This window comes from Plecotus auritus (assembly GCF_963455305.1).
Source record: "Plecotus auritus genome assembly, chromosome: 2".
Classification (NCBI taxonomy): domain Eukaryota; kingdom Metazoa; phylum Chordata; class Mammalia; order Chiroptera; family Vespertilionidae; genus Plecotus; species Plecotus auritus.
Window position 1 is genome coordinate 182,543,935 of NC_137771.1, and position 144,179 is coordinate 182,688,113.

A 144,179-nucleotide genomic window follows, 5' to 3' on the forward strand; every position below is an offset into this window, starting at 1 on the left:
TGACTCTATTAGATACTACAAAGTAAATAATGACAAAAAATCTGTCACTTGAACTAAATGAGGTTCCTAGATTTAAAAAAGTAGAATCAATATACTAATTTTTATATTAATTGATAAGATACAGGTAAGTATACTTGTGAACAGTGGGAACCACTGAGAAATAGACAGCATCAGGGTATGTGTATTGAGGCATAATTACTAAATTTTTATTTGGGACATGTATTTTCTAACTTTGGTTGCCCTCCTCCTTTGCAGTGACTTGGGTCCCTAAAAATAAAAACACCGGAGGTGGGGAGGTGGATGTGATTTGCACAGAGATTAAATGATTTATCTCAAGAATATTGCTTTTGTTTTGTTTGTTCTTTTAAAATTTTTCTTTATTGTTGAAAGTATTACAAATGTGCCCTTTGTTGTTTTTTTTGTTTGTTTGTTTGTTTGTTTTTTTGGTCCCCATTGACTCCTGCCAGCCCACACCCACCCCTCCCAAACCTTCACCACACTATTGTCTGTCCCTGGGCTATGCATATACTCATATTAATTCCCCAGTTTATCGCTCCTACCAGCCTCCCCCCCCTCCCCACCCCTGCCTTTCCTCTGAAGTTTGTCAGTCTGTTCCATGGTTCTATGTCTCTGGATATATTTTGTTCGTTTATTTTGTTCATCAGCTTCTACATGAGTGAGATCACATGATACTTATCTTTCTAATCTGGAGAGTATTATGCAAAAATGCTTGCTTTTGAATGCTTTGTTGAGCCCACGTGGATGAGAGCCCCCAGGGCGATCCCTGAGCCTAATTTGTGGGAATCAGGTTTCAAAGCTTCCCGGGGAACTCTGAATGGTTTGTGGCTCTAAGTCAGGGGTGGGCAAACTTTTTGACTGGAGGGCCACAATGGGTTCTTAAACTGGACCGGAGGGCCGGAACAAAAGCATGGATGGAGTGTTTGTGTGAACTAATATAAATTCAAAGTAAACATCATTACATAAAAGGGTACGGGCTTTTTTTTAATATTTCAATAGTTTTATTCATTTCAAACATTTTAACAAGAATGTAAACACTAATTATTATAATTTGAAACTTCAAAAAATGGAGGAATCATAGCACAATAACATACCTTATATTGAAGATGGCAAAGGCAAAATAAAATTGCCTAACAAAGGAAAGGTACAAAAGCCTTTCAAATTAAACTTAAATATAATAAAATAATTTAAAACTAAAACAAATAGAAAAGAACAAAATGTGTAAACAGTAAATTAAACATTTTCTTTAGTGCAACTTCCAAATTATGCTCGGGACGTAGATGTAGATGGCAATGTAGACTGGGTTGAAAGGTTTTTGGTCTTTAAAACATCAGCTTCCGTGGGAACAGGGTTGTTGGTCTCCTTTTTAGCTAATGCTCTGATACTGTGCTCTCCAGGGGCGTGTCTCCCTACATCACCATGATAACGTGTCTATGCATTCCCAGGGTGATGTCGGGGGACACGTCCTCAGGCATTGCAAGGAGCCTCTGGAAGATTGAGAGGTTGTTCCTTCTACTGAATGTCCGCCCATTCAGAAGAAGGAGCTGCGGCCGTGTTTCCCGACATTGCCATGTTAACACTGCTGCTGGTGAAGGAGCGGAGGGGAGAGCAAGAGAACCCTCCGCTCTTTCGGCTCTGCGGGCCGGATAGAACAGCCAAACGGGCCGGATAAGTGGATTCTTTAGGCTCCTGGGGGCATTAATGACCCACCTTTGCTTCACCCTGCCCTCTCCCTTCAAGTGGGGATTTTTTTTTCCTCCCCTGTCTATTAAAGTTGATATTTTTTAAAGTTAAAAGATTGATATTTAACCTCTGCCCTCTCTTGAAAGCTCACTAAAATAATGGTAAAAGTTTTGTTTTCTTTCTTTTTCTCTCCTCCTTACTTCCTTTCTTTCTTCCTTTAATATTTTTTATTTTTATTATTTTTTTAAAATTGACTTCAGAGAGAAGAAAGGAGAGGGGGGAGAGAGCAATAGAAACATCAATGATGTAAGAGAATCATTGATCACTACCTCTGCACACCCCCTACTATGGATCAAGCCCACAACCCAGGCATGGGCCCTGACTGGTAATCAAACTGTGACCTCCTGGTTCAAGGGTTGATGCTCAACCAGTGAGCCACACTGACCAGGCTAAAAGTCTTGTTTAAAAGATGTACACAATGGAGAAAATTGGAACCAGAAAACAGCTCACAATGCTGCTTAAATTGGGTAGCATATGGGGTAATGATGACAAAATTAGCAGATAGGAGAAAGCTTAGTCCTGGGAGTAGGAAATGCTGATAAAAAACCTCATTCATATTGTAGAACCAAAGATTTAGGAATTGGTACCACAATGTTCTTTTGGACATCCTATATAATAAAGAGGTAATATGCAAATTGACCATCACTCCAACACACAAGATGGCCAGCCCCATGAGGTCAAAGATGGCCACCTCCATATGGACACAAGATGGCCACCACAAGATGGCCGTCAGGGGAGGGCAATTGTGAGCGATCAGGCCAGCAGGGGAGGACAGTTGGGAGGGACCAGGCCTAAAAGGGAGGACAGTTGGGGGTGATCAGGCCTGCTGGGGAGGACATTTGGGGGGAACCCAGGCCTGCAGGGGAGGGCAGTTGGGGGGGAACCAGGCCTGCAGGGGAGGGCAGTTGGGAGGGACAAGGCCTGCAGGGGAGGGCAGTTGGGGGGAACCAGGCCTGCGGGGGGGGGGCAGTTAGGGGTGACTAGGCCTGCAGGGGAGAGCAGTTGGGGGTGACCAGGCCTGTAGGGGAGGACGGTTGTGGGGGACCAGGCCTGCAGGGGAGGACAGTTAGGGGCAACCAGGCCAGCAGGGGAGGGAAGTTAGGGGCAACCAGGTTGGCAAGGGAGGGAAATTAGGGGTGACCGGGCCAGCAGGGGATGGCAATTGGGGGCGACCAGTCCGGCAGGGGAGGGCAGTTAGGGGCAATTGGGCTGGCAGGGGAGTAGTTAGACATTGATCAGGCTGGCAGGGGAGTCATTAGGGGGTGATCAGGCTGGCAGGTAGAAGCGGTTAGGGGCAATCAGGCAGGCAGGAAAGCAGGCGAGGGGTTGGGAGCCAGCAGTCCTGGATTGTGAGAGATGGCTAACTGCCCTAAACGGGCAGTCGGACATCCCCTGAGGGCTCCCAGACCGCGAAAGGGCACAGGCCAGGCTGAGGGAACACCCTCCCCCAGTGCACGATTGTCGTGCACCGGGCCTCTTGTGTGAGAATAAAACAGGAACACTGGTAGAAAATTTGTTTGAATAAGCAATTTGAATCTGCCAGAGCAGAGAGGAGCAAACGCATGGTCTGGGCTGTAAACCACTTGTTCCTAAGTGTTTTTGGTTAGGGAAGATAAGACCTTGTGATTTATCATCTGGCTGTAAATTGCTCAGCCAGGTAATTATCTGTTTCAGTTTCCTCATTCCATTTATCAAGGAATGTTCCTAGCTTTTTACTAACCAGTCTCAGGATCACATGTGATCAAAAGCAATTGCCCAGGGTCTTAAGCACAGAAAAACAAAGAAAAGTGGAAACAATGTCCACAAATGCTCATAAGTTTGTAGGGTGTACACCCTACTATTAAAGAGGCCAACCAGAGGCCAAAGAGCAAACCCTGGCCCTTCATAGGATCCTCGTATATAGATGAGCAGACAGTGTCTTCTTAAGTCCTCCCTGTGCACATGCGATTAACCTCCCACCTCCTAAGTACCAGCCCCAGGCCTGTGACAATCACATTTCCTTTGAGGAGCTGCTGTGCCCTTCCCACTGCCACACACATGTAATCTACATGAGGAACCTCAGGTACCCACATGGAATCCTGGGACATGAACCTTCTAAGGTCAAGTACATTTCTGTTTCCTGCCGTTCTCCATCTCTGAGCAGCAGTTGAACTCTGATTCTGATTCAGATACTCAACTTAAAGAAAACTAGAATTTGGATCCCAAATCTGAAAGACAATAGAATAGCCCAATTCTATACACTAATGACTCATTTCTTTCCAAGTTCAATGTAATGAGAATAAATGAAATTAACCTAGAAAAAAGAAAGAGCAGACTTCAGGAATTCCTGCCCTTCTCCATGTAGTTAGGCATCATTTCCTCATTTAATCAGGCTAGTCTACAGATTTTTCTACAAAGCTAGTGAAATAGTAAGTCTCTGATTTGAGGTCCCTCATGAAGCTATACTTAAAATTTGGTGGTCAACATAGAGAACTATGGATTACCATCTCATACTATAAGACTTGGGGAAGGCCTACCTTCATAATCAAAGGTCTGCTTACTCCCCCATAAAGAAGATTTTGCTATGCTATAGTGATTTACTTTTCTGTTCTATTTGCTGCTACATCACCAGGCCTGGCTAAGGCCTACCGCAGGCATATACTGAACAATCTATTCTGTTACTATTGGCACCAAATGTAGAGCTCTTTTTGGATCATATTAAGTTTGACATTCAAGTAGAGTTATTGAGTAGGCAGTTGAATACATGAGTCTGCAGTCTTGGGGAGGGGGTGGAAGAAACCAGATAATAAGATCTCAATTTGGTAGTCATTGACATATGTAGACATTTAAAATCATTGAACTGGATAGTATTTCCTAGGGAATGAGTGTAGAATTATAAGAGTCAACCCCAAGCTGAGAACTTAACATAGAAATGTGTCAAAGAGCAGTAACACCCCAAGACTCTTGGCAGAAGTCAAGAGAGAATGGATCTACCAGGAGGACTTTTTTTCCACCCAGGGCACAATAGGTTCTCTTAGGAAAAAGCGGGCGCTGCTAGAGATGAGCTAATAATCAAAACACACATGGAAAAATTTCACCATGCATGAGGGTCAGTACTTACAACAAGTAGCAGGATTCAGTGGCCATGAGCTTTAGATAACAGCTTCATGATGCACATCTGTTATTTTTCTACTGCTTTGAAAACAGTGAAGTTGGTACAATGTAATTACTCACAGGTAATATACTATTATAACTAAAATTTGCACCTTGTTGCTGAGAGACTGGTCTTAATTTAACTAGACTGAAATTCAGGCATCTCAAAACTGCAAAGCCAGGATCGCCTATACTCACTTCCTGATTGGTTTCTAGCAGAGAGGTTACAATACAGAAGCTCTACGTTAATCATTTGGTAGTCTTTGGAACCAATCCACTCAGGTCAAAGGTGGCCAAAGCCAAATTTTGATATCTGCAAAAGTAAGTCCATACTCAGGAGGAACAAAGTTACAATCTATTTTCTAAGAAACAAACAAGTAGTCTGAAACAAGACCTTTCCCTGAACAAACAGCCAATTTGAATGTCCCATTGGGAATTTCCCTTTCTCTATTAGTCCCTCACTCCTCAGACCCCTCCTGCCAGTCATCAAAACAATTCTTTTAATCAGAGATCCTTCAAGTTTAGTGTTCAGGATCAACCAGGGCTCTCTAATGCACAGATTACTGGAAATTGGCATTTCTAACAATTGCCCACATAAAGTTGATGCTGCTTGACTGAGGACCATCCTTGAAAATCACTGCTTTGGGTGATAAGCTCAGGAATGGAATTTAAATATTTTTATTTAAGTAGAGAATTTGTACATTTTTGACTATCAAAAGTTCATGATTAAGTGATGAGACAGATAGCACCTCCTTCAAGTAGTACCTTAAGCCAGTTCCACAATTCTACAGCATACCATTGTTTGCAGTATAAATTCAGTCTGTACACATATAGGGTGTCCCAAAAATGTACACACACACTTTGAATAATTATAATGTGAGTGTTTATTAAAATACATTTCATTTTCAAAATTGAGCTATCAGCTGTTCAAATGTATATACATTTTTGGGACACCCTGTATACACAAATTTTAAAATTTTCAAAATAGCTATTTTGAACATCTGCACAGTCTTTGTGACAAAAGTTAAAATCCAAGGACAAAAAATACAAAACTTTTGCTGTATAGCAGAAAGAAATAATGCGTTTATGTTCCTACTAATGGCTTGCTTTTTGAATCAAGTATGTTTTGAAGATAATTTAAAAGCTCACAGGAAATCAGAATAAAGTATGTAGTATAGTTAATAGTACTGTATCAATGTTAATTTCTTAATTTTGATAATTGTACTATGATTGTATATGATGTTTACATTGCGGGAAGCTGGGTAAAAGGTGTTATACAAGAATTATCTGTATTATTTTTGCAGCTCTTTTTTAAGTCTAAAATTTTGTCACAATTTAATTAGTTTAAAAAACTCATAGGAAGAAGAGCACTCTGGTATATCTATACTTGTACATCAAAGAAAGTTTTCACCTGTGAATAACTACCTGGGTTTCATTGTTTATTTCCACAGGTTAGTTTAGTTGCCATGTTCTTTCTACTTCACAGTCTCAGGTTATTTTCAGAGATGTTTTAACTGAGTTTTACTGGGATAGCAACTGAACTTTGGTAGAGGTGTTCAACATGCATGCAGATGAAGTTTTTTGAAATTGATAACATTTCAGTATTATCTTCCTCTTCTGAAAAATTTTATTTCTCAAACAGGTAATATATCTACAAGATTAAAGTAAAAAAGGAATAAAAGTACTTACAGTGGAGAATTATCCTCTTACTATTGTCTAATTGACATTTAATTATTCTCTCCAGATTCCACCAATGATATTAAATTCTTCTGTATTTGTTAAGGCACAAACAAGGAAATGGTGTCTATTTTACAGAAAGTAAGAGCATACTTTATTTTTCAACATCACTCATTCTTTTTTTTTTAAAACTTAATATATTTTGGAGGCATCATTTCCATGTCTGCATAATAAGCTTACTGATCTTTTCTTAGGGCTGCATTATATTCCATTGCATGGATGTACACAGTTCATTTCACTGATCCCCTTCAATGGACATTTAGATACTTTCCATCTTTTGCTACTACACACATCACTCTATGAACTGCTTTGCAATTTGGAAGAGGGTTGTTGCATTATACTCACTATTTGATAAACAATAATACACCTGGTACAAAATGCAATAGAGCATAGGGGTCAATAGTGCAAAAGAAGTCTTCCTCAAAGACCCTTCCTTCCAGCTCCTGACCTCAGAGGTAACCAGTGCTACTTGCTTCTTCCCTATGAGTACTATTTCCAGCCACTTTAATCCAATTTTTAAAAAATCCTTGACTACTGGGTTGGTCCTTCCTTCCTGTTTACCTCCCTCCTCCCCTGCCTTGTTCTTCTACTCCTTTTCTCTTTCTCCTCCTTTTTCTTCTTTAAGATTTCTACTTTGACATTTCATTTATGCAGGGCCTTAAAACAAAATTCTTTTACTACCTGTCCTGTAAAGTGTATCCCAACATTGTTAACAGACAAGGGTATTCCAACCCTGGGGGTACATTGTCGTTTAGAAGTCTTCTGTGGATAGCCATTGTGCCCACCCATTCTAACAGGTGAGCACAATCCTGAGTGTGCTCTTAGGAGCCACTCTTCACTAGGTTCCCCAGGAGGGGAGGAGTTCTCCTCTTAGTCTTAACATTATTTTCAACATTGAGGGGCTCACAGGAAAGGGCAGCTTTTACAGGACAGGAGAGCAATCCTGGGAAAATACTACAGCATCCAAGTCATGCCTGTTCATTCCTGGCCTCCCCTCCTAGTTGGTGAGTGCTGAGCTGGACAAGGTGAGGGAGCCCATCTTTGTTATTCTGGGCAGCAGCAAAGGCCGTTGGAGTGAAAATAACACCCTGTAAATGTCCAAAGCTTCCAAATTTGCAGTCAATTTGTAGAAATGAATAACATATGAAAAAGTAGGCCTATGCGAGTGGAGAGTTGATAAACAATAGTAGCAAAGGTGGCTGAAAATGACAAATGGATGTTTATACTGGCTACACAGAGGTAACAGTGCAAATTGTCATTCTTTCAGCAGTTGGAAACTGCATTGTTTCTACACTTGTGTTCAATCATGAAGTATTCAAAAGCATCACGAGAATTCGTATGAACATGGCACACTTGTGAAAAGTGAGAGTACACACCCAAAAGGATGACAAATTTTTGCTACCATGTCAGAACATAATTTAGGCAAAGAACTGTTATCTGCTTCCTGTTGACAACAGATGACATACCTTGAGACATACCCTGTTTCTTTTCTCAAACTACAAGTCGTCTCTCCTCTGTTATATGTAATTAAAAAATGTTATTAGCCTTACTATAGCTTTGATATGTACATATGTACTTAGATAGTCATATTAGCTTGAATAACAATACTTAAAACTTTAAAACACTAGCTTTAGTCTGGCCAGCATGGCTCAATGGTTGAGCATTGACCTATATGAACCAGGAGGTCAAGGTTTGATTTCTGGTCAGGGCAGATGCCTGGGTTGTGGGCTCAATTCCCATTGAAGGGCATGCAGAAGGCAGCCAATGAATGATTCTCTCTCATCATGGATGTTTCCGCCTCTCTCTGCCTCTCCGTACCTCTCTGAATCAATAAAAAGAAAAAGAAAAAAAAATAAATCAAACGGTAGCTTTAAAACAACTTTATCAAGTCCAGAGTGGGGCAAAAGTAGTTTTACAATTGTGAGTTTATGAAATAGAGTTTATTTGTGTATTACTATTTATTAATTATTGTTTTACTTTCCATATAAACAAGTGAAAATCTACTTTTTGCTTCACCCTGTATATCATAATTGCATTCTTATATTTTTTCATCTCAATTTGAGTTTTCTGAAGGAAAAGTGTTCATGCATAGAGATCTATCTATATAAAAGCCTAAGTGACTGTTATGACCGAGTGACTGGAATGAACCGGAATGATCAGTCAACCAGTTGCTATGATGCTCACTGACCACCAGAGGGCAGATACTCAACACAGGAGCTGCCCCATGGTGGTTAGTGCACTCCCACAGCCGACTTCCTGTGGTCCCTCCCCCTGGCTGGTCCCTCCCCACTGGCCAGCAGGCCCCGTTCAGCTCGGCCCCAATCAGGACTGGGCGAGATGGTCCTGATAGGTCCTGATTGCCAGCCAGGCCTAGGATCCCCACCTGTGCACGAATTTGTGCACTGGGCCTCTAGTATATACATTAAAACATGCAAAGATGTTGTGTAGGAACTATGCATTTTATTTTTCATTTTTCTCTGAAAATGAAAATTATTGAAAAAGAATTATTGGAAGATAATTCTTCATGAGTTTCTGCTTGGTTCTGCACATCTTAAGAGCAGAGGCAATGACTAACTTTGCTCTGGACTATCTTTCAAAGCTCTTTATACAAAGAACAGCCCCAGGAGACAGAAATTGTGACTCCGTCCAGAGCAAAGGGAAATTTTACTTATTGTCCTTTATAATAATGTCTCCTTCCAGCACAAGGGTCACGCTGTCTTACTGCTCATTATAATATATTTGTGTTCTTTAAACTCGGGGTTCCTCTCCTGCAATGCAATCCCCTGTGTGTGCCAAGCAGATATCATCTGCCTTTTTGCATCACCTTATGGGCACTGGGATTTGTGGACCATAAAGTGCTGGGGTTGCTGGGAGTAATATTGTCTCTGACCCAGGAGTCTTGTGTCTTCTGTCAGCATCCATGAAACTGTGGAAGACTAACTTGTTAGAAATTAGACTAAAATCTTTGTTTTTTCACAGTTCTTGGAAAAACTTAAAGACTTTTAAAAGTCCCCAGTTAAATATTGGTTATTAACTAAGTATTTCAATAATCAATTAGTCCAAAATTTCAAAGACAATTTGGGATTTTAGAAAAATCTACTAAGTGAGCATTAAAGTTCAATATAATACTGTTTTAAAACTTTTACCATAGAGAGATCACATGTTATAAATTTGCATATAAAGGATAAGTGGAGGAACTCTATAGTTTCTCATAAATTGTAATACTATCTGAAGTTTTTGAGGCCAGTTTCTAATGACATCAGTCATTCAAATAAAAACTCATTCAAGCCATATGCCGTACTTGTGTTTCAGACTTTAAAATATTAGTGCGAGCAATAATAATTTGTAAGGCAAGTATTTTAAATTTTAGAACTTTAATTTAGCATTTTGTAAAATGCTAAATTTATCACATGAAACAAAATGTTATGGTTGGATTTTTATTTCTTATGTGGCAAAACCAGGAGATATATAACTATATTTCACATCCGGAATATATTAAATTATTTTATCAAGTATTTGAGTAGTATTAAATAAACTGCTTATATTTTACTTCTTTTTTTAAAAAATATACATTTTTATTGATTTGATAGAGGAAAGAAGAGGGAGAGAGAGAGAGAGATAGAAACATCAATGATGAAAGAGAATCATTGATTGGCTGCCTCCTGCATGCCCCACACTGGGCATCAAACCTGCAACCCAGGCATGTGCCCCAAGCGGGAACTGAACCTCTGACCTCCTGATTCATAGGTTGACGCTCAACCACTGAGCCATGCCAGCTGGGCTGCCTATCCCTATTTTTAATTTTGTAATTAAGGGGGATACCAGGTCATTAAAAACAATAGACATACTGTTTAATTTTTTATTAATAATTTCATTACCTTTATATCATAATGTATATGTTTTCATTTTTGTTTTGCACAGATATAGTTTTAACTGTCATCTAAACTACTTAAACTTTTTTTACCTGGAAGTCACCTTTTTCTAGGAAAAAAACCCTTTTACGTTTCAGTCTTCCGAAGACTAACTTTAAGCTACTTGATGCATTTCTATGAGCCCAGGGAGTGTAGTTTTGTCGCTGAGCCCTTACCGCCAGGGTGACAGCAGAGCACTGACCTTCCCTCCCAGCCTGGAGGATTTTTCTTCAGCCCTAATGTCACACTGTTCTTGAGAAGCTTCATGATTCTTTCTCTTAGATTTATATGAGGTCTTAGTGATCTTTTCAGATCAATTATAGGAGCCCTATTAAAATGAAGTTACTTAGTTTGACTTTATTTTCTAATTTTCTTCATGGGTGAGTTATCTTATATAATTCGAAGTTCTCTTCAAGGGAGGCCCCTGTCATCTGTCATTCTACACCAGGCCCCTAGGAACAGAAAGCTTTTACTGCTAAAGGCTTCAGAGAGGCTAGAGTCCCTTTTAGGGTCCTACATCCTCCTGGGTATATGGAATTTCATGTAGAGAAAGAATCACAGCTAGTTAACAAAAGGAATTAGTAATTAGACAGTAGGTCAGACAGGGAAAAGAAAGATGGAAAGTTATTCATTAAGGAGAGAACTCATTTTCTCCCAGGGGTCTTGTTACCTGTGAAGACCTTTGCCTCTGGGGGCAGCATCTCCCTGCAAAGGAGGAGAGAACCTTGAGAAAGGAGTTTGCCTCTTTGCAGTCACTCACTCCATTTCTCATTTTACTAGCAATAAGGGAAAACTTGCTTCTCACTGGAATCTCACAATGTAGCCTCCCATGCCTGAATAAGATTAAAGATTTAAGCTGAATCACCTCTCAACTATAGAAACACATTCAGAAAGTAAGGACTGTTGGCTGTCCTCTGAGTCAACCATTCAAATATGAGTCTCCACCTATTGGAAGATCCACCTTTTGCAATATCTGCCACAGTAATAGCAACAAATGCCATATTTACTGAATTTTCTTACCCACTGTGGTTTTTCAGCAGCATATCATTGTTAAAAGGTTTTAATATACATATCCTATATAATAAAAGCCTAATTGGCGTCATGCCCTCGCACGATGCCCTCATGTGACTTTGTCACAAGATGGCTGCCACAAGATAGCTGCCACAAGATGGCTGCCACAAGATGGCCAGCAGGGGAGGGAAGTTGTGAATGATCAGGACTGCAGGGGATCACAGTTGAAGGCAATCGTGCCAGCAGGGGGGGCAGTTGGGGGTGACCAGACCTGCAGGGGAGGGCAGTTAGGGGCAACCAGGGTGGCAGGCAAGGGCAGTTGGGAGAGAACAGACTGGCAGAAGAGGACAGTAGGGGGCCATCTGGCCGGCAGGGGAGGGCAGTTGGGGGCAAGATCAGGCTGGCAGGAGAGGGCAGTTGGGAGTGACCAGGCCAGTAGGGGAGAGCAGTTGGGGCAACCAGGCCTGCCGGAGAAGGCTGTTGGGGGTGACCAGGCCTGCAGAAGAGGGCAGTTGGGGGCCATCAGGCTGGCAGGGGAGGGCAGTTGGGGGCCATCAGGCTGGCAGGGAGGGCAGTTGTGGGCCATCAGGCCAGCAGGGGAGGGCAGTTGGGGGCCATCGGGCTGGCAGGGGAGGCAGTTGGGGGCCATTGGGCCAGCTGAGGAGGGCAGTTGGGGCTATGGGGCCTGCAGGGGAGAAAAGTTGGGCACAATCGAGCCAGGGGGGGAGCAGTTAGGGGGTGATCAGGCTGGCTGGTAGAAGTGGTTCAGGGCAATCAGGCCAGCAGGCAGAGGTGGTTAGGGGTGATCAGGCAGGCAGGCAGGCGAGCAGTTAGGAGCCAGTGGTCCTGGATTGCGAGAGGGATGTCCAACTGCCAGCAATTGGACATCCCCAGAGGGGTCCCAGATTGGAGAGTGTACAGGCAGGGCTGAGGGATACCCCCTTCCCATGCACGAATTTTGTGCACTGGGCTTCTAGTTTATTATAATTATGATAGATTTATGGGAGTCAAATCTGACATTAAAAATGTTCCTGATATATGTTGTGTAAAAAATAGAGATTATATATTATATTTATAGCAGGATTCTTTTTTCTTTTTTTTCTTTTTTTGGAATACACATACCTACAGACATTTGAAAAAAGGAAAACATTTCTGGAAAGTTATAACCAAAATTTCAACAGTAGTTTCCTTCAGCTGGTGAAATTTCAATAGCTTTTATTTTCTGCTTTACGTCCTTCTGTATTTCTCAATTTTCCACATTATACACTTAAGTATGTACTATACAATAGGACAATTAATTGTGAATTTCAACATTTAAATGAATATTCAAATATGAATTGCCTCAATCGTAGTCCTACATTTGCCTGTCCTATGTTCTGGCTTTTATGGATTAACTAGAGGCCCATGAAATTCATGCAACAGTAGGCCTTTACAGCCCTGGCTGCCTCGGCCCTTTCAGCCTTGGCTTCATCCAGAAGGTTGTCTAGAAGGTCATCCGGATGGTCATTCCACTGTTCAGCTGATTTGCATATTATGCTTTTGTTATTATAGACTAAAGGTCCATGCATGAAATTCATACACGGGGTGGGGGGGGGAGGGTCTCTCAGCCTGGCCAGCACCCTCTTCAATCTGAGACCCCTTGGGGGATGTCTGACTGCCAGCAATTGGACATCCCTCTCGCAATCTGGGACCACTGGCTCCCAACCGCTTGCCTGCCTGCCTGCCTGATTACCCCTAACCACCTCTGCCTGCTGGCCTGATTGCACCCTAACTGCTCCCCTGCTGGCCTGATCACTCCCTAACTCCTCCCCTGCCAGCCTGATTGCCCCCTAACTGCTTCCCTGCCAGCCTGATTTCCCCCTAACTGCTTCCCTGCCAGCCTGATTGACCCTTGGTGGCCTGATAGCCCCTAATTAGCCTCCCCTGCTGGCCTGATCGTCCCTTAACTGCTTTCACCTGCTGGCCTAACTGCCCCTCTTTGCTGGCCTGATCACCCCTAATTGCCCTCTCCTGCCTGTCTGATTGGCCCTAACTGCCCTCCTCTGCTGGCCTGATTGCCCCTAACTGCCCTCAACTGCTCTCCCGTGCTTGCCTTAAGGCCTCCTGACTGCCCTCCCCTGCTGGCCTTATCGCCCCCTAACTGCCCTCCCCTGACAGCCTGATCGCACCCTAAATGCTCTCCTTTGCCGGCCTAATCGCCCGTGACCTCTTCTGCCTTAGCCCCTGCCACCATAGCTTTGTCCAGAAGGTGGTCTGAAAGATGTCTGGTCTAATTAGCATATTAACCTTTTATTAGTATAGATATTTATCTGGCACATGTAACTAACAGAAAGTTGTTTGGGGGTGGATAAGATGTCAGAACCAAGCAGTAGTGGATGTTCAAACCACAGAGACTAGACACAGGAAAGAAGTATCTGCTCATTAATCTTCAGGGCAACTCTGAGCAAGTCACTGCCTGTATCTTTCTCCTTCTCTTGGTCCACCTCCTTCTCCTCTTGGTCTCCATCCCCTCATTATAGAATTCTAGACTCGTGGAGGAGGGTGAGCCACAGCTGTCATCTTGTCCTGCCCTGCTACCCAGCAATCTGTCCCAGAATACCTTTGACTCCCAACCTCTACTTCGGCAGCTCCAGAGATGCGGAGCTCAGTTTGGTGAACCACAGAGATGTTGCAGGTTTGGTTCCAGACTACAGCAACAGAGCGAGTGTTGCAATCTTTTTGCTGGTGGAGGGTTTTGCTTTCAATTTACATAAAATGCAACATCTGTGAAGTGCATTAAAGCCAAGTACAATAAAACAATGTGTGCCTGTACTTTTGCCTGAAAAGGGTTCTCCTCTTTGTCTACCTAGGGAACTTCTCCTCAATATTTAAATCAGGTGTGCTGTTTTAAATGAGGCCCCTGTGGAATAGGCATGTGTGGTTACATGAGTGGACTCTAGTCAGAGAGACCTGGGTTCCATCCTTCCTCTCCTAATGATACTTGTTATCTTGGCCAGCTGATCTCACTTTTCTGAGCATGAGTTTTCTTACCTGTAAAATGGGGTATCCTGATGTGATAATGTGTATGGGATCTTCATATGGTGTCCGGCACACAGCAAGTAAGCAATACATGGTAACTGCTACTATTCGTCACCTCAGTGGTTTTGACCCTGACGGCACATTAATATCACCTGCAGAACCTTTAAAAAATGACTTAGTAGGTCTGGAGCAGGGGTCCTCAAACTTTTTAAACAGGGGGCCAGTTCACTGTCCCTCAGACCATTGGAGGGCCGGACTATAGTTTAAAAAAACAACAACTATGAACAAATTCCTGTGCGCACTGCGGGCCCGGGACGAGTCGGCTGCTAAGCAGGACAGGCAGCGGCACCCGGCGGGCCGGATAAATGTCCTCGGTGGGCTTCATGTGGCCCGCGGGCCGTAGTTTGAGGATGCCTGGTCTAGAGTGCTGCTCTTAGAAAGGTATTTTTTTAAAAGTTGCCCCAGTGATTGCGAATTGTTACACCAGCAGTTCTACAATATGCCTTAGAGCAGCAGCACAAGCATCTCCTGGGAACCTGTTAGAAGCTCAAATTTCAGCCCCTTCCCCCAGACATATGGAATGAGAAATTCTGGGAGTGGCCCCAGCAATCCAGGTTTTAGCAAGCCTTGCAGGAGATTTTTGATGCATGCTCAAGTTTGTGAACCACTGCACTAGATTGTTAGCTAAGTGAAGGCATGAACTAGCCGTGTTTGTCTTGTTCAGTGCCCTATTCCTAGGACTTACCACTGTGCCCTATGCAAATTCAGTTTACTTCAATTCAATTTTCTGTGAAGGCACTATGCCTGGGCCCAGGGAAATAGGTGCTGTGAGAGACAAGTCCTTGCCCTCTCAAATTGCTTACTGCCTCCCAGACTTGATTCTTTCTTCCTGTTCTCACTGCGCTATAAGCACACCTCTACCTCCGGTTGTAATCTTCATACACGTTTTTATGTGTCTGTGTCCCCTTCACAGCCTTCACTCGTTTTCTTAGGAGATGCTCCAGTGCAGTTGCATTGCAGGACCTGGTTCTTTATTCAAAAGCAATGGACTGTGTTTCCTGATGTAAAATGATGGGGGCGGGGAGTCTGGTGTGTCAGTCAAGGTTTGATCAGGGAAATAGAACAACACTATGAGTCTTAGGAATTAGACCTTACACGGTTGTGGGAGGAGCTAGGGAAGTAAGATCCAGGGTAAAGAAGTTGGAGGATCAAAGTTACTAATCAGCCTTCCCCAGGCATTAGTGCTGCAGGAGAAGTTGGAGATTTTAAGGAAATCTGGACAAGCAAGTCCAGCTGCCAGAGGAACTGTGGGGGGAGTTAGTGAAGAAACCCTCAGAAGGCTGTTGCCCTAGAGCGCCTCCTGTGGCTGTAGGTCAACATGGCCAGCGGTGGGGGAGAGAGCTACTCACCAAATAAGGAAGGATGAGGCCAGGCCTGAGCTCTTGCCTCTGAGTCCTCACTCATTACATCTTATTCTGTGACTTTCTGAGGGTTGTGGCTCTGCTTCATTCCATCTTCTTGTTCACCCAGAAATGTCTCCTTTAAACAAATCTAACTCAGAACCATACAGAAAAGGGGCTTCTTGGAGACAATTCCTGTTTAGCTAAGTTGACCAAAGCACCCAGTTGGTAAATGTAACTTACGTTAAAAAGCTGGTACTTTTATTTTTTCCAAGAGCTACTATTTTATCAGTTTTTAATAATAGTAGTATTTCCACACACTCAGAAATGCCATATAAAGAAGATAGGAGACAGAAAAGCTGACATAATAAAGATCTTTTGCTAGTTTCAGGATTCTAATTCATCAGTCAAATAGAAGTTAAGATTACTTTCAGAAAATAATTTCTCTCCTTTCTGTTCTTTTTGATAGGAGGAGTCCTGTAATTGTAGTTTTCTCACTTGTTTTTCACAAGCTTAGTCCATGTTAATATGGTAGTAGTGTTTTACATGCATAATGATTTTATATGCTTATTCATTTGTTCACATATCTTAAATTATGTGCATTTGGGGTCAGTCTGGTTTTTAGAGTTACTAGGAAGCACAGATCAGCTCCCAGTTTCTTTGTTTGTGTTAATGGCATTACTATTCCCTTAGGCACCCAGACTAAAAAACTTTTTGTCATGTTTCACTTATTCCTATCCTTCACTTCTCATACTCAGTAAAATTACTTGTTTATAAGTCTTTGAAAGGCCATTCATACCCATTTTGTACTCTTCATTTTTATTGCAACAAACCTAGTGAATATAATGCTTAGTTATCTGTTTTTCCGTCTATCCCTCCATTCACCCATCTATCCATCCATCCATCCATCCATCCATCCATCCATTCATGCCTTGTGAATATCATAACCTTCCTATATTAAAAAATATTTGAAAGACTATAAAGTGGGACACTGTAAACCTGGATTAAAAGGAAACATAGTAGGCCTAAATCAATAGTTCTCACCTTTAGATGCATTAGAACCAATGGAGAACTTTGAAAAATACTGATGCTCAGAACAACTAACAGAGATTTGGATTCCTATGGTCTAGAGCTCCCTCCGTTATTCTAATGTGCAGCCAGGTTGGGAACTGTGGAATTGAAAATGAGGGAGTAGATATTACCAGCCACTTGATATGAGCTGATTACAACCTTTGAAACATGTATATGGCTGCAAAGGCAAAGGGGATATATGTCCTATTAAACACATCTCATTGTCTCACAAAATATTTTTCTCCAGAGTTAAATTCTAAAAGTAACATAGTTATGTTCCAGTAATGCAACAATAGCTACACTCTACTGAATGGTTGCCATGTGCTAAGCATTATGCCAGTTCAAGGAATTACCTCTTTTAAGTCTCAACAGACACCTATGATGTGAGTATGTTATTAACCTAATATTTCAGATGAGGAAACTGAGATGTTGATAACTTAAATAAATTTCCAGCTTTTGGATTCAGGCTGTCTAATTGCAGAACCCTGGTTCTTAACCCATTTACTGCACTGCCTCCAATGTAATACTGGGGAACACCTCCAGTTAAACTTTTGCAAGACACAGAATGTGGTGGCCAAATGGAGATTCTTGTAAAATAAAGGCTGAAAGTAAATAATTTAACACGAGTGATTTTTGCAAGGTATTTAGATAACATTTTGCTTGCCTTACAGGTAGAGACACTGGGACTCCTGGAGGAGTGGGTTGTTCTCATATCTACTGGATTCTTTTAAGTGTTCTCATAGGAGCCTTGGGGTGGTCTGGCTTCCCCCACAGAGCACCAGCAGGGACCTGGGGGGAGGGGAGGTAAAGCAGGAGTGCAGGACAGATTGGGATGAGGCTTAGCAGGAAATGGAAAAAGGGGTAGAAAACTGGTAAGGGCATCCTGCTTGAGGTGCTCGGCCTGGGCAATGTGAGGAAAGTAGGTTGGGCTAAACAAGAGGAAATTCCTGTCCTGAAGAGGAGTATAAGTGGAGGAAGCTGTGTGGTTTCAGAGCCAAGCTCAGAAACATGGGTGTGTCTTTGGCTGGGAGTGGGAGGAGGGTGCAAATATTTAAAGGGTGAAAGGTAGGTTCTGGGTCACAAGAAACTCATGATTATTTTATCTAACAAGGTCTGAAGTAGAAATACCTCATGTTGCTGAATGAGACCCATAGGTTTTATATACCAGCCCGAGTGGTCATCCTTCTGTGAAAGTACCTGATCTATGCCTTGAGTCCAGTTTCCTCTCATTCTAATCAATGCCTTCCAGAGTCTTCAGAATAATGTGTTTTATACAGTCTTTCAGCAGGTCTCAGCTCAAGAACTGTCAGAGGCTCTCTACTGTCTACTTCAAATCCAAACTACCAGTTGGGCTTAATTTTAACTTTCCACCTCTTCCATATCTTCCTATCCCATTCAACAGGTCTGCTTACTGCTCCACAAAAGATCATGGCATGGATTAATTTTGTCAGTTCCACAGGCTTTAGTCCTAAATCCTCAATGTGATTGTAAATTCTTTCAGTAGTTAAGCCTTTTAACACTTGGGTCTCTTCTTTTCAGTACCTAGTGCTAAGCAAAGAGTAAATAGCCAATGCCAGTGCTTGACTCCATCATAGTTTACCCTGAGCAGTACTCAGAACAACATCAGACACAATAAGATATTTAATCAAGGTTTTTGTATTGAGATAATGATCATATCAGATTGAGAAATGTGTTTTTTGTAATGCTGACATTGATAATAATACCTCATGGTAACTTGGTGTAATGAAGTTCCAAAGGTCTGAGTATTAACACCAGCTCTGTGATGCAGTAATTGTGTGACCCTGAGCAGGGCACTGGGAGCTAGTTTCCTTATTGTAAATGAAAGGGGTTCATGAGGACCTCAGAGTTGTTGTGAGGACTAAGTCACACACCAAACAGAAACTGTCTAGCATGGTAAATGGCTCCAATAGGCATTCAGTAAATACCTATTACAGAAAATTAAAACTCTCTTACCACTTTTTATTCTATTAGATTTCTAATTATTACCATTATTTGAACCAGAAAGATAATTTTAAATTTTCTTTAAACTTTTTTGAGGTTTGATATTTTTTGCTAGTGCAAAGTTGATAGGCATCCTATTAACAAAGAATTTTTTTTTGTTTTCCTTTTTGGTAATTATCTAGATCTTAAAAAAATATATACAACAAAACAAGACAAATCACTCTTAACTTTGAACTGGAAATCAGGAGAGAGAGAGGGGAAATAAAAGGAAAGAGAGGAAGAAGGGAAGGTAGAGAGATTCCTTAGATTACTGATGGAAACATCACCCACAAACCCTTGATTTAGAGCCCATGATGAGGTCCTGGTGTTAGGAAGGCCCACTTAAGGGATCCCCGCCTGCTCCGGAGTTGTACTATGAGTCTCCATGGTAGAGCATGCTCTCTGATCAACTGGACTTTGCTGCAGGATGGGTGTGGCTGAAAGCAGACTACTGTGAATTAACCAGGAGTGAGAACATTAAGATCAAACTTTATTTCACCCAGAACCAGAATGATAAAATGGCATTCTTCTCTATTGACATTCTATCCCATCTTCTTGTCCTTCCATTCAGGGCTGCTGACAGGTTGCTGGGGCTATTGTGCCAGGCATGGAGATTCTGCACACTGGTCAAGAGACCTCACTCTCAGATGTTTGCTCTGCCCCTGTCTCCTGAGGTCGGCCCTTGTACACACAGGGTCTTAATTGTTTCTGTAAGTATAATAAAATTCTGTTAATATTATGTTATCATTCAACAAGGGAAGAGTGAAGCAACCAGTTGACAAGATGAGACTCTTTTTCCTGACATCATTGGTTCTTTATTGAAAAGTACAGATAATATTTAAAATGGACTAAAAACGCAGAGGCTCAAATGCATCCCATAACTTGAAGTAGCAGTGGCACATGCATCCACAAGCGACTGTAGCTGTTTAAAGCCCTGTTTTGTTTCCCTAGGCAGAACACAGCAAGGATTATGAAATGCGTGCTTCCCTCACATTAGAAGCAATTAAAGACAATCATATTGTTATTTCTTTTGTAAAAATCAGAACTCTTCAATGCCATAGCAAAAAGATGTTTCGATGATAAAGTGTGGATTGAGAGGCATTTCCTCATAAAATTTCTGAATAAATTTCGCATGACATCTTATGATATTCCCTTGTCAATTATAAAAAATGATTTCCTTCTATGTCACTACTCCTGCTTTCTATTGTTATCATTAAAATCCGAGCAGCTGAAAACTGAGGATTGCTCATTCTAACCTCAGCAACAAATAGACAAACACAAAACTCCTATTTCAAACACTTATTGCAAAGAGTAGTTAATGAGTAAATAGAATTACTGACTTCTGAGAAACAGTCTGACTCTGAAAGAGAATTATCAGAGTATCTTTGTGAAGTGGGAGTAACTATCCTATATAATAAAAGCCTAATATGCTAAGTGTTCGACTGTTTGTTCAACCGTTCCACCAGTCGCTATGACACGCACTGACCACCATGGGCCAGATGCTCCGACTCATAGGTTAGCTTATTGCTGGAGTCTGGCTGATCAGGACTGGGTGAGACCAGCCAGATATGCCCTGGAATCCTCCCACAGTCCCTCCCCAGCCCGATCTTGCACTGGTGGGGTCCCTCGGCCTGGCCTGTGCCCTCTCACAATCCGGGACCCCTTGGGGGTTGACAGAGAGCCAGTTTCAGCCCAATCCCCACAGGCCAGGCTGAGGGACCCCACCAGTACATGAATCCATGCACCAGGCCTCTAGTTTGATATAACTAGCCTGTTTTGGAAACAGAAAGTCAGTTAATTTCTTCCTGTTCTCCCTTTGGCCAGTCTGTCTTTTTTGTTGTCCCTCTTTGACCTCTGGTGGCTTTTATTATTATTTTTGCCCTATTAAGAAGTTCAGCATTCAGTCTCTTGACTTCCTTATTTTCACATGTGTTCAGGGACCAGATGCCACAGTTTATTCAGAATGGCAAGAATCTTTGTGTGCAAGTCAATGACATCCATTCTAAGGTACATATTTGTTATTAGAAAAGCAAATTGCAGTAGGCCACCAGGCACATTTGTTTGTCCATTTTCTGTGCTAGTTAAGAAAATTCGTGAGGAAGATTCAGAAAGGATTTAGAATCCTACACTCAGTTTTGTGTTGTTCATAGAAATTGATGGTGTCCCCATTGGGAGTCCCACCACTTCTCTCTAGGCTGTTTTGAAGCTTCATGGTTTTTGGTGCATTGTATCAGGTATGTGGATAATGGTGAAAGGGGATGATGAAGTAATAAAGAAACAGCCACGGCTGCATACATTAATAAGAGCATCAGAGAGATCGAAATCATGAAATTCTTTTGTTTCCACAGTTGGATTCATTCCATTAACTGGCTTCCAGGGGCATCCAGAACACTTGGGGGAAGTTGTTTCTGGAAAATCAGATCAGGTTAAATGAAAGGCTATTTGGCTCTATCTGGATTTCAGGGATCCAAGAATCATCATTCTCTGTAGGAGTTGGTGGTGTATTAGTCATCATAGCTGCAATGAGATCTAAGTCCCAAAATTCAAGAAAGGCAACTGCTATGCCTGACTGAGCTAGGGAGGGGAAGGATGTTGGTTGTTCTGTCTTCTCTAGTGTCTGTGCAGATGTAGTACTATCTTCAGAAGAACTTGTTTTCCAATCATTGTGCTTTCCATTCTGTTTTCCTTTATTTTTATGTTTTTCATGGCCATGACCATGCTCATGTTTATGTCTATGGGCTAGGCCACGTTCCATTTGATGTCTATGGCCAAGACCATATCCCTTTTGGTGCCCATGGCTTTGGTCATGCTCATGTTTATGGCCATGGCCAAGGCCATGTCTTATTTGCTTTTCATGGCCCCAGCCTTGATCATGAGTGGGTCCTTGTTCTTTTTCTGAATCCTGTTCTTTATCTTGTACAGGTGCCATGGAAGTGTGGGGTGGACTTACAGTTGTTCCTTCTTTTGTTTCCGCCACTTGTACTGATCGGAAAGGTGAAAAACCTGGAGGTCTTCTCATCAATGTGGTCTAAACAGGAAATATTAAGATGAATGCATTACTGTGGAAACCACACTATCAATGAAGTAAGAAGGGACTGAGACCTGGCAATGCTATCTTGGTTTACAATGGAGCAAGTCTTTAACCAGTTTTTAATTGCTATGTTAATATTGTAGAAAGAATGAAAATTAATATCTTTTCTTCTTTTGATTGATTTTATAATGTGTGGATATTTCTTATTAATACTCCTCTAAACTGGAGAAGTCTTTCTTCATCTGGAAAAATTGGGAGGTTGAACTACATAATACCATGGCACATTATTTGTTAATTGATACAATTTCTATTAGCACAATTATAGTTTTTATTTTTATTTTTTAATATATTTTATTGATTTTTTACAGAGAGGAAGGGAGAGGGATAGAGAGTTAGAAACATCGATGGGAGAGAAGCATCCATCAGCTGCCTCCTGCACCCCCCCAACTGGGGATGTGCCCACAACCAAGGTACATGCCCTTGACCGGAATCGAACCTGGGACCCTTTAGTCCCCAGGCCGACGCTCTATCCAGTGAGCCAAACCAGTTAGGGCACAATTATAGTTTTTATACCAAAAGACCCTAAATGGCTTTATGGACTGAATATACAGTATATGCAGCATATGCCCACAATTACTTTGTTGTGCTGAAACACATTAGGACATGTTCACAAGCTTGAAATGCAGCCTTTGTATAACGTCTGTGTTACACTACATATATACCTATATAGGGCAAAAATCTAAATCAGAAAAAAAAAAGACAAGAGGCAACTCACATTGAAGATCTGGATGATTTCTACCTACATTCCACTACTGGTGAGAACAGGATGCTGGAGGCAGTGTTTAGTGGTGCAAAGAGCATGGTCTTTGGAGTCAAATAAGCCAGAGCCTAGTTATTAGCATCATGTGAACTCGGTTGACTCTGATTTGACCTACACTTGAATTCGTGCACCACTAGCTTCACTTTTCTCATCTCTAAATTAGGAATAATAGCAGCACCTCCTTGTAGAGTTGTCAAGAGAAAAATATGCTTGACGTCCTCAGTACAGTGCCTGGGACAGAGGAAGCACTTGATCATGTTATTATCCACTCCAGGATCTCAGCATCTTTGTAATTTTTAGTGTCTCATCCTTGACAATGGGAAAAGTCTTACTTACCTCCCAAGGTTCTCTAAGAATTGGAAAACATGATACAAACTTATGCTTCTCACAGTTGAATGTGGGTATGAAACCCTGGGGACCATGTTAAAATGCAAATTTGGATTCAGTCTATGTGGAGTGGGATCCGAGATCTGTATTTCTCCCAAGTCCCTTGAATGGAGGCAGATGCCAGTGAAGCATCTCAGGCACATCTTAAAGCCGCAGAGCAAGCATTGGCTCTGCACAGCACCTGCCCTTCATTAAGAGAGAGCCTCCTGAAGGATGGGACACTGACAATGGGTGAGCAGTGGTTAAGGGGACTGACTGTTGTTTTCCTTTCTAGACATAAAAAAGAGAGGTCAGCACAGAAATGTGAGAGTTCTCTCCATTCTAAAAAGATAGTCCCCCAATTCATTTAAATAGTGGTTCATTTTCAACCCTCAAATAGGACTTTGCAGAATGAACAAAATTTACACAAGCTGACTAATTTGAATCATACCTTTTCTGGTGATTGACATTTGACAGTAGAGTCAATTCTATTCTTCCCACCTACCCGATAGTAAACATCAGCAGTGCATCTTAGAATTTCCTATCCGTGAAAACAAAAGCCAAAAGAGAGAACAGTGTTATTCATGAAATACTTAAACAAGTATAAAATATCAAGTAGATTTCCAGGGAATAAGTGGAGAGTTGCATGACTACTCACTCCAAGTTTATTGATCTCGCAACTTTCAGTCAACTCTTTATTACTTTCCTTGGAACATGTAGTTTCCCTGGCCGTGAACTCAATAAAATATTTGAATCCACTCACCACCTGAAAAATTAATTAGCACAAAGTAGAACCTTAATTAATATTATATAATAAATGATATGTTTTTACCCTAAAAGATCTTAGGGGACAATATTAAAATTTTAATTATTCACAGCTCAAATGAGAGGTATACAAATAAAGTACAAATATTTGACAACTAAACTTTTAGTTTCTATGCATGTGCAAAATATTTGGCTGTTGGTTGGTCTTGTTTCCTTTTGCATAATTATTCAACAACATTCAAGGGCTCAAGTTGTAATAGAATCTAAGAAGAGTAGGAAGAAAAACTTAAACATTTTCTTTAAGTATGCCTTATTGTCATGCCAAGTCCTGAATCAGAGAAATACCGAGTTAGTGTCACTACAGAAATTGTGGGTTAAATTATGTGATTAGGAAAATTCTTTGGATTTTTTAGTTTGCCTCTCTTAATTGATTTATATTTAAGAAACCATTTTAATCTCTATCAATAGTGTTTTAAAATGGATTTTTAGAGGGAGAGGAAAAAAAAGGGAGAGAGAGAATCATCGACCAGCTGCCTCCTGCACGCCCCTTACTCGGGATCAAGCTCACAACCTGGGCATGTGCCCTTGCTGGGAATTGAATCCACAAGCTTTTGGTGCTCAGGGTGTTGTTCAACCAACTAAGCCACAGTGGCAGCACTCTAGCAATAGTTTTAATCTTTATACAACACGGTGTCCACAATGAATATTTTGTGGCCCAATTTATTTATTTATTTTTAAATAAATGAGGCACACTTTATTTATTTAAAAAATTAAACTCATGCTTTTAAAAATGCACTGATGTCAATAAAATTGCACATATGGCTTTTTTAAAATATATTTTATTGATATTTTACAGAGAGGAAGAGAGAGGGATAGAGAGCTAGAAACATCGATGAGAGAGAAACATCGATCAGCTGCCTCCTGCACACCTCCCACTGGGGATGTGCCCACAACCAAGGTACATGCCCTTGACCGGAATCGAACCCGGGACCCTTCAGTCCGCAGGCCGATGCTCTATCCACTGAGCCAAACCGGTTTCGGCGCACATATGACTTTTTAAAAGTCATTTCAAAATGCCATATCTTACATCTCTTACACTTAAAAAATATACTTGGTAAAAATGACTTTAAATTTTATGTTAAAAAGTTAGTTGATATGGCCCCATTTCTAGTCCAAGTTATTCAGTACTTGATTCTAGGATCTAAATGTGTGTGTGTGTGTGTGTGTGTGTGTGTGTGTGTGTAAAAGAATACATGAATATATCAGTTGAACTGGTGAGAAGACTGTTATTTTTTTTCAAATTTTTATTAAGGTATTATATGTGTACATATCTTACCATTGCCCCCAGAAGACTGTTATTTTTAAAAATGAAGTTACAGCCCTGGTGGGTATGGCTCAGTTTGTTGAGTGTTATCAAATGCATGAAGAGGTCCTGAGTTTGATTATGAGTCAGGTCACATGCCTGAGTTGCGGGTTTAATCCCAGGTGGGAGGGCATGAAGGAGACAGTGGATTGATTGTTCTCTCTCCTCCCTTCTTCTCTCTCTAAAATCAATAAAACCGTATTAAGAAATAAAATGAATGAAGTTACAGGGTGATAGTATAATCTCATTTGAAAAAGCAAACCACAACAGTCTTCCTTATCTCTGTGTTATTTAAAAACATGGAAAACGTGTGGCAGGAGGAAGAGAGCAGGAGAACAGAGTCATAGGAAGAATTAAACTCCCCCTCTACTTTTTCTGGCATTGTTCTGCTGGGTAAACATGGTTAAATTTTTAAGAAATATTTGTTACTTAACTTTTTAAGACTCCATGGATAGGTGTAAATGTGGAGGAAGGTTCTAAGAGGGGTTTAGGGTCAATATTTTGGTGATCATAAGTTTTCTTGCTCATTTTAGAATATATCTTAATCCAATGTTCTGTTACAATAATGTTGATCAAATTAATGTTGCCTAAAAAATTTGACAATATGTGACACAAACCACAACTGATGGCTCAACTCTTTTCAGGGTCAAGAAGAAGGAATTAAATAGATGAAAATCTCCCATTTAAGGGCCTCAAGATCGAATCTATATTGACATTATTATCAGGTGTCATTCTTATCAAAAGTCTTCCCTGCTCAAACCCATCCTGCTCAACCTTTGTTTTTAAAGTAGAGATAACTACCTAGCAAAATAAATCCAAATGTATTAACAATTTAAATTAAAGAAATAAACTCAAAAGATATAAGTATGTATCCATCAGGTCTCAGGACGAAGGAGGCCTTTCTTAGGTGAAAAGCAGAGGAAGAAAACCTAAATGGAGAAACAATGTCTAAATTTGTTCAGACAGTAAGGACAACTGATTCTCAAAAATCTCAGCAAGCAACATAAAAACATAAAAGCTGGGAAAAATATGGTATAAGATTAATATTCTTATGCATGTAAAGCCCAACACGAAAAAATAAACAAAAGACATGAACAAGTATTTCAGAAAAGAAGTTAAAATGATCATTAAGCCAGAAACAAATGACTATCTTTATTAACAAGCAAAGATTAAAAAACCGACAAAACAACAGCATTTTTAATCCTCCATATGTTGGCAAAGATACAAAAAACAGTGGTGATACCTGGTATTGGCCACGTGTGGGATGCCCGCAGCCTCAATCACTGTTGGTATTACATATGTCCCTTTGAGGAATAGAACTCAAAGCAAGATGATCAAGGTCCTATAGCCAGGTGGTATGAATGTAAATTGGCATAATTGCAAATAGTTTGGCAATTGGCATCAGAAGTCTTAGACATATACACATGCCTTGACATTTCTAGTACTTTGTTAAAAGAAAAATTCCTGAGTGTGCACACACAGATCCTTGAAGTATATTCATCTGAGCAAAGACAGGGAGGAATATGGACAACAGTGGGGACAGGGGCAGCAGAGGCAGGGCCTATGACAGAAATCACATCATTCACAGGTGCAAACAGAGAATTTAAGAAATATTTGGCATCTGAAACCAGCTGGAAATTGACATGCATCCAAATAGGACTAAATATGCAAAGCCAAGGCAAGACCAAATCTGTAAAATAAATCTTTGGCAAAAATTGGTCACTTGGCAAATTCATCAAATGGTAAATGGATTTCCAGTAACTCGGCTGCTTCCAGCAGGGCCTCCTTGAATAATCATGTGAAAACAGCCAAATTGTTCTCTTTAAATGTAAAAGCCAGTAAAGATTCATCCTTTGTAAGTAAGTCTGAGATTCTCACCATATTTCAAATTGACTGGGCAAGTGAAGGAATGTCAGTTCCCTCCAATTAACAGCATTACCTGTTGTTCACCTGCCATCCTTGGCATAAACAAATACACACCGTGCTAGGATGTTGATTCATTACTTTACTGAGAACTGCAAGTACTATGAAGACTAGATAGTCATGTATAAAATGAGTGGTTCTCTCCTGACAGCAAACCTCTGATATGCAATACATGATGGAGTAGTAGGTGTTCCTGCATCAAGAATAAGGGAGTTTCACAAGAAAGCAGAAATATGAAGTGAGAAGAAAAGCTGACAAACACAAGAATAGCATTGGGGGTGTGGGTGGGTAAGAGAGCAGCCAGAGGACTTGTATGCATGCCTATAAGCATAACCCATGGACACAGACACTAGGGGGGTGAGGGCATGTGCTGGGGGTGGGAATGGCCAGGGAGAGGTCAAAGGGGAAAAAGGAGACATATGTAATACTTTAGACAATAAAGAATTTAAATTAAAAAAAAGAATAGCATGAATTGGTGTACCATGTGAGTACACCACTAACATGGGTCATGTGCCCGTGAAATGGGGGAGAAAGGTTGTGGTGTCAGGGGCAGGAATAAGTGCCTGAGTAGGAGAGAGAGCAAAGTGTCAGTTTTGACTTATTTCCATACAATTTGGTTAGGTATCCCCTGCAGTAGTGAAACTAAAACAGGATTTAGAAGATGAAAATAAACAGCCTATTGTACCATCACTTAAAGCCACCACTGTGAATAGTTGGAGGCTTTTGTTTCCTTTCAGTATTGTTTTCTGTACTTTTTGATAACACACCTGACAACAGAATGTATAGTCAATTTTATGGCCTCTTTTTCCCCACAGCATTTTTTAACACAAGGCATTTCCCACATCAAGAACTCCTCACAAGAATGCTTTAAAATTGCTCCTTGATAATCTATTTTAAGGATATACCAGACATTATTTGATCATTTCTATATTATTGATCGTTTTGACATTTTACCATGTTGTCTTTTATAGTTAAAGCTGCAATGAGTATCATTGTCTATAAAGACTCTATTTTAAATTTTTAGAAATTCAATTACTGAGCCAAAAGTATGAATTGTTATAAGTGAAGTACCCCTCCCCCCATCAGATTATTTTGGTTTGCTGAAACAGTTTGGTTCTATTTTTATTACTTTTGTTGGTTCTATTTTATTTACACTGAGGGAGGCCGGTTTTGAGGTTTATAATAGGAATCTGTCCATGAATAGATTACTCATATGCTATTAGAGTTGGAAGAAATTTTGGCTCTTCTCACCCAGCCACTCATTTTACAGATGGGGCCACAAAGACTGAGTGTGTCTGAATGACAGCCTGGGGTTACCCAGGACATGAGGATTCTGGTAGAACTGGGTCTCCTGACCCCCAGACTAGGATGCTCCTTATCTATTGACAGAGCATGGAAAAAAAGATGAAGCCCTATAGGGTACATTTGTGGGCTGGAAGGAGACCTAGGCAGGTGGGAAGTGACATGGAGGTGAGAGTGTGAAGAGAGTCTGGGTGATGATAGACTGACATGTGGCTTATCCCAAGGCACTAAATGATGCTACAACAAGAAATGACTCTAGAAAGGCAGAGAATAAGAGTAGCTTTTCCTTGCCCTACATTTTTTAAATTATACTAGAAGCCTGGTGCACAAATTTCGTGCGAGGGAGGGGGTGTGTGTGTGTCCCTCAGCCGAGCCTGCAACCTAGCCAATCTGGGGATCCCTAAACGGGCAGTTGGACATACCTCTCACAATCTAGGACTGCTGGCTCCCAACAGCTCGCCTGCCTGCCTGCCTGATTGCCCCTAACCGCTCTGCCTACCAGTCTGATCACCACTAACCACTCCCCTGCCAGCCTGATCAATGCCTAACTGCTCCCCTGCCAGCATGATTGCCCCTAACTGCCTTCCCCTGCTGGCCCGGTAACCCCTAACTGCCCTCCCTTGCCAGCCTTGTCGCCCCTAACTGTCCTCCCCTGCAGGCCTGGTCACCCCTCCCCTACCCTCCCCTGCTGGCCTTGTTGCCCCCAACCGCCCTCCCCTGAAGGCCTGGTCCTCCCCAAATGCCCTCCCTTGCAGGCCTGGTTCCCCGCAACTGCCCTCCCCAGCAGGCCTGGTTCCCCCCAACTGCCCTCTCCTGAAGGCCTGGTCCCCTCAATTGCCCTCCCCTGCAGGCCTGGTTGCCCCCAACTGCCCTTCCCTGTAGGCGTGGGTCCCCCACAACTGTCCTCCCCTGCAGGCCTGGTCTCCCCAACTGCCCTCCTCTGCCAGCCTGGTCACCCCTAACTGCCCTCCCCTACAGGCCTGGTCCCCCCCAACTGCCCTCCCCTACAGGCCTGGTGCCCCCCACTGCCCTCCCCTGCAAGCCTGGTCTCCCCCAATTGCCCTCCTCTGCTGGCCCGGTCACCCCTAACTGTCCTCCCCTGCAGGCCTGGTCCCCCCAACTGCCCTTGCCATGCAGTCCTGGTTCTCCCCAACTGCCCTCCTCTGCAGGCCTTGTCTCCCCCAATTGTCCTCCTCTGCCGGGCTGGTCACACCTAACTGCCCTCCCTTGCTGGCCAGATGGCCCAAAACTGCCCTCCCCTGCGGGCCATCTTGTGTCCACATGGGGGCAGCCATCTTTGATCACATGGGGGTGGCCATCTTGTGTGTTGGAGTGATGGTCAATTTGCATATTACTCTTTTATTAGATAAGATAATAGTTGCTAGAATTTATATAAAAATTTTAAGTTCGAGAAGATAATGTGTTGACGTGTATTATATCTTTTTTTGTGTTCCATTTATTTATGCATTCACTGGGTGCTTCTTCTATGTGTCCTGACCAGGGATCAAACCTACAAACTTGACATATCAGGACAATGCTATAACCAACTAAGCTACTCGGCCAAGGCTTGACATATATTATCTTTTTTGAGTCTCACCCCAGTCCTTTACAGACAGAAAATGGAGTGTTCTAAATGACTTGTCCAAGATCACATAGCAAGCATGTAGTGAGGTTGAGACTTGACATTCAATTTCTTTTACCAGGTATACTATTTCCCAACCCCAGATCAGTGGGGATATTAGTAAGCAGTTTGCACATAGATATAATATCACTATTTTTGTAGCTTAATTTACAGACCTGTGATGTTGCTCTGTGCACAATGTCAATCTTGAAATAGAAAGTTGCATTATTCTCTGCATTAAGCTTTGTAATGGAATGATTCAGAGCCTCCTTCAGATCTGGGCTGTCGACAGGTATCGATGAGGGGCAGCCAAAGCAACCTATGGTAAAATCATCCCCTGAAAGAAGAAGCGGGTTTTAAGTCAGTGCGTGCACTGAAGGAGCAATCTAGCCTAGTACCTCTCCAGCACACTGTCCAGCACTAATTTATAGAGGGCCATGTGCAGCCTAAAGGCCAGTAGTGCCTGGGTAGAGGTTGTCTGCATGACCTTCACCTTACTGCCTGTCCTCTTTTCCTCTCCTCAGAGTCAAGGGTATTTAGGGAAACCTTCCATCAGAAGGTGTTAGTTAGTACACCTTCAATATAAATGTGCTGCACTGTTCCTAAGTTTTTACATTTTTGAAAGGAAGTGTAAAAAAGCAGCGCTTAATTTAAAGGAATGATTCTCTAGTGGGAAAATTTTAAGTCCTCTGATTCTGGTGAGCAGGGAGCTTCAATGATGCTTCTCACTGTGGAATGTATGCAAATATCTTCCAAGGATGAGAACAGCCAACTCTTGGTATAAGAAACACTGGCTTGACCATCAACTTGCACTATCTCACTTTCCCCCCATTATAACATGCAGGAGAAAACAAGTTTTTAATTGAAAGGATTTTATTCTGAGTGATTAAATAGGAGATACAGCTTCCCCAATTTATAACACCTGATGTAGTGACATCTGATACACAAGGAAGACCAGCTGACATTGCATCTGGAGGTCAGCTTTGCCCAAAGAACATCAATCTTTCCTTCTGTCACCATATTCCCTCTGGCCACTTGCAGAGCAGTCCCAAGTGCATCAGCTACAGCACAGCTGTGCAGAAATGGGGTACAGCTGTAAGGGTTGTTGATTATATCAAGGGATCTAAAGCACAATTCCTATAAAAAGACCTCGCCAGTTGTCTTGGATCAACATGTACTACTAGAGCACAAACATGTATGATCGCATACCTGGGAAAATCTCACACTTCTGTGAGAAGGAAGCAATTCTTAACTGAGGATCCATGTATGCAAGATCTGTACATTCACCGGTATCCTAGTTTTTCAAAAGTAAATAAGTTAAAAACGTTTTTAAGAACTTTTAAAGTAAACAACTAGTAACATTAAATATAGGATGTTGACTTTACATAGAAAACAAAACAAAACATAATCCCATTGCAAAAGAGAGAATAAGAAACAATTAGGTATCAGCATGAACAACAAATGTATTTACACAAACACATGAAATAAGATGACAAGAATCTCTAGTATAGAAATAATAATCACATAGCCCAGCCAGCATGTCTCAGTGGTTGAGTATCAACCTATGAACAAGGAGGTCACGGTTCATTTTCCAGTCAGGGCCTATGCCCAGGTTGCAGGCTTGATCCCTAGTGTGGGGTGTGCAGGAGGCAGCTGATCAATGGTTCTCTCACTCATTGATGTTTCTATCTCTTTCACCCTTTCCCTTCCTCTGTGAAATCAATAAAAATATATTAAAAAGTAATATATTTGAATGGGTAAAATTTCTTTTAGAAAGACAAAGAATTCCAGACCAGCCGTGTTGCTCAGTGGTTGAGCATCAACCCAGGAACCAAGAGGTCACATTTAGATTCCTGGTCAGGGCACATTCCCACGTGTGGGCTGGATCCCCAGAGTGAGATATGTAGGAGGCAGCTGATTGATGATGTTCCTTTCTCATTGATATTTCTATCTCTATCACTCTCCCATCCTCTCTTTCTAAAAATCATTAAAAACATTTTTAAAAAGAGAAAGGCAAAGACTTCCATATTAAGTTAAAAACAAAATTAATGTATTACATTTTCAAGAATAATATTTTGTAATATAAAAGATAAAGGTAGATTAAACATAATGGATGGTCAAAACTATTTGAAGCAAATATAAACAAAAAGAGGATCTAGAGTATTATTAATACTGGACAAAGTATAATTCAAGGTAACAAAAAAAAAACTCATGATAGTAGTAAAGAAGATAATTTTATTTTTATAAAGATATAGTTTAAAAGCATGGAGTTAAAATACATAAAGCAGAAATTAGATATATATGTATAGAAATAGATTAAAATAATGATGGTGGAGAAATTTTATATACAACTATAAATTTAAGATAGACCAAATGGATAAACAAATAAATAAAATAATAGAAAATGAATAAAATAATAAAGAAGTATTTAGGTGGTATTGTCATATGATCCATATGATTTAAGTGATATTTTTATAAGTATGACACAGATATTTTTAATTGCTTTTACATTAGGTTATAAGAAATGCTCAATAAATTTCCAAAATGAAAGAATATTGGCCATGTCCTTTGACCTTAGCACCAAAAGAAAAAGATTTCTAAAAATATGTTTAAACAAATAAACAAGAAACTAACTACTTGGAAATCTAAACACATTTGCCTAAATAGTCAGGGTCTTCTTTGGATAAAGAAAATATAAAAAACAAAATAAGAAAACTGAGAATTTTACAAAATGTTGACAGAGCAGCACTTGGAATTAAACTCATGGCTTTATATGCTTTCGTAATTTAAAAAGAGAGAGGCAAGAAACAAACAAAACAACCTCAAACTGAGCTTATTTACATCAGGAAGTTAGAAAAAGGAAAAGAATAATAAATGGTCTTAAACAACAACAACAACAACAAAAAAGGAGAATATATAAAGCAAAACTGATGAACTAGAAAACAGAAAGCACTAGCATTAGTAAATAAATCCTAATGGTCATTCTTGGTATAAGGAAAAAAAATCAAATGCAAAAAAAAAAAAAAAAAAAAGGCATCATAGCAAAGGTAGAAAGAAGCTAAAAATATAAGAGAATAATTAAGAACAAGTGTATGCTACTTTAAATACCAAAGAAATGGATTCTTTTCTGGGAAACTATAAATAACCAACACTGACTTAAACACAAGAACAAATTTGAATGGACCAATAACTGAAGAACAGAGAATGCTATCATTACTCTCAACTTCCATTCCTTTTCTCACTTCCAAACAACATAGATAAATGTTGATTTTATAGATGAATAATTTTCAAAATTAAAGAAACATTTAGTTCCTTGCTATGTAAACTGTTTCTGAATATAGAAAATAGTGGCACACTACCTAAGTCAAAAAATAGTGGCTAACCACCTAACTAAAAAATAGAAGGCAGCAGGAAAAGAGGAAGACCAAATATGACATGGACTGACTCCATAAAAGAAGCCACAGAAATGAGTCTACAGGTGTAGACAGTGTGGCCATCACTCATCATAGGGTCACCAGGAATCATAGCTGACTCAACTGCATGTAACACATACCCAATGCATTCTAGAAAACTATAATCTGGATATCAAACCCTGAAAAAATAGAATGCACACACAAAGATAGCCAGAAAACTGTTAAACCACTTTCACTTATAAATAAAGATGTAGACTTCTTAATCTAAAAATAAAATCTAAATGCACATTTAAAAAATAATTAACACTAGGCAAATAGAGTTTATTAAACTAGAGGTTACTATTAGGAAAGTTGTCAAAACAACCTAACAGGTTAAATTAGAAATACATAATGTGACATTTCAATACATATTTAAAGAATTTGCTAAATTCTAACACAAATTTTTTTTCTTAAATTAAAAAAAATTTGTAGGCGTAACATTGGTTAATTATAAAGGTTTCAAGTGTACAATTCTATAATACATCATCTGTATATTGTATTGAGTGTTTGCTACCCAAAGTCAAGTCTCCTTCTGTCATCACTTATCATCCCTTTATCTTCTACTTTTCCTCACCCCCTTTCTCTCTGGTAATCTTTGTGAGTTTTTTGGATTTTGTTTTTTTGCTTAATTCTTCATCTTTCCCACCTAATCTCCCCTCTGACAGCTGTCAGTCTGTTTTCTGTATCTATGAGTCTGTTAACACCAATTTCTTATTTAAAAAACAAACAAACTTCTTAAAAGCAGGAATGTAAGGATGCTTCTTTAATATGACAAGAATGCCTACCTGAAACCCATAGCAAATATTATAAACTAGAGACCCGATGCATGAAGATTCGTGCAAGAATGGGCCTTCCTTCCCCTGGCTGCCAGTACCACCTTTGCTCTGGCCAGAACAGCCTTTCGCTCCAGCCCAGATCCGCCTTTCTGCCATCCCACACTGCCCAGAGGCCCGGAGCAGCTGCGGTGGTGCGAACCCCCAGTGTCCTCGCCCTGGAGACAACACAAGCGTTCCGCTTCACCCCCAGAGGCTTGGTACCTGTGTATGCAAATTAATTCACCATCTTTGTTGGGTTAATTTGCATACTCACTCCTGATTGGCTGGTGGGTGTCATGAAGGTATGGTCAATTAGCATGTTACTCCCTTTTTAGGTAGATAACAAAATTCTAGAGGCTTTCCCAATAAAATCAGGAATGAAACATAAATGTGTGTGGAATATTTCTGGAAGTTTGGTCAATTCATTGAGACAGAACAAAACATAAGCATTGGAAAAGAAGAGATAAAATAAAATCTTATTTTACACCAGAACAATGAAAAGAATGAAGGCAAAGCTGCTAGAGTTAATCAGAGCTCACTTGTTGAACAAAAGGTAAATATATCTAAATTGATACATTTATATAAAAATAATATTAAAAAGAATAAAATAAAATGAAAAACAAAATTTAATTCTTCTGAGCAATAACCAAAAATAAACAAACAAACAAACAAACCCACCACTATAACACATACAAATAACTTCAATGAGCAATATTCTGGATATAAAAATAAAATCACAAAACTTTTAGAAGTTTAAAATAAAACTTGACTAAGTATAGATGTATGGCAAGTTCTTGACTGAAAAGAGAAAATATAGTACACACATCAATTCTTCTTAAATTAATTCAAAAATATTTTAATGATTTCAGAGAGGAAGGGAGAGGGAGAGATAGAAACAGCAATGCTGAGAGAGACTCATTGATTGGCTGCCTCCTGCACACCCCCTTCTGGCGATCAAGCCCACTACCCGAGCTTGTGCCCTTGCCCATAATTGAAGCTGGGTCCCTTTGGTCTGCAGTCCAACGTTCTATCCACTGAACCAAAACAGCCAGGGCACCTCCATCACTTTTGATATTTGCATTTACTTTATATATTACATAATTATGTATCTATAATTTTATATATTTTTTTAACTTACCATATTATAACCATTTTACTAAGTCACTAAAAAAATTTGTAAACATACTTTTAATGGCTGCATATATTCTACTATATGGATATACTATAATTTATTTAAACATTTCCTAATGTTGAAAACATTTCCAATGTTTTTCTATTAATAATAATGCTGAAAAAATAATAGTGCTGAAATTAATATCTTTTGTCTGTGTTTCTTATTTTCTTCCCACATAATGGAATTGTAGAAGTAGAATAACAGACTAAAGGGCTTGAAGCAATCACTTGCTTTAAGTAGTTTTCTGCTAAAATGCAAATATCCCTGGGATGGTCATTGTGCCTTAGGCATCTGCACATGCACTAACTACTGCCACCTTGTGATACTCTCTTATAACATAATTTTGGTTCTGATAAAGTGATGGAGGCTCAGGATGTGTTATTAAAAATAAAGGAAGGAAAGGGGAGGGCAGGGGAGAAAATAAGCAAAGGCAAGTTTGAAGTTAAGGAGTGTCCTGCGCAGAGCTCAGGAGCCCCGGGAAGGACCTTAAGTAGGTGGGGCAGAAAGGGAGACGGGAAAGTGTGAATATGTGGACAGACAAACTTGACATGGCATCATTTTATCTAGAGCCCTGATTATATCTGTAAATGCTTATTGCCAGATGTACAAATCTTTTGACCAGGTAGGTAAGGCAGCTTGACTAATGACATGGAGAATGTGTCTGTGAATTCATGCATGTCATCTAAAATCTCAGTGGCCGAGTCTTCCTATGTAGCTGAGTATCCCCACACCTGTAAATACTGGACACCAAATGCTAATAATTTTATAATTCAATTTTTGCCTACTTACACCATTTCGAAGGGCCTTGCAGTCTGGGGTTAAGACTTTAAAATTCTCCTTGGAACAATTAGTTTGCTGAATTAAGTAAGTAACTTCATAGTTCCATCCAGACACCATCTGAAACCATGGTGAATTGAATAGTTAAAGGGCAGTTTAAACATTATTCACAGTGTTATGAGGAACTTAGAATACTGCCTGGCATATTGCAAGTACTCAAAAATATACACTCTAATTACTAGGCAAAAGTCATGACTGAATAAATATTGAGAACTTTATGACTCTCACACTCCTCAACACAAAACACACACACACACACACACTGACACATCTATACTAATAAAAGGGTAATATGCAAATTGGTCACGACACCCTCATAGTAACCGAATGGCAGGCTGCGTGGAGAGACCAGGCTGGTAGGGTGGGCAGTGAGGGGCTACCAGGCTGGCAGAGGGGGGCATCGAGGGGTGACCAGGCTGGCAGAGGGAGGCAGTGAGGGGCAATCAGGCCGTCAGGGGGGGACAGTTGGGGGCAACCAGGCTGGAGGAGGGGCAGTTGTGGGTGACCAGGCTGGGATGGGGGGCAGTGAGGGGCGACCAGGCCAGCAGAGGAGGGCAATTGGGGGCAATTAGGCTGGCAGGCAAATGCAGTTAGGGTTGATCAGGCTGGCGGAGGGGGTGAGTTAGGGGCAATCAGGCAGGCAGGCAGGTGAGCAGTTAGGAGTCAGCGGTCCTGGATTGTAAGAGGGACATCCCCCAAGGAGTCCTGGATTGGAGAGGGTGCAGGCTGGGCTGAGGGGACACCCTCCCCCCCATGAACGAATTTCGTGCACCAGGCCTCTAGTCTGAAAATAGAAAGTAATATATAGGTGGAGTTACCGTATTTTCTTAAGAAAAACCTAGCAACATTTCCTCTGCCAGGCAATAGAAAAATAATGTCCTATTGAATTTTGTGAAATATTAATAATACTCTTCTAGATAGTTAAAAAAAACTTTGGAGCTAGAATGGCCTTTACTGATAAGTTCTTAGGTTCCCAGACAGTCAGGCAATAAGTTTTGTGGTGCTTTATCTTGGGCTAGTCCCACCCTGATAGCTGCTATGAACATAATTGAGTAGCACATGCTCTTGCATAAAGGGAAGTTGGATGGTCTATAAAAAGCAGGGAATGTTACTGACTAAAGTAGATCCCTCATAATTAGACACTGAAATATAAGGGACCCAGTCAACTGTCAGTAAAGACTTAGTGAACTGGGTCAATGAAAAGGCCAGATTTCCAAGTATTTACTTTCTTTTAGTGATATGAAAACTATAATTTAGAGAGTGCTCAGAAAGCCGTGCCAACTGTTTGGGTACCATTTAATATTTTGGAACCATGTTTGACTCATGATAGCTAAGTGATGATGTAATTTTCTTAAAACCTTAAGGCTAGAATGATCTTTTCATCTCACCATCTCCAAGAAAAACATGTATTTCTGATGACCCATTCATTAAAACCAACCTCAGAGCCAGAAGTCTGATTACCCACACTTTTGCCCTTTATATATTGCAGTATCCAAATCACTTTGACTCAAGAGAAAGCTCCTTATGTCCTATGCCAGTCAGATGAGGACATAAAAGAGCTCCCTCACCACCAGTCATGAAATCATAGGTTTTCTATTGACCAATGGTTTATTTTAGGCGATGAAACCCTAAACATAAAGATTCAACAAATTTTAACAATACTGTGAGAAATGAAAACTGAAGAACAAACCTGTCTCTGTGCCTTTTCTACTTCTTTCAGAGCAAAGAGGTGGGAATGATTAGTGTGGCTGTTAAAATGTTGAATGGCATGTCTCAGAACAGGGTCCAAGTCAGGGGGGACAGTCCTTATGGGGTGTACGCAGCCATGGCATTCATACTGGGAGGTCACCACAGGGCCCTCGGCTTGACAAAGAAAGAGTAGGCAAAAGGGCAGCGTTAATGAGCAAAACCCAGATTCAGATACATTGTCCTAAATAAGTAAGATAATTTCGAAGACCCTGGTAAACAAACTTTCTAATAAATTCTAGTATGTATTAGAAAAAGAGAACACAGGACTGCTTTTTTGTCAGAGGGAAAAAAACCTGCCATTGACTTAGGAACATCTTATGTACATACTATTGTGCATACTTATTTTAAATTTATTTAAAAATCATTGTAAATTATAGAAATAATACATTAATCTATCCTCATAAAAAAGTAAAAGGCTACAGAAATAGTATTATTCACTTTTCAGTGTTAATTAAAGCTCCTTGACACCTTGTTCAGGATATAATATGTTTTGTATCAATTCATTTCAACAATTATGTACATATTTTGCTCCTGCTGTAATATGTCAAGGACTGAGCTAGACTGTGTGGTTACATTAACTTGTTAGTAATGGTCACTGCGGTGTATTGGGGAGCACAAGAGACTTGATGGAAAGTTGTAAGGAGGACATTCTGATAAAAGGGAAGTGTGTGGAAGGCCACCAGCCCTATTAATCAGAAGTCCGACATAGGGGAGACATAGGGGAGTGTCGAAGGCGGCGCCCCTAATTATTCCTTAACCTTTCCAAACAAATCTGATTACGTACAGACCCCCAGTTGTTTACTGGAATCCTTATGCTTAATTCCTGGATGCTCTTATCTAGAGGACAATGTAAACACATGTGTCCTCCCAAGATTACTCACCCTACTGATTGTATCTAAAGATAAAAACTGCAATAAAAGGCTAACAAGGCAGGCAATGGAGGCTGCTCTGGCTGCTAGAGCCAGGAGCCTCTTAGTCCTCTCTTTCACAGTCAAACTGTATCTGACTAATCTGTTCATCCGTCATTCAGGGGCTTCTGGTAAGCCCCCCAGTGGTGAAGGTCTTGGGCAAAGTTGAATGGAAGAGACAGAACTGCAGATGGATATTTCAAAATAATTCTGCAAGAGCTTGGACAGGCAGGAGGCCAGAGTGAGCTCAACAAAGACTTTCACGACCACCAACCAGACAGGCCTTGGGACTGCCCCTTGACCCAGCAGCCACTCCAGCCAAAATCCTGCTGCCCCACCCACAGACCCGCGGACCCTGGGACCTCCACCTCCAAAGATGCACTGCTCGGCAGCAGTAAGTGCAACTTCCCCCTCCCAGCGGCAGAACTCAGGACACCACATTCATGCATTTCCAGAGTGCAGGCCTCCAGGGCACACCACTCTGTAGGCAGTGCCTGGGAGCCACTGGGAGCCCCCATGGTTGTGATTTTGTACAGACAAGGGTGCACGGTCCTGCAGTAGAAATTCTGAACTCCCTCTTCCTGAATAACTGCCCACGGACACCCCAGCTGTGCAACTTCAGTGCCAGGGCCCCTCAGAGTGCGTCAGAGCTCTGTGCCGGCAAATGCACCTCCACAGTTGCGCATTTCCAACAGGCAGGCACCCTGAGCCCATCTATCCACATGGCGCTCTGGGGAACAGCTGTGAGCTCTCCCTGGGTGTGATCTTGGACAAGCAGGGACACACTCCCCCTGGCAGTAGAAAGTCTGAATTCACTCATCCTGGATACCTGCCCACAGATGCCTCAATTACACGGCTACACTGCCAGGGCCCTTCAGAGTGCTTCAGTGTGCCTCGTTGGCAAACGTACCGTGGGTACCCATGTGAGCTGCCACTGGGAGCGAGCGCCTATCCACCACAGGTGCAGCAGCAAAAGCTGAGTCTGCCCACCCCACAACTACAGAACTCTGGATACCACAGTTATGCCTTTCCAGAGCACAGGCCCCCTGAGTCCCATCAGCCCAACAGATGGTTCCTGGGTGCCACTGTGAGTCCCCGCTGGGCACACGTGATTTCAATCAAGGGTGCAAGACAGCAAAAATTGGGAACCCCCCCGCCCCCACGGTTGCTGACTTCTAGACACTGCAGTTGTGCCTCTCCAGCTCACAGGCCTACATCAAAAGAACCCAAATAGTTCAAGTAGGGAGCTACACTAGATTACCAAGCCCAGGAGACCTGAGAGATCACACCAATAGCACCATCCCCAAAAGAACATGGGTAGCAAAGCAATTGGATCTACAATTAAAACATTACAGGAAAATATGGGAAGACAAAAAAGCAATCCCCAAAGGAAAGAAAAGAGGAATCACCAGAAAGGGAGTTAAATGAAATTGAGGCTAGCAACATACCTGAAAAAGAATTCAGAGTAATGGTTATAAGGATGCTCAAATGGCTGGATGACAAATACACACAACTGAATGACAAATATATACAACTCAATGAGAATTATAAGGAGCTGAATGAGAATGTTGCCAACATGAAAAGGAACCAAGAGGAGATGAAGAACGACATAGCTGCAATAAAGAATACAATGGAAGGCTTAAACAGTAGACTAGAAGAGGCTGAGGACCACATCAGAGAATTAGAAGACAAGGTAGGAAAAAACACACAAACACAGCAGCAACTGGAAAGAAGACTTAAAAAGCAAGAGGAGAGCCTAAGGGAGCTTTGGGACAACACAAAACAAACAATATTCGCATAATAGAGGTACCAGAAGGAGAGGAAGAGAAGCAAGGAATAGAAAACTTGTTTGAAGAAATAATGACAGAAAACTTCCCTGATATTGGCAAGAAAAAAACCATGCAAGTCCAAGAAGCACATAGAGTCCCAAACAAGATGAACCCTAAAAGACTGACACCAAGACACATCATAATTAAATTGGCAAACACCAACGACAAAGTAAGAATCTTAAAGGCTGCCAGAGAGAGACAGAAAGGTACCTACAAGGGTTCTCCTATTAGAATATCAATGGATTTCTCAACAGAAACACACCAGACCAGAAGGGAATGGAATGAAATTTAAAAAGTGATGCAAAGCAAGGGCCTGAACCCAAGAATACTATACCCAGCAAGGCTATTATTCAAAATTGAAGGTGGAATCAGGAGCTTCACAGACAAAAAAGGGCTAAGAGAGTTTATCACTACCAAGCCAGCAATGCAAGAAATGCTAAAGGGACTGCTGTAAAAAGAAGAAAGAGAAAAGCAAGAAGAAACACAAACACTAAGGAAAACTATGACAACAAACATGTACTTGTCAATAATAACATTAAACGTAAATGGATTAAATGCACCAATCAAAAGACATAGGGTAGCTGAATGGATAAGAAAACATGACCCATATATTTGATGTCTGAAGAGACCACCTCAGAACAAAGGATTCACACAGACTGAGAGTGAAGGGATGGAAAAACATTTTTCAGGCAAATGGAAATGAGAAAAAAGCTGGGGTTGTGATACTTATATCTGATAAAGTAGACCTCAAAATAAAGGCCATCACAAGAGATAGGGAAGGTCACTACATAATACTAAAGAGAGCAATTCAACAAGAAGATATAACACTGGTAAACATATATGCACCCAATACAGGAGCACCCAAATACATAAAACAACTTCTGGAAAATATCAAGGGAGAGATTGATAGCAATATAGTCATAGTAGGGGACTTTAATAACCCACTGACACCACTGGATAAATCAACTAAACAAAAAATCAGCAAAGGAACAACAATCCTAAATGACACACTAGATCAGATGGACTTAATTGACATCTTTAGAACATTTCACTCTAAGCTACAGAATATACATTCTTCTCCAGTGCACATTTTCAAGGATAGACCACATATTAGGACACAGGCAAAGTCTCTTCAAATTCAAGAAGATAGAAATCACATCAAGCATCTTCTCAGACCACAGTGGCATAAAACTGGAAATCAACTACAATAAAAATAATCCAAAAAAATCAAACACATGCAGACTAAATAGCATGCTATTAAACAATGACTGGGTTACCAGAGAGATCAAGGAAGAAATAAAAAACATCATGGTAACAAATAACAATTAAAACAGAACAATCCAAAATCTATGGGACAAAGCAAAAGCAGTCTTGAGAGCGAAGTTCATAGCTCTACAAGCCTACTGCAAAAAAACAAGAAACAATGGTAATAAATTATCTAACCCTACAACTCAAAGAATTAGAAAGAGAGCAACAAGAAAAGCCCAGTGTAAGCAGAAAGAAGGAAATAATAAAGATCAGAGTGTAGATAAACGACATAGAGACCAATAAAACAATACAAAAGATCAACAAAACCAAGAGTTGGTTCTTTGAAAGGATAAACAAGATTGATGAACCTCTAGCCAGGCTCACCAAGAAGCAAAGAGAGAGGACCCAAATAAACAAAATGAGAAATGAAAGAGGAGAAATAACAACAGACCCCACAGAAATACAAAGGATTATTAAAAAGTATTATGAGCCAAAACCTGTTTGGCTCAGTGGATAGAGCGTCAGCCTGCAGACTGAAAGGTCCCAGATTCGATTCCAGTCAAGGGCATGTAACTTGGTTGCAGGTACATCCCCAGTAGGAGGTGTGCAAGAGGCAGCTGACCGATGTTTCTCTCTCATCGATGTTTCTGACTATCTATCCCTCTTCCTTCCTCTCTGTAAAAAATCAATAAAATATATATTAAAAAAAAAGTATTATGAACAACTCTATTCCAACAAACTGGACAACATAGAGGAAATGGACATATTCCTAGAAAAATACAACCTTCCAAAACTCAATCAGGAAGAATCTAAACATCTCAATAGGCCAATAACTATGGAAGAAATTGAAGCAGTCATCCAAAAGCTTCCAGCAAACAAAAACCTGGTGCCAGATGGCTTCACAGGGGAGTTTTACCAAACATTCAAGGAAGAACTAAAACCTATGCTCCTCAGACTATTCCAAAAAATTCAAGAGGAAGGAACACTTCCAAGCTCCTTCTATGAAGCCAGCATCACCCTAATACCAAAACAAGATAAAGACAACACAATGAAAGAGAATTACAGGCCAATATCCCTCATGAATGTAGATGCCAAAATCCTCAACAAAATTCTAGCAAATTGGATCCAGCAGTACTTCAGAAAGATCATACACCATGACCAAGTAGGATTTATCCCAGGGATGCAAGGATGGTACAATATCCGCAAATCAATAAACATGATACATCACATAAACAAATTGAGAGAAAAAAACCACAAAGTCATATCAATTGATTCAGAAAAAGCATTTGACAACATCCAACACCCATTTTTGATAAAAACTCTCAGCAAGATGGGAATAGAAGGATCAGACCTCAACATAATAAAAGCCATATATGACAAACCCACAGCCAACATCATACTCAATGGGCAAAAACTAAAACCATTTCCCCTAAGAACAGGACAAGAATGGGATGCTCACTTTCACCACTCCTGTTCAATATAGTACTGGAAGTGCTAGCCACAACAATCAGACAAGAAGAAGAAATAAAGGGCATCCAAATTGGAAAAGAAGAAGTAAAATTGTCCTTATTCACAGATGACATGATACCGTACATAGAAAACCCTAAAGACTCCAATCCAAAAATTATTAGACTTAATAAATGAATTCAGAAATGTAGCAGGATTCAAAATTAATGCCAAGAAATCTATGGCATTTTTTTACACCAACAGTGAACTTACAGAAAGAGAGACAAAGAAAACAATCCCATTTAACATCGCACCAAAAAAATTAAGATACCTAGAAATAAACTTAACTAAGGAGGTAAAAGACCTCTACTCAGAAAACTACAGGACATTCAAAAAAGAGATAGAGGAAGACATAAATAGATGGAAGAGCATACCATGTTTATGGATTGGTAGAATCAACATCATTAAAATGTCCATACTACCCAAAGCAATCTATAGATTCAATGCACTCCCCATTAAAATACCAATGGCATATTTCACAGACCTAGAACAAACTCTCCAAAAATTCATCTGGAACAAAAAAAAAAGACCCCAAAGAGCTATAGCAATCCTGAGAAAGAAGAACAAAGTATGTGGGTTTTCAATACCAGATTTCAAGATGTATTACAAAACCACTGTTCTCAAAACAGCCTGGTACTGGCACAAGAACAGGCATATAAACCAATGGAATAGAATAGAGAACCTAGATATCGACCCAAACCACGATGCTCAATTAATATTTGACAAAGGAGGCATGACCATGCAATGGAGTCAATACAGTCTCTTCAATAAATGGTGTTGGGAAAATTGGACAGATACATGCAAAAAAAATGAAACTAGACCACCAACTTAAACCATACACAAAAATTAACTCAAAATGGATAAAGTACTTAAACATAAGACAGGAAACCATAAAAATACTAGAGGAATCCACAGGCAGCAAAATCTCAGACATATGCTGATGCAATTTCTTCACTGATACCGCTCCTAGGGCAATGGAAGCTAAAGAGAAAATAAACAAATGGGACTACATCAAAATAAAAAGCTTTTGCACAGCAAAAGAAACCATAAACAAAACAACAAGAAAGTTTACTGTATGGGAGAGCATATTTGCAAATGTTATCACTGATAAAGGTTTAATCTCCAACATTTACAGGGAACTCATACAACTTAATAAAAGGAAGATAAATGATCCAATAAAAAAATGGGCAATGGACCTAAACGGACTATGGTACATCTACACAATGGAATACTACACTGCTATAAAAAAGAAGGAATTCTTACCATTTGCAGCAGCATGGATAGAACGGGAGAGCATTATGCTAAGTGAAATAAGCCAGGCAATGAAAGAAAAATATCACATGATCTCACTCATTTATGGAAAATAAAGAACATTATAACCTGATGAACAAAAAGATAGATACAGAGGCAGTAAAGCATCAAACAGACTGTCAAATTACAGCGGGAAGGTTGGGGAGGGTGGGGGGAGATAAGAGATCAACCGAAGGACTTGTATGCATGCATATAAGCATAACCAATGGACACAAGAGACTGGGGGGTGAGGGCATGTATGGGAGTGGGGGGGGGGCAATGGGAAGATATGTACACATGTAATACCTTAATCAATAAAAAAAAATTTTTGAAAAAAAAAAGGCAACAGCCAACACAACGCAGGGACTGCTGGTCGGCCCCACAGTGGTGATGGTGTTGGGCAAAATTGAGTGGGAGAGACAGAACTGCAGATGGATATTTCAAAATAATTCGGCAAGAACTTGGAAAGGCAGGAGCCCAGAGTGAGCTCTAGAAAGACTTTTGTGAGGAGAAGAAGCCTGAGCTAAGAAGGGTGTAAACTGGTCAAGGTCAACTGGGCAACATAAAGTGTGAGCCTGAGAAGAAGGAGCAAAGGGAGGAATGGCTCTCAAGAAAGCAGGATGAGTCAGGGGCAGCATGTAGCATGCGGTGAATACTTTTTACCGGGGCTTAAAGCGGGAGGCAGGGACTGGCGATTGAGGTCTGGACGATTGGTAGAGAGAGTCCTCTGTTGGAGCCCGGGCCACCCTCCGGAGGGCAGGGGTTATGAACTATATTCCAAGGGTCATGGGCTCTTTGGTGAACCTGATGAGAACCGTGGCACCCTCTCCAGGAAAATGCCGGTACTCACGTTCTCCATATAATTTCAGGGTGTGCATAGACCCACTGAAGTGAATGAAGAGTGGTCGGCAGTAATGATGGGGTGCCACTGACGGGGTTTTAATAAAATAACGTAAAATATTAAAACAGGAGCGAGTTTGTATTAAGTTACCACGTAATGTTTATAACAGGTAGCCTTAACCCGTGGGTCAGTAGAGGCACACGCTGTAGAGGGGAAGTCATGAAGGCATCCTGGGCCCCTTTGCCTTGGGCTCTCACTGTCCCAGTGTGTAGGACCCCAACAGAAGCAGGAGGCCAACAGAGTTCTACATCAGTGTCCCTCAGTTGCCAGTAGGTCAACACAACTCCCCTTGCAGCTGTTTCTTGGCACTCACTCCATAAGCATGTGTGTCAGAAAGAAGATTAGCTGGGTGACTTCATAGCTTTCCTCACTGCTGTCCCCTTGCAGAAGGTATGTGGCATCAGGGCAGTGGACAAAGTTAACAAGCTGGAGGGGACTTACATGGGAAAGGAGAGAGAATTACTGACGGGAGAACAAAAGATTGATGAACACAGAACGGGGAGGGGGAAGGGAGTAGAGACCAGAGGCTGGTTTACTGACCTCAAGGGCAGCTCTGACTGGGGAAAGAGGAGAGAGGGAGCAGTCTTTGAGGGTGAAAGATGCATATTCAGTGTTTCCAGGTGATGGAATGATTTTTCATCCTGCTCCAACATTTCTAGGGAGGTTTCTTAAAAATTTAAAAAACATTTAAAATTTTGAATTCTGAAACATATTTGGCCAAAAAAGTTTCAGATAAGGGATTGTTGACCTAGTAGTAATTGTGAATCTAGAACGTGTGGCAAAGAGCTTTTTCTCTCCTAGTATATAAGTGCAGTGTTCCGGATCATGTGAAAATTTGCTTATGAGCTAAAGTTCTTAAACTAAATAATAAAAAACAATTTTTTTAAAAAAATTGTGATTTCTATTCTGCTTTGAACTGTTTTTCTTTCAATGCCACTTCTTGCAAGAGCTGAAACTCAAGAAATATAGTTTTTGGGTTCCTTATGGATGACTAAGGCCAAGATAGAACAATTGCTCCTCCACTGATGTTCCTGAGTGGCTGAAGATGCTGTTCTGGAGCCTCATATTCTAAAACCCTATCTTGCAAAAGGCCAGTTCTGGGTTGGCTTTTGTGATTGACATTCCCTGGATGTGCCCATTCTTCTGCACCCAGCCACTGTGCCACCAGAGGGAAGGAGCTGATAGTGGTTATATCTCTGCATAAGTTTCTCCATTCTTACAAGGTCTACTATACCAACTCTACTAATTGATAGCTATGAGATACTGGGCAAGATACTTAACTGTGGTGGGCCTGGGTTTCCTCATTTGTAAAATGAGAATATTAACACTTGCCCCCATAGAATTGTTGTGAGGATTAAATAAATCAACATGTGTAAAACGATTAGCACTGTGGCTAGCAATAAGTGCTCAATAAATGTCAGCTATGATTACTTTTATTATGATGATAATCAATCCATTCTTATGTGTGTAACTTGAAGCCTGCCATCTAGTTTCAGTCTACAATAATCCTCTGCAGTGAGAATTACTGTGATCCCCTTTTAAGGAAAAGGGAAACAAAAAAGGTGAAGTGCTTTTGAAGGATCGCAGGCCAGATCTGACCTCAAAGCCTGTGCTTTTCTGGCTCTAGGACACCCCCACAATTGAAGCACGTGGCATGTTTTCTAGTCCTTTTCCAGGGCCTTTGCACACACCTAATTCAGTGCTGCTGTCCAAAGGATGATTGGCAGGAGCCTGGCCCCACCTCAGGACTCTGCCACTACAATCCCCCCTCCATCAGCCCCAAGGCTGCAAATGGTCTTGTGCAGCCACCCACTGCCCTCTGGGAAGGGGCTTTGTCCAGGTTATGCCCCTGGCCCCACATGAAAATGGTTCATTTCTCCCCAGGGCAGCGCCACTCTATATATCAGCTACCTGGAGTAATGTGGCAGGTCTGGGTTGCCACGGAGAATTCCATAATCCATCTCTTCCCTATGGTTGCCATGCATTCTCCTGTGGCCTAGAAAGAAAGAAAAAGGGAGTCCATTTATCTTAATCTTTCAGATGGAAAAGTGTACCTAGTGCTGTTGCTAAGTATGGCTTTTCTCTTATTTAAAACTTAAGATTCTTTTCTAACAGAGTTTTGAGACACAAGAATGAATGTTTTTGAAGCCTAATCATGATTATTTACAAGCCATTGATATTCATGAGATGTCTGGAGGAGAGGCAGTATAGATAGTGAGGTTTAAAATAATGTTATGTTTGGAGCACTGCAGATATTTCTTTTACACCAAGGTGAACACAGTGCCCTAAAACTAGCCTGCCAAACTCTCCTCTTACAGTTCAACTTCAGGGTTCAACTGCACAGAGGATGCAGTGTTTTTGATACCATTGTAATAACCAGTTATTAATTGTAAAGGAGCAAAGGGAAGGCCAAATACACACATGCCCAGTAAAGTCTGGGGGACATGGGGAAGGTACATGTCTGTCAGTCACACCTGGGAACATAGTCGGTGTGGCCACTGTAAGCACGGGAATATTTCAGATATTAAACTCCTAAACAAAGAGTTCTCTCTTGCCTCTCTTGCACACTGGGGCTCCTGGCTCTCTTGTTGCAAGGGACACACTCCCCTGCATGCACCCTTATGGTGTCCCACTACCATATACTCCACGCCCCCCTCCCTGCCCCCGCCCCACTACAGACACACAATGGACTAATGGACGGGAACTAGACTGATGCTGTGAGGGACCCAGCTCCACCATGGAAAGGAAACTTGGGACATTGGTTTGGCTTTTGGCTCTCTGAATCCCCAGCTGCACCTCTTTTAGGACTGGTTTAAGGGATATGGGACTTTAGAAATGCAGATATGTAATTCCACACAAATAAAGATCTCTCATCTTCCTGTGTGAGTCTTAGAAAATTCTTTTTCTCAAGATATAGTGAGGACCGGACCCCCAACATTCAGTGGGGAAAGGGATCCCCCACTTCCCAACAGTGGACACCCCATTTCCACCAATAACATTTTGACACATTAAAGAGGTGAGTCCATGGACTGTGGAAAGAGTGGCTTGCTTCCTGGCAGATACTGGCTGTTAGCTCCCTCAGGTAAGGCCAAACAACAGCTGTGGTGTGGCAAACAGATGTTAGGCATTTGGTTAAGATACCTTGTTATTAAAACAAGGTCTTTTCATATGTATCTCCTTTCATTTTCCAATTTAGGTCAATTTTACCTCCCTTTACAAGGGAGCCAATGGGTAACAGTGATCAGCTAATTAGAGGCAGAGTAGAATTCCAACTCAGTCTGCACAAATAAAGCACCCAAGTGGTCATAGGAGTCCCCTCTTCATGGGAGGGCTTTCTCCACATCTCATGGCTGGCCTCTCATGCCCTTTCTCTCTATGCAAGAACATAGACATCAACCATTTGACTTTTCTACACATTTGAGGGTTTATGTGCACAAACAAGTAAATAGTACTCATCACCCCCAGCTCTAATAGAATAATTTGGCAGTCTCAATTGATGAAACTGGAGGCTCCGGACCATCACACTTACAGCTTGCCCAGGTTCTTTGTAGTCACAGTCCTGCCAGGTTTTGTTACTTTGAACAGAACAGTCGCCCTCCTTGATTTCGTACTTGACAGAATAAAATATGTCCTGGTCTTCCTGGAAAAAAAGCAATCAAAGATACATAGGGCTCATTCAACTGACAACAGCAGACCATTGGAGAGGGATCTAGTGTAGTTATGAATATTTAATATTGATTCAATTCAACAAGAGCAAATCATTTACTAAAAATACTAACAGTTATAAATAGTTGGAAGAATGTTCATAATATATTTATAAACATGTATTTTCAAGTAACAAAGTAGTTTACAAAGTATTACCTTATTTTTGTAGAAATCAATTTACATGCATTTATATGGTTTTAAAAGCCTGAAAAGTTATGCAGCAAAGCTGTTAACATGTTGCTCTCAGTGGTGGGTGTAAGGTTATCTTTTACTCTCTTCTTTAAACAAACATTCCTAAATTTTCTGAGTATTTTTTTGAAAACAAATATATATTACTTTTACAATTAGAAAACAAACCAACAAACAAGAGTACTTTCTTCATTTTTTGAAAGAAATGTTAACAGGTATCTCTGGATGATGAGTTTAGTTATGGGTAATTTTAGTATTTTTATTTGGTTTGTCTTGTTTTCTATTTTTTTCTAACATGTCATAAAATAATAAATAAAACTTTTAATGCTCAAAGGGTCTGAGTTAGATGAGCTTTTATTTATTTATTTATTTATTTATTAAATATATTTTATTGATTTTTTACAGAGAGGAAGGGAGAGGGATAGAGAGATGGAAACATCGATGAGAGAGAAACATCGATCAGCTGCCTCCTGCACACCCCATACTGGGGATGTGCCCGCAACCAAGGTACATGCCCTTGACCGGAATCGAACCCGGGACCCTTCAGTCCCCAGGCCAATGCTCTATTCACTGAGCCAAACCAGCTAGGGCTAGATGAGCTTTTAGATGCAAAATCCTGGCATGTTGGAGCATCAAGAGACCTGAGAGGTGATGTTGCCCAGTCCCTCACTTTGCAGGTGAGACAAAGGAGGCCCAGGTAGAGAGGGCAGAGCTTAGGCAGCCTCTCACCTTGGAAAGGCAAAGCCAACCCAGACCCCAGGTCTCCTGAGCCCAGGGGCAGTGCTCTCTCAGAGCCTGCACTTGTCAGAGTATTTGCATCTGGGAGATGATGGAGTCAAACACGACAGTTCCAAGGTTCGTTTCAGGTCTCAGATTTTGATAAAGCGGTAGGTGATAGTGATTCTGTGGACATTTTAGAAAACAAAACAAAACAAAACAAAAACAAACCAACAACAACCCATTTGCCACAGATGTCAGCCAATGACGACAACACCAATAAAACATTGCCGAGGGCACCAGGACTCGCACGACTACACTAGTTTGTAAAACAAGAATGGCTCAATGTTACTTTCAGAAAAATAAAATAAAATAAAAAGCACACTGGGCTTTTTTCTTTAATCTCCTCATGTCAAATGGATGGACTTTTTTTCTTCCACCAAAGTAAACTATCACAGAGACATAGTAAAATTCATTTGAACAAACTATTGAAAGCTTATATTTTTTTAACTTTGCTTTTTTTTTTCCTTTAAAAATAATTTGTTTTCTCTTGCATGACACAAGACTTCTAGTTTCTAAGCAGGGTACATATAAAACAAAAATATCCCCCCTGTGTCCCATCTTTGTTTTCACCAATGCCAGAAATCCTTCTGGAATATCAGCACATGATTAAACAGGTATCGAACCACTGAATCTACAAGTTAATACATACTCTGTTATGGCAGAATAACTAAGTATTTCCCCCAAAGGAAGATGTTAATTTTCTAAATATGAAAGGGTCTAAGAGGATCATATGCGAACAAACAAAAATCTCCTATGCCAGGTTTTTTAGGCTAAAGTTGGTAGCACACTGGCAGCTGAAGAAAGCTGAAACTATAAATAGATGCAAATTAAGAATTTCTACATTTCTTTAGAAAACAGAACCAGAATTCCTTTTTTAAAAAATAACCCTGTGGAATAGCTTTGCTTCCATATTTACCTAATATTATAACAGTAAAACAGACACAAGAACGTTCATGACAGCTCAACAATGCTGGATGCAGGACGTTTACATGTGCACTTTTGTTTAAAAGTCCCACATGTTTATTGACTAAGGCTAGACAGCAAGTCATATGATCCTATTTGATGTTTCTTCTACAGTGTCAAGATCATTGTATGGATACAGCCAAAGACCGGGCCCTAACTTTCGGGAAAAAAGCCACAAAGAAGTAAATCAGTGTAGTTATTTAGTTCCCTTAGTTAATTGTTTGAACTGGAACAACAAAAGGTGGAAAACACAGACTGCAATGAATTAAAGGTGTTGGAAAAAGTTGGTGGAGAGAAGGATGGTGTATGAATAAGGTCATTGGGCTTGGGATGTCAAGGACAGTGCAAAAAAGAGCATCCAGGGGACCACGTATTTATAACGTACTGTGGTGTCACTCCCTCAATGACGTTAGGATATCTGTATGTGACAATAAATAGGTCAGTTATGCAATAAGGCAGTGTGTCAAATATGCATTCATCCTGTGGAATGAACCACCACAGAGATACATGATACCATACACTTTCTTTAAGTGCTCTTTCTTGTGTTGTGTCTGATTTGCTTGTTTTCAAAGCCACCCAGGCAAACTCTTCCTGGGGATGTCCTTGGAGAGAAGAGTTGTCTGCTGAACCAGGTTTGCTTAATTTTTCCTTTATCATGAGATGATGATTGACATCTGAGAGATGCAAATCAAAACCACAATAAGATACCATCTCACACCTGTTAGAATGGCTATCATTATCAAATCAACCAACAACAAGTGCTGGCAAGGATGTGGAAAAAAAGGAAACCTCCTGCACTGCTGTTGGGAAGCAGACTGGTGCAGTCACTGTGGAAGACAGTATGGATTGTCCTCAAAAGGTTAAAAATGGAACTCCCATTTGACCCAGTAATCTTACTTCTAGGACTGTATCGAAAGAAACCAGAAACACCAATCAGAAAGGCTATATGCACCCCTATGTTCATAACAGCAATTTACCGAACAATAGGTAAGATTTGGAAACAGCCTTAGTGCCCATCAGCAGATGAATGGATTAAAAAGCTGTGGTACATCTACACAATGGAATACTATGCCACTATAAAAAAGAAGGAACTTTTACCATTTACAACAGCATGGATGGAACTGGATAGGAATATGCTAAGCGAAATAAGCCAGTCAGAGAAAGATAAATATCACAGGATATCACTCATATGTGGGATATAATGATCAACATAATTTGATGAACAAGAATAGATCCAGAGACAAATGATAGGAGAGGGGTGTTAGAGAGCAACCAAAGGACTTAATATGCATGCATATTAGCATAACCAATGGGACACAGAAACTGGGGCAGTGGGGGCTTACTTGGGGTGGGAATGGCTAGGGGAGGCAATTGGGGAAAAAGGAGACATATGTAAAACTTTAGACAATTAAAAAAAGGGAGAGATGATGATTGAATTTAAAGAGAAATAAAGCTAAAGGTTGTTTGATTTTGATTTCTTTTCCCTTTCAGTTGCATCATTGTGATGTTTTCATTTAAACAACAACAATAAAAAATCACAACTAAACCCTCCCTTCCGTCCCCCCAACCTAATAGTTTTGATGCATCCAGTTGTATTTCTTGGAATCACACATCCTGTCAGGATTTATCTTCAACCTGAGTGTATCCATCAGTGATAAATAATATTCAAAACCAACCAGAACATTGTTGTTACCCTTGATGCATTCAGCCATCAGGACTTCATGGTAGATATTTTATCTAATATAGTAGAACTATATTAATTTCTTTTCTGACTCCCTTGACATACCCCACTGTCCCTCATTTACCCTAGTTTTATTGAGGTATGTGCTTGCAACCAAGGTATATGCCCTTGACTGCAATGGAACCTGGGACCCTTGAGTCTGCAGGCCAATGCTCTATCCACTGAGCCAAACCAGTTAGGGCTATTGAGGTATAATTTATTGAGGTATAAGTAAATCACATATATTTAAGATATACAAAAAGATGATTTGCTATATGTTTACATTGTGAAATGATTACCACAAATAAACTAATAAACACATTGTCACCTCACATAATTACCTGTTCTCTGTGTGTGGTGAGAACTCTTAAAATCTAGCCCTTTAGCAAATTTCAAGTATACAATACAGTATTATTAATTCTATTCACCATGCTGTACATTAGACCCCCAGGACCTACTCATCTTATTTTTTTAAAATATATTTTTATTGATTTCAAAGAGGAAGGAAAAAGGAGAGAGAGACAGAAATATCGATGATGAGAAGAATCACTGATTGGCTGCCTCCTGCACACCCCACACTGGGGATCAAGCCTGCAACTCAGACATGTGCCCTGACCGGGAATTGAACCACCACCTCCTGGTTCATAGGTTGATGCTCAACCATTGAGCTAAACGACCAGTCTCATCTTATAACTGAAAGTTGTACCCTTGACAAACACCTCCCCATTTCTCCCATCCCAAAGTCCCTGACAACCACCATTCTACTTTCTGCTTCTATTAAGTTTGACTTTTTTAGATTCCATTTATATGTGAGATTATGCACTATGTGTTAGACATAGCCCCTTAAACACCTCCTCCCTTTTGAGGTCTGGAGGTCTTTATATTTTAGTTTAAGGCCGGTCACCCAGTAAATCCTCTTGCTGAGGCCTGACTTGAGTTCCTGGATTTTTCCACTCTACATAGTCCCTTTCAAATGATTCCATCTATGTTTCTTTAATTTCAGCGTAGAATACCTGTCCTCTGATCACCTAGGAGGCCAACCTTGGAGGTTTGAGGACTAGTCATACCCTGCCCACATCCCAGCCCAGAGAGTGGGGTTGGTCTGTAAGCCTCACCTTTAACTATCAGGTGGTTTTTTTTTTTTGTTTTTTTTTTTTTGGTGGTGGTGGTGGTGGTGTGTGTGCGTGTGTGTATGTGTGTCCATGTGTCCTGGGTTCAAGTGATAGCACAAATCCCAAATGACCTCAAGGTTAAACACAACTCACTCACCGTCTTGTTGCCTTCGGTTATGCGGTACAATACAAACTGGTTGCCACTTTTGCTTCCATCATTGTATTTCTTCAGAGCTGCGTCCACAGCCTTAAATACATCCTCATCATTGCAGTCAATTTCTTGTGGTTGGTCCTCTTGGGCTAAACTTGTTAGCAGCCTGGAACAAAGGAAAAGGATGGCAATTAACTTCATGATTTATCAGTCTCCCTCTGGGAGTTTCACCAAGAATTGGAAGCTAACTTGGAGGCTGATGTTAACTCTCTTCAGCCTCTTATCTCTTCTGTCTCTCCTCTCTCTGCCTTAGCACTTTAGGGTTCTGCTTAACTTCCTGCTGCCCTCCACTATTTGCCCTCTTATAAAGAACAAATGGCTCTGCTGGATTATCCAAGCAGATCTCAGGCTGGTATATTACAACACTGGGTCATTGACCTGCTTGTTTGCATTTGGGAGGCATGTGTGAGCACATTTCCAGGAAAGTGTTCAACTTTGTATAGCGAATCAGAGTACAATCCAATAAAGGAGGAGAAAAAAAAATCAACCACCTGTTATTCCGTTTCTTAAATGAGCTTCCCAAAGCTATTTATGAAGGTCACTACATGTGACAACAATGCAACCATGTGCAGACACCTTTCAATAAAATTTCTTTGCCCTCCTGGAGAGCCCATGCACAGGGACATAGTGAGTGCAGGGAGTCTCACATCAGGACATTGGCATGACTGAAAAGAAAAAAAATGGGCATCCTATCTGTTCTCTGTCCAAGCCAGCCTCTCTCCACTCAACTGGATCTGCTGTAGAAAGGAAAATGTTCCCCAGAGTGGAGGAGACAGGGGAGAAACTTAAGGAGAGATGGTTTGAGTGAAGCCTGCTTACCCTGTCCTTCCTTCTTGTTTCTGGTTTGGTGGACTTTATAGGGGTCTTTCATTCACCAAGCCTAAGTGACCTTTCAGATAAAGTTAGACTATTCAAGGAGAGGAGGTATAAAGGTGGATTAAAGATATAGACTAGTAGATGTTTGCCTTCAAGTGTTACACTCTTACCTCCAAAAAGATCTTTGACTTCTTTGTTGGTGATCGGGTACTTAGCTTGGCAAGCCAATCTCTTGAGAGTCCTTGGAAAAGAGGGGTCCATGGGGGCTGAATGATGGCCTTGTAGCAGAGTGGCAGGAACATGAGTTTGGCAGTAAGCCCAACCTTGATTCCCATCCAGCTCTGCTACTTAACTGCTATGTGATCCTGAGCAAATCAGGGTTTTATAGCCTTTCTGAGCCTCCATTTTCTCATCTGGAAAAGTGAAATATAATAATATCTTGTGAGGTTTTCTGAGGAGTAATGAGATAATATATGTGCAGAGCCTTATTAGTTCATATAAATTATATCCAATACTAGGTGCCTGGTGCATTAAATTCGTGCATGGGGGGGGTGTGTTCCTTTAGCCCATCCTGCACCCTCTCCAATTGGGGACCCCTTGGGGGATCGGGACTAAACTGGCAGTAAGACATCCCAATCACAATCTGGGAGTACTGGCTCCCAACTGCTCACCTGCCTGCCTGCCTGATTGCCTCTGCCTCTGCCTGCCTACCTGACTGCCCCTACCCCCTTGACGGCCTGATCTTGTCCCAAACTGCCCTCCCCTGCCAGCCTGATAATCCCTAATGGTCTCTGCCTTGGCCCCCACCACCATGGCTTTGTCTGGAAGGAAGTCAGACATCTGGAAGATGGCCGGTCAATCCGGTCTAATTAGCATATTACCCTTTTAGTAGTATAGATAGATTATATAGGATAGAATTGCTTAAATTGGGGGTGGGGTGGGGAGAGGAGCCTCTTTCAGCAGGAGAAGATGCTCTTGGCAGACAAAAATATATAATCCCTATATCTGGACTGATAGCCAGCCATATGCACTACACTGCCAAACCAGTCACTAAAAAATTGAATTGCTTTCTTACACCTTACACCAAACAGCTGTTGCCCTTAAAACCCCTCCTCAGCCCCCACCTTAGGTTCTTCCTTTGCAGTTCTACCAGATTTACTTCTGATTGGTTGGTTTCTATGCCAGTAAGCATCAAAAGCTCTGCCTCCTAGACATCCATTGGCTATTTGCAGTTCACCCAGATTTGGTTCTGATTGGTTGGTTTCTAAGCCAGTCAGCAACTCCAGGCCAATCTTTGTGCCTAATAAGAGAAGTAGGGTTGATCAGCAGCCTCCCCAGGCTGCTGGCGAGAGGGCTGAACTGCTGACCTCTCAGAGAGAGAGAGAGGCTCAGCTGCTGGTGAAACCCGGAGAGAGAGAGAGGCAAGGGTTGATCAGCAGCTGCCAAAGAGGCTGTGGATTAAACCCTGATTCTCTCTCCGGCCTCACCAGCAGCCCCACCTCTCTCTCTTTCCAAGAGGTAAGCAGTTCAGCCCGCTCGCCACTTCCCACTCAACCCAGCCTGTACATGCAGCCTGGCATTAGTTTGTCCCTTCAGTCGTTTTGGATGTTACAGACCCTGGCTCTTTATATATATATAGCTTAGGGCTGGTTGGTTAAGAATCCCTGAGTTACTGAAGCAGTTTCAGGTGTGTGATGATGGCAGAAGGTAGATTCTAGTGTGTCTGTGGCAGGGACAAGGGGTGGTAGAGATGTAGGAAATGAAACTAAGGATGAAAAACACTTGGATAAGTTCTTAGTCTGGGAAGAAAGAGTGACCCGCAAAGATGGAGAAGCTGATGGTGGGAGAGGGAGGAGTAGACTGATGTGCAGGGTCAAGGAGGAGTTGGAAAGGAGCACAGGGCTGATCAGGGTAGGTGTTTCAAGTGAAGATTTAGAAGCAGGACTTGCCAGTGTATACAGGAGGCATAATAAACAGGAAAGCATGTGACTCTGGAGGAGGCTGATCTGGGTTCTAATCCCAGGCCCAATTTACTGACTATAACAAACACTTTTTAGCTATTGTGTTATAACACAAATCTAGAAAAGGAGCAATCAATGGTATCTTGTCTAAATCTCTAGTACAATGTAAGCTAACTACAGTAGGGATGGTTTCTTACCCCATTATTCAGCTGCAGCAACTGTGTTTGCATATTATAAATGCATTTAATGGACATGAATTGAGAACATTCAATCCCATGTTTTCCAGGTACTATTTTCAATAACTCAAACAATATTTGTGAAAGTACTTTATAAATTAGAAATGCTCCTGTGAGTTATTGAGGTATGCATTATTTTTTGGTCTTCTTGGATTTCACCTTTCTTTAATCTCTATCTAAGCAGCCAACCCTGTGTTCTTGCCTCTGAAGGAATGTGATTCTGCAGAGCAGACATTTGGCTGGAGCCTCCTTGGTTGTTTACAGCTGGTGACCATTCTGACTGGCTGTTGTACCTGCTCTGTTGGTCAGTGCTGGTATCATTTTGGTTATTAAATTCTATTAAATATTTCAGGTATCATCATGTGGTTTCATGAAATGACATCTAGCTGTACTCTAGGGAGAAAAGGGAAATGGGCTGCCACCATCACCATTTTTTACAAAAGGAAAATGGGGCCCAAAGAGGTTTAATGACTTTCTTAAAATCTTATAATCAATAAATTGTAAGACCGAGATTAGAACCCAGATGGGCCTTCTTCAAAGTCACATGCTTTTCTATTTATTATACTACCTGAATCCATTGCCACGTTCCAGTTTTATTAATAAACTAGTGGCCTGGTACATGAATTTGTGCACATTGAAAGGGATTTAATTAGAAGAAATATTTTAAATATCACTATTTGCACTTTCTATATAATAGAAGTGTTGGAGATTAAAGAAAATTAGAAAAAGTATATGAAAGTAATATATAAATTTATTAATAAATAAACAATAACAACATGATACAACAATAACAAACATATGATATAAAAACATGATATAAAAATAACATTGATTTGGTGATTCTGTGAGAGATGGGGCTCCCGCCGCCCTGCTGTCTGGGTCCTGGGTGCGGGTATCTGGCTCCCTCCTCCATCCTGTCAGAGTCTGGGCCAGCACCAGCAGAAACACAGTGCCGAGACCCAAGACACCACCTGTGCCCACGGGAACGCAGCATCAAGTCTTGCAGTTGCCAAGATACCCAGAGTCAAGTCCTGCATGCGGGTATCTGTCTCCCTCCTCTGTCCTGTCAGAGTTTGGGCCGGTGCTCGCGGGGATGCAGTGTCACCTCCCCGCCCACCTGTGCACCCATCGCTGTGTTTGCAGCCCCACCCACCTGCGTGCGCCTGTCGCACAAGCACCCTCCTGGTGATCGGTCCTTATGGCGTGAGGGCATCACGACCACAAGCTTTTTATATATAGGATAATTGACATACATCCCTGTGTAAGTTTAAGGTGTTCCACATGATGCTTTGATTTACATATCTTTTGAAATTATTACAATAGGTTTAGTTAACATTAATCATCTCGCCGAAACCGGTTTGGCTCAGTGGATAGAGCGTCGGCCTGCAGACTGAAAGGTCCCAGGTTCGATTCTGGTCAAGGGCACGTACCTTGGTTGCGGGCACATCCCCAGTGGGAGGTGTGAGGGAGGCAGTTGATCGATGTTTCTCTCTCATCAATATTTCTAACTCTCTATCCCTCTCCTTTCCTCTCTGTAAAATATCAATAAAATATATTAAAACAAAACAAAACAAAAAAACATTAATCATCTCATGTAGATATAATAAAAAGAAAATATTTCTTCTTGTGATGAGAACTCTTAGGATCTACTCTCTGAGCATCTTTCCTATATATCATGCAGCAGTGTTAACTATAATCACCATTCTGTAAATTTCACCTTAGTCCTCACTTCTCTTAAAACTGGAAGTTTGCATCTTTTGATCACCTTCCTCCAAGTCCTGTTTCTGACTCTTCACTTGAAACACCCACTGTGATCAGCCTTGGGCTCCTTTCCACTCCTCCTGGACTATGCACGTGAGTCATCTACCACCCTCAGCTTCTGCATCTTGTGGGTCCCTCTTTCTTTCCAGCCCAATACCATACCCAAGTCTCTTTCACCCTTAGTTTTTTTTTTTTCTTTCTCTCCCTTCCCCATTAGAATTTACCTGCTGCCACTACCACACACCTGAAACTGCTTCAGTAAGTCAGATGGAGAGAATCAAAGTTTTATTAGCTTGTGTCTAAATGCTTGAATCTGGTTTGAAAAGAAGAAAAAGAAAGAGAATTCAAATATGAAAAAAGAGTCCCCTGCCTCAAAAATGAACAAAGAAAACTTTCTGAGACTAGAAAAGCCCCTAACATGGGAGAAGGTATGAAAAGAACAGAGGAATCTGGGGGTCTGGAAGCAAGGACACTCTGCTGTGCTTTCTGGACTTAGAGCCTAAAAGACAGCAAGATCCCAGAGGCAGATGAATATGGTATTCTTGGCAGTCATGTTCATCAGTAGTCTTAGAGAGACTCCTGCACTCCCATTTTGATTCAGAAGAAGTAGGTACACTAGACACAAAGAGTGATGTGAACAGGGTAGTAAGCATCCCTTAGCAGGGGGACCTGGTGAACCAGAGAGGAAGAATCAGACCTTCTTCCCATGCCCACTACCCAAACACCTGGGACTATGTGAGATTCTTGAACTATGGCATAACTTTGTGTGGGGAGCAGCAAAGTGGGGAAATTCTAAGAAGGACTGAGGTTAAGTTTTCTGTTATCCCAGTAGGATGGCAACTTGAAATATAAATTAATATTTTGAAAATAAAGTGGTATTTCTGGGGCACTTGAATTTGTGGTCATGATTCATGCCTATGAACTTCTTTGAAAATTATATCCTGACCTTTGTCTGCTTTATCATTAAATTAGAACTTATTTCTCAAAAATAAAGGGAATTTAGAGAATTAGAAATATGAAGTAGGAGAGAATTTGGATCACTTTTATAAGAACAATCCTTTATATGACAATACATACTTTCTTGGCATGCCCAGCTACACCATAAGTACTAAAAGATGAATGATGTTAGAATTAAAGGAGTTGAGCCCAGGAAGTAAAGGAATCCTGAAGATCAGAGATTTGTCTTGAGTGGTGTAGTAACCAGTGAAAGAATGAACTTTTGATTTGGGACACTGAGATTTTTTTCCTCTCCTCTCCATTTTTCTTATTCTTCTTACGTCATCTCCTCCCCTACCCACATTTTGTCCTATTCTGAATATGGAAGTTAAGATTAAAATAACTTGTAATGTTGCATTTATTATTGGTTACATTTTATTTGTGGTTCTAATTCAGAACATTACTCATTTTTCAAGGAACTCAGATTTTTTTTTTTTTTGGAAATGTCTCTTTAAGAAACTTTATAACTTTTGAAAATTCACTCTTGAACATCCCTGGACATAATTCAGAGGCTGATTGAGGGAAGGGCTGAATTTCTGGCTTTAGAGGATGGTTGTGGTTTGGCAATGAGAAGCTGGGAAAATTGGCTTCAGGAAGGGGAAGAACTCCACATTTCTTTAATGGAGGGAGTCGGTAAATATATCCAATTTGTCTCCATGTTAAGGGAAAGTACCTGGATTTCTTTCTTCTGAGTGCCTAGGTGGTGGGCCATGGCTCTGGTGAAGGTGATCTTGGAGACCTTGCCTATGGGGTGGTGGAACACAGGGTCAATGGTCATGAAAACCATGGTCATCGGGATGCTGTACATGGGGATGGTGTCCGTGGCGATGGTGTTTATGGGGATGGTGTCCGTGGCGATGGTGTCCATGGGGATGGTGTCCGTGGGGATGGTGTCCATGGGGATGGTGTCCATGGGGATGGTGTCCATAAAAATGATGTCTCTGGGGGTGGTGTCCTTGGGGATGATGTCCATGGGGACGATGTCTATGGGGATGGTGTCCATGAGGATGATGCTCATGAGGATGGTGTCCATGGGGATGGTGTCCGTGGGGATGGTGTCCATGAGGATGATGTTCTTTGGGATGATGTCTATGGGGATGGTGTGTATTGGAATGGTGCTCATTGGAAGTATGAATATGAGGTGGTGCACGTGTGCCATTGGTGCCAAAATGGAGGTGATGACATCTTAAAGGGGGCAATCATGAAGGAGCTCTTGCTTGAAGTGGTGGTCTGTCTGAGTGATTTTTATCATCTAGAGCAGGTGGGCATCCAGATTCATGTGACTTGTGAGGATGGAGGTTATCTCGGATATACTGTGTATAAATGGAGGCTTGTCAGCAGAGGAATGCCCATGGCCTCCAGAGTGGAGGGGATGGTCCAAATGGGGTTGTACATCACTGATGTTTCTATGCTCCTGGTGAAGGACACAGAAAAGTGAGTATCTTCATGTAAAGAAGAAATTAGATGTTTAACTTGATTTAATTCAACTAAATTCATAATTTTGGATTTCAGAAATAAATTTTAAAAGTAGGATATCAAAAAGCATTCTCAAATTTATATCTAGGTGAGTTGGCATTTAAAATAAAAACAAAAATTATCATCTACCATCATCATTTCACAATAGCAGTAATCCTATCTAATAAAAGAGTAATATGCATATTAACCATCACTCTGCTACACCCACAGGCCACGCCCACCAGCCAATCAGGAGCGAGTATGCAAATTAACCCAACCAAGATGGCTGCAGCCATGGAGTGAGCAGGAGGATTGGGTTTCCCAGGCAATGGAGGAAGCCAAGCTTACCGCACACCCTGGCAGGCCCAGGCCTCCACTCAAGGCTACAAAGTTTCAATTATGGAAGATAAATAAATCCCAACAAAAATGGCTGCAGCCACGGAGCAAGCAGGAGGCTTGGCTCTGCTCAAGGCTACAAAGTTTCAATTCTAGAAGGTAAATAAATCCCAGTTACCAGGGCCTCCACTTGGGGTCACCGGGGGGCATGGCCGGCCTGCAAACCACCACAGGCCCCTCGCTCAGGCCGCCTCATACCCCAAGGGAACCCCCACCCTGATCTAGGACACCCTTCAGGGCAAACCAGCCAGTCTCCACCTGTGCACCAGGCCTCTATCCTATCTAATAAAAAAGCAGTATGCAAATTGACCATCACTCCAACACACAAGATGGCTGCCCCCATGTGGTCAAAGATGGCTGACCCCATGTGGACACAAGATGGCCACCACAAGATGGCCAGCAGGGGAGGGCAGTTAGGGGTGACCAGGCTGGCAGAGGAGGGAAGTTGGGGGTGACCAGTCCTGCAGGGAATGGCAGTTGAGGGGGACCCAGGCCTGCAGGGGAGAGCAGTTGGGAGAGACCAGGCCTGCAGGGGAGGGCAGTTGGGGGGAACCAGGCCTGCAGGGGTGGGCAGTTTGTGGGGCGACAAGGCAAGCATCCCGCCCCACCCCGGGCCATTTGGCACCTGCATATACAAATTAACTTGCCTTTTTGTTGGGTTAATTTGCATACTCACTCCTGATTCACTGGTGGGCGTTGCGAAAGGATGGTCAATTTGCATCATTCTCTTCTATTAGTGTAGACTATGGTGCCTGCGAAAATGGTGACTAGAGCAGTTCCTCACAGAGAAGTCAATATTGTAATTGGTTCTTCTCCCTCCTCTCTAGAACAAATAGGATCAAAGCAGTTTCAGGAACATTTTTAAAAAGCCAGTAGATACCTACTATCTAATATACTGTAAAGGCACTATCAGGATTCACCAATATGTGCCATTCTTCTTATTTTCTGTGTCTTTTTAAAATTTATCAAGTGATAAGATGAATACTATTTGATTGAAAAGGCCCAGATAATACAGACATAATCAAGCCTAGTGTAAAAGTCATTCTTCTTGCACCCCAGCCTCTTCCTCTCAGAGGTACCACCATCAACCATTTGATGTGTTTATTCTTCTAGCCTTTTCCTAAATATGTTGTGTACATACACTTATATCTAACTAGAGGCCTGATGCATGAAAATTCGTGCAAGAATAGGCCTTTCTTCTCCTGCTGCTGGCACCACCTTCGCACCAGCTAGAGCCGCCTTCCACCTTTTGCCTTGTCATGTCAATTTGCATATTCCCTCCTTATTGGCTGTGGGTGCCACCATCTTTGTTGTGGCATTAGGGTCAATTTGCATATTCCATCTTTATTAGATAGGATTGTTTAATATAAAGGAAATAATAGTCTAAGTATTGTTCTGTAACCTGCCTTTTCCCCTGGGCAATATATCTTGAAACTCTTTCCAAGGCATATAGGTCCAAAACATTCTTTTTAGTACGTAATTGTATTGTACTGATCCCATTGCTTGTATGCAGCATTATCTATCTCACTTTGTGTTTTCAAAATACAAGACAACATAAACTAGCTGTCCTATAAGACTGCTATGGGTGGGAGGCACTTGAGTCCCTGGGTGGGGAAGGACTGCCTGGCTCTCACCATACCACTGGGTGTGGTGAAGTAGTTGCTCTGAGCCTCAGTTTTCCATTATAATACAAGAAGGTTAGGACTAGATGATTTTAATGACTCATAACCCTAGTATGCTCTTCAGCATTTTGCACTTTTTGGTTTGGGTTTCCTATCTCTCTATTGATATCACACTCCCCACAACTCCAAAAATTAAAAATATTGCAGGAGGGCAGTTCCATGGTATCTGCTGCCTGTCTCTTGAAACTGCAACAGGCATCTAAATTTAAAAAGCAGCTGGTGGCTGGCACCAGAAATCCAGGGGAGGATGCAAGAGGGGTTGGTCAAGAGGGAAGCATAACAAAGGGGTTCAAGAAATTATTGGGGGTGATGGATATGTTCACTATCTTAAGTGTGGTGTTGTATTCATTGGTAAATACATATGGTACAATTATTAAATGGTATACTCTAACTAAATATGTGCTGTTTATTGAATGTCAATTACACCTCAGTAAAGTTGCTATTGTATTAAAACAAACAAACAAAGAAAGCAGCTGGCCGAAACCGGTTTGGCTCAGTGGATAGAGCATCGGCCTGCGGACTGAAGGGTCCCGGGTTCGATTCTGGTCAAGGGCATGTACCTTGGTTGCGGGCACATCCCCAGTGGGAGGTGTGCAGGAGGCAGCTGATCGATGTTTCTCTCTCATCGATGTTTCTAGCTCTCTATCCCTCTCCCTTCCTCTCTGTAAAATATCAATAAAGTATATTAAAAAAAAAAAAAAAGAAAGCAGCTGGTTTTTGTCTTTCTCTGTCTGGCTTATTTCACTTAGCATCATACCCTCTACATTGTCACAAATGGTAAGATTTGATTTATTTTTCATGCTGAGTAATATTTTATTATAAATATATAATACATAATCTTTATCCAATCACCTATCGATAGGCACTTAGGTTGCTTCCATATCTTGTCTATCCTATCTAATAAAAGAGTAATATGCAAATTGACCATCACTCCAACACACAAGATGGCTGCCCCCATGTGGACACAAGATGGCCGCCACAAGATGGCCTGCAGGGGAGGGCAGTTGGGAGGAACCAGGCCTACAAGGGAGGGCAGTTGGTGGCAATCATGCCTGCAGAGGAGGGCAATTAGGGGTGAACAGGCTGGCAGAGGAGGGAAGTTGGGGCAACCAGGCCTTCAGGGAAGGGCAGTTGTGGGGACCAAGGCCTGCAGGGGAGGGCAGTTAGGGGTGACCAGGCCTGCAGGGGAGGGCAGTTGGGGGGAACCAGGCCTGCAGGGGTGGGCAGTTTGGGGGGACCCAGGCCTGCAGGGGAGGGTAGTTGGGGGGGGACCAGACCAGCAGGGGAGAGCAGTTAGGGGCAATGAGGCTGGCAGGGGAGGGCAGTTAAGGGTGACTAGGACTGCAGGGGAGGGCAGTTTGGGGGGACAAGGGCCTGCAGGGGTGGGCAGTTTGGGGGGACCCAGGCCTGCAGGGGAGGGTATTTTGGGGGAGGAACCCAACCAGCAGGGAAGAGCAGTTAGGGGCAATAAGGCTGGCAGGGGAGGGCAGTTGGGGGGGACCAGGCCTGCAAGGGAGGGCATTTAGGGGGGACCAGGCAATCAGAGGGGGGCAGTTAGGGACAATCGGGTTGGCACAGGAGCAGTTAGGTATCAATCAGGCTGGCAGGGAGTGGTTAGGGGCTGATCAGGCTGGCAGGCAGAAGCGGTTAGGGGCAATCAGGCAGGCAGGCAGGTGAGCAGTTGGGACCCACTAGTCCTGGATTGTGAGAGGGATGTCTGACTGATGGTTTAGGCCCGATCCCGGTAGGATCTGGTCTAAACGGGAAGTCGGACATCCCTCAAGGGGTTCCAGATTGAAGAGGTTGCAGGCTGGGCTGAGGCACACTCCCCCCCCCCCATGCATGAATTTTGTGCACCAGGCCTCTAGTTGTAAATAATGTTGCAATGAATTTAAGGGTGCATGTATCTTTTTGAATTTGTGTACACTTGAAACTAATATTATATTGAATTTTACCTATAAGTTAAAGATTATAATTATAAAAATCATCTGCCCCAAGGAGGCCAGGAGGGAGAGGGTCAATGCAACTTAATTTGTGCTGGGAGGTTGGAGCCTGGGCCCTCAGACTCCAGCTGGACATTAGTGAAAATTCACACCCCTGCCTACTCTCTCCACTTGGTCCACTCTGAAAGAGGCAAAGTCACCATTCTCCTTTTTGTACATCTCAAGGACTTTCTCTGCTTGTTTTCTGTAGACCTCAGTCTCCTCAAAGAAATACAAGAGTACAGGGCTATCTTTAGTATTGGCCAAAGCAGAAAAGACTGGAGAAAGAAGATGGTAGTTTTGTGGCTAAACAGCACTGTCAATGCTGTGACTTAATACATATATGCATGGTGGAAACAATAACAATAGCTCCTGTTTTACAGACGGGTGAATTGGGGGTTGGAGAGGCTAAGAAATTTGTTCGAGCAAATCAGCTAATCAGCAGCAGAGCTAAACTTAAATCCAGATCCTTCTGATGTTCAAGTCTTGGTTGTTACCCTATTCAGATGACCCAAACCCACCTACACTAATGCAAGAGAAATATGCAAATTGACCGTACCTCCTTGACGACCACCAGCCAATCAGGAGTATGTAAATTACCCCCAACAAAGATGTCAGGTTAATTTGCATACAGAGGCACAGAGCTGCCAGGGATGGCAGGACAGCTGCTATGAGGGGGAGGGCGGGGGCAGAGGGAGCTACAGGCGCGGTGCTCCAGCTGGAGCGAACACTGAAGGCTCCGGATGGAGAAAAGGCGGAAGGTGGAGGCCGGAACAAAGGCCTCGGTCCCAGGCAGATGGAACATGCAAGTGGGACATTCCTTGATAATCTGTTTTGCCTGTTGTTGAGTGATTGAAAATTGTGTAGACAACATTTTGACAGGATGATGTAAAAGCTGATGAGGTTCTGTGGCCTTTTTTTAATAAAGCAACAAACTGATCAGCATATGCATTTCTTTTTGTTAAAGGACCAGGCAGGATGGTATGAGCCCTGATATGAGTAACATAAAAGGGGTATTATCTTTGCTGTACAATTTGCTGTACCTGTTTAAATAGTATAAATAGACTTTGGTCACTGAGCCATCTTAATCGAGCAGTCTCAATTCTGTTTACCAGGCCCATAGTATAGGCAGAATCAGAAATAATGGTAAGAGGCTTTTGGAAATCCTGAAATGCAGCCTTGATAGCTTGTAGTTCATTTCTTTGCACAGAAGTATGACTGGTCTGGATTACTCAGTCTGAAATCATTGCATGATAAGCAGCTTTACCATTAGATGAATCATCAGTAAAAACAGTTAATGCTCCATGAATAGGTTCCTGCCTAGTATTTTTTTAAATATAAATAATAGGGAAATGTTGCAACCTGTTTCAATGAAATGTGGGATGACGAAATGACAGAAAACATACACACAGACAAGACACAGACAAGACAGACGCCGAGCTCGGTGAAGACTGCAGCAAGTTTATTAACTGAGTAATGCCTTTTATACACAAAACACTGAATAGGAGGTCTGTCAAGAGGAATGTATTCTTTGTTCCTCTTAATCTCTAAGGAAGAGACAGAGCAGAAGGACAAATTCTCAGTACAGCAAATCTCAGTAAATAGTTACAGACTTCTTGGTAAGCTATGAAAGGTTGCTCTCATTCTACTGATAACCGCCATCCACTCAAGCCTGGGAAAACTGTGTGGGTAGGGGACCCATACTTTTAAAGAACAGCTTTAAAGGTCATTCCCTTGTGGCCAAACCCACCCCTCCTGTTTGCAGGCAAAGGGGGGAGCACATCCGTTTGCGGAATGTGCTTCTTTGGCACGTACACAGTTGGGAATGTTTCCATGTTAAGCTGCTTGCAGCTTTTCCTCAGCTGATCTCTTCATTTCCCCCTTTTTTGTTTGCATAGAGACATGATGGAGGACTGCCATAACTGGAGGTGTAGGACCTGTTTTTACTCGGCTTTGGAGCCATCTGCGGATGACTAAAAAGGCAAGGAAGAGAAGTACAATTAATATCAGAGTACTTCCAAAGGTAGAGATTAGAATAGTTCTAATATTATCTAAAGGGTTGGGATTTTTTTATACCATCAGCTAATCCTTGTAAAATATCTTGGCCCGACAATTGAGGCAATTCCTTATTAAAGGTTGTAGCAATTTGTTGTGCTAATGTCATTATTTCACTAGTAACATTGTTATGACCAGTAAGTAAACGCTTAATCTTATTCCAGGATTGACTAAGATTATAAATTACAAGAGTAACGTTCATAGTAGTAGAATTCCAATCATACTTAAGCCAAGAACGCGTGGCTAGAGTAGCCACTTGATCACCCAACTAAGAAACAGTATATTTTAGATTTTGAATGTCCTCAGCTAGTTGAGAGTCCAATGTCCTCTGTTGTTGCCACAGTTTATGAGAGTCCTGGTGCCATTCTTGAACAAACGAAGCAGTCTGAATTCTTTGATGTAATGCGACTCCTGCAACAGTAGCAGTGGAAGCCACCATAGCAAGTCCTAATATGGTGGCTATGAGAATTCCAACAAATCTTCTAGACCGATGTAAAAGAATTCTTACGGTGTCATATAGGTGGCTAACAGTCAAAGAGTCGCTCCAGGGTCGATTCATATTTACCGGCATCCAAATGGCCCTTCGCGCTCGAGCTATCATTAAAGCATCCTGAGTCCAATTAAAAGTACCCCACCAAGTTCTATTAACACATTGCACCAACTGACAATTAAAGCAAGAGATAGTTCCATCAGTACTATTCCAATGCCAATTTCCTGCTACCAGAATGTAAGGAAAGCGAACGCAAGCCTGGGTAAAGCTAGAAGAGTTTTTATGAAGAGTAACCTGTAAATACCGACTAGAGCTGTTGTAAGACATGTTCCCTGTCCACATCCATGTAGGTTCCGAGGCACTAAGTATTTTCCATAAATGTCCCTGAACCCCGGGAGTTCCTCTCAAATGTGGTCTAGGGGGAGACAGCCCCGTCTCTTGCCAAATTATGGTTTCATTGCCGGTACCAATCAGTATAGAAGAATTTACCCAATGCCACTTCAAATTACGATGAGAGTACTTCTCTCTAAACTGTCCATGAGGGCTCCAGTCTGTAATAACAACATTAGAACTATTGACAAGGACAGTGAGGTGATAACCTCGACATAGAGACCATATAAGACGAGGTTGTTCTGGAGAAAGGCAAGGCAGAGAATACAAGGGATCATAAGAATCAATATCTGTAATAATAGTTTGATTATGAACATAATGAAATCCTGCCATGGATAACATAACAACATAGTTAGCAAGATGAGAAGCATTGTAGCCCATGCCCCAGACTGAATGCAAACAAAAACTTCTATTTCCAATGCAAACAGGAATTCCTTCTGCAAATAAAGTCATGTTAATGAAAGGGGTATGAAGAACCACTGAATCATTGGTTTCAGTCCAAAATTTACAAGAAGGAAGAGGAAAGACACTGGTATTATTTGTACACACAATCACTTCTGGATCTCCCCAGGATACAGCCTGTAATAAAGGAGGGTTAGGAATATAGGCCCAGTAAGCATACGTTTGTGTGCAACCCACTTGACAAGTAATGACAGCAATCATAGCTAGAAAAAGATTGGCGGGATTCAGAGGTTGGCCTGCACTCTTAAGAGTACTCTCAGCCATTTGAGTGAGCTTCTTCACCTGTCCCCATGTTGGGGTGTTGCTCCCCGTGTCCCCACGGTGAAGGATCGTTGAATGGTTAACTCATTGAATGTTTTAAGAATTTGCTGATCTTGCCGAAACCGGTTTGGCTCCATGGATAGAGCGTTGGCCTGCGGACTGAAGGATCCCGGGTTCGATTCCGGTCAAGGGCATGTACCTTGGTTGCGGGCGCATCCCCAGTGGGGAGTGTGCAGGAGGCAGCTGATCGATGTTTCTCTCTCATCGATGTTTCTAGCTCTCTATCCCTCTCCCTTCCTCTCTGTAAAATATCAATAAAATATATTTAAAAAAAAAAAGAATTTTCTGATCTCGTGGGTTATTCATGGCCTCAATTTTACACGTCGAGTAGGCACCCACTCTTTACCTGCAGGTGTAGAAACATAAGCAAACCCTCGCCCTCGATGCAGTAATATTCCTTCTTCCCATTCATCATATAAATTTCTTACCCAAACCTTAGTATCTTCCTTTTCTTCAGACTGTATTCTGGTGAAATGCCTTTCTGCAGCAGTGCCCTGAACATTATCCCAGTAATTTAAAAAATTAAGAGTAAATAAAGTTTTGTGTAAGATATTCTTAGGTATATCTGTAATTATATCCCTACTCCCCCTTTTTTGTTTGTTGAGGTATAATCTCAAAGTTCTATTTGCTCTTTTCAATGATTCCTTGCCCTTGACTGTTAAAAGGAATTCCAGTATGATGTTGAATTTTTTATATTGAGCCATAAAGGTTTTGAACTTTTGAGAAGTATATGCAGAACCATTGTCTGTTTTCAAAGTATTAGGTTATGCCCATAAGTGCAAAACAAGTTAATAAGTGTGATATAACGGCATCTGTACGTTGAGATGTGGCAGCTGTAGCCCAATGAAAATGGGAAAAAGTATCTATAGTATGATGGATGTATTTCTTTCGTCCAAATGGGTTATAAATCATAACATCTATTTGCCAAATTTGATTGGTTCTTACGCTTCTGGGATTAACTCCAGGGGGCAAAGATACCCTATTAGTAATGGCACATTCAGGACATTGTGTAACCATTTGTGTCGCTTGTTTTTTCGTTATGTCATGACGATGTCGTAACCCTTTTGCATTGGTATGAAATTGAGCATGTTCTTCTTGAGCCGCCTGAATGGTATTTACAAGCAATTGGTCTATAGTATTGTTTCCTTTAGACAAAGGTCCAGGCAGGCCAGAATGAGAACGAATATGTGTGATAAAAATGGAAACTTTTCTTTGTAATAATAACTCTTGTAATATTCTGAATAATTTTTGTATTATATTTTGAGAGGATAAAGGAAGAGCAACCTGAGGTATGAGATTAGCAGTGAGAACTGCATAATGTGAGTCAGAGATTATATTTAGGGGTTGTGAAGGCCAATGCATTAATACTAAGCAGATGGCCCATAATTCATTGTGTTGAACGGAACCCCAAGGTGCCTCTTGAATGAAATATTGAGAGTTAGTCCAAAAACCTACCCTTCCTTTGCTGGTAGCATCTGTAAAAACAGTTATTCCTGAAACGGGTTGATCACTAATGGGAGAATAAGGCAAAATTTGGTGTTCTTTCAAAAAACCGAATAATTTATGGGAAGGATAGTGGTTATCAAACTGTCCAGAAAAGCCTGCAATGGCTATTTGCCAATTCTCATTAAATTCAATAGCCTGCTGAATTTGTTTATTCTGAAGCTTGGTTACTATTTTTTGAAAATCTAATCCAATCAATTGGTGTAATCGATGCCTTCCTTTGATAATTAAATAAGCTATTTTATCTAAATATGTGATTAATTTTTTATTATGTTTGTTGGCTAGAAACAACTATTCAAGAACTCTTCCCCTTTGTTCAATGCAAGTAGTGGGGGAATGTTGAGTATGAAAGATATACAAAATGACACTCTCCTGAGGATTAATATATTGTAGCTGAGCAACGGAAATTCTTTCTTCTACTAATTGTAATTCTTTTCTAGCTTGAGGAGACAAAGTACGGGGACTATTTAAGTTAGAATTACCTTCTAATGTGGCAAATAAATGTTGTAAATCCCCGGTTGCGATATCCAAGGCAGGTCGCAACCAATTAATATCTCCTAACAATTTTTGAAAATCATTTAAGGTACCTAGATGTTCTGTACGAATAGTAATTTTCTGTGGTTTAATACAGTGTGAATCCATAGTATACCCTAGATATTGTAAGGGCTTGTCCATCTGGACCTTATCTGGGGCTATGTTTAAATTATATTCTTTTAGGGATGACTTTAACTCCTGAAAATATTTATCTCGTAGCTCCTGTGTGGGAGCAGCTAACAATATGTCATCCATATAATGATAGAGAATTATTTTATGATATTTAGTTCTTAAAGGTTGAAGGGCCCGATCTACAAACTCCTGGCATAAGGTAGGGCTATTTAACATTCCTTGTGGTAGGACTTTCCATTGATATCTCTCTGTAGGTCGCCCATTATTATATTCTGGAATAGTAAAAGTAAACTTCTCTTTATCTTTTTCTTGAAGGGGAATTGTTGTTTTTTTTTCTTTTTCTTTTTCTTGTTTTTTTTTTCGTAAGTCCGTTAGTAATCTCCATTTACCACTTTTCTTTTTAATGACAAAAACAGGAGAATTCCAAGGAGAAGCAGAAGGTTCAATATGTCCTGCTTCTAGCTGTTCTTTAACTAGCATTTTAAGGGCCTCGAGCTTCTCTTTACTTAAGGGCCACTGTTCCACCTACATTGGCTCTGACATTAACCAAGTTAAAGGTAGGGCTCGAGGAATAGGAACAGTGGCTTTCAGTTTTGTTTTGTTTTGTTTTGTTTTTGAGTAGTAATAGGGAATTGCTTAAGAGACGGACTCATGGCAGGAAACGATAGTGTTACATCAAATTGTTTCAATAAATCTCTTCCCCATATGTTGATAGGCACATCTACCACATAAAATTTTAAGGTGGCTATCTTGCCTTCAGGGCCTTGGCAGGTCAGGAAATCTTGACTCTGATTTACTTGATTGATAGCCCCCAAATCGAATAATATAATAGGTACCGGTTTAGTTTTCCATTCTAGATGCCACTGCCGTCGAGCTATGAGGGATACATCAGCCCCAGTATCTATTAATCCAGTAAAAGGCACCCCTTTAATCCACAATTTGAGAGATGGTCTGTCATCAGAAATTAAAATCTCCCAGTCACGAGGGATAAATAAATTTTCTGAAGCATAAGAATCAAGAAGCCCCAAAACAAAAGGGGATTGCGGGCCAAATTGAGCTACTGCTTGTTTTAAATCCTTTAGAAACTTACAAGCTAAAGGGGAATACTGTACATTATATCCCCCTTGAGGATATTGAGCATTAGCTGCAAACTGTTGCCTCTGTATGGGAAATAATAAAGGACTAGACTTCTCATTCTGCCAGCCCCCTGAAGGGGCAGGAATATCATCCTCTTCAGGAACATACCCAGATGTAAACAGCTGAGGTCCTGCTGTAGCAGTATAAGAAGGAGGTTGAGACATATTTATTGGAGCCACAGACCTTGGCAAAGAAGGAGCAGGGGGAGCAGAGGGTATGGCATCAGCCTTAGGAGTAGATGCCTCGCTCATTTCCTGCATATCAGATTTAGAGGTTGAAAGGTAAAGAATTTTGTTTACTTTATCTTATCTGGGCAAATCCTGAACTTCTTAACTCCAGAGATTAAAAAGCAACAATAGAAAATGGAGCTTCAGAAAAAAAAAGCAAACCCTAACTGAAAGAGTAAAGTTTTTTTTTTTACAGCTGTCCGTTTTATCTTAAATCTCCAAGGTCTTCCCCCTTCGCCAGTGATGGGAACAAGACTTTTAAACCTGTCCCAGGAAACAGCCCCGAGCTAAGAGCAGACAGAGCAAATAGTGCTCTGACAGATAAGAAAAGCAGGACATGAGATTACCGGATGGGACTATTGACTGAAAACTTAGGCCCTGTCATTAAACATGTTATTAACGAGCCCTGTTGGAATTTCCTGGCGACTTTGTCCTCTCTTCCCCCCTCACATGTGTAACCCCCCGATGTATGGTTTTTGCCTATATATACTTGTAAGACTTTCTGCTCGGGGTTCGACTCCTCTGCTCCCGTGTGAGTTACGAGTTGAGCCCCAGCGCGCTGGAATAAAGCCTCTTGCTGTTTGCATCAAGTGACGCCTCCTGTGGATGATTGGGGTTGCCGTCGATCCGTGGGATAGAGTAAGGGTCTCCCTCTGGGGGTCTTACAAGGTAATAGTGAAAACCTGCCGTAAAAGGTGTAATAATTCCTTCCCCTCTGCTCCTAGAGATGGTTTTGTTTCTACCTCTATATTGTCTTCTAAACGAGGGGGTAATGGAGGTAATGGAGGATCGTCATCAACTGCCTCATATAAAGGGTCCTCCTCCTCGTTACTTTCTGCTTCAGGATCAATGGCCCGACCATTTACAACTTCTACAATTTGCTTTCTAATTCTACTATTTTGCTCACTATCTGTTTCTAATAATTTCAGCCCTCTAGTGATAGCTCCACACAAAGTCTATAACTTGACATCTATACCTTCTCCCTTCTGATGACACAGCCTAAGCTGTTTCACAACTTGCTGCCATTCTCTCAAATTGAGCTGTGCCTTCTGCTGGCAATTAAACCAGTAACATTTCTTTTGAACATGTTTGAATAAATTTTTTATAGTTTTGTTACTCGTTTCCACGCCAATAGAAAGTAGCAATCCCTTAAGCAATTCCTGATATTCCTTCTCCAATGACGGAGAATTCCCCATGATTTTCCCGAAAGTCCCCCTATTTTATTCCCAGGGTGCTTACCCTTTCGGTTTTGTCTCCCTTTGAACCCTGCTCGCTGCGCCAATTGTTGCAACCTGTTTCAATGAAATGTGGAATGACGAAATGACAGAAAACATACACACAGACAAGACACAGACAAGACAGACGCTGAGCTCGGTGAAGACTGCAGCAAGTTTATTAACTGCGTAATGCCTTTTATACACAAAATACTGAATAGGAGGTCTGTCAAGAGGAATGTATTCTTTGTTCCTCTTAATCTCTAAGGAAGAGACAGAGCAGAAGGACAAATTCTCAGTACAGCAAATCTCAGTAAATAGTTACAGACTTCTTGGTAAGCTATGAAAGGTTGCTCTCATTCTACTGATAACCGCCATCCACTCAAGCCTGGGAAAACTGTGTGGGTAGGGGACCCATACCTTTAAAGAACAGCTTTAAAGGTCATTCCCTTGTGGCCAAACCCACCCCTCCTGTTTGCAGGCAAAAGGGGGGAGCACATCCGTTTGCGGAATGTGCTTCTTTGGCACGTACACAGTTGGGAATGTTTCCATGTTAAGCTGTTTGCAGCTTTTCCTCGGCTGATCTCTTCAGGGGAATAATATAAACATTGTAATAACTTGATTTTTAGTAGGTGACTACCAAGTTCCCCCTTTGGGAAGCCACCCATTGTCTTCACTATCAGAGAAGTGTAAACAAGGATCCCAGAACACTGGTAAGCCTTGACCCCCTGGCAAGGGCCAGAGCTATGCACCGATTGTTTAGTCCAGACAATGGGGGCTCAAGCAATTTCCTGACCAAATAGTCTCAGAGTAAACCTTTCTAATATTTACTGATCTTTAGGATAGTCTGTCTGTTACCGCAATTACCTGCCTAAGAGCTAGATATGTATACAAAATTGAATAAAAGGTTGGCAAGGCCTGAGCACCAGTGGAAGTCCTTCCCTTGCATTGGGCTCCCAACTGGCCCCCCCAATTTCCAAATTATTATTTCTTGACTCGTCTCTTTCATTTGCGTGCGGCCCCTTCTCCAGATCCTGAACCCTGAACCATGCGGGATGTGGGACTTCACATCTGGTGCCTCGACGAGGGAAATCTGTAGGAGAAGACTTCGCCTAGAGGGAAAAACAAAGATTTCACTGGATAGGGGAGGGAAAAAGATTTCACCGGATAGGTGGGGAATTTCACCACACACAAAGCCCACCGTCAGCTGCTGAAATCACGATCTGTAAGTAGGGTGGGAATGTCTTTTTTAGCCAGGCTAACGGGGCATAATTTGGTTAAAAAGTAAGAAAATTTATTGTAGACTTTTGGTTTGCATGCTTAAGGAATTAAAGTTTCAGAAGGTATTCTCTTACAGTTTTTGCTTGATGTTGTTATAGAACATAACCCTTGGTTTCCTGAAGAAGGTACATTAGATCTTGAATGTTTGTCAAAGAGTGGGTCAAAATTTGAAAAAAGCTCAGCAGCAGGGAAAAAAGTTGCCTCCAAACTGTTTCGCCTTGTGGAATACAGTATTTCATTTGCTAGAGCCTTTTAGAGAGGCCAAGGAGGATAAATCTCCTCCCTTTGCACCTTCCGCTTCTAAAGAGGAGCAAAAAGAAAAAAATGGAGGAATAGCCTTCATGGTCCCCCCACCTCCAAGTTCTAATCCTGAAATGTTTAATTCGCCGTTAATAGAATCACCTGTACAAAGAGCTATCCGGAGAAGTATTACAGGAGAAATTATGAATAACATTTCTGAAACATTCTTAGCTCCTTATGAATGGTATTCTCTGTCTCATGCAACTCTGGATGGAGGAGATTATTTACTATGGAGGGAAGAATTTTTGGAGATATGTCAGGAGCAAGCGCAAGCAAACCGAGGGCTGAATCCTCAAATAACTTATGAAAAGTAAGCAGGAGGTGGGGGAAGGGAGACACATGGTGATTCTGTCCTTCTCCCAAGTGTGCTAGGAAAAATCTCCTCACCATGAAAAGTTTTACAAAATTTAGAGATGTGTCTGGGATTTCTGTGCACGTGTAGAGATAAGTTAGCTTAAAAAATGTGCACACACCGTCAGATTTCAGATATTAGTTTTGAGCTAAGCTTAATCTCTTTAGGAATGCTACAAAATAAAACCCAAGACTGCTTTTTTCCTCAGAAAGATTGCAGATTTGACCCAGGAAAAAATATAGGCTAGGTTCTAGTAACAAGATTGGTATTTCCATAATAAAAAGTAATTTATTTAAATAATCAAGGACCGCGTTCAAAGGTTAACTAACATTAAAGTCACAAAAAAAAAAAAATAATAATTGTCTCTGTTACAAAAATTTGCCAAAGAAAACGCCTTAAGATAATTATAATTGGATTTAAGTCTCAAAAAACTGTTGAAACATAGATAAATAATATATTAATTATATAGGTCCAATAGCCCAGGGGGAAGGCTAGCTGTGCCTTTCTAATGGAGGAAGGGGCTAGTCGCCCTTCCCCCAACAGAAAAAAATGTGGTCCTTTTAAAATCAAGTGGCAGGCCCTCTCCAGCCAAAAACGTAAGTTTCCTGCTGGTAGCAACTTCTAAAGACAAGCTTGCTTCCTGGCTTCCCCTCCTTGGGGCTGGTCACATTTCCAGCAAAAAGAATGTAACTAATTTGCATTTGTATGGCTACCCAACTCTAGCAGCTTAATCTAAGAAATGCTAAATATTTGACTTGCCAGCTCTAAAAGTTCAAGGTTCAAATTAAGTTGGGAGAAATTATGTAGTTGTAATAACAGAATGCATAGAGTTTAGAAATTTATTTTTGAGAAAAATAATTATATTTTCTCTCGAGAAATTAATAATTCAAAATGTATTATGGTCCATGTGGCAAAATTTCAACATTGGTCTAATTAAAGGAGAGGATTAGTTCTGTGATCCCAACCCAGTTTTTTGATATGTAAACCAGTTTAAATTTGATATTTTTTATCATATATATATATATTTGATGATCTTTCCAGGTTAAATTTCAAGGCTATAACTGAAGGATGATTTTTGGAAAACTCCAAGGGCCTGGAGTGATTCCAAGAATTTGTTCTCTCTTCTGAAAGGAAATATTTTTTTGAATTAAGCCAATTTAATATACTTGAAATCACATGGAAAACTTTATCAAATAAAAATTAATAACTATTTTACTTATATACATATACTTTAAATGTTATGAAGGTTTTGGCCTCTAAGGAAGGGCAAAACATGTTATAAAATATTTCTTAAATACAGCCAAATTTTTCAGCAATGGAAATTTAAAAGACGAAAAGCCCCTAGCCACCTGCATTTTAATTAGGCTGGAGGTGAGGCAACATTTGTGCCTTGTGAATCAGACATATAAGTTTACTAAATTTACTTGCTTTGCCCTTTTAATAAAGATACCTACTTTAATTACTTTATAAATTAGCTTTTAAAATTATAACCAAAGTTTAATATAGTTTCAGCTAAATAAAAAGCCAATATTTTTATAAACAATTAAATTCTAATAAATCCCTCTGAAAGTTACTGGGACTACCCATGATCCCTCTATATATGCAAATAAGCCAAAGGAGCTACTTTTTAAAAATATATATATTTTATTGATTTTTTACAGAGAGGAAGGGAGAAGGATAGAGAGTTAGAAACATCGATGAGAGAGAAACATCAATCAGCTGCCTCCGGCACACTCACTTCTGGGTATGTGCCCACAACCAAGGTATATGCCCTTGACCGGAATCAAACCCGGAACCCTTCAGTCCACAGGCCGACACTCCATCCACTGAGCCAAACCAGTCAGGGCAAAGGGGATACTTTTAAAATATATAATTCTAAGCTTAATAAAAAGGAGAGATTTAAAAATTTTAAAAGCTCTTCTGCTAATATTTACAGGGTAAACTAAAGGTTGTTGTTATAGTACTAAATCTGACAATAATAGTAGTCACCATAAATGTAAGGGGAGTCATTTAATGTGACTACATGGCCTGGCAGTATAGTTGAGCATCAAAAAAAAAGCAACCATGTTCATTACATTTGTTGCTTAATGTAAAAGGAAGATGAAAACTCTTGAAAGAAACTCTCTAAATATAGCCTAAAAGTTATTCTGGAAGGAAATAAAGAAAGATTTCTTTCAAATGTCTAACTGTAATTAAAAGTCAACATATTAGGCCTTGAGAAGAAAGGTAAATAATTTCTGTTTTTGCCTCCCTAACAATACTTATGTAAAGTTACTCAAAGACTAATAGCAGGAATTTAATTAATGCCACTTACTGTTCATAATCAAGGACAAGTAAAGTTAAGAAATAACTTTATTTCAGATTGAGTTAAATTGGATAATTAAAATAAATGAATATTCATAAAAACTTTGTTGTACCGGGCAGGAAACATTAACTAATTTTTTACTAATGGTTAATCTCATAGTTCAAAAACTGCTTAACGTGCAATAAATCCAAAGCAGTCATATTTCTGTACAGAAAATTAAAATTAAAAAGTTATGAGAGAAACCAAGATGGTGGCATAGGTAAGCACCTAAACTGCTGCTTTGCACAACAATTTCAAAACTACAACTAAAAGACAGAACGGACACCATCCAGAACCACAGGAAAGCTGGCTGAGTGGAAATTCTACAACTAGAAGGAAAGAGAAAAGCTCACAGAGAATTGGAGGTACGGCAAAGGGTCTTTGTGCGTGCAGAGAGGAATGGTGGCTGAGAACCTGGCTGACTTTCTCTGGCGGAAGGGGGAAGGAAGCCCCCGACCGCACTGAACCCCAGTTCTGACTGCATTGAACCCCAGTCCCGGGCGAAACCCCGTGGACCCAGGCTCATACAGGGGGAGTCTGGACTGTCAGGTAGAGAGAAAGGCACCTGGAGACTCGGAGACCCGGGGGAGATCGGGGGGAGCCCCGGCGGGCAGGGGACTGGAGGCGTGCGGAGGTTGCCACAGGCTTTCCCAAGCAGAAGGGAGTAGGAAGCTCCTGATTGCACTGAACCCCAGTTCTGACTGCACTGAACCCCAGTTCCAGGCGAGCCCCTGGGGACCCACGCTCCTACAGGGGGAATCTGGACTCTCGGGTGGAGACTCGGGAGCCGAGGAAGGCAGAGGTCTGGAGGCGCGCACGTGTCAGTGCGCACAAAGGCTGCGGAGGTTGGCACAGGCTTTCCCTAGTGGAAGGGAGTCAGAAGCTCCTGACTGCACTGAGCCCCAGTTCTGACTGCACTGAACCCCAGTTCCAGGCGAGTCCCTGGGGACCCACACTCTTGTGGGGGGAATCTGGACTCTCGGGCGGAGACTCGGGAGCCGGGGAAGGCAGAGGTCTGGAGGCGCGCGTGCGCAAGGGCAAGGCTGACTGGAAGCCAAGACTGTCTGCTCCGCCCTGAGACTCCACCCCATCCAAGCTGAGCACAGAGGCTATTGCAATTTGGCAAGTCTAATCCTATAAGGCTGTCTCCAGCACCGAACTTCTCCCAGCGTAGACACAGCTGATCCTTACAGCCAACTGGCCTGGAGGTCAATTCATCCCAGTGATACCAACAACAATCAAGACTTAACTACAACAAGGCTGTACACACAGTCCACAAAGGGGTGCACCAAGAGTGTCCACCTCAGGTTAACTGAGGAGGCCGACCCACTGGGCCATATTGGAAACCTAGCACACAAATCTACCTTACCAACTCAGGGAAGCAGTGAAAATGCGGCGTCAAAGAAACAGATCACAAATGAAAGAAATGGAGGAAAACAAATGACTGGATATAGAATTCAAAACCACGGTTATAAGGCTTTTCAAGAATATCCTAGAAAAGGCCGATAAATATAATGAGACCCTCGAAGATATGAAAAAGGACCAACTAGAAATTAAACATACACTGACTGAAATAAAAAATATTATACAGAGACCCAACAACAGACTAGAGGAACACAAGAATCAAGTCAAAGAATTGAAATACAAAGAAGCAAAAAACACCCAACCGAAAAAGCAAAAAGCAAAAAAAAATCCAAAAAGTTGAAGATAGTGTAAGAAGACTCTGGGACAACTTCAAGCGTACCAACATCAGAATTATGGGGGTGCCAGAAGAAGAGAGAGAGCAAGATACTGACAACCTATTTGAAGAAATAATGACTGAAAACTTCCCCCACCTGGTGAAAGAAATAGACTTACAAGTCCAGGAAGCGCACAGAACCCCAAACAAAAGGAATCCAAAGAGGACCACACCAAGACACATCATAATTAAAATGCCAAGAGCAAAAGACAAAGAGAGAATATTAAAAGCAGCAAGAGAAAAACAGTTAATTACCTACAAGGGAGCACCAATACAATTGTCAGCTGATTTCTCAACAGAAACTATGCAGGCCAGACGGGAGTGGCAAGAAATTTTCAAAGTGATGAATAGCAAGAACATACAACCAAGATTACTCTACCCAGCAAAGCTATCATTCAGAATTGAAGGGCAGATAAAGAGCTTCACAGATAAGAAAAAGCTGAAGGAGTTCATCACCACCAAACCAGGATTACATGAAATGCTGAAGGGTATTCTTTAAGAAGAGGAGGAAGAAGAAAAAAGTAAAGAAAAAAATTATGAACAACAAATACATATCTATCAACAAGTGAACCTAAAAATCAAGTGAATTAAAAACCTGAGGAACAGAATAATCTGGTGAATATAATAGAATCAGGGGCATAGAAAGGTAGTGGACTGATAATTCTCAGGGGGAAAGGGGTATAGGGGGGTTCAGGAAGAGACTGGACAAAAATCATACACCTATGGATGAGGACAGTGTGGGGGAGGTAAGGGCAGAAGGTGGGGTGGGAACCGGGTGGAGGGGAGCTGTGGGGGAAAAAAGGAGAAACAATTGTAATAATCTGAATAAAGATTTATTTAAAAAAATTAAATTAAATTAAATTAAAAAGTTATCAAGACTGCATTGCAAGATTTCCAAAAGCCTCTTAATATTATTTAAATCAAAAAAAGAAGGGGGATAGAGAAATAATCCCCTGTGAGTAAATTACATCAAGAAAATTTTTTACTTTAAAAATTATTTTTCAGTTGTAATGCTAAAGACAAGACACCCATGAAAACACACAGGGTGTCAAAATAAGCCAAAGGAAAATGGTTTGGGCACAATGAAAAGAAAGGATCCCAAGTCCAGTTTATTGAAAAGATTCCTTTATTAACCTTTGGTCAAGAATATGTTTGTATATTTCCAGAAAAATCCTTCAAGCCCGTGTGGATTCCTGCAACAATGAATTCCAGAGAGGAACTGACCAGATTGTGCTCCAGCCACGAGACAAGAGGAGAAACAGTCCAGAGGAGGAAGATGGTGAAGATGCCTTTCCATACTAACAGTCAACAGCTGTGCATCGCTGCAGGTTGCCCAGGACCAAGCCAGCGAAGGTCAGACCTGCATTGCCACTGTTTGCCCACCATCCAGAACTAGCATATCATTGCTGGCATGTACACATACGGAACTGTTGGACATTGAAATTGGGACTCCAAAAACTGTTGGCCCAGAAAGAAACTTACTACAGAGTGATTCATTTGCCTCTCAGCATAACCACTATTTCTTGTCTCATTTTTGTTCTCAAATGTTTATTTCTAGTCTGCAGATGCAGAATGAAGAGTCTTAAAAGGACTCAAACCCTTCAGGCAGCATTCAGTTTTCAAGACTTACTAAGGAAAAGAAATGGGGGAGATGTGGGAAGCCACCCATTGTCTTCACTATCAGAGAAGTGTAAACAAGGATCCCAGAACACTGGTGAGCTTTGAGCCCCTGGCAAGGGCCAGAGCTATGCACCGATTGTTTAGTCCAGACAATGGGGGCTCAAGCAATTTCCTGACCAAATAGTCTCAGAGTAAATCTTTCTAATACTTACTGATCTTTAGGATAGTCTGTCTGTTACCGCAATTACCTGCCTGACTAAGAGCTAGATGTTTATCCAAAATTGAATAAAAGGTTGGCAAGGCCTGAGCACCAGTGGAAGTCCTTCTGCTTGCGTTGGGCTCCTGCCTGGCCCCCCAATTTCCAAATTATTATTTCTTGTCTCATCTCTTTCATTTGTGTGCAGCCCCTTCTCCAGATTCTGATCCCTGAACCCTGAACCAGGTGGGACGTGGGACTTCACATCCCCTGAGTATTCACTTATTTCAATATGCCAATTCAAATCAGTCTGAAATAACATTTCTAATTGCTTCCCTATCAGGGAAAGATAGATGCATTTGGGGTTCTTATACTCTAAGCTGCCTGCAGTGCTTTCTGAGTTGAGATATTAATTGAGCCATGAGTTCTATATATGTAACCACAGTTTTAGAGGATTGATTCCCTAGGTGGATCCATTCAGTAATAGTAGGAGACTTTTTATTTTGGAATATGACTCCAGTCAGACTATTTGCAGTAGGATTAATGTGTCCTAATAAAGGCAATTCAGGCTGTACCCGTGCTACTTGGGCAGAGGAGATTGCCTGTTCCAATCTTAGTAACTCCTTCCTAGCTTCATCTGTTAATGTTCAGGGCAAGGAAAGATTAGAGTCACTCCTAAGTATATTGAATACATTTGTCATTTTTCCTATAGAGATTTTTAGATAAGGTCTTAATTAATGTTCTCTAATAATTTTTGAAAATCATTTAAGGTTTTAACACCATTCTTTTGCATTTCTACATTTTAATGCCAAATACATTAGATTTTAATTACAGTTCCTAGATATTTGAAGGGCATTTCCCTCTGTATTTCCTCCCAGTGCAATCTCTAAGCCACGTTTAGGGATTTTCTTTTCTAATTAGACTAGAGCAGCCGTGGGCAAACTACGGCCCGTGGGCCGGATCCGGCTTTCTATCCGGTTCTCTTGCTCTCCCCTCCGCTCCTTTACTTTGAATTTGTATTAGTTCACACAAAAACTCCATCCATGCTTTTGTTCCGGCCCTCCGGTCCAGTTTAAGAACCCATTGTGGCCCTCGAGTCAAACAGTTTGCACAACCCTGGACTAGAGGCCTGGTGCACAAAATTCATGCATGGGGGGGGGGGGGCGTGTCCATCAGCCCAGCTTGCACCCTCTCCAATCTGGGACCCCTCAAGGGATGTCTGACTGCCCGTTTAGGCCCGATCTCGGTAAGATCGGGCCTAAATGGGCAGTGGGACATCCCTCTCACAATCCAAGACTGCTGGCTCCCAACTGCTCGCCTGCCTGCCTTCCTGATTGCCTCTAACCGCTTCTGCCTGCCAGCCTGATCACCCCCTAACCACTCCCCTGCCACCCTGATTGATGCCTAACTGCTCCCCTGATAGCCTTATTGCCCCTAACTGCCCTACCCTGCAGGCCTGGTCACCCCTAACGGCCCTCCCCTGCAGCCTTGATAGCCCCCAACGGCCCTCCCTTGCAGGCCTGGTCCCTTCCAACTGCCCTCTCCTGCTGGCCTGATCGCCCACAACTGCCCTCTCCTGCTGGCCTGATCCCTCCCACCTGCCATCCCCTGCTGCCATCTTGTGGTGGCCATCTTGTGTCCACATGGGGTCATCCATCTTTAGTGTTGGAGTGACGGTCAATTTGCATATTATTCTTTTATTAGATAGGATAGAGGCCTGCTGCACAGGTGGGGGCCAGCTGGTTTGCCCTGAAGGGTGTCCTGGAGCAGGGTGGGGGTTCCCTAGGGGCATGGCGCAGCCTGGGTGAGGGGCCTGTGGTGGTTTGCAGACTGGCCACGCCCCCCAGAGATCTAAGTGGAGGCCCTGGTATCTGGCATTTATTTATCTTCTATAATTGAAACTTTGTAGCCTTGAGTGGAGTCCAGGGCCGGCCACGGTGTGCAAGAAGCTTGGCTTCCTCCATTGCCAGGGAAACCCAAGCCTCCTGTTCGCTCTTGACCACAGCCATCTTGGTTGGGTTAATTTGCATACTTGCTCCTGATTGGCTGGTGGGCGTGGCTTGTGGGTGTAGCAGAGTTATGGTCAATTTGCATATTACTCTTTTATTAGATAGGATAAGCATTGCTAAAGTCTGATTTTCCTGTGGGCTTACCATAAATCACTATATTAAAGACTTCTACTTTCTTTTAAACAGAACAACCAACTTGGTTGCCTTTCAGAAAACAGGTAGGAGAGAGACAAGCTGGCGATCCTACAATGCATTAATTTCAAGTAAAAGTAACTTTCTTTTTACTTATGGTGTCTCATTAATGGTGACATTGAATGCTTGCATAATAATTTTTAGTTTACTTTGTAAATAGTAGTGGAAGAGATTTTAAAATTTCTCCTTTTTATTTAGCTTAAATTTATTTTCAAACAGCATTATTTTTGGCTAGTTTGTATTTGCATACGTATGCAAATTTTATGTTGGACTTTACTAGAACCAATTGTTCATAAAATATTGGCTTCTTGTATAAATGAGTTTATATGAGACCTTGATTATATTGTGAAAATCTACCTTATTAAAGTATGCACCTTTATTGAAAAAGCAAAGTAAGCAAACCTATACATTTGATCTATGAAGTATAGATGCCACCCCACCCCCAGCCAATTTGAAGAGCAGGCTGGATGGTGGTCTGAGGCATTATGTATGCTCCTGTCTTAAAATTCCACTGCTGAATATTCTGGTTTTGCTTAAGAAGTATTCAGCAACCTTGTCCTGCCCTCCCTTTTCTGTATTAACCATGTACTCTGTGCTTGGCAGGGGAGACAAGGGTAGTGGTCTATCCCTGTCTAAACTTCCCTGAGATTTTATGATCATTTTACAACTTTTGCAAATAGTTAACTTTATAACTTATTTATTTCTTTTAATATTTCTCTTTTCCTTTTCATTACATACACAACCTTCACAAATTTCACACTTTCAAATTAGCCTTCAAACCTTCTTTCTATGTCCTTCAAACATGCATAACCATGCCTTAGATCTTCCCTTAAGTATTTCTACTCTAAGTGTCTTTCTGTCATACCATCAGCAACTTGTACAGACCTTTTTCTTCTTTTCCTTTTAAAATGTATGTCCTGCCTTCTATTATTAAAACCACAGAATATTTAAACCTTAATTTTCCAATGATAATTAACAGTAAACAGTCAGCATTTCTTAGGTTGACATTTATGAACATTCTCACCTTTAGGAAATATAATTTTAGATTTTCTATAATAAAAATTGAAACCAGGTGAGCTTAAAACTTGTTGTAATATTAGATGTTTGTTGTTTAATCCAGCAATGTTCTAAAGTCTTTAAGTTACTAAGGACTCTAGAAAATTATGTATAAGCATATGAGGCTGGGGAAAAGGCAGGGCAAGGAGGGAGCAAGCCCCTCGCTGCTTGCGTTTAAACTCCTAACATCTAAGATTACTGCTGTGGCTTCTCTGCCTTTATAGGTAGAAGGGTGACAGGCCTTTTCCTCTAACCAAAAATATAGTCATTCTCCTCTTGAGTGACTGGACTTTCATCCTATCTAATAAAGAGGGAATATGCAAATTGTCAGTCACTCCATGATGCCCACAGCCAATCAGGAGGGAATATGCAAATTAACATGACTAAGATGGCAGTGGCCAGAGGTGGGATGCTCTGGGCCTGTGGGAGATAAAGAAGTCAGGGGAGACAGAGAAGTTGGGTACCAGCGCCGGAGGCTGGCTGCGGCCCAGGAGATGAAAAAGCCGCGTGGCCCGGGAGATAAAGAAGCTGCCTGCCCCGTGACCCCAGGCTGTAGCCAGCCAGAGAAGCCACCCACACTGCATCCCAGGGGAGACCGAGAAGCCACCCGCCTGTGGCCCAGGTGCCCGTGCCTGCGGCTGGCTGCAGCCCAGGAGATGGAGAAGCCACCCGCCCCGATGTCCCAGGGTGCAGCCACCTGGAGCATCTGCCAGCCCTGTGGTCCAGTGCGCCAGTGCCTGCGGCCCAGGAGATAGGTTCCTTCTTCTCCCACTGCAGTCATTACTCCAATATTCCCCTTCTGAATTTCTCTCTGCTGCCACAACCCAACTCCACTTTTCATCTGATGGATAGGGAACAGAGAGAGTATAGGGAGCAGTTATAGGGCTAAGCCTCGGACTGACCTGTTGGCAAAGCCAAAAACATTCCCAGCTAGAGGGCACAGCTGTCTTAGCATAATTAAGTTTGATCTTGTGACACTCCCTAGATCTTTCCTGGGTAGCTAATGGGCGGTAGGAGGTGCAGTAAGAGCTGCCAAAATAAGTGAAATTTACAAGAACATTGTAACTATGGTGACCACTACCTTGTTTACCTCTGACTATAAAATAAAGGCTCAGCTTGCAGTCTGGATTTTTTCTGTGGTCTCAGCCAGGCACAGAAGATCCACGTAAACCCAGCTTTTTCTCTTTGTCTTTTCTTCATTCTTCGCCGGCTCCCCTCAGGCTTGCTGAACCCTTGGCTGTGCTGGCGTGGCACAAGAGAGCAGTGTTAAAAGCTTACATTTTTAAGCAGGTAAAGTTGATACTTAAACATATAAATAGAAAACTAGAGTCTTTAAGGTAACAAAGGCTAGAGAGGGAGGGGACAGGGAGAGGGAAAGACATTATATCCAGCAATCCATGTGGGGACTGAAAACTTTGCAATGATGACAATTAGTGACTATACGAATCAACTAAAATAGTTGACAGGGACAATTCTTCCATCTTTGAAAATATCTATATCAAGTCTGTTTAAAGAGATTTTCATCTGCATAATATAACACATTCTGACAAGACCACTGCCACCAATGTGGTCAGTGTTGTGCTGGTAAATGTTTAACAACTGGTTCTCAATCAAAGAAAGCAAAACTCTGATTTATACTATCGGCCAATTTCTGTGGCATAAATTCTCCATCCATGGCTGATTTCAGCTGCTAATGTGATGCCACTAAATGTAGAGCTGAAAAGAAACGTGCAGTAATACACTATTATATTCTACCAGAAAGACCCAAAAGATATAAATAATGTCAAGAATCAGAACAGTAAAGTGTAGTAAATAATTGAGGAGTAATGAATTTAGAGTATGTATTACCTTTGGTTTTAATGTAATTTATTCATTTTTAAGATTATATAATTTAATTTTTAATAATGAACATGTTTAACAACCAGCTTACAAAATTCCTGAAAATTTGTGAGCCAGTAAGATCAGGCTCCAGCACAATACTGAGTGGTGTATAATGGTAAAATGGCATGGCTCATGGATTTCAAATGAGACTCAGCCACTTTCAGGTTTTACTGGTCAAGCTACCTGATCTTTCTACCTCAGTGTTCTCATCTGTGTAATGATAGTACCTACTGTACAGAGTTGTTGCAAAGATAAAATGAAATCTGTGTATGACACAGCACAGTACCTGAAACAATAATTCACTCAATTTGTTATAAACTGTTACTACCTCAAAATGTTGTTGACAAAATTACTCATGCTGAAAGAATGAAATTTTATTGATGAGAAAAATACCTTATTTTGTGATCTACATGGAGACAGTCAATTTTGCTTCTTAGGCAGTAGATGTTAATCTACTAGTAGAAACTGCAAGGGGAAAAATGACCTCAACCAACATGATTGAGGCAATGTATTATTAGCTGGATCATAAAGCAGAAAGGATGCCATACATTCTGGGATACATCTGCAGTAAGAGGCTTCACCTCAGGTATTAATTCTGATCAACTAAGCATCAGACTTAAGATGAATGGTGAGAAGGATTCTGAGGCTGCTTCTAGACTTAGCAGGAATAGAACTTTAATACATAAGCAACAATTACTATGGTTAATGATGGCGAGAAAAAACACACCATGATCTATACTAATAAAAGGGTATTATGCTAATTAAACCGGACATCTTCCTGACGACCATCCACACGTCCTTCCTAACAAAGCCAGGCCTGGGCGAAGCCACCTGCCAGCAGTCCCGGGCACCAGCGCCTACGGCTGGCTGCGGCCTGGGAGACAGAGAAGCCACCCACCCCATGGTCCCAAGCGCCAGCGCCTGTGGCTATGGCCCAGGCGAAGTCACCTGCCCACCATCCCTGTGACCGCAGCTGGCCCGAGCAAAGCCGGCCCGGGTCCCGGGTACCTATGGCTGACCAGAGGGAGGGAAGCCTGGGTCTTCGGTGCCTGTGGCTGCCTGGAGGAGGGAATTCTGGGTCCCGGGTGCAGGGTCAAGGCAAAAGTGGTTAGAGCCCACAAAGGTGGTTGGGGGGGACCAGGCCTGCAGGGATGGGCAGTTTGGGGGGACCCAGGCCTGCAGGGGAGGGTAGTTTTGGGGGGAACACGACCAGCAGGGGAGAGCAGTTAGGGGCAATGAGGCTGAATCAAAACGTTCCTTGTCCACTTACGGTCGAGACTCTGAAGCTGGCATGGGCTTTGTGCGCGGTGAACTTCCCACCTTTCTGGTGAATTTCCACTTTTCCTTTTTCACCCAGGCTAATCTTCTCCTTCAGATTCATGTTTGTGGGGCCAGAATGCCACAACCTTTTGCAGCAGAGTTTCAGGAACTGATGAAGGGGCCAATGCACAAAAGAAAATACTATACAAGAAATATGAATTTAGAAGGTATGGGGGGCCAGGTGGAGACCTCTCTTTTGGAGAGGCACACTAAATCCTGGCCTTATCTGCTTTTTATTAAATTTCAGATACACATCTTGCCATGAGTAAAGCATGGCAAACAGGTAGCAGACAGACTGTCAATAAAGTCAATAAAGATCAGTAAAGGTAAGTAAGGTGCAGTAAACATTTACTTTGAGGCTATTAGGTCAGGAAAATGCTTTGAGCCACAGCTAACTCAACACAGCCCTGCTAACACCGAAGTCCATTGGCCTTCCATGTTCCTTGGTATACTCTTATGACAATATTGGGAAAGCGGTGGCTTCCCTCAGTTCACCTTGACCTGCAGGTTAAAATCTCTGTCAACATGCTGTAAATGATTAATGGGTCTTGGAGACAGAAAGTTGAGACATGCCTCTGATGAGTGGGTGAAACTGTGAGCTGCACAAATCTGGATATTTCTGTGAGGTACCAGGTCCAAAGTGTTTTTGACCATAAGCACTGCCTCATTCATTGGTATGGGGGCTAGAGTTAGCAGTAAAATAATTTTCCTCCATCTGCCTGTCTGTCTCAGCCAGGGATTGCCACCATCGGTCTCCTTGTTGAATTATAGCACTTGAAGTCTTTAGCAGAAAACAGCTATATTATTTAATGGAGGACCTGAGTTCAGGTAGAATAAAGTGATTAAGAGCCTATTGCTTTGGAATCAGAGCGGAATTTCAACACTGCGTTGTTACCCTCTTCCTGTGCAATGCTGGGGAAACTACCGTGTTTCCCCGAAAATAAGACAGTGTCTTATATTAATTTTTGCCCCCAAAGACACGCTAGGTCTTATTTTCAGGGGATGTCTTATTTTTCCATGAAGAAGAATACGGTACACATTTATTGTTCAATGAAAATAAAGGAAATTTATTACCTGTATACGGTACGGCAGTACGGTAGTTGTCAACACAAACCAGACAAACTGTGAATCCTACAGTATCAAGAATTTACTCATTTATTCAATGACAATCATGTCATCATCTTGTGGAACATCATCATAACAATCCAATTCCTGAATTTCCTGGTGAATTTCTTGTGACTCCATTTCTTTCAGAATCAGTGGACCAAATCTCTCATGTTTAGCAATAGCACTGTCTTTAAATGAGTACTTCTTGTCAAGGTAGCCTGCTCGCAGTGCATTTGCAATGCAACTGTCAGTGATTTTCTCCCATGAATTCTTCACCCAAGTCACAACTTGTTGCAGTTTAGGTTTCACAAAGTTTCCACGCTGATTTCTCTCCATTCTATTTTCAATGTAGTCATTAATTTCCATGCGCAAATTGTCTTTGAATGGCTTGTTTATTGCAATATCAAGAGTTTGGAGATAGGCCGTCATTCCTGCGGGAATCATTATCTGATCTATTTTTCTTTCGTGAAGAAATGTCTTCATGTCTTTAGCGTGGTGAGTGCTGGCTGCATCCCAGACTAGCAGACCTCTTTGGTTCCCTCGCATAACAAGTGGCAGCATTAAATCGACCCACTTCCTTATAACTGCTTGTGTGGCCCAGGCTTTTTCAGTTTCAGGAATAAAAATGCCCAAAACACGTTCAATCTTTTCCTTCTTGCCCTTAGAAATGATTAAAGGTGGGATTTTAGTGCCATCTAGATGAATTGCCAAAATACAGGAAACACGTGCACTTTCGTAAGAGGTGGAGGGAATGTATGCTAAGGAGGCACCCCGCTGTTCAATTGTTGTTTGAGATGATTGGCCCATAAACACTGCAGTTTCATCCATAGCAATCATGTTGGAAAGATTGTATTTAGAGAAGTCAGCATCATCAATAAAGGACTTGAATGCAAGTGCTCGCTTAATAACTTGAGTATCTTCCAACCTAAACAATGTTGTAGATCTTCTTAAAGACAGTTCACTTCGCTGAAGGAAATTATCCAGCCAGCGTTGTGATGCTTTGAAGTCTTTGGGGGCTATGTCAAACTGTGGTGCCAATGCAAGGGCAAATTCTTGAATCTGAGCCCTATTCACAACCAAAGCCTTTGCTCTCCTGTCAACAACCCATTCACAGATCAGGTCTTCCAGCTCGGAAAATAATGGTTGCTGACCTGATCCACACTTGCACTTTTTAGCATTTCCCTTGTCCACTTGTTCAATGAGGTTACCATACTCTGCTCGCCATTTTCGGACCAATCGGATACTCAACATCTTCTCTTTGCAGAAAGCAGTAAGATTTTGGCCCCAAGAGTCTTCCACGATTCCTTTCTTGTATTCCACGGAATAGCTTTTTCTTTTTGTGCTCATTTCTAGGGGTAAAAAAAAAAGGAATTGGGGTATCAAGGTGGGGGGAGGGGGATCACTCAAAATGACACAGGGGGGACCAGAGGGGGGAATCAAAATGGCACAGGAGAATCAGAGAGGGGATTACCATTTTAGTAACCCCTTTTGATCCTCCTGTGTCATTTTGATTGCCCCCTCTGATCCTCATGTGTCATTTTAAGTGATCCCCTCCCCCTACCCCTGTGCCACTGAACACCTTCACCAGACATCCCCCCTACCCCTTTATCAGACATTTACCCCCTGGGGCCTGCCTGGGGACTGTCACTGGGCTTGCTGGGGCCTGGATCTGGGCTGGAGCAGGGTCTGCCACTGACTGAGAACCTTCAGTCATCATGAAGGCGGCCGCGAGCATCAGGTAGTGTCACCAGAGACAGACCAGCACTCACCACCTTCGCCGCGTCCCGTCCACTCTAATCCTCCTGTTCTTCTACACGCATCTGCGAAAGTCTCCTCCTCTCACCCGCCCCGCGCTCACCGCTCACTCCAACCTCCGCTCCGCCTCCACACAGCAGTGACGTCAGGACTCCGCGTAACGTCACTGGTTGCTAGACGCCAGTCGGAGCGGCCCTAGCGACCAGTTTACGGTAAATTAATTTTCATTCTGAGACAGAGCCTGGGTGCCTTATTTTCGGGGGGATGCCTTATATTTCACTCAGAAGGAAACCTGTAAGTAGGTCTTATTTTCAGAGGATGTCTTATTTTCAGGGAAACATGTTATTTCCAGCCACTTTTATCCAATTTTTAAAAAATCCTTGGCTACTGGGTTGGTCCTTCCTTCCTGTTTATCTCCCTCCTCCCCTGCCTTGTTCTTCTACTCCTTTTCTCTTTCTCCTTCTCCTCCTTTTTCTTCTTTAAGATTTCTACTTTGACATTTCATTTATGCAGGGCCTTAAAACAAAATTCTTTTACTACCTGTCCTGTAAAGTGTATCCCAACATTGTTAACAGACAAGGGTATTCCAAACCTGGGGGTACATTGTCGTTTAGAAGTCTTCTGTGGATAGCCATAGTGTTCACCCATTTTAACAGGTGAGCACAATTGTGAGTGTGCTCATAGGAGCCACTCTTCACTAGTTTCTCCAGGAGGGGAAAAATGAGCCCTCCTCTTAGTCTTAACATTATTTTCAACATTGAGGGTCTCACAGGAAAGGGCAGCTTTTACAGGACAGGAGAGCAATCCTGGGAAAATACTACAGCATCCAAGTCATGCCTATTCACTCCTGGTCTCCCCTCCTAGTTGGTGAGTGCTGAGCTCGACAAGGTGAGGGAGCCTATCTTTGTTATTCTGGGGAGCAGCAAAGGCCGTTGGAGTGAAAGTAACACCCTGCAAATGTCCAAAGTTTCTGAATTTGCAGTCAATTTGTAGAAATGAATAACATGTGAAAAAGTAGGCCTAAGAGACTGGTCAGTTGATAAAAAATAGTAGCAAAGGTAGCTGAAAATGACAAATGGATGTTTTATACTGTCTACACTGCCAGAAGCCAATTCCATCATGTCAGCAGGGCTGAACCATCTGGAAATGGCTGAGGGCATTTCCCCAAACCTAAAAAGGATGCATAAATGATTGTTTGCTGCTAGACAGCTGAGGGCATTTCAATTTACATGTTATTTATTGCCTCCTGCTGGCCAAACACCTGAACAGCCCAAGGCAGTTCCTCCAATCTGAAAATGGATTCTGTATACTAAACCTTGCCTTTGATATGTATATCTACCTTGCTTTAGGACAATTTGTATTAATAAAAATCAAGGGGTCCAGAGAGACAGGAGAACTTGGTTTCTCTAGCCAAGCTCCTCTGGCCCCCCAAAATGCCTTCCAAATTATGTTTCCTCTCTGGACTCTTGATTAATTTACACACAGCGCCTTCTCCAGATTCCTGAACCCTTGCAGATGCCGAGAAACACACACCGGCATTACTACACAGAGGTAACAGTGGAAATTATCATTCTTTCAGCAGTTGGAAACTGCATTGTTTTTACACTTGTGTTCAATCATGAAGTATTCAAAAGCATCACGAGGATTCGTATAAACATGGCACACTTGTGAAAAGTGAGAGTACACACCCAGAAGGATGACAAAAATTTTGCTACCATGTCAGAACATAATTTAGACAAAGAACTGTTATCTGCTTCATTTTTACAACAGATGACATACCTTGAGACATACCCTGTTTCTTTTCTCAAACTACAAGTCATCTCTCCTCTATTATATGTAATTAAAAAATGTTATTAGCCTTAATATAACTTTGATATGTACATATGTACTTATATAGTCATATTAGTTTGAATAACAATACTTAAAACTTTAAAACATTAGCTTTAGCCTGGCCAGCATGGCTCCATGGTTGAGCATCGACCTATGAACCAGGAGGTCATGGTTCAATTCCCAGTCAGGGCACATGCCTGAGTTGTGGGCTCAATCCCCACTGAAGGGCATGCAGGAGGCAGCCAATCTATGATTCTCTCTCATCATTGATGTTTCTATTTCTCTCTCTCTGCCTCTCCCTACCTCTCTGAAATCAATAAAAAGAAAAGAAAAAAAACCCAAAAACATTAGCTTTAAAACAACTTTATCAAGTCCAAAGTGGGGCAAAAGTAGGTTTACAATTGTGAGTATATGAAATAGAGTTTATTTGTGTATTACTATTTATTAATTATTGTTTTACTTTCCATACAAACAAGTGTAAATCTGCTTTTTGTCCCACCCTGTATATCATAATTGTATGTTTATATTTTTCATCTTAATTTGAGTTTTCTGAAGGAAAAAGTGTTCATGCATAAAGATACATACATAAAAACATGCATAAATGTTGTGTAGGAACTATGCATTTTATTTTTCACTTTTTTCTGTATTAGAAGACAATTCTTCATGAGGCTCTGCATGATTCTGCACATCTTAAGAGCAGAAGCAATGACTAACTTTGTTCTGGACTATCTTTCAAAGCTGTTTGGACAAAGAACAACCCTGGAAGATAGAGATTGTGACTCCGTCCAGAGCAAAGGGAAATTTTACTTATTATCTTACCTGAGGGACACACCCCCCCTGCCCCATGCACGAATTTTGTGTACCAGGCCTCTAGTTTATTATAATTATGAGAGATTTATGGGAGTCAAATCTGACATTAAAAATGATCATGATATATGTTGTGTAAAAAATAGAGATTATATATTATATTTATAGCAGGATTCTTTTTCTGGACTACGCATACCTACAGACATTTGAAAAAAGGAAACTTTCTGGAAAGTTATAACCAAAGTTTCAACAGTAGTTTCCTTTGGCTGGTGAAATTTCAATAGTTTTTATTTTCTGCTTTACGTCCTTCTGTAATTTCTCACTTTTCCACATTATACACTTAAGTATATACTATACAATAGAATAATTAATAGTGAATTGTAAATATTTCTCTCTTTTCCACGTCCAGTGCTGCTAAAGAGTGGTCCAGTTTCTGAGTAGGGCAGCTGGGGTTTGAGAAAATGAAAGAAAGAAACAGATACAAAGATAGAAGAAAAAAGCTGGGGCTGGGTGGGACCGCTGCCCTCTTCTGATGGAGAGAGACAGTGACCCAGGGCCCATACAGCATTTTTATTTTATATCCCCAAATACCAGGAAGTTTTACTAAAAGTCAAGACAAAGGAGATTGTTTGCATTCTTGGGTGGGCCTGAGTCCTATTCATTCCGGGTGCTTGGCTGGATTTACATAATAAAACCCACTCCCCTGCACCTGAGCAGAAATGAAGATCAAGCTGACAACACTTCTGCCTTTTGGCAGAATGTGTTTCCAGTGCATGGCTTTGCCTACGCCCTGGATTCAGTTGACAATTTAAAGAAATGCCATGTGCCTTCCCAGGCACTCTCTACAGTGAATTTCAACATTTTAATGAATATTTAAGTATGAATTGGCTCAATCTTAGTCCTACATTTGCCTGTCCTGTGTTCTGGCTGTTCTGGGCTGCAAACATTGCACAGCTCCTTCATTGCTGGGAGGCAGGATGCCTTAAGAGAGAGGGAGGTGGAGTAGGTCACCGAACAATGGGTCGGTTGGAGTTTGGAGGGAGGTGGTGGTTCACGCTCTGGCCAAGCGTGCCCAGGCGTTGCACCTGTGCCCTGAGTTTCTTGGAAACAGCTGAAATAGCTTTTGTAACCTTTGGGTTGTCATTGTAACTGTCCTAACTCCCTCTTGTGGTTTCCTAGTATAAATTTGCTGTAACACCTGTGGTCTTCACTGCAGTTCGGCCTTTGCAGTGGTGAAGTGCTGCAACTGTAGTCGCTGGCCAGCTTAATAAAGGCTCATAAATTTTGATCTCTGTCTCTGGTGGTCGTCTCTTGCGGGTCGCCCCATAACACTGGCTTTTGTTGATTAACTAGAGGCCCGATGCACAAAATTTATGCAAGAGTAGGCCTTCACAGCCCCAGCTGCCTCTGCCCTCCCAGCCCTGGCTTCGTCCGGAAGATTGTCCGGAAGGTCATCTGGACAGTACTGTTCAGACGTTCTGTCAATTTGCATATTATGCTTTTATTAGTATAGATATTTATCTGGCACATGTAACTAGCAGAAAGTTGTTTGGGGGTGGATAAGATGTAAGAACCAAGAAGTAGTGGATGTTCAAACCACAGAGACTAAATGCAGGAAAGAGGTATCTGCTCATTAATCTTCAGGGCAACTCTGAGCAAGTCACTGCCTGTATCTTTCTCCTTCTCTTGGTCTACCTCCTTCTCCTCTTGGTCTCCATCCTCTCATTATAGAATTCTAGACTCGTGGAGGAGGGTGAGCCACAGCTGTCATCTTGTCCTGCCCTGCTACCCAGCAATCTGTCCCAGAATACCTTTGACTCCCAACCTCTACTTCGGCAGCTCCAGAGATGCGGAGCTCAGTTTGGCAAATCACAGAGACATTGCAGGTTTGGTTCCAGACTACAGCAACAGAGCGAGTGTTGCAATCTTTTTGCTGGTGGAGGGTTTTGCCTTTAATTTACATAAAATGGAACATCTGTGAAGTGCATTAAAGCCAAGTACAATAAAACAAAGTGTGCCTGTACTTTTGCCTGAAAAGGGTTCTCCTCTTTGTCTACCTGGGGAACTTCTCAATATTTAAATCAGGTGTGCTGTTTTAAATGAGGCCCCTGTGGAATAGGCATGTGTGGTTACATGAGTGGACTCTAGTCAGAGAGACCTGGGTTCCATCCTTCCTCTCCTAATGATACTTGTTATGTGATCTTGGCCAGCTGATCTCACTTTTCTGAGCGTGAGTTTTCTTACCTGTAAAATGGTGTATCCTGATGTGATAATGTGTATGGGATCGTCATATGGTGTCCGGCACACAGCAAGTAAGCAATACATGGTAACTTCTACTATTAGTCACTTCAGTGGTTTTGACCCTGACTGCACATTAATATCACCTGCAGAACCTTTAAAACAGGACTTAACAGGTCTGGAGTGATGCTCCTAGCAAGGTATTTTTTTAAAAGTTGCCCCAGTGATTGAGAACTGTTACACCAGCAGTTCTACAATATGCCTTAGAGCAGCACACCAGCATTTCCGGGGAACTTGTGGAAGGTCAAATTCTAGCCCCTCCCCCAGACATATGGAATGAGAAATTCTGGGAGTGGCCCCAGCAATCCAGGTTTTAGCAAGCCTTGCAGGAGATTTTGATGCATGCTCAAGTTTGTGAACCACTGCACTAGATTGTTAGCTAAGTGGAGGCATGAACTAGCCGTGTTTGTCTTGTTCAGTGCCCTATTCCTAGGACTTACCACTGTGCCCTATTCAAATTCAGTTTACTTCAATTCAATTCAATTTTCTGTGAAGGCACTGTGCCTGGGCCCAGGGAAAATGGTGCTGTGAGAGACAAGTCCTTGCCCTCTCAACTTGCTTACTGCTTCCCAGACTTGATTCTTTCTTTCTGTTCTCACTGCCCTATAAACACACCTCTACCTCCGGTTGTAATCTTCATACACGTTTTTATGTGTCTGTGTCCCCGACTCAACTGCACAGACTTCACTCGTTTTCTTAGGAGATGCTCTTGCATTGCAGGACCTGGTTCTTTATTCAAAAGCAATGGACTGTGTTTCCTGATGTAGAATGATGGGGGTGGGAGTCTGGTGTGTCAGTCAAGGTTTGATCAGGGAAGCAGAACAACACTATGAGTCTTAGGGCATAAGGGATTTATCTTAGGAATTAGACCTTACACCGTTGTGGGAGGAGCTAGGGAAGTAAGATCCAGGGTAAAGAAGTTGGAGGATCAAAGTTACTAATCAGCCTTCCCCAGGCATTAGTGCTGCAGGAGAAGTTGGAGATTTTAAGGAAATCTGGACAAGCAAGTCCAGCTGCCAGAGGAACTGTGGGGGAAGTTAGTGAAGAAACCCTCAGAAGGCTGTTGCCTACAGTGCCTCCTGTGGCTGTAGGTCAACATGGCCAGCGGTGGGCGAGAGAGCTACTCACCAAATAAGGAAGGATGAGGCCAGGCCTGAGCTCTTGCCTCTGAGTCCTCACTCATTGCATCTCACTATGTGACTTTCCCAGGGTTGTGGCTCTGCTTCATTCCATCTTCTTCTTCACACACAAATGTCTCTTTTGAACAAATCTTACCCAGAACCATACAGAAAAGGGGCTTCTTGGAGACAATTCCTGTTTAGCTAAGTTGACCAAAGCACCCTGTTAGTAAATATTGCTTACGTAAAAAAGCTGGTACTTTTATTTTTTCCAAGAGCTACTATTTTATCCGTTTTTAGTAATAGTGCTCTTTCCTCACACTCAGAAATGCCATATAGAGAAGACAGGAAACAGGAAAGCTGCCATAATAAAGATCTTTTACTAGTTTCAGGATCCTAATTCATCAGTCAAGTAGAAGTTAAGATTACTTTCAGAAAATAATTTCTCTCCTTTCTGTTCTTTTTGATAGGAGGAGTCCTATAACTGCAGTTTTCTCACATGTTTTTCACAAGCTTAATCCATGAGTATCTAATGGTACTTCCCTGTTATTATGGCAGGTGCCACATATATTGCAGTAAATGAAATAATTTGAAGTGGGTCCTAGTAGTGTTTTACATTCATTTGCATAGTGATTTCATATGCTTATTCAGTTGTTGAAATATCTTAAATTATGTGCATTTGGGGTCAGTCTGGTTTTTGGAGTTATTAGAAAGTACAGATCAGCTCCCAGTTTCCTTGTTTGTGTTAATGGCATTACTATTCCCTTAGGCACCTAAACTGGAAAACTTTTTGTCATCTTTGACTTATTCCTGTCCTTCACTTCTCATACTTAGTAAATAATTTGTTTATAAGTCTTAGAAAGGCCATTCATACCCATCTTGTACTCTTCATTTTTATTGCAACAAACCTAGTGAATATAATGCTTAGTTATCTGTCTGTCCGTCTGTCCCTCCTTTCTTCCATCCATCCATCCATCCATCCATCCATCCATCCATCCATGCATGCCTTGTGAATATCATAACCTTCCTATTTTAAAAAAATATTCGAAAGACAATAAGGTGGGACACTGTAAACCTGGATTAAAAGGAAACGTAGTAGGCCTAAATCAATAGTTCTCACCTTTAGATGCATTAGAATCAATGGAGAACTTTTGAAAAATACTGATGCTCAGAACAACTAACAGAGATTTGGATTCCTATGGTGTAGAGCTCCCTCGGTTATTCTAATGTGCAGCCAGGTTGGGAACTGTGGAATTGAAAATGAGGGAGTAGATATTACCAGCCACTTGGTATGATCTGATTACCACCTTTGAAACATGTGTATGGCTGCAAAGGCAAAAGGGGATATATGCTCTGTTAAACACATCTCATTGTATGACAAAATATTTTTCTCCAGAATTAAATTCTAAAAGTAACACAGTTATGTTCCAGTAATGCAACAATAGCTATACTCTACTGAATGGTTGCCATGTGCTAAGCATTATGCCAGTTCAAGGAATTCCCTCTTTTAAGTCTCACCAGACACCTATGATGTGAGCATATTAATAATCTAATATTTCAGATGAGGAAACTGGGATGTTGATAACTTAAGTAAATTTCCAGCTTTTGGATTCGGGCTGTCTAATTGCAGAACACTGGTTCTTAACCATTCTACTGCACTTCCTCTAATGTGAATACTGGACAATACCTCCAGTTAAACTTTTGCAAGACACAGAATGTGGTAGCCAAATAGAGATTCTTGTAAAATAAAGGCTGAAGGTAATAATTTAACAAGAGCAATTTTTGCAAGGTATTTAGATAACATTTTGCTTGCTGATCCTCTAACCTACAGGTAGAGACACTGGGACTCCTGGAAGAGTGGGTTGTTCTCATATCTACTGGATTCTTTTAAGTGTTCTCATAGGAGCCTTGGGATGGTCTGGCTTCCCCCACAGAGCACCAGCAGGGGCTTGTGGGGGGGTGAGGTAAAGCAGGAGTGCAGGACAGATTGGGATGAGGCTTAGCAGGAAATGGAAAAGGGGGTAGAAACTGGTAAGGGCATCCTGCTTGAGGTGCTCGGCCTGGACAATGTGAGGAAAGTGGGTTGGGCTGAACAAGAGGAAATTCCTGTCCTGAAGAGGAGTATAAGTGGAGGAAGCTGTGTGGTTTCAGAGCCAAGGTCAGAAACATGGGTGTGTCTTTGGCTGGGAGTGGGAGGAGGGTGCAAATATTTAAAGAGTGAAAGGTAGGTTCTGGGTCACAGGAAACTCATGATTATTTTATCTAACAAAGGTCTAAAGTAGAAACACCTCATGTTGCTGAGTGAGACCCGTAGGTTTTATATACTAGCTTGAGTGGTCATCCTTCTGTGAAAGTACCTGATCTATGCCTTGAGTTCAGTCTCCTTTCATTCTAACCAATTGCTTTCCAGAGTCTTCAGAATAATGTGTTTTATACAGTCTTTCAGCAGGTCTCAGTTCAAGAACTGTCAGAGGCTCTGTACTGCCTACTTCAAATCCAAACTACCAGTTGGGCTTAATTTTATCTTTCTACCTCTTCCATATCTTCCTATCCCATTCATCAGGTCTGCTTACTGCTCCTCAAATGATCATGGTAAGGACTAAATGTCTGTTCCACACGCTTTAGTCCTAACTTCTCAATGTGATTATAAATTCTTTCAGGAGTTATGTCTTTTAACACTGGTTTCTCTTCTTTTCAGTACCTAGTGCTGAACAAACAGTAAATAGCCATTGCCAGTGCTTGACTGGATCATAGTTTACCCTGAGCAGTACTCAGAACAACGTCAGACACAGTAAGATATTTAATAGGGGTTTTTATATTGAGATAATGATCATCTCAGATTGAGAAATGTGTTTTTTGTAATGCCGACATTGATAATAATACCTGATGGTAACTTGGTGTAAAGAAGTTCAAAAGGTCTGAGTATGAATGTCAGCTCTGTCATGTAGTAATTATGTGACCCTGAGCAGGGCACTGGGAGCAAGTTTCCTCATTGTAAATGAAAGGTGGTCATGGGGACCTCAGAGTTTTGTGAGGCCTAAGTCACACACCAAATAGAAACTGTCTAGGATGGTAAATGGCTCCAACAGGCATTCAGTAAATACCTATTACAGAAAATTAAAAATCTCTTATCACTTTTTATTCTATTAGATTTCTAATTATTATCATTATTTGAACCAGAAAGACCATTTTAAATTTTCTTTAAACTTTTTTGAAATTTGATAGTTTTTGCGAGTGAAAAGTTGGTAGGCATCCCATTTACAAAGAATGTTTTTTTTGTTTTCTTTTTTGGTAATTAACTAGATTTTAAAAAAATAACAAAGCCAGACAAATCACTCTTAACTTTGAGCTGGAAATCAGGAGAGAGATGGGTGGTGGTGTGGGGGGGGGGCGGGGAAGGAGAGAGAGTAAGAAGTGAAGGTAGAGAGATTCCTTAGATTGCTGATGGAAACATCACCCACAAACCCTTGATTCAGAGCCTATGATGAGGTCCTGGTGGTAGGGAAGGCCCACTTAAGAGATTCCCGCCTGCTCCGGAGTTGTACTATGAGTCTCCATGGTAGAGCATGCTCTCTGATCAACTGGACTTTGCTGCAGGATGGGTGTGGCTGAAAGCAGAATACTGTGAATTAACCAGGAGTGAGAACATTAAGATCAAACTTTATTTCACCCAGAACCAGAATGATAAAATGGCATTCTTCTCTATTGACATTCTATCCCATCTTCTTGTCCTTCCATTCAGGACTGCTGACAGGTTGCTGGGGCTATTGTGCCAGGCATGGAGATTCTGCCCACTGGTCAATAGACCTCACTCTCAGATGTTCGCTCTGTCCCTGCCTCCCGAGGTCGGCCCTTGTACACGCAGGACCTTAGTTGCTTCTGTAAGCATAGTAAAATTCTGTTAATATGATGTTATCATTCAATAAGAGAAGAGTGAAGCAACCAGTTGACAAGATGAGACTTTTTCCGGAGATCATTGGTTCTTTATTGAAAAGTACAGATAATATTTGAAATGGAATAAAAACTCAGAGGCTCAAATGCATCCCATAACTTGAAGTAGCAGTGGCACATGCATCCACAAGAGACTGTAGCTGTTTAAGCCCTGTCCTGTTTCCCTAGGCAGAACACAGCAAGGATTATGAAATGCGTGCTTCCCTCACATTAGAAGCAATTAAAAACAATCATATTGTTCTTTTTTTGTAAAAATCAGAACTTTTCAATGTCCTATCAAAAAGATGATTCGATGATAAAGTGTGGCTAGAGAGGCATTTCCTCATAAAATTTCTGAATAAATTTTGCATGACATCTTATGATATTCCCTTGTCAATTATAAAAAAAAGATTACCTTCTATGTCACTACTCCTGCTTTCCATTATCATTAAACTCAGTGCTGCTGAAAACTAAAGATTGCTCATTCTAGCCTCAGCAACAAATAGACAAAGAGAAAACTCCTATTTCAAAGCCTTGTTGCAGAGTAGTTAATGAGTATGTAGAAATTGCTGACTTCTGAAAAACATTCTGACTCAGAAAGATAATTATCACAATAGCTTTGTGAAGTGGGAGTAACTATTTGATATAACTTGTCGGTTTAAAAACAGAAAGTCAATTAGTTTACTTCCCCCCTGTTCTCCCTTTGGCCAGTCTGTCTTTCTTGTTATCTCTCTTTGATCTCTGGTGGCTTTTATTATTACTTTTGTCCTATCAAGAAGTTCAGCATTCAGTCTCTTGACTTTCCTTATTTTCACATGTGTTCAGGGACCAGATGCCACAGTTTATTCAGAATGGCAAGAATCTTTGTATGAAAGTTGATGACATCCATTCTAAGGTACATATTTGTAAATAGAAAAGCAAATTGCAGTAGGACACAAGCAAATTTGTTTGTCCATTTTCTCTGCTAGTTAAGAAAACTCGTGAGGAAGATTCGGAAAGGATTTAGAATCCTGCACTCAGTTTTGTGTTGTCCATAGAAATTGATGGTGTCCCCATTGGGAGTCTCACCACTTCTCTCTATGCTGTTTTGAAGCTTCATGGTTTTTGGTGCATTGTATCAGGTGTGTGGATAATGGTGAAAGGGGATGATGAAGTATTAAAGAGACAGCCACGGCTGCATACATTAATAAAGAGCATCATAGAGATCGAAATCATGAAATTCTTTTGTTTCCACAGTTGGGTTCATTCCATTAACTGGCTTCCAGGGGCGTCCAGGACATTTGGGGGAAGTTCTTTCTGGCAAATCAGATATCAGGTTAAATGAAAGGCTATTTGGCTCTATCTGGATTTCAGGGATCCAAGAATCATCATTCTCTGTGGGAGTTGGTGGTATATTAGTCATCATAGGTGCAATGAGATCTAAGTCCCGAAATTCAGTAAAGTCAACTGCTACACCTGACTGGGCTAGAGAGGGGAGGGATGTTGGCCCTTTTGTCTTCTCTTGTGTCTGTGCAGATGTAGTACTATCTTCAGAAGAACTTGTTTTCCAATCATTGTGCTTTCCATTCTGTTTTCCTTTATTTTTATGTTTTTCATGGCCATGACCATGCTCATGTTTATGTCTATGGATTTGGCCATGTTCCCTTTGATGTCCATGGCCAAGACCATGTCCCTTTTGGTGCCCATGGCCTTGGTCATGCTCATGTTTATGGCCATGGCCAAGGCCATGTCTTATTTGCTTTTCATGGCCCCAGCCATGATCACGAGTGGGTCCTTGTTCTTTTTCTGAATCCTGCTCTTCATCTTGTACAGGTGCCATGGAAGTGTGGGGTGGACTTACAGTTGTTCCTTCTTTTGTTTCCTCCACTTGTACTGATCGGAAAGGTGAAAAACCTGGAGGTCTTTTCATCAATGTGGTCTAAACAGGAAATATTAAGATGAATGCATTACTGTGGAAACCACACTATCAATGAAGAAAGAAGGGACTGAGACCTGGCAATGCTATCTTGGTTTACAATGGAGCAAGACTTTAGCCAGGTTTTAAATGCTATGTTAATATTGCAGAAAGGATGCGAATGAATATCTTTTCCTCTTTTGATTGATTTTATCATTTCTGGGTATTTCTTAATAATACTCTTCTAAACTGGAGAGGTTTTTATTCATCTGGAAAAACTGGGAGGTTGAACTACATAATACTATGGCACATTATTTATTAATTGACTAGAGGCCCGGTGCATGAAATTCGTGCACCGGGGGTTGAAGGGAGTCCCTCAGCCCAATCTGCATCCTCTCCAATCCAGGAGCCCTTGGTGAAGGTCCAAGTGCCAGCTTAGGCCTGATCCTGCTGGGATCGAGCCTAAACTGGCACTTGGACATCCCTCTCACAATCTGGGACTTCTGGCTCCTATCCGCTCACCTGCCTGCCTGCCCTAACCACTCTGCCTGCCTGCTCGATCCACCTAACTGCCCTCCCCTGCTCTCCTGATCCCCCTAACTGCCCTCCCTGCCTGCCTGATCTTCCTAACTGCCCTCCCCTGCTGGCCTGGTCACCCCTATTAACTTTTTTAAAAAATCTTTTCCCCTTCACACACAATTGCATTTGACCTTTCTATTGGTTTCTCCCTCTCACATAGTTTTTCTCTTTCCTTTATGTAATGCTTTTTCCTACTGACTCATCATTTATAAACTTTTCTTTCCTCCTTATTTCCTATTTCTGTTCCATCATCCTTCTTCCCATCTTTCTCCTATCCTCCCTCCCTCCCCACATTCCTTCTTTCCTTTATCTTTACCCCTTCCCTCCCTCCCCTTTTCCTTCCTTCCCACCTTAATTTTTTTCTTCACTTCCTCCCTCAGACCTGCTTTGCTCCCTCCCCCATTTCTTCCTTATTCCCATTCTCCTTTTAAGCTCTACCAGCTTCCCTTTAAAACTTTTCTTCCCTCCCTCTTTCTCTCTCATCGTACCTTTCCCATACATTCTTCTCTACTTATTTCCACAGTTTTAATATCTATCTATGTACAGGGGGTGGGGAGGGCAGGGTTGGTGGCATCCCCAGGCAGAGTGCTCTTGGACTGAGTGTGGTGCATGGGGGTGTTTGTCCAGCACATGCACCCAGGAGAAAAAGAGGACTCCAGCGCTGGGCGGAGGACTCAGCCTCACTTCCCCCTACCAGCGCTGGGTGCAGGGAAGTGAGGTGGCCCATGCACCCAATTTCCCTGAAGCACCTGAGATGCTGCTCTAAAAGTGCCAAGACACCTGAGGCCAAGTGGAATGGGGGTGTTTGCTTCTATCCTACGTTCTGCCCAGGTTCCTCTCAATGAGCGAGAAGCCATTACCCTGGAGCAGGCCACAGCTCAGCCCAGTGCCCTCTCCTGCTGTGGAGCAGAACCCCCAGAGCAGGGCCCCCAGAGCACCAGATTGACCACTCCCCTCGCCCACGGGGGACTGACTCCCACTGAGGGGGATGCAGGGGTGTAGGGGCAGGCAAGGCCCTGATGAAGCCTCAGGTTTCCACACCTGCCCCTGGCTCCAAAACAAGGGGTCCCAATCTTCCCGGGGAGTCTGCGTCATGGCCGGGCAGAGAAAGTCCCACTGCGGCGCACTCAGCCTCCTGCTGGTCTGTCAATATGCAAATTGGTTGTTATGGTCACGCCATTAGGACCAATTTGCATGTTACTTCTTTATTATATAGACTAGAGGCCTGGTGCACAAAATTTGTGCACTGGGGGGGGGGGCGGTGTCCCTCAGCCCAGCCTGCACCCTCTCCAATCTGGGACCCCGGGGGGGATGTCCGACTGAAGGTTTAGGCCTGATCCCTGTGGGATGGACCCAAAACTGGCAGTTGAACATCCCTCTCACAATCTGGGACTGCTGGCTCCCAACTGCTCACGTGCCTGCCTGCCTGATTGCCTGTAACCGCTTCTGCCTTCGAGCCTGATCACTGGCTAACCACTCCCCTGCCAGCCTGATTAATGCCTAACTGCTCCCTTGCCAGCCAATTGTCCCCAACTGCCCTCCCCTGCAGGCCTGGTCACCCCCAAATGTCCACCCCTGCAGGCCAGGTCACCCCTAACTGCCCTTTCCTGCTGTCCTAATTGCCCACAACTGCCCTCCCCTGCTGGCCATCTGTGGCAGCCATCTTGTGACCACATGGGGGCGGCCATCTTATGTGAGGTTGTGGCAGTCAATTTGCATATCACCTCTTTATTATACAGGATTATTATATAGGATACTATTTCTATTAGTACAATTACAGTTTTTATAGCAAAAGACCCTAAATGACTTTATTGACTGAATGTATATGCAGCATATGCCCACAATTACTTTGTTGGGCTGAAACACATTAGGACATGTTCACAAGCTTGAAACACAGCCTTTGTATAATGTCTGTGTTACACTACATATGTACATATACAGGAATAAATCTAAATCAGAAACAAAAAGAAAAGAGGCAACTCACATTGCAGATATGGATGATTCCTACCTACATTTCTTTCACGCCTGTGAGAACAGGATGCTGGAGACAGTGTTCAGTGGTGCAAAGAGCATGGTCTTCGGAGTCAAATAAGCCAGAGCCTAGTTGTTAGCATCATGGTAACATGGATGACTCTGATTTGACCTATACTTGAATCTGCGTACCACTAGCTTCACCTTTCTCATCTCTAAAATAGGAATAACAGCAGCACCTCCTCATGTAGTTGTCAAGAGAAAAATATGTGTGATGTCCTCTGTACAGTGCCTGGGACAGAGGGAGCACTTGATCATGTTAGTATCCATTCCAGGATCTTAGCATCTTTGTAATTTTTAGTGTCTCATCCTTGACAATGGGAAAAGTCTTACTTACCTCCCAAGGTTCTCTTAAGAACTGGAAAACATGATACAAACTAATGCTTCTCACAGTTGAATGTGGGTATGAAACCCTGGAGACCATGTTAAGATGCAGATTTGGATTCAGTTGATGTGGAGTGGGTTCTGAGATCTGTATTTCTCCCAAGTCCCTTGGATGGAGGCAGATGCCAGTGAAGTATCTCAGGCACACCTTAAAGCTGCAACTAATATTAGCTCTGCACAGCAGTGCCTGCCCTACATTAAGAGAGAGCCTCCTGAAGGATGGGACACTGACAATGGGTGAGCAGTGGTTAAGGTGACTGACTGTTGTTTTCCTTTCTAGACATAAAAAAGAGAGGTCAGCACAGAAATGTAAGAGTTCTCTCCATTCTAAAAAGATAGTCCCCCAATTCATTTAAATAGTGGTTCATTTTCAACCCTCAAATAGGACTTTGCAGAATGAGCAAAATTGACACTAGCTGACTAATTATAATCATACCTTTCCTGATGATTGACATTTGACAGTAGGGTAAATTTTATTCTCCCAAGGTACCACATAAACATCAGCAGTGCATTTTAGAATTTCCTATCAGTGAAAACAAAAGCCAAAAGAGAGAACAGTGTTATTCATGAAATACTTAGACAAGTATAAAATATCAAGTAGATTTCCAGGGAATAAGTAGAGAATTGCATGACTACTCACTCCAAGTTTATTGGTCTCACAACTTTCAGTCAACTCTTCATTACTTTCCTTGGAACATGTGGTTTCTCTGGCCGTGAACTCAATAAAATATTTTGTGCCAGCCACCACCTGGAAAATTATTAGCCAAAAGTAGACCCTTAATTAATATTATATAATAAATGATATGTTTTTACCTTAAGGGATCTTAGGGGAGAATATTAAAATTTTAATTATATGCTGATCAAATGAGAGGCATACAAATAAAAGTACAAATGTTTGACAGCTAAACTTTTAGTTTGTATACATGTGTAAAATATTTGGCTGTTGGTTGGTCTTCTTTCCTTTTCTATAAAAGGAAACAAGGCTACAATTTTTATTTTTTTATTTTTATTTTTTTAAATATTTATTTTTTTAATAAATCTTTATTGTTCAGATTATTACAGGTGTTCCTCTTTTTTTTCCCCCCATAGCTCACCTCCACCTGATTCCCCACCCCACCCAACCCCATGCCCTTACCTCCCGCCACTGTCTTCATCCATAGGTGTAAGATTTTGTCCAATCTCTTCCCGCACCCCTCACACCCCCTTACCCCTGAGAATTGTCAGTCCACTCCCTTTCTATGTCCCTGATTCTATTATATTCACCAGTCCATTCTGTTCTTCAGATTTTTTATTCACTTGATTTTTACATTCACTTGTTGGTAGGTATGTATTTGTTGTCATTTTGTTGTTCATAATTTTTATCTTTACCTTTTTCTTCTTCTTCCTCTTCTTAAAGAATACCCTACAGCATTTCATGTAATTCTGGTTTGGTGATGATGAACTCCTTTAGCTTTTTCTTGTCTGTGAAGCTCTTTATCTGACCTTCAACTCTGAATGATAGCTTTGCTGGGTAGAGTAATCTTGGTTGTAGGTTCTTGCTGTTCATCACTTTGAATATTTCTTGCCACTCCCTTCTGGCCTGCATAGTTTCTGCTGAGAAATCAGCTGACAGTCGTATGGGTACTCCCTTGTAGGAACTAACCATTTTTCTCTTGCTGCTTTCAAGATTCTCTCTTTGTCTTTTGCCCTTGGCATTTTAATTATGATGTGTCTTGGTGTGGTCCTCTTTGGATTCCTCTTGTATGGGTTCTGTGTGCTTCCTGGACTTGAAGGTCTATTTCTTTCAACAGGTAGGGAAAGTTTTCTGTCATTATTTCTTCTAATAGGTTTTCAATATTTTGCTCTCTCTCTTCTTCTGGCACCCCAAAAATTCGGATGTTGGTACGCTTGAAGTTGTCCCAGAGGCTCCTTACACTATCTTCATAATTTTGGATTCTTTTTTCTTTTTGTTTTTCTGGTTGGGTGTTTTTTGTTTCCTCATATTTCAGATCTTTGGTTTGATTCTTGGGGTCCTTTGATCTACAGTTGAATTTCTGTATATTCTTTATTTCAGACAGTGTATGCTTAATTTCTGACTGGTCCTTTTCCATTTTTTTGACATTCTCATTAAGATCCTTAAAGGTCTCACTAAGTTCCTCAGCAGTTTTTAGGAGATTCTTGAGTAACCTTATAAATGTGGTTCTGAACTCTATGTCGTCCAGTAGTTTGCTTTCCTCCATTTCTCTCATTCGTGACATGTTTCTTTGTCTCCGCATTTTGCTGCTTTCTTGTGTTGATGGAGTGGCTTTCTGTGGTAGGTGACCTATAGGGGCCAGTAGCTCAGCCTCCCCAATCACCTGAGGTGGACGCCTTTGGTACACCCCTTTGTGGGCTGAGTGCAAAGTCTTGGTGTAGTTAAGCCTTGATTGCTGTTGGTACACTGGGAGGAATTGACCTCCAGGCCAATTGGCTATGAGGACCCGCTGTGTCTATAATGGAAGAAGTGCTGCGCTGGAGACACGCTTATGGTGCAGGACTTGTTTCAGTGGGGCTTTGGTGTTCACTGAGTCTGCCTCTTGAATGTATCACTTATGGATGTGAGGAGTTGAAATCTGGTGTCTCACACTGCCCACTAGGTACACTGGCTTCTGGATCTCCAATGGGGTGCAGGTCAGCTACTGTCTGAGGCCACCCAGCAGGAGCTACAGCGAGAACAACAGTTTTCTCCTCTTTACTTGGGGTTTGGAGGTTTTGGAGCTGTCTGACCAGGGCTGCAAGTTTGCTAGGTTAAGCTGCGATAGGGCATGCCATTCATATGCTAAAGCCACTGCTTGGAGCTTGGGTGGGTTTGTAGGTTGTGCGGGGCAGGGTCTCAGGGCGTCACTAGGCTAGGGCGTGGCAAACAGCGATGGCTGCCAGTTAGCCGGCTCTATGTCTCCGACCGTGTCCCCGCGTCCCACACCCCAGTGCAGTAAACAATTATTCCTGCGTGCAGCCCTGCAAGCACGCCACTCTCACTTTCCGACCTGATGGCAGACAGTCCAGCTTCTCCCCGTAGGAGTTTGGGTCCCCCGTGTCTCCCCAGAAACTGGAGTTCGGAGTAATTGGGAGCTTATCTCTCTTCGGGTTGAAAAAGCAGCGCTCCCAGTCGCCCGCCGCCAGCCCGATACATGCGCCTCTGTACCTCAGTTTTTCAGCGCTTGTGCACGTCTCAATGCTCTTTTATCTTTCCTTCCAGTTGTAGAAGTTCCACTCAACCAGCTTTCCCGTGGTTCTGGGTGATAGATGTTTTGCTTTTAGTTGTAGTTTTGAAATTGTTGTGCGAGTCAGCAGTTTAGGTGTTTACCTACGCCGCCATCTTGGATCCTCTCCTACAATTTTTATTTTTATACTTTTCTGAGTTTTATTTTTCAACAACATTCAAGCTCTCAAGTTGTAATAGAATCAAGAAAGTAGGAAGAAAAACTTAAACATTTTCTTTAAGTATGCCTTATTGTCATGCCAAGTCTTGAATCAGAGAAATACCGAGTTAGTGTCACTACAGAAATTGTGGGTTAAATTCTGTGATTAGGAAATTTCTTTAGATTTCTTATTTTATTTTATTTTATTTTATTTTATTTTTTAAATTTCTTTATTGATTAAGGTATTACATATGTGTCCTTATTCCCCCATTACCTCCACCTCCCATTCATGCCCCCACCCCCCTGATGTCTGTGTCCATTGAGTAGGCTTATATGCATGCATATAAGTCCTTTGGTTGATCTTGTCCCCTTACCCCCACTGTCCCCTACCTTCCCTGAGGTTTGACGTTCTGATTGATGTTTCTCTGTCTCTGGATCTATTTTTGTTCATCAATTTATGTTGTTCATTATATTCCACAAATGAGTGAGATCATGTGATATTTATCTTTCTCTGCCTGGCTTATTTCGCTTAGCATAATGCTCTCCATCTCCATCCATGTTGTTACAAATGGTAGGAACTCATTTTTTTACCGCAGCATAGTATTCCATTGTGTAGATGTACCACAGTTTTTTAATCCACTCATCTGCTGATGGGCACTTAGGCTGTTTCCAAATCTTAGCTATGGTGAATTGTGCTGCTATGAACATAGGGGTGCATATATCCTTTCTGATTGGTGTTTCTAGTTTCTTGGGATATATTCCTAGAAGTGGGATCACTGGGTCAAATGTAAGTTCCATTTTTAGTGTTTTGAGGAAACTCCATACTGTTCTCCACAGTGGCTGCACCAGTCTGCATTCCAACCAGCAGTGCACGAGGGTTCCTTTTTTTCCTCATCTTCACCAGCACTTGTCATTTGTTAATTTGTTTATAATAGCCATTCTGACAGGTGTGAGATGGTACCACATTGTTGTTTTGATTTGCATCTCTCTGATGATTAGTGACTTTGAGCAGGTTTTCATATGCCTCTTGCTCTTCCTTCTATCTTCTTTTGAAAAGTGTCTATTTAGATCAGTTGCCCATTTTTTGATTGGGTTGTTTATCTTCCTTTTGTTAAGCTGCATGAGTTCCCTGTAAATGTTGGAGATTAAATCCTTATCGTTGATATCATTGGCAAATATATTCTCCCATGCAGTGGGCTTTCTTGTTGTTTTATTGATGGTTTCCTTTGTTGTGCAAAAGCTTTTTATTTTGATGTAGTCCCATTTGTTTATTTTCTTTTTAGCTTCCATTGCCCTAGGAGTAGTATCAGTGAAGAAGTTCTTTAGGCATATGTCTGAGATTTTGCCGCCTGTGGATTCCTCTAGTATTTTCATGGTTTCCCGTGTTATGTTTAAGTCCATTTTGAGTTTATTTTTGTGTATGGTGTAAGTTGGTGGTCTAGTTTCATATTTTTGCATGTATCTGTCCAATTTTCCCAACACCATTTATTGAAGAGACTGTCTTGACTTCATTGTATGTTCATGCCTCCTTTGTCAAATATTAATTGAGCATAGTGATTTGGGTCGATTTGTGGGTTCTCTATTCTATTCCATTGGTCTATATGTCTGTTCTTGTGCCAGTACGAAGCAGTTTTGAGAACAGTGGCGTTGTAATACAGCTTGAAATCTGGTATTGAGATCCCACCTACTTTGTTCTTCTTTATCAGGATTGCTGTGGCTATTTGGGGTCTTTTTTTATTCCAGATGAATTTTTGTGGAGTTCTTTCTAGGTCTGTGAAATATGCCATGGGTATTTTAATGGGGAGTGAATTGTATCTATAGATTGCTTTGGGTAGTATAGACATTTTAATGATGTTGGTTCTCCCAATCCGTGAACATGGTATGTTCTTCCATCTGTTTACGTCTTCCTCTATATCTTTTTTCAGTGTCGTGTAGTTTACCTCGTATAGGTCTTTTACCTCCTTAGTTAAGTTTATACCTAGGTATCTTAATTTTTGGTGCGATGGTAAATGGGATTGCTTTTTTAGTCTCTCTTTCTGTAAGTTCACTATTGGTATGTACAAATGCCAAAGATTTCTTTGCATTAATTTTGTATTCTGCTACATTGCCGAATTCATTTATTAAGTCTATTAGTTTTTTGATGGAATATTTCGGGTTTTTTATGTACAATATCATGTCATCTGCAAATAAGGACAGCTTGACTTCTTCTTTTCCAATTTGGATGCCTTTTATTTCTTCTTCTTGTCTGATTGCAATGACTAATACTTCCAGTACTATGTCAAACAGGAGTGGTGAGAGTGGGCATCCCTGTCTTGTTCCTGTTCTTAGGGAAAATGGTTTTGTTTTTGCCCATTGAGTATGATGTTAGCTGTGGGTTTATCATATATAGCTTTTATTATGTTAAGGTATGAGTCTTCTATTACCACCTTGTTGAGAGTTTTTATCAAGAAATGGTGTTGGGCCAAAACCGGTTTGGCTCAGTAGATAGAGCGTCGGCCTGCGAACTCAAGGGTCCCAGGTTCGATTCCGGTCAAGGGCATGTACCTTGGTTGCAGGCACATCCCCAGTAGGGGGCGTGCAGGAGGCAGCTGATCGATGTTTCTCTCTCATCGATGTTTCTAACTCTCTATCCCTCTCCCTTCCTCTCTGTATAAAAATCAATAAAAATATATTTTAAAAAAAAAGTGTGTTGGATTTTGTTAAATGCTTTTTCTGCATCAATTGATATGACTATGTGATTTTTATCTCTCAATTTGTTTATGTGATATATCACATTTATTGATTTGCGGATATTGTACCATCCTTGCATTCCTGGGATAAACCCTACTTGGCCATGGTGTATGATCTTTCTGATGTACTGCTGGATCCTATTTGCTAGAATTTTGTTGAGGATTTTGGCATCTATGTTCATGAGGGATATTGGCCTGTAATTCTCCTTCATTGTGTTGTCTTTATCTGGTTTTGGTATTAGGGTGATGCTGGCTTCATAGAAGGAGCTTGGAAGTGTTCCTTCCTCTTGAATTTTTTGGAATAGCCTGAGGAAGATAGGCTTTAGTTCTTCCTTGAATGTTTGGTAAAACTCCCCGGTGAAGCCATCTGGCCCCAGGCTTTTGTTTGCTGGAAGCTTTTGGATGACTGCTTCAATTTCTTCCATAGTTATTGGCCTATTGAGATGCTTAGATTCTTCATGTATGAGTTTTGGAAGGTTATATTTTTCTAGGAATATGTCCATTCCCTCCAGGTTGTCCAGTTTGTTGGAATAGAGTTGTTCATAGAATTTGTTAACAATCCTTTGTATTTCAGTGGAGTCTGTTGTTATTTCACCTCTTTCATTTGAGATTTTGTTTATTTGGGTCCTCTCTCTTTGCTTCTTGGTGAGCCTGGCTAGAGGTTCATCAATCTTGTTTATCCTTTCAAAAAACCAGCTCTTGGTTTCATTGATCTTTTGTATTGTTTTTTTTTTTTTTTTTTTGTCTCTATGTCATTTATCCCTGCCCTGATCTTTATTATTTCCTTCCTTCTGCTTACACTGGGCTTTTCTTATTGCTCTTTTTCTAACTCTTTGAGTTGTAGGGCTAGGTAATTTATTACCATTGTTTCTTGTTTTTTGCAGTAGGCTTGTGGAGCTATGAACTTCCCTCTCAAGGCTGCTTTCGCTGTGTCCCATAGATTTTGGATTGTTGTGTTTTCATTGTCATTTGTTGCCATGATGTTTTTTATTTCTTCCTTGATCTCTCTGGTAACCCAGTCATTGTTTAGTAGCATGCTGTTTAGTCTCCATGTGTTTGATTTTTCTGGATTGTTTTTATTGTAGTTGATTTCCGGTTTTATGCCACTGTGATCTGAGAAGATGCGTGATATGATTTCTATCTTTTTGAATTTGAAGAGATTTTGCCTATGACCCAACATATGGTCAATCTTTGAAAATGAACCATGTGCACTTGAGAAGAATGTATATTCTGTGGCTTTGGGGTGAAATGTTCTGAAGATGTCAATTAATTCCATCTGGTCTAGTGAGTCATTTAGGATTGATGTTTCTTTGCTGATATTTTGTTTAGAGGATTTGTTCAATGCTGATAGTGGGGTATTAAAGTCTCCTACTATGATTGTATTGCTGTCAATCTCTCCTTTGATATCCTCCAAAAGTTTTTTTATGTATTTGGGTGCTCCTGTATTGGGTGCATATATGTTTACCAGAGTTATTTCTTTTTGTTGGATTGCTCCCTTTAGTATTATGAAGTGGCTTTCCTTATCTCTTGTTATGTCATTCACTTTGAGAAGTAATTTGTCAGATATAAGTATTGCTACCCCAGCTTTTTTTTTTTTCATTTCCATTCGCCTAAAAAACCTTTTTCCATTCCTTCACCCTCAGTCTGTGTGCGTCTTTTTTTCTGAGGTGGGTTTCTTGTAGACAGCAGATATATGGGTCATGTTTTATTATCTCATCCATTACTCTATGTCTTTTGATTGAGGCATTTAATCCATTTACATTTATAGTTATTATTGATAGGTACTTACTTGTTGCCATTTTTATTCTTTACCCCTGTGTTCCTTCTTCGCTTCCTATTTCATTTTTTACAGCAGACCCTTTAGCATTTCTTGCATTGCTGGTTTGGTGGTAATAAATTCCCTTAGTCCTTTTTTGTCTGTGAAGCTCCTGATTTCACCTTCAATTTTGATTGATAGCCTTGCTGGGTACAGTATTCTTGGATTCAGACCCTTCCTTTGCATGACTTTGTATATTTCATTCCATTCCCTTCTGGCCTGATGAGTTTCTGTTGAGAAATCAGTTGCTAGTCTGATGGGGGTCCTTTTATAGGAAACTTTCTGTCTCTCTCTGGCCGCTTTAAGATTCTTACTTTGTCGTTGGTGTTTGCCAATTTAATTATAATGTTCCTTGGCATCGGTCTTTTGGGGTTTATTTTGCTTGGGACTCTGTGAGCTTCTTGGATTTGTGTGGGTTTTTTTCTTCCCTATATCAGGGAAGTTTTCTGTCATTATTTCTTCAAACAGGTTTTCTATTCCTTGCTTAGTTTCCTCTCCTTCTGGAACCCCTATTATGTGGATGTTGTTTTGTTTCGTGTGGTCCCAAAGTTCCCTTAGGCTCTCCTCCTGCTTTTTAATTTTTTTTTCTAGAAGCTGCTCTACTTGGGTATTTTTTCCTACCTTGTCTTCTTGCTCACTGATGCGGTCCTCTGCTTCTTCTAGTCTACTTTTGATGCTTTCTATTGAGTTCTTTACAGCAGCGATATAATTTTTCATTTCCTTTTGGTTCTTCTTCATTTCCTCTTGGTTCTTACTCATATTGTCGAATTTGTCTTACATTCTTTTCAGCCACCTTATGACCTTTCTCTGAATTCTTTCTCTGACAGGTTGCTTGCCTCCATTTCGTTTACTTCCTTTTCTGTTGATGCCTGCTTTTCTTTCATATGCGGGCTGTTTCTTTGTCTCCCCATGGTCTCTCTTCTCTGGGTGTCTGGTTATGTAGTTATCTCTCTCCTTATCCCATGTGAAATCTGACCTTTCCGTGGTGGGGTGTAGAGCTCCTCGGAATCCACGTGTTTGCGCCAATTGGGGACTAGTGCTCTGGGGTTCGCAGCTGTTTGGTGGGTGCTGCAGTTGTAGATTTTCAGGTTTCTGGTAACATCCACTTTCCCCTTCAAGATGGCATGGTCTTCACGTCCGAGCCGGTGGCTCCAGGAGGGAACCCAGCAGCAGTGGGGGCTGCCCGGTCAGGGGAGCCCCGTACAGCAGTCTCCCACCTTCTCATGGAGTATAGTTGTCCCTTAACTCACCAACAGACACTCCCCGTGCGACCCTCAGCTATTCTTTCTATCTGCTCCAGGACAAGGCTCGGGACACATCTGTCTATTCCGCCGCCATTTTTTTCCCCCTTCTTTGGATATTTTAGTTTGTCTCTCTTAATTGTTTTATATTAAGAAATCATTTTAATCTCTGTCAATAGTTTTTTAAAGTGAATTTTTAGAGGGAGAGGAAGGAAGAGGGAGAGAGAGAAACATCGATCAGGTGCCTCATTCATTCCCCTTACTTGGGATCAAGCCTATGCATGTGCCCTTACTGGAAATTGAATCCACAAGCTTTTGGTGCTCAGGACGATGTTCAACCAACTGAGCCACACCGGCCAGTACTGTAGCAACATTTTTAATCTCTATACAATGCTGTGTCCATAATGAATATTTTGTGGCCCAATTTATTCATTTTTTATATAAAAGAGGCACACTTTATTTATTTAAAAAAATAAACTCATGCTTTTAAAAAATTCACTGACTTCAATAAAATTGCACATATAGCTTTTTCAAAGTCATTTTCTAAATGCCATATCTTACATCTCTTACACTTAAAAAATATACTTGGTAAAAATGACTTTAAATTGTATGTTAAAAAGTTAGTTGATATGGCCCAATTTCTAGTCCAAGTTATTCAGTACTTAATTCTAGGATCTAAGTGTGTGTGTGTGTGTGTGTGTGTGTGTGTGTGTATGTGTGTGTGTAAAAGAATATATGAATATATCAGTTGACCTGGAGAGATGATTATTATTTTTAAAAATGAAGTTACAGCCCTGGCTGGTGTGGCTCAGTCCATTGAATGTCATCCCATGCACCAAAGGGTCCTGTTTGATTCTCAGTCAGGGCACATGCCTGAATTGTGGGTTTAATTCCCCGGTGTGGGCGGTGGGGGCGGGGGGCATGCAGGAGACAGCAGATTGATGGTTCTCTCTCCTTCTCCCTTCTTCTCATTCTAATATCAATAAAAGTGTATTAAAAATAAAATAAATGAAGTCACAGGGTGATAGTATAATCTTGTTTGAAAAAGCAAACCACAACAGTCTTCCCTATCTCTGTGTTTTTTAAAAACATGGAAAACATGTGGCGGGAGGAAGAGAGCAGGAGAACAGAGTCATAGGAAGAACTAAACTCCCCCTCTACTTTTTCTGGCATTGTTCTGCTGGGTAAACATGGTTAAATTTTTAAGAAATATTTGTTACTTAACTTTTTAAGACTCCATGGATAGGTGTAAATGTGGAGGAAGGTTCTAAGAGGGGTTTAGGGTCAATATTTTGGTGATCATAAGTTTTCTTGCTCATTTTAGAATATATCTTAATCCAATTTTCTGTTACAATAATGTTGATCACAGTAATGTTGCCTAAGAAACTTGACAATATGTGACACAAACTACAACTGATGACTCAACTCTTTTCAGGGTCAAGAAGAAGGAATTAAATAGATGTAAATCTCCCATGTGAGGGCCTCAAGATGGCATCTATATTGCCATTATTATCAGGTTTCATTCTTATCAAAAGTCTTCCCTGCTCAGACCCATCCTGCTCAACCTTTGATTTTAAAGTAAAGATAACCACAAAGCAAAATAAATTCCAAATGTATTAACAATTTAAAGAAATAAACTCATAAGATATAAATATGTATCCATCAGGTCTCAGGACAAAGGAGGCCTTTCTTAGGTGAAAAGCAGAGGAAGAAAACCTAAATGTCTAAATTTGTTCAGACAGTAAGGACAACTGATTCTCAAAAATCACAGCAAGCAAAGTAAATAAAATAAAAGCTGGGAAAAAATATGGTTATAAGATTAATATTCTTATGCATGTAAAGCCCAACACGAAAAAATGAACAAAGAACATGAACAAGTATTTCAGAAAGGAAGTTAAAATGGTCATTAAGCCAGAAACAAATGACTATCTTCATTAATAACCAAAGATAAAAAAACCAACAACACAACAGCATCTTTAATCTTCCATATGTTGGCAAAGATAAAAAAAAAAACCAGTGGTGATAGCTGGTATTGGCCACATGTGGGAAGCACGCAGCCTCAGTCACTGTTGGTAGGAATAGAACTCAAAGCAAGATGATCAAGGTCCTATAGCCAGGTGGTATGAATGTAAATTGGCATAATTGCAAATAGTTTGGCAATTGGCATCAGAAGTCTTAGACATATACATATGCCTTGACATTTTTGGTACTTTGTTAAAGGAAAAAATCCTGAATGTGCACACATAGATCCTTGAAGTATATTCATCTGAGCAAAGACAGGGAGGAATATGGACAACAGTGGGGATAGCGGTGGCAAAGGCAGGGCAAAAGAAACAGCCTATGACAGAAATCACATCATTCACAGGTGCAAACAGAGAATTTAAGAAATATTTGGCATCTGAAACCTGCTGGAAATTGACATGCATCCAAATAGGACTAAATATGCAAAGCCAAGGCAAGACCAAATCTGTAAAATAAATCTTTGGCAAAAATTGGTCATTTGGCAAATTCATCAAATGGTAAATGGATTTCCAGTAACTCGGCTATTTCCAGCAGGGCCTCCTTGAATAATCATGTCAGAACAGCCAAATTGTTCTCTTTAAATGTAAAACCAGAAAGATTCATCTTTTGTAAGTAAGTCTGAGATTCTCACCATATTTCAAATTGACTTGGCAAGTGAAGGAATGTCAGTTCCCTCCGATTAACAGCATTACCTGTTGTTCCCCTGCCATCCTTGGCATAAACAAATACACACCGTGCTAGGATGTTGATTCATTACTTTACTGAGAACTGCAAGTACTATGAAGACTAGATAGTCATGTATAAAATGAGTGGTTCTCTCCTGACAGCAAACCTCTGATATGCAATATATGGTAGAGTAGAGGGTATTCCTGCATAAAGAATAAGGGAGTTTCATAAGAAAGCAGAAATATGAAGTGAGAAGAAAAGCTGACAAACACAAGAATAGCATTGGGGGGTGTGGGTGGGTAAGAGAGCAGCCAGAGGACTTGTATGCATGCCTATAAGCATAACCCATGGACACAGACAGTAGGGGCGTGAGGGCATGAGCTAGGGGTGGGAACGACCAGGAAGAGGTCAAAGGGGAAAAAAGGAGACATATGTAATACTTTAAAAATTAAATAATTTTTAAAAAATGGATATATGCACCCCTATGTTCATAACAGCACAATTTATAAAAACTAAGATTTAGAAACAGCCTAAATGCCCATGAGCAGATGAGTGGATTAAAAATGCAGTACATCTACACAATGGAATACTATGCTGCTGTAAAAAAGAAGGAACTCTTACCATTTGCAACAGCATGGGTGGACCTGGAGAACATTATGCTAAGCAAAATAAGCCAGTCAGAGAAAGATAAAGATCACATGATCTCACTCATTTGTGGAATATAATGAACAACATAAACTGATGAAGAAAAATAGATCCAGAGACATAGAAGCATTGAACAGACAATCTAACCTCAGAGGGAAGGTAGGGCACAGGAGGGTAAGAGATTAATCAGAGGACCTGTATGTTTGCATATAAGCATAACTAATGGACACAGACAGTAGGGGGGTGAGGGCATGTGTTGGGGGTTGGAATGGCCAGGGAGATGGTAATGAGGGGAAACGGAGACATATGTAATACTTTAAACAATAAAAATTTTAAATTAAAAAAAAAGAATAGCATGGATTGGTGTACCATGTGAGTACACCACTAACATGGGTCATGTGCACATGAATTGGGGGAGAAAGGTTGTGGTGTCAGGGCCAGGAATAAGTGCCTGAGTAGGAGAGAGAGCAAGTGTCAGTTTTGACTTATTTCCATACAATTTGGTTTGGTTTCCCCTGCAGTAGTGAAACTAAAACAGGATTTAGAAGATGAAAATAAACAGCCCATTGTACCATCACTTAAAGCCACCACTGTGAATAGTTGGAGGCTTTTGTTTCCTTTCAGTATTGTTTTCCGTACTTTTTGATAACACACCTGACAACAGAATGTATAGGCAATTTTATGGCCTTTTTCCCCACAGCATATTTTAACACAAGGCATTTCCCACATCAAGAACTCCTCACAAGAATGCTTTAAAATTGCTCCTTGATAATCTATTTTAAGGATATACCAGACATTATTTGATCATTTCCATATTATTGATCATTTTGACAGTTTACCATGTTGTCTTTTATAGTTAATGCTGCCATGAGTGTCATTTTCTATAAAGACACTATTTTAAATTTCTAGAAATTCAATTACTGAGCCAAAATTATGAACTGTTATAAGTGAAGTCCCCCCCCCCCCCCGCCCCAATCAGATTATGTTGGTTTGCTGAAACAGTTTGGTTCTATTTTGATTACTTTTGTTGGTTCTATTTTGTATACAATGAGGGAGGCCAGTTTTGAGGTTTATAATAGGAATCTGTCCACGAATAGATTACTCATATGCTATTAGAGTTGGAAGAAATTTGGGCTCTTCTCACCCAGCCACTTATTTTACAGATGGGGCCACAAAGACTGAGTGAGTCTGAATGACAGCCCCAGGTTACCCAGGACATGAGGGCTGGGGCTCTGGTAGAACTGGGTCTCCTGACCCCCAGACTAGAACGCTCCTTATCTACTGACAGGGCATGGAAGGAAAGATGAAGCCCTAGAGGGTACATTTGTGGGCTGGAAGGAGACCTAGGCAGTGGGGAAGTGACATGGAGGTGAGAGTGTGAAGAGAGTTGGGTGATGATAGACTGACATGTGGCTGATCCCAAGGCACTAAGTGATGCTACAACAAGAAACGACTCTAGAAAGGCAGAGAATAAGAGTAGCTTTTTCTTGCCCTACTTTTTATTAATTATATAATAGTTGCTAGAATTTACATAACACTTTAAAGTTTGAGAAGATAATGTATTGACATATATTATCTTTTTTGTTCCATTTATTTATGCATTCACTGGTTGCTTCTTTTATGTGTCCTGACCAGGAATCGAACCTGCAACCTTGGCATATCGGGACAATGCTCTAACCAACTGATCTACCTGTCCAAGGCTTGACATACATTATCTTATTTGAGTCTCACCCCAGTCGTTTACAGACAGAAAATGGAATGTTCTAAATGACTTGTCCAAGATCACATAGCAAGCATGTAGTGAGGTTCAGACTTGACATTCAATTCCTTTTACCAGGTATACTATTTCCCAACGCAAGATCAGTGGCAATATTAGTAAGCAGTTTGCACATAGACTGTAATATCACTATTTTTGTAGCTTAATTTACAGACCTGTGATGTTGCTCTGTGCACAATGTCAATCTTGAAATAGAAAGTTGCATTATTCTCTGCATTAAGCTTTGTAATGGAATGAGTCAGAGCCTCCTTCAGACTTGGGCTGTCGACAGGTATCTCTTTGGGGCAGCCACGGCAAAGTCTGGTAGGTGGTAATACAAAATCCTCCCCTGAAAGAAGAAGCAGGTTTTAAGTCAGTGTGTGCACTGAAGGAGCAGTCTAGCCTAGTACCTCTCCAGCACACTGTCCAGCACTAATTTATAGAGGGCCATGTGCAGCCTAAAGGCCAGTAGTGCCTGGGTAGAGGTTGTCTGTATGACCTTCACCTTACTGCCTGTCCTCTTTTCCTCTCCTCAGAGTCAAGGGTATTTAGAGAAACCTTCCATCAGAAGGTGTTAGTTAGTACACCTTCAATATAAATGTGCTGCACTGTTCCTAAGTTTTTGCATTTTTGAAAGGAAGTGTAAAAAAGCAGCGCTTAATTTAAAGGAATGATTCTCTAGTGGGGAAGTTTTAAGTCCTCTGATTCTGGTGAATAGGGAGCTTCAATGATGCTTCTCACTGTGGAATGTATGCAAACATCTTCCAAGTATGAGAACAGCCAACTCTTGGTATAAGAAACACTGGCTTGACCATAAACTTGCACTATTTCACTTTCCCCCCATTATAACATGTAGGAGAAAAAAGTTTTTAATTGAAAGGATTTTATTCTGAGTGATTAAATAGGAGATACAGCTTCCCCAATTTATAACACCTGATGTAGTGACATCTGATACAGAAGAAAGACCAGCTGACTTTGCATCTGGAGGTCAGCTTTGCCCAAAGAACATCAATCTTTCCTTCTGTCACCATATTCCCTCTGGCCACTTGCAGAGCAGTCCCAAGTGCATCAGCTACAGCACAGCTGTGCAGAAATGGGGTACAGCTGTAAGGGTTGTTGATTATATCATGGGATCTAAAGCACAATTTCTATAAAAAGACCTTGCCAGTTGTCTTGGATCAACATGTACTACTAGAGCACAAACATGTATTATTGCATACCTGGTAAAATCTCACACTTCTGTGAGAAGGAAGCAATTCTTAACTGAGGATCCATGTATGCAAGATCTGTACATTCACCGGTATCCTAGTTTTAAAAAAGTAAATAAGTTAAAAAGTTTTTAAGAATTTTTAAAGTAAACAACTAGTAACATTAAATATAGGATGTTGACTTTACATAGAAAACAAAACAAAACAACACCTAATCCCACTGCAAAAGAGAATAAGAAATAATTAGGTATTATCATCAACAATGACAAATGTATTTTCACAAACACATGAAATAAGATGACAAGAATCTCTAGTATAGAAATAATAATCATAAAGCCCAACCAGCATGGCTCAGTGGTTGAGCGTCAACCTATGAACCAGGAGGTCATGGTTCGATTCCGGTCAGGGCATATGCCCAGGTTGCAAGCTTGATCCCTAGTGTGGGGTGTGCAGAAGGCAGCTGATCAATGGTTCTCTCACTCATTGATGTTTCTATCTCTCTCACCCTTTCCTTTCCTCTCTGAAATCAATAAAAATATATTAAAAATAATATATTTGTATCAGTAAATTTTCTTTTCAAAAGATAAAGAATTCCAGACCAGCTCATGTGGCTCAGTGGTTGGGTGTCAACCCAGGAACCAAGAGGTCACGTTTAGATTTCTGGTCAGGGCACATGCTCGTGTTGTGGGCTGGATCCCCAGATTGGGGTGTGCAGGAGGCAGGTGATTGATGGTATTCCTCACTCATTGATATTTCTATCTCTCTATCACTCTCCCATCCTCTCTTTCTAAAAAGCAATAAAAACAGTTTTAAAAAGAGAAAGGCAAAGACTTCTGTATTAAGTTAAAAACAAAATTAATGTATTACATTTTCAAGAATAATATTTTGTAATATAAAAGATAAAGGTAGATTAAACATAATGGATGATCGAAACTATTTGAAGCAAATATAAACAGAAAAAGGATCTAGAGTATTATTAATACTGGACAAAGTAAAATTCAAGGTAACAAAAAAAACTCATGATGGTAGTAAAGAAGATAATTTTATTTTTATAAAGATATAGTCTAGAAGCATGGAGTTAAAATACATAAAGCAGAAATTAGATATATATGTGTAGAAATAGATTAAAATAATGGTGGTGGAGAAATTTCATATACAACTATAAATTTAAGATAGACCAAATGGATAAAAAAATAAATAAAATGATAGAAAATGGATAAAATAAAAAAAGTATTTAGGTGGTATTTTTATATGATCAGTATGACTTAAATGAGATTTTTATAAGTATGATACATATATTTTAATTGCTTTTATATTAGGTTACAAAAAAGGCTCAATAAGTTTTCAAATCAAAATAATAAAGGCCATGTCCTTTGACCTCAGCACCAAAAGAAAACAATTTTAAAAATACATTTAAGCAAATAAACAAGAAACTAACTACATGGAAATCTAAACACATTTGCCTAAATAGTCAGGGTCTTCTTTGGATAAGGAAAAATATAAAAAACAGAATAAGAAAACTGAGAATTTTACAGAATGTTGACAGAGAAGCATTTGGAATTAAACTCATGGCTTTATATGCTTTCGTAATTTAAAAAGAGAGAGGCAAGAAACAAACAAAACAACCTCAAACAGAGGTGTTTACATCAGGAAGTTAGAAAAAGGAAAAGAATAATAAATAGCCTTAAGCAAAACAAAAAAGGAGGAAACAATAAAGCAAAACTGATGAACTAGAAAACAGAAAGCACTAGCATTAGTAAATAAATCCAAATGGTCATTCTTGGGATAAGGAAAAAAATCAAATGCAGAAAAAAAAGGCCTCATAGCAAAGGTACAGAGAAGCTAAAAATATAAGAGAATAATTATGAACAAGTGTATGCTACTTTAAATGTCAAAGAAATGGATAATTTTCTGGAAAACTATAAATAACCAACGCTGACTTAAACACAAGAACCAGTTTAAATGGACCAGTAACTGAAGAACAAAGAATGCTATCATTACTCTCAACTTCCATTCATTTTCTCATACCCAAACAACCTAGATGTTTTATAGATGAATAGTTTTTAAAATTAAAGAAACATTTAGTTCCTTGCTATGTAAACTGTTTCTGATTATAGAAAATAGTGCCAAACTACCCAAGTCAAAAAACAGTGGCTAATCTCGTAACTAAAAAATAGAAGGAAGCAGGAAAAGAGGAAGACCAAATATGACATGGACTGACTCCATAAAAGAAGCCATAGAAATGAGTCTACAGGTACTCAGCAGAGCTGTTGAGGTCAAGACAGTGTGGCCATCACTCATTCATAGGGTCACCAGGAATTAGAGCTGACTCAATTGCATGTAACACATACCCAATTCATTCTATAAAACTACCAGAGGCCCAGTGCACAAATTCGTGCACAGGTGGGTTCCAGCCAGCCCGGCCCCTATCAGGAGGATCGGGACTGGGCCTGTTGGGAGGAGGAGATGGTGAGAGGTTGGCCAGCTCACCTGCCCTGATAGGGGCCCGATCAGGGCCTGGCCAGCTGGGGGAAGGGGCCGCCGACGATTGGCAGGTGGGCCCCACCCATGAATCGGGTGGGGGTGCCAATTGCGGGCCAGCGGCCTAGGGGAGGGGCCATGGGTGGTTGGCAAGCTGGCCCTGCCTCTGATCAGGGTGGGGTGGCCGATCTGGGATAGGACTGGGAGGGGAGGGGCTGCAGGAGATTGGCTGGCCACTCCAGCCCTCAATTGGGGTAGGGGAGCAATCAGGGGCAGGGATGGTCAGGGGGAGGGGCTGAAGGCTGATCTAGTGGTGGGGCCCCATCAAGGGTATGGCCGGCTGTGGGGAGGGGCTGCAGGAGGTTGGCTGACCAGCCCTGCCCCCTATTAGTGTGGGGGTGTGTGGTCAGGGGTGGGCCAGATTTGGGGAGGGTCTGCGGGCCTATCATGGTGGGGAGGGCTGATCGGGGTGGGGCTAGCCGGGGGGAATGAAGGGGGCATTTGGTCCGCTGGCCCCAATGTTGATCAGGGTGGGAGAGTCCGATCGGGGCAGGCCAGCAGTGGGGAGGGGCTGCGATGTTGGCTGGCCAACCCCACCCCTGATCAAGCCGGTTTGCTGGCAACAGTGGGCGTCATAGCAACTGGTCATTATGTTTGTTACAGTCGTTATGGCCATTATGGTCGCTGGCTTTTTATATATATAGATAATCTGGATACCAAAACCTGAAAAAATAGAATGCACACACAACCACACCAAGAAAACTGTCAAACAACTTTCACTTATAAATAAAGATGTAGAGTGCTTAAACTGAAAATAAAATCCAAATGCATATTTAAAGAATAATTAACACTAAGCAAATAGAGTTTCTGAATCTAGAGGTTATTATTAGGAAAGTTGTCAAAACAACATAACAGATTAAATTAGATATACATAACATGATATTTCAATGCATATTTAAAGCACTTGCTAAATTCTAACACAAATTTCTTTTTTTGTCTTAAATTTAAAAAACTTATTTGGGTGACATTGGTTAATTATAAAGGTTTCAAGTGTACAATTCTATAATACATCATCTGTATATTGTATTGAGTGTTTACCTCCCAAAGTCAAGTCTCATTATATCATCACTTATCCTCCTTTTACCTTTTTACCTTCTTCTACTTTCCCCCACCCGCTTTCTCTCTGGTAATCTGTGACTGTGAGTTTTTGGGGTTTTGTTTTTTTGCTTAATTCTTTCATCTTTCTCACCTAACCCCACAACTTGTCTCCCTTCTGACACCTGTCAGTATGTTCTCTGTATCTATGAGTCTGTTAACACCAATTTCTTATTTAAAAACCAAACAAACTTCTTTAAAAGCAGGAATGTAAGGATGCTTTTTAAATATGATAAGAATGCCTACCTGGAACCCCTAGCAAATATTATAAATAACAAAATTCTAGAGGCTTTCCCAATAAAATCAGGAATGAAACACAAATATGTGTGGAATATCTCTGGAAGTTTGGTCAATTCATTGAGACACAATACAAAACATAAGCATTGGAAAAGAGGAGATAAAATAATATCTTAATTTATACCTTAGAACAATCAAAAGAATGAATGCAAAGCTGTTAGAGTTAATCAGAGCTCACTTGCTGAATATAAGGTAAATATATCTAAATTGATACATTTATATAAAAATAATATTAAGAAGAATAAAATGAAATGAAAAACAAAATTTAATTCTTCAGAGCAATAACCAAAAATAAACAAAAAAACACCCCTACAAAACCTAGAAATAACTTCAGTGAGCAATGTTCTGGATATATAAATAAAATCACACAACTTTTAGAAGTTTAAAATAAAACTTGACTAAGGATAGATGTATGCCAAGTTCTTGACTGAAAAGACAAAATATAGTACACACGTCAATTCTTCTTAAATTAATTTAAATACATTTTTATTGATTTCAGAGAGGAAGGGAGAGGGAGAGAGAGATAGAAACATCAATAAGAGAGACTCATTGATTGGCAGCCTCCTGCACACTCCCTCCTGGGGATCAACCTGAGCATGTGCCCTTGACCAGAATTGAAGCTGGGTCCCTTCAGTCCGCAGGCCAATGCTCTATCCTTTGAGCCAAACTGGCCAGGGCTCCTTAAATTTATTTAGAAATGTAATGTAATTCCAATCTATATGACAATGTAAGTTTTTCTTACAAACTTATTCTAAGGTTAGTTTTGAAGTTATAAACACTAGAATAATAAATCACAAATTTAAACCTACTGATAAAACATGACAGTACAAATATATTAGTAGAGAACAGGTTTTTCATAAGAAACTTATGGAATTAAGGTTGTCACAAATTTATGTATAAAGGAGGAATGTTGAGATATCTGGTTATCCTCTTGAAAAAAGCCTCAATTTAGAGACCTCAAAAGATACATTAAAGTTAATTCCAGATAGGTTCAAAAGCTATATTTAAAAATACTGACTAGACAAACTAGGGAAAAAAGATGAGTACTGAGCAAATGGTGGAAGAATTCAAAAGGAACATGTGATTAGATTTGGTCTCCAATAAGCAAAATCTATAAGTAAGTCAGAATACCTTAATGAAAACTAAAAAAAATGAACAACTGAGAAAATATGACAAAATGCTGGTACCTTTAATATACAAATACTCTTTTGCAAATCATTAAGATTTATCCCAAAGAGAAATGGACAAAGGATATGGAAAACAATTCATAAATTCAATCCATAAATTTCTAAAAATTTTCTATTTATGAAAATAAGAATATATACCAAATACAGAAATAGCTTTATTCTCAAGAATGTTTGGTGAGTTATTAATGATAATAAAATGGAAACAACTCAAATGTCTAACTATAGGAAAGTAATTAAAAAACAATCTGTCATATCTTTAATAGGATATTATGCAGTAATTTTAAAGAAAGTTTATCAAGAGTTTTAATGACATAGGAAAATTCTTAGGTAAAAAAAATGCAGCATGTAAGCGTGGCTGGCATGGCTCAGTGGTTGAGCACTGACCTATGAACCAGGAGGTCACTGTTTGATTCCTGGTCAGGGCACATGCCCGGGTTGTGGGCTCAGTCCCCAGTGTAGAGAATGCAATGTTTCTGTCTCTCTCTCCCTCTCCCTTCCTCTCTGAAATCAATAAAAATATTTTTAAAATGCAGCATGTAAAATAATGACAATTATTAACAAACAAAAAAATCACCAAATTGTCTATATCTCCTCCACCCCTTCACCCTCAAAAAAGGTAAGAGGGAAATACACTAAGACATCTTTGGGTATTTGGGTATGTGGTTTAATATTATTGTTTTCTGTGTTTCTGCATTGCCTTCTGCATTGGAAATGTTTATTTCCAATGAGGGGACATATCCTAATATATAAAAACTCTGGGTTGTAACGACCAGTAAGGACCGGAGGCTGACCAACTGGAGGTCAGTGCTGGCCCCCCGCCCCTCCCACAAGCAAGCAGTTAGGGGCAATCAGGCAGGCAGGCAGGCAGAGTGATTAGGGGTGATCAGGTAGGCAGATGGCCCCTTGCTGGGCTGGCCCTGTGCCCAAACAAGTGGTTAGGGGCAATCAGGCAGGGAGGCAGAGAAATTAGGGGTGATCAGGTAGGCAGACCAGCGGTTAGGGGTGATCAGGTAGACAGACCAGCGGTTAGGGGTGATCAGGTAGGCAGACCAGCAGTTAGTGGTGATCAGGTAGGCTGGCAAGTGGTTAGGGGTGATCAGGTAGGCAGACCAGTGGTTAGGGGTGATCAGGTAGGCAGATGGCTCCTTGCAGGGCTGGCCCCTCCCCCCAGCAAAGAAAGAGGGAGGTTCAGGCCAGCCAAGCCATTGCACCCCAGCCTGTTGCCTGCAGAGGGAGGCCACCAGTGGCAGAGGAGGGGCGGTAGCACTGCACAGATGGCAAGCAGTGGCAGCAGCAGGGGTGGGGCCAGCTGCCTGCAGCCCAGGGAAGGAAAGCCCCGATAGGCCCTGATCTCAGGCCAGGCTTAGGGACCCTGCCCTAGGCATCCCAGATTGTGAGAGGGTTCAGGCTGGGCTGAGGGAACCACCCCCCTCCCCCTGCCCGAGGGCACAAATCTTTGTGCACTGGGCCTCTAGTCTTACCTAATAATAGAGAAACATGTAAATTGACCTTGGCACCCAGGTCACTCCCAGCCGGCCATTGGAGGGGCGGCGGGGGAGGGGGTCCTGAGGCTTTAGGCTTGGGAAAGGGCTGAGCCTGAGATCGGAGGGGCGGGGGAGGCCCCCTGCCCAAGCCTAAAGCCTTGGCCTGAGGCTTTAGGCTTGGGCAGGGGCTGAGCCTGGAATCGGAGGGAAGGGGAAAAAATCAATGGAAACATATCCTCAGGTGAGGATAAAAAGAAAAATAAAGAAAGAAATGTCATAGCCTATGAAAGACACATCTTGAAAATGCTTAAAGAAAGTTGTCATTTTTTCATGGTGAAGGGACTGGAGTCCATGTTGATGGAAATACTTTGGCGGCTGTGGTGACTGGCAGTGGCTGCAGCAGCGGGGTGATGGGGCTGGCATCTTCCCCTGATCAGCCTGGTCCCCTCCCGCAAAGGGAGGCCAGACTGCGGCTTAGGCCCGCTCCCCTTTGGGAGTGGGCCTAAGCCATCAGTAGGACATCCCCTGAGGGCTCCCAGTATGTGAGAGGGGGCAGACTGGGCTGAGGGACCCCTCCCCAGTGCATGAATTTCGTGCACCGGGCCCATAGTATATAATAAATGTCATAGTTGTTAAAGATACAAGGAATACCACACTTATAATACCTCAATTTTGGATGAGGAGATGGATATTGGAAGTAGCTCTGAGATTCTCAATTCTATTAGCATATTTGATTCACCTAGAAGCTATTAGGTTATTCTGACTCTAGAGACCCACCCCAGACCTAATCAGAATGCCTATGGAATGGCCTAGGAGTAGTTACTAGTATTTTTAAAGCTGGCAATGTGATTCTAATATGCAGTATGGTCTGAGAACTATTTATGAAATTCTTAAATCAGTGCTTTTCCAACCTTAAAGTGCAAATGACTCACCTGAGAATCTTGTTAACATGCAGATTTGGTAGATGTGGGTGGAATTCAAGATTTGGCTTTTCTAATAAGCTCCCTGCTGATGCTGATGCTGCTGGTTCAGGGACCAGACTTGGGAGAGCAAGGCCTTCAGTCTTACCAGTTGCAGGAAAGAGAGTTCATTTATATTGTGTGTCCTTTAATTATGGTTACAATGCTGTGAGATAGGTGCTATTATTCCTCACCATTTTACAAATGAGGAAGTGGAAGCTCCGAGAAGTTATACCAGAAATCTGATTGGATTTGTGACTCCAATCAGCCCTGCATCTCTGTGTGTTACAAAGGAAGAACTAACTGGAGGCCTTACAAACAGATGCAGGGAGATTAAAGCTAGATAACATTTAAGCTTGTATAATCTCAAATGGCTAACTAAAGAACATAAAAAACAGAAGGTGTTAATAGATGCTTTAAAGGCCAGATGACTAAAAATAACAAAGTAAAATAGTAGCTAAAGCATACATTTTTAGAGTGTCTCTCTCTCTCTCTCTCTCTCTCTCTCTCTCTCTCTTTCTCTTCCTTTTTACTATTTTTTTTTTATTATGGTAAAATATATGTAACATAAAATTTGCCATTTCAACCATTTTTAAGTATATAATTCAGTGATATTAATTACATTATTTAACCATCACCGCTATCTATTTCCAGTAGTTTTCATCACCCCAAACACAAATTCTGTACCCATTAAGCAATAAATTCCTATTCTCCCTCCCCCTAGCCCTTGGTAAACTCAAATCTACTTTTGTTTCTATGCATATGTTAGATATTTCATATAAGCGGAATCATACAATATTTGTCTTTTTATGTCTGGCTTCTTTCACTTAGCATAATGTTTTCAAGGTTCATCTATGTTGTAGACTGTGGCAGACTTTCATTTCTTTCTATGGCTAAAGAACATTTTATTGTTTTATATATACATCACATTTTGTTTCTCCACTCATCTGTTGATGGACACTGGGTTGTTTCCACTTTTTGGCTATTGTGAATAATGTTGCAACAAATCCTGACATATAATTACCTGTTTGACTCCCTGTTTTTTAATTCTTTTGAGTACATACTTAGGAGTGCAATTGCTGTGTCATATGGTAAGTCTATGTTTAACTTTTTGAGGAACTACCAAAGTGTTTTCCACAGTGGCTGCACCATTTTACATTCTCATCAGCAATGAACAAAAGTTTCAGTTTTTCCACATCCTCCCCAATGCTAGTTATTTTCCAATTTTTTAAAAATTATAGCCATCTTTTAGGTTTGAAATGGCATCTCATTGTGGCTTCTTTTGCACTCCCCCCTCCCCCCAGCAGCTAATTACATGAGCATCTTTTCATGTGTTTAATGACTGTTTGCATATCTTCTTTAGAGAAATGTTTATTTTAAAGTCCTTTGTCCATTTGATAATTAGGTTGATTGCCTTTTTGTTGTTGCATTATAGGAGTTATTTGTATATTGCATATTTAATTCTTATCAGATATATAATGCAAATAATTTCGCTCATTTTCTGGGTTGTCTTTTCACTCTCTTAATAGTATCCTTTCAACTTTTCTCCCAATTATGAAATAAATACATGCTTGATTAAAACATTGTCAAGTACTAAAGAGTTCCAAAAAGTATAAAGAATCAAAAAAAGGCACTTATAGCTCCAACTGAAAGTTAACTATGTTTTATATTTATACATATTTCTTATCACTTAATTTTTTTTTATGAGTTTATTTGAGGCAAACTAACAACATATGACAGGGAGCAAGATCTCAAATGCTCCCCTCCATCACTTTTTTTGTTGTTGTTAATCCTCACCTGAAGATATTTTTCCATTGACTTTAGAGAGACTGGAAGAGAGAGGGAAAGACAGAGAGAAACATGAACCAGGGCCCAGTCCGGGCCTGGGAGGAGCTTGCAACCAAGCAACTTGCCTTGACCAGAATTGAACCTAGGTCCCTTTGGTTCGCAGTCCGATTCTCTATTCATTGAACCAAACCAGCCAGGGCCCCTCCATCACTTTTGATATTTACATTTACTTTATATATTAAATGAATATGTATCTATATTTTTATATATTTTTTAACTTACCATATTATAACCATTTTACTAAGTCACTAAAAAATCTGTAAACATACTTTTAATGGCTGCATATATTCTACCGTGTGGATATACTGGAAGTTATTTAAACATTCCCTAATGTTGAAAACATTTCCAATGTTTTTCTGGTAATAATAATGCTAAAATTATTATCTTATTGTCTGGGTTTCTCATTTTCTTCCCACATAATGGAATTGTAGAAGTAGAATAACAGACTAAAGGGCTTGAAGCAATCCCTTGCTTAAAGTAGTTTTCTGCTAAAATGCAAATATCCCTGTGATGGTCATTGTGCCTTAGGCACCTGCACATGCACTAACTACTGCCACCTTGTGATACTCTCTTGTAACATAATTTTGGTTCTGATAAAGTGGTGGAGGCTCAGGGTATTTTATTAAAAATAAAGGAAGGGGAGGGGAGGGGAGCGAAGGAGAGAAAATAAGTAAAGGCAAGTTTGAAGTTAAGGAGTGTCCTGCGCAGAGCTCAGGAGCACCGGGAAGGACCTTAAGCAGGTGGGGCAGAAAGGGAGACGGGAAAGTGTGAATACGTGGACAGACAAACTTGACATGACATCATTTTATCTCAGGCCCTGGTAATATCTGTAAATGCTTATTGCCAGATGTACAGATCTTTTGACCAGGTAGGTAAGGCAGCTTGACTAATGACATGGAGAATGTGTCTGTGAATTCATGCATGTCATCTAAAATCTCAGTGACCGAGTCTTCCTATGTAGCTGAGTATCCCCACACCTGTAAATACTGGACACCAAATGCTAATAACTTTATAATTCGATTTTTGCCTACTTACACCATTGGGAAGGGCCTTGCAGTCTAGGGTTAAGACTTTAAAATTCTCCTTGGAACAATTAGTTTGCTGAATTAAGTAAGTAACTTCATAGTTCCATCCAGACACCACCTGAAACAATGTTGAATTGAATAGTTAAAGGGCAGTTTAAACATTATTCACAGTGTTATGAGGAACTTAGAATACTGCCTGGCATGTTGCAAGTACTCAAAATTATAAACTCTTATTACTAGGCAAAAGTCATGACTGAGTAAATATTGAGAACTTTATGATTCTCACACTCCTCAACACACACACACACACACACACACGCACGCACGCACGCACGCACGCACGCACGCACGCACTCCTATGCATCTGAAAATAAAAAAGCAATATAGAGGCCGAGTTACTTTATCTTCTTAAGAAAAACCTAGCAACATTTCCTCTGCCAGGCAACAGAAAAATAATGTCCTTTTGAATTTTGTGTAATATTAATAATACTCTTCTAGAAGGTTAAAAACACATTGGAGCTAGAATGGCCTTTACTGATAAGTTCTCAGGTACCCAGTCAGGCAGTACGTTTTGTGCTGCTTTATCTTGGGCTAGTCCCACCCCGATAGCTGTTAGGAACATAATTGAGTAGAACATGCAATTTGCATGAAAGGAAGTTGGATGGTCTATTAAAAACAGAGAATGTTGCTGATTAAAGTAAATCCCTCATAATTAGACACTGAAATACAAGGGACCCAATGAAAAGGCCAGATTTCCAAGTATTTACTTTCTTTTAGTGATACGAAAACTATAATTTAGAGTGTGCTCAGAAAGCCATGCCAACTGTTTGGGTACCATTTAATATTTTGGAGCCATGTTTGACTCATGATAGCTAAGTGATGATGTAATTTTCTTAAAACCTTAAGGCTAGAATGATCTTTTCATCTCACCATCTCTAAGAAAAACATGTATTTCTGACGACCCATTCATTAAAACCAACCTCAGAGCCAGGAGTCTGATTACCCACACTTTTGCCCTTTATATATTGCAGTATCCAAATCACTTTGACTCAAGAGAAAGCTCCTTATGTCCTATGCCAGTCAGATGAGGACATAAAAGAGCTCCCTCACCACCAGTCATGAAATCATAGGTTTTCTATTGACCAATGGTTTATTTTAGGTGATGAAACCCTAAACATAAAGATCCAACAAACTTTAACAATACTGTGAGAAATGAAAACTGAAGAACAAACCTGTCTCTGTGCCTTTTCTACTTCTTTAAGAGCAAAGAGGTGGGAATGATCAGTGTGGTTATTAAAATGTTGAATGGCATGTCTCAGAACAGGGTCCAAGTCAGGGCTGGCAGTCGATATGGGGTGCACGCAGCCACGGCATTCATACTGGGAGGTCACCACAGGGCCCTCGGCTTGACAAAGAAACAATAGGCAAAAGGGCAGCGTTAATGAGCAAAACCCACATTCAGATACGTTGTCCTAAATAAGTAAGATAATTTTGAAGACCCTGGTAAGCAAACTTTCTAGTAAATTCTAGTATGTATTAGAAAAAGAGAACACAGGACTGCTTTTTTGTCAGAGGGAAAAAACCCTATCATTAACTTAGGAACATCTTATGTGCATACTGTTGAGCATAATTATTTTAAATTTATTTAAAAATCATTGTAAATTATAGAAATAATACATTAATTTATCCTCTTATAAAAAAGTATAACAGTACAGATATAGTATTATTTATTTTTCAGTGTTAATTAAAGCTCCTTGAATTCTCATTCAGGGTATTATATGTTTTGTATAAATTAATTTCAACAAACCTGTACATTTTAAAAAATATACTTTTATTAATTCAGAGAGAAGGGAGAAGGAAAAAAAGATAGAAACATCAATTATGAGAGAGAATCATTGATCGGCTGCATCCTGCACACCCCCTACTGGGGATCAAGCCCGCAACCAGGCATATTTCCTTGACTGGAATCAAACCTGGGACCCTTCAGTCCACAGGCCTATGCTTTATCCTCTGAGCCAAACCTGCTAGGGCCCGGTGTACAAAATTCGTGCACTGGGGTGGGGTATGTGTCCCTCAGCCCAGCATGCACCCTCTCCAATCTGGGACTCTTCAAGTGATGTCTGACTGCCCATTTATGCCCGATCCCTCTCAAAATCCAATACTATTGGCTCCCAATCATTTGCCTGCCTGATTGCCCCTAACCACTTCTGCCTAGCAGCCTGATCACCCCCAACCAGCCTGATCGACACCTAACTGTTCCCCTGCCAGCCCGATTGCCCCCAACTGCCCTCCCCTGCAGTCCTGGTTGCCCCTAATTGCCCTCCCCTGCTGGTCTGACCACCAACAACTGCTCTCCCCTGCTGGCCATCTTGTGGCAGCCATCTTGTGTCCACATGGGGATGGCCATCTTGTGTGTTGGAGTGATGGTCAATTTGCATATTACCCTTTTATTAGATAGGCTTTTTCTCCTGCTGTAATATATCAGGGGCTGAGCTAGACTGTGTGGTTACGTTAACTTGTTAGAAATGGTCACTGTGGTGTGTTGGGGAGCACATGAAACTTGCTTGGAAAGTTGTAAGGAGGACATTCTGATAAAAGGGAAATGTGTGGAAGGCCACCTGCCCTGTTTACTGGAATTTTGAATTAGTGGAGACATAGGGGAGTGTCGAAGGCAGTGCCCCTAATTATGCCTTTACCTTTCCAAACAAGTCTGATTACATACAAACCCCCAGGTTGCTGGAAGCCACTTCCAGCATGTCAGCAAGGCTGAATCATCTGGAAATGGCTGAGGGCATTTCACCAAACCTGAAAAGGATGCATAAATGATTGCTTGCTGCTAGACAGCTGAGGACATTTCAATCTAGATGTTATTGCCTCCTCCTGGCCAAACCCCTGAACAGCTGAAGGCAAATTCTTCTAATCTGACAATGGATTCTGTACACTAAACCCTGGCCTTTGATGTGTATATTGATTTTGCCTTAGGACAATTTGTCTTAATAAAAAGCAAGGGGTACAGAGAGACAAGAGAACTTGGAGAACTTGGTTTCTTTAGCCAAGCTCCTCTGGCCCCCTAAATGCCTTCCAAAATTATGTTTCATCTCTGGACTCTTGATTAATTTACACACAGCACCTTCTCCAGATTCCTGAACCCACTCTAGTAGCTGGATTAAGAACCCCCCGGCACCAGGTGTTTACCAGAATCCTTATGCTTAATCCCTGGATGCCCTTGCCTAGAGGACAATGTAAACACATGTGTCCTCCCAAGATTACGCACCCTATTGATTGTATATAAAGATAAAAACTGCAATAAAAGGCTAACAAGGCAGGCAATCCAGGTTGCTCTGGCCCCTAGAGCCAGGAGCCCCTTAGCCCTCTCTTTCACAGTCAAACTGTGTCTGAGTAATCTGTTCATCCCTCATTCAGGGGCATCTGGTCGGCCCCACAGTGGTGAAGGTGTTGGGCAAAGTTGAATGGAAGAGACAGAACTGCAGATGGATATTTCAAAATAATTTGGCAAGAGCTTGGAAAGGCAAGAGTCCAGAGTGAGCTCAAGAAAGACTTTCATGAGAAGAGGCCTGACCTAAGAAGGGTGTAAAGTGGTCAAGGTCAACTGGGCAACATAAAGTGTGAGCCTGAGAAGAAGGAGCAAAGGGAGGAATGGCTCTCAAGAAAGCAGGATGAGTCAGGAGCAGCGTGTAGCATGCGGTGAGTACTTTTTACCGGGGCTAAAGCGGGAGGCAGGGACTGGCGATTGAGGTCTGGACAACTGGTAGAGAGAGTCCTCTGCTGTGGAGTCCAGGTCACTCTCCGGAGGCCAGGGGTTATGAACTACACTGAGGGGCCAGATTATTCTGAACTCTGAGCGCATAATAATCTGGCCACTCAGTGTATATCCTATATAATAAAAGGTTAACATGCAAATTGTCCACTCGACCAGGAGTTCCACCAGCAGGCAGGCCAGCCAACTGCCCATGTCCCCTCCCCCTGGCCAGGCTGGCCGGACCCCACCCATGCAAGAATTCATGCACCGGGCCTCTAGTGTGTGTGTGTGTGTGTGTGTGTACACACACACACACACACACACACACACACACACACACACACACACTAGAGGCCTGGTGCATGAAATTCCTGCGTGAGGGTATGTGTCCCTCAGCCCAGACTGCACCCTCTCCAATCTGAGACCCCTCAAGAGATATCCGACTGCCTGTTTAGGGCCAATCCCTGTAGGATTGGGCCTAAACGGGAAGTCAGACATCCCTCTCACAATCCAGGACTGCTGGCTCTCAACTGCTCGCCTGCCTGCCTGCCTGACTGCCCATAACTGCTTCTGCCTGCCAGCCTGATCACCCACTAACCACTCCCCTGCCAGCCTGATTGATGCCTAACTGCTCTCCTGCCAGCCTGATTGCCCCCAACTGCCCTTCCCTGCAGACCCGGTTGCCCCCAACTTCCCTCCTCTGCTGGCCTGGTCACCCCTAACTTCCCTCCCCTGCAGGCTTGATCACCCCCAACTACCCTCCCCTGCTGGCCATCTTGTGGTGGCCATCTTGTGTCCACCTGGGGGCAGCCAACTTTGACCATATGGGGGCAGCCATTTTGCGTGTTGGAGTGATGGTCAATTTGCATATTACTCTTTTTTAGATAGGATACACACACGCACACACACACACACATACACACTGAGTGGCCAGATTATTATGCATTCAGAGATCATAATAATCTGGCCACTCAGTGTATATTCCAAAGGTCATGGGCTCTTTGGTGAACCTGATGAGAACTATGGTGCTCTCTCCAGGAAAATGCTGGTACTCACAACGTTCTCCATATAATTTCAGGGTGTGCATAGACCCACTGAAGTGAATGAAGAGTGGTCAGCAGTAATGATGGGGTGCCACTGATGGGGTTTTAATAAAATAACATAAAATATTAAAACAGGAGCGAGCTTGTATTAAGTTACCACATAATGTTTATAACAGATAGCCTTAACCCACGGGTCAGTAGAGGCACATGCTGTAGAGGGGAAGTCATGAAGGCATCCTGGGCCCCTTTGCCTTGGGCTCTCACTGTCCCAGTGTGTAGGACCCCAACAGAAGCAGGAGGCCAACAGAGTTCTACATCAGTGTTCCTTAGTTGCCAGTAGGTCAACACAACTCCCCTTGCAGATGTTTCTTGGCACTCACTCCATAAGCATGTGTGTCAGAAAAAAGATTGGCTGGGTGACTTCATAACTTTCCTCACTGCTGTCCCCTTGCAGAAGGTATGTGGCATCAGGGCAGTGGACAAAGTTAACAAACTGGAGGGGACTTACATGGGAAAGGAGAATTACTGACGGGAGAACAAAAGATTGATGAACACAGAAGGGGGAAGAGGAAGAGAGTAGAGATCAGAGGCTGGTTTGCTGAACTTAAGGGCAGCTCTGACTGGGGAAAGAGGAGAGATGGAGCAGTCTTTTGAGGGTGAAAGATGCAAATTCAGTGTTTCCAGGGAATGGGATGATTTTTCATCCTGCTCCAACATTTCTAGGGAGGTTTTTAAAAAATTTTAAAAAGATTTTAAATTTTAAATTCTGAAACATATTTGTACAAAAGGTTTCAGATAAGGGATTGTGGAGCTAGTAGTAATTGTGGATCTTGTGTGGCAAAGAGCTTTTTCTCTCCTATTATATAAGTGCTGTGTTCTGGATCATGTGAAAATTTGCTTATGAGCTAAAGTTCTTAAACTAAATAATAAAAAGCTACTCCAAAAAAATTTTTTTAATTGTGATTTCTTTTCTGTTTTGGACTGTTTTTCTTTGAATGCCACTCTTGCAAGAGCTGAAACTCAGGAAATATAGCTTTTGTGGGTTCCTTATGGATGACTAAGGCCAAGATAGAATAATTGCTCCCCCACTGGTGTTCATGAGCTTGGCTGATGATGCTGTTCTGGAGCCTCCTATACTAAAACCCAATCTTGCAAAAGGCCAGTTCTGGGTTAGCTTTTGTGATTGACACTCCCTGGATGTGCCCATTCTTCTGCACCCAGCCACTGTGCCACCAGAGGGAAGGAGCTGATAGTGGTTATATCTCTGCATAAGTTTCTCCATTCTTACAAGGTCTACTATACCAACTCTACTAATTGATAGCTATGAGATACTGGGCAAGATACTTAACTGTGGTGGGCCTGGGTTTCCTCATTTGTAAAATGAGAATATTAACACTTGCCCCCATAGACTTGTTGTGAGGATTAAATAAATCAACATGTGTAAAATGATTAGCACTGTGGCTAGCAATAAGTGCTCAATAAATGTCAGCTATGATTACTTTTATTCTGATTATAATCAATACATTCTTATGTGTGTAACTTGAAGCCTGCCATCTAGTTTCAGTCTACAATAACCCTCTGCAGTGAGAGTTACTGTGATCCCCTTATAAGGAAACGGGAAACCAAAATGATGAAGAGCTTTTGAAAGATTGCAGGCTGGATCTGACCTCAAAGCCTATGCTATTCTGGCTCTAGGACACCCCCACAACTGAAGCATGTGGCATGTTTTCTGTCCTTTCCCAGGGCCTTTGCACACACCTAATTCAGTGCTGCTGTCCAGGGGATGATTGGCAGGAGCCTGGCCCCACCTCAGGACTCTACCACCACAGACCCCTCCCACCCCCCCACCCCTCCATCCCAAGGCTGCAAATGGCCTTGTGCAGCCACCCACTGCCCTCTGGGAAGGGGCTTTGTCCAGGTTATGCTCTTGGCCCCACATGGAAATGTTTCATTTCCCCCCAGGACAGCGCCACCGTATATATCAGCTACCTGGAGTAATGTGGCAGGTCTGGGTAGCCACGGAGAATTTCATATTCGGTCTCTTCCCTATGGTTGCCATGCATTCTCCTGTGGCCTAGGAAGGAAGGAAAGAAGGAAGGAAGGAAGGAAGGAAGGAAGGAAGGAAGGAAGGAAGGAAGGAAGGAAGGAAGGAAGGAAGGAAGGAGGAAGGAAGAGGAGACCATTTATCTTAACCTTTCAGATGGAGAAGTGCACCTAGTGATGTTGCTAAGTATGGCTTTTCTCTTATTTAATACTTAAGATTTTTTATAACAGAGTTTTGTGACACAAGAATGAGTATTTTTGTAGCCTAATCATTATTATTTACAAGTCGTTGGTATTCATGAGATGTAGGCAGGAGAGTCAGTGAACATAGTGAGGTTTTAAAATAATGTTATGTTTGGAGCACTGCAGATATTTCTTTTTTACCAAGGTGAACACAGTGCCCTAAAACTAGCCTGCCAAACTCTCCTCTTACAGTTCAACTTCAGGGTTCAACTGCACAGAGGATGCAGTGTTTTTGATACCATTGTAATAAACAGTTATTAACCGAAAAGGAGCAAAGGGAAGGCTAAATACACACATGCCCAGTAAAGTCTGGGTGAAATAGGGAAGGTACATGTCTGTCAGACACACCTGGGAACATAGTCGGTGTGGCCACTGCAAGCACGGGACGATTTCAGTTATTAAACTCCTATAAAGGAGTTATCTCTCTTGCCTCTCTTGCACACTGGGGCTGCTGGCTCTCTTGTTGCAGGGGACACACTCCCCTGCATGCACCCATATGGCCCACAGCCATATGACCCCCCCCCACACACACACAATGGGCTAATGGACGGGAACTAGACTGATGTTGTGCCTGACCCAGCTCCACCATGGAATGAAAACTTGGGACATTGGTTTGGCTGTTGACTCTGAATCCCCAGCTGCACCCCTTTTAGGACTGGTTTAAGGGAAATAGGACTTTAGAAATGCAGATATGTAATTCCACACAAATAAAGATCTCTCATCTTCCTGTGTGAATCTTAGAAAATTCTTTTTCTCAAGATATAGTGAGGACCGGACCTCCAACATCCCCTGGGAAAAGGAATTCCCCACTTCCCACCAGTGGACACCCCATTTCCACCAATAACATTTTGACACATTAAAGAGGTGAGTCCATGGACTGTGGAAAGAGTGGCTTGCTTCCTGGCAGATACTGGCTGTTAGCTCCCTCAGGTAAGGCCAAACAACAGCTGTGGTGTGGCAAACAGATGTTAGGCATTTGGTTAAGAGACCTTGTTATTAAAACAAGGTCTTTTCATATGTATATCCTTTCATTTTCCAATTTAGGTCAATTTTACCTCCCTTTACAAGGGAGCCCATGGGTTAAAAGTGGTCAGCTAATTAGAGGCAGAGTAGAATTCCAACTCAGTCTGCACAAATAAAGCACCCAAGTGGTCATAGGAGTCCCCTCTTCATGGGAGGGCTTTCTCCACATCTCATGGCTGGCCTCTCATGCCCTTTCTCTCTATGCAAGAACATAGACATCAACCATTTGCCTTTTCTACACACTTGAGGGTTTATGTGCACAAACAAGTAAACAGTACTCATCACCCCCAGCTCTAATAGAATAATTTGGCAGTCTCAACTGAGAAAACTGGAAGCTCCAGACCATCACACTTACAGCTTGCCCAAGTTCTTTGTAGTCACAGTCCTGCCAGGTTTTGCCACTTTGAACAGGACAGTCGCCCTCCTTGATTTCGTACTTGACAGAATAAAATATGTTCTGGTCTTCCTGGAAAAAAAAAGCAATCAAAGATACATAGGGCTCATTTAACTGATAACAGCAGACCATTGAAGAGGGATCTGGTGCAGTTATGAATATTTGATATTGATTTACTTAAACAAGAGAAAAACATTTACCAAAAATACTAAAAGTTATAAATACTTGGAAGAATGTTCACAATATATTTATAAACATGTATTTTCAATTAACAAAGTAGTATACGTAGTATTAGCTTATTTTTGTAAAAACCAATTTACATGGACATAAATGATTTTAAAAGCCTGAAAAGTTATGCAGCAAAGCTGTTAACATGTTGCTCTCAGTGGTGGGTGTAAGGTTATCTTTTACTCTCTTCTTTAAACAAACATTCCTAAATGGTCTGAGTAATTTTTTGAAAACAAATATATATTATTTTTATAATTAGAAAACAAACCAACAAACAAGAGTACTTTCTTTTTCATTTTTTGAAAAAAATGTTAACAGGTATCTCTGGATGATGGGATATTATGGGTAATTTTAGTATTTTTATTTGTTTTGTTTTGTTTTCTATTTTTTTCTAACATGTCATAAAATAATAAATAAAACTTTTAAAGCCCAAAGGTTCTGAGTTAGATGAGCTTTCAAATGCAAAATCCTGGCAGGTTGGAGCAGCAAGAGACCTGAGAGGTGATGTTGCCCAGTCCCTCACTTTGCAGGTGAGACAAAGGAGGCCCAAGTAGAGAGGGCAGAGCTTAGGCAGCCTCCCACCTTGGAAAGGCAAAGCCAACCCAGACCCCAGGTCTCCTGAGTCCAGGGGCAGTGCTCTCTCAGAGCCTGCTCTTGTCAGAGTATTTGAATCTGGGAGATAATGGCGTCAAACACAATAGTTCCGAGGTTCATTTTGGGTCTCAGATTTTGATAAAGCGGTAGGTGGTAGTGAATCTGTGAACATTTTAGAAAAAAAAAATACCCAACAACAGCACATTTGCCACAGTGTCAGTCAGTCAATGACAACAACACCAATAAAACATTACCGAGGGCACCAGGACTCGCATGACTACACTAGTTTATAAAACAGAATGGCTCAATGTTATTTTCAGAAAAATAAAATAAAATAAAAAGCCCACTGGCTTTTTTCCTTTAATCTCATAATGTAAAATGGATGGATTTTTTTCTTCCACTGAAGTAAGCTATCACACAGACATAGTGAAATTCATTTGAACAAACTATTGAAAGCTTGTATTTTTTTAACTTTGCTCTTTTTTCCTTTAAAAATAATTTGTTTTCTTTTGCATGACACAAGATTTCTAGTTTTTAAACAGGGTACATCAAAAACAAAAATATACCTCCTGTGTCCCATCTTTATTTTCACCAATGCCAGAAATCCTTCTGGAATATCAGCACGTGATTAAATAGGTATCCAACCACTGAATCTACAAGTTAATACATATTCTGTTATGGCAGAATAACCAAGAATTTTTCCCAAAGAAAGATTTTAGTTTTCTAAATATGAAAGGGTCTAAGAGGATCATATGCGAACAAACAAAAATCTCTTATTCCAGGTTTTTTAGGCTAAAGTTGGATAGCACACTGGCAGCTGAAGAAAGCTGAAACTATAAATAGATCCAAATTAAGAATTTCTACATTTCTTTAGAAAACAGAACCAGAATTCTTTTTTTCAAAATGACCCTGTGGAATGGCTTTCCTTCCATATTTACCTAATATTGTAACAGTAAAACAGACACAAGAATGTTGATGGCAGCTCAACAATGCTGGATGCAGGACGTTTACATGTGCACTTTTGTTTAAAAGTCCCACATATTTATTGACTAAGGCTAGACAGCAAATCATATGATCCTATTTGATGCTTTTTCTACAGTGTCCAAGATCATTATATAGATACAGCCAAAGACTGGGTCCCAACTTTCAGGAAAAAGACCACAAAGAAGAAAATCAGCGTAGTTATTTAGTCCCCCTAGTTAATTGTTTGTTTGGAACAACAAAAGGTGGAAAACACAGACTTCAATGAATTAAAGGAGTTGGAAAAAGTTGATGGAGAGAAGGATGGTGTCTGAGTAAGGTCATTGGGCTTGGGATGTCAAGGACAGTGCAAAAAAGAGCATCCAGGGGACCACGTATTTATAACGTACTGTGGTGTCACTCCCTCAACGATGTTAGAATATCTGTATGCAATAATAAATAGGTCAGTTATGCAATAAGGCAATGTGTCAAATATGCATTCATCCTGTGGACTGAAACACCACAGAGATACATAATAGCATACACATTCTTGGGTTGTGTCTGTTTTGCTTGTTTTCAAAGCCACCCAGGCAAAACCTTCGTGGGGATGTCCTTGGAGAGAAGAGTGGTCCGCTGTGCCCAGTTTGCTTAATCTTTCCTTTATCAAGAGATGATGATTGACTTTAAAGAGAAATAAAGCTAAAGGTTGTTTGATTTTGATTTCTTTTCCCTTTCAGTTGCATAATTCTGAATGTTTTCATATAAACAACAACAAAAAGTCACAACTAAACCCTCCCTCCCGCCCCCCGCCCTAACCTAATAGTTTTGATGCATCCAGTTGAATTTCTTGGAATCACACAACCTGTCAGGATTTATCTTCTACCTGAGTGTATCCATCAGTGATAAGGAATATTCAAAATCAACCAGAACATTGCTGTTACCCTTGATGCATTCAGCCATCGGGACTTCATGGTAGATATTTTATCTAATATAGTAGAACTATATTAATTTATTTTCTGACTCCTCTTGACATACCCACTGTCCCTCATTTATCCTAGTTTTATTGAGGTATAACTTATTGAGGTATATTTATTGAGGTATAAATAAATCACATATATTTAAGATATACAAAAAATGATTTGCTATATGTATACACTGTGAAATAATTACCACAAATAAGATAATTAACACATTGTCACCTCACATAATTACCTGTTTTGTGTGTGTGGTAAGAACTCTTAAAATTTAGCCCTTTAGCATATTTCAAGCATACAATAGAGTAGTATTATTTCTATTTATCATGCTGTACATTAGACCCCCAGGACCTACTCATCTTATTTCTTTAAAATACATTTTTATTGATTTCAAAGAGGAAGGGAAAAGGAGAGAAAGAGAGATAGAAACATTAATGATGAGAGAGAATCACTGATTGGCTGCTTCCTGCACACACACCTCCTCCCCCACTGGGGATCAAGCCTGCAACCCAGACATGTGCCCTGACCGGGAATTGAACCACCACCTCCTGGTTCATAGGTTGACGCTCAGCCATTGAGCTAAGCGACCAGGCTCATTTTATAACTGAAAGTTTGAATCCTTGA

General features: G+C 41.3%; 2 protein-coding genes, 1 long non-coding RNA gene and 1 pseudogene across 14 annotated transcripts in view; 1 reads left to right on the forward strand and 3 right to left on the reverse strand.

The window, feature by feature from the left end:
• Positions 1-18,666: 18,666 nt before the first annotated feature.
• LOC308241719 (kininogen-2-like) lies at positions 18,667-54,989 on the reverse strand. Of its 2 annotated transcripts, none has more exons than XM_080655252.1 (11): positions 54,569-54,989; positions 49,472-49,582; positions 47,854-47,938; positions 38,202-38,374; positions 36,464-36,571; positions 31,443-31,527; positions 30,410-30,570; positions 23,918-24,025; positions 23,711-23,800; positions 21,993-22,070; positions 18,667-19,750 (listed from the first exon to the last, which is right to left on the reverse strand). In XM_080655252.1, the coding sequence occupies exons 1-11, from the start codon at positions 54,761-54,763 to the stop codon at positions 19,670-19,672; spliced, it is 1,275 nt and encodes a 424-aa protein (XP_080511378.1). In that variant the 5' UTR covers positions 54,764-54,989; the 3' UTR covers positions 18,667-19,669. The 2 variants fall into 2 exon arrangements, with proteins under 2 accessions (XP_080511378.1, XP_080511379.1); XM_080655253.1 differs by having other exon boundaries at positions 18,685-19,750; positions 23,765-23,800; positions 54,569-54,953.
• Positions 54,990-60,812: 5,823 nt separating this feature from the next.
• LOC308241286 (histidine-rich glycoprotein-like) lies at positions 60,813-70,037 on the reverse strand (annotated as a pseudogene). Its single transcript has 5 exons — positions 69,972-70,037; positions 68,973-69,084; positions 66,019-66,185; positions 62,996-63,066; positions 60,813-61,577 (listed from the first exon to the last, which is right to left on the reverse strand). The product of its transcript is annotated as a histidine-rich glycoprotein-like (transcript).
• Positions 70,038-74,480: 4,443 nt separating this feature from the next.
• On the forward strand, positions 74,481-82,375 carry LOC308241721. The gene is made up of 3 exons (XR_013959881.1): positions 74,481-74,707; positions 75,404-75,597; positions 81,554-82,375. It is a non-coding gene; the product is annotated as an uncharacterized lncRNA (long non-coding RNA).
• Positions 82,376-100,361: 17,986 nt separating this feature from the next.
• LOC308241716 (kininogen-1-like) overlaps positions 100,362-144,179 on the reverse strand; it is a 44,831-nt gene continuing 1,013 nt past the window's right edge. For 2 of the 10 annotated variants that reach the window (XM_080655240.1, XM_080655242.1), the window contains 9 exons: positions 140,761-140,871; positions 139,086-139,170; positions 133,526-133,698; positions 132,304-132,411; positions 121,870-121,954; positions 120,826-120,998; positions 107,035-107,142; positions 106,831-106,917; positions 101,541-103,424 (listed from right to left, as the gene is read on the reverse strand). In XM_080655240.1, the coding sequence (XP_080511366.1) occupies positions 102,690-103,424; positions 106,831-106,917; positions 107,035-107,142; positions 120,826-120,998; positions 121,870-121,954; positions 132,304-132,411; positions 133,526-133,698; positions 139,086-139,170; positions 140,761-140,871 (1,665 nt within the window). In that variant the 3' untranslated portion in view covers positions 101,541-102,689. Of the gene's footprint in view, positions 101,185-101,208; positions 103,425-106,830; positions 106,918-107,034; positions 107,143-120,825; positions 120,999-121,869; positions 121,955-132,303; positions 132,412-133,525; positions 133,699-139,085; positions 139,171-140,760; positions 140,872-144,179 lie in introns of those variants that run through there. The other 8 variants (XM_080655244.1, XM_080655247.1, XM_080655246.1 and 5 more) reach the window with 8 other exon arrangements.

Coding starts and splice junctions, on each gene's coding strand:
- LOC308241719 (XM_080655252.1), bottom strand. CDS start 54,763: ATGAAGTTAATTGCCATCCTTTTCCTTTGTTCCAGGCTGCTAACAAGT. Junction 47,939..49,471: donor ACAAAGAACCTGGGCAAGCT/GTAAGTGTGATG, acceptor CTTTCTTTCTAG/GCCACAGGAGAATGCATGGC. Junction 24,026..30,409: donor TGCACAGAGCAACATCACAG/GTCTGTAAATTA, acceptor TTAATTTTTCAG/GTGGTGAGTGGATTCAAATA.